Here is a 109,923-nt window from a genome sequence, read left to right on the forward strand (position 1 = left end):
TGATGATAGTCTTTAAGTAGAAGCATGATGTGACAGATGAGTGTGCTGAAGCTCTGTGTTTCACACAGACTTAAAAATAAAATATAGAAAAAAATCTTCCTGCAAAACTTTGAAAACTATTCTATGGGGAAACAATTTTTCTACTCTGTAATTTACTTGCTTTTCTTTCTTCCTTCATTTTTCTAAGCCTAGTAACATGTATGAAAACAGGAATTTAGTTGTTCGGGAACTCATTTACTCCTGCTGTGCAGTCATCACAGGAAATCATAACCATCTCTTTTGATAGCAGATTAAGACTAGGTAGCAGCATAGACCAAATAAACATTGGAAGATTAAACAGGTCTGAGAGCCTTATTGGATTTAAGGCTGGATTTAATGGGAAAAGTATGCGGATTTGTATTTGAGATCAGCAAATTCTAGTCAATATATAAATTTTGCTCAAAATGAGGAAACTACTGTGAAGCCTAAGCTGTGTAAAGGCAGATTTGTCACAACCAGGACACAGGTACAAAGCTAACAGCAGACAGAAAAAGTATTTGTGGAGAATCCTGTACTCTTGATGTGAAAAGCCATTCCTGCAAGATCTCTGTCACTCTTAATTGAGCTCACAGAAACAGTCATTCTTGGAGAATATCAGCAGTGTTTAAACCAGACTGGAGTGAGAGATTCTTCTCCATTTTGAGAGAGAAGCCTGAATCCTGGTAGAAACCAGAATTTGTATTCAGGCATTCATATCCAGCATCCTTACCACTAAACTTTCCAAGGCAGCACACGCGATGCTTTGGGTTTAAGTCATTTCAAGCGTTTGCTTAATCTGTTTGAGGTATGAGCAACATATCAGGCCCCAAAGAATGACATGTGTTAGTTAATTATTTGAGTATCAACCGTACAGAAAGATTTCAATTTCAGAAAATTGCATTTTTGCCTTCCCACTTTTTATTATTTGGACAATTTGCATGAAGATAATGTGTTTTTGCCTGCGAGTTTCTGCCCCCACGGTTTTATTATTCACTTTGAACAAAACAGTTTTTCTTTACATTTGATGTCATTGTCATTTGCCATTGAAATCATTTTAATGCCACCAAAAGGATTACGATTTCAAGTGAGGAGTGAGCAATCGCACACCTGATCACCTGAGCAACCATGCCTGTGCGCCCAATAATGCCTAAGAGGTCCAAAAATCAATCAAACAACCAAAAAATGTACTACAGAGAGAATGACACATTATTTTTCTTCTCAAGTTAAACATTTTTAATGCCTTAAATGACAGGCAAAGCAGGTTCTGTGTTTTTTCAACTCCTAAGGCAGAGTTACCTGTTCTGCATCAGTGCCAGGCTCACACCAAACGATGCTCCTCTAACAATGGGGCATTTTGGGGTGCTGAAGCACCTTTCCCAAGAGAAATCTCCCATTTTGGCAGCCGCTTTGCTCCTGAGGATGGCGATCGCTGGGGTGGCCGAGGCCTTGCTGGCGGCAGGGCCGAGCCCCAGGCCCCTCTCCGACCTCTGGGCTCCTCCTTCCCCCTTAGGCTATCCCCAGCTCCCTGGGCTGGTTTATTTGGAGCCTCTTAGTGCACCTCTGCCTTCTCTTGAGCTTTCCTCATGCAAACGTGAAGTAAAAGCGGTACCACTGCCTTAGGATTACTTCACGCCCTAAAACAAAACCCCTCAGGGTTTTCACCCCTCAGAGAAACATCTCCGTGCCTTGCCTCCTCCCCCGGCTCTCCGCCTCCAAAACTAACCTAAAACCCCTCAAAAAACTCCCTTCTGTCCACTAAAAACCCCAAAGCGGGGCATTTCCCTTCCTCCCTCCGGCCGGCAGGAGCCGCTGCGGGCGGCGGGCGGCGGGGGAACGGCAGGGGGCGCCGGGGGCCCGGCGGCTGCGGCGCGGCCATGGGGGAGGCGGAGGGCGGCTCGGCCGCCGCTGTGGAGAAGCCGCCGCTGCCCTCGGCCGGCCCGGGGGCCGCCGCCGCCGTCGCGGCCGCCGCTGCCGCCGTCGCGGCCGCCGCCGCCGCGGCTGCCTCAGCCCCGGAGCCCGGCGTGCCCCCGGCAGCCGCGGCGGCGGAGGAGGCGGTGGTGGTGTGGAGCCCCGAAGTGGAGGTTTGCCTCTTCCACGCCATGCTGGGCCACAAGCCCGTAGGTGAGAGCTAGGCCGCGGTGAAGCCGCGGGCTCGAGTAGCGGCGGTGGCCGGGGAGGAGAGCAGGGCGCCGGGGATGGGCGGGGGGCGTGTGAGGGATTCCCCCTCCGGGGGTGGCACGGCCCCGGCCGCGCTGCGGTGCTGCCCCTAGCGGCCTCTCGGAGGCAGCCTCGCCTTCCCGGCCTTGGTGCCCTGGTTTTTGGGGTTATTTTTTTCACACAGCCTCACTAAAAGTTCTGGCCGCGTGGGGAAAGCGGTACCCAGTGAGGCGTTCTCAGCCCCTCCTCAGATAGCACCTCTAATGTAGGGTGAAAAAACGGCCGGGTACCTTTCCTACGTGATTTCCCTGTAATGACATTTTATATGGTTGGTTGGTTGATTTTTTGTGTATTTTTCTAAATTCTGTGGCACAAATAAGATTATTAGTAGCATTAACTGCACTGAACTCTCACCTCAGGTGTGAATCGCCATTTCCACATGATTTGTATCCGAGATAAGTTCAGTCAGAACATCGGACGGCAGATTTCTTCCAAAGTGATTTGGGACCATCTGAGCACCATGTATGACATGCAGGCTCTTGTGAGTATAAAAGAGGGACGCAGGCACACTCGTACCTGCTGTCATTCAGGAGTTTTGATAGGCCCTAATCACTGGACCTGAGCAAACCTTCATGTTACTGAGAATTACATGTTAGAGTGAAATGATGAAGTTTTTCTTGTATAAGAGTGTGTTAGGTGGAAAGCAGTAAAGCGTAAAGTGTTTTTTTTTTTTGTTTTTTTTTTTTCCCTATACTGTGTTCTGACTTTAGGGAGATTTTTTTTTTTTATTGCCAACATGCTGATCCAGCAAACATTTACACAGGTACTTAAGGACCAAACAGGGAGGTATACGTGTTTTTATTAAGAATTTTCCAGGATCAGTTTATAGAAATGATCTCTCATGATTATGGTCTGGTGTCCTCATCTCAATTATCTTGACCTTAGTAATCAGTTTGACATCAGGAGCATCCTGATTCTCTAGTGTCTGAGTATCTTGTTAAGAATTATTTAGCTACTAATTGCACTTAAAATAGTTTGGGATTGCATTTCTACATCCAAATTATTTATTTTACCAAAATCATTCATAAAAATCTTTCTTTTCTTTCTAAGCATGAATCTGAGATTCTTCCATTCCCTAATATAGAGAAGAATTTTGTTCTTCCTGATGAATTGATTCAAGAAGTGAGAGAAGGTAAGATGTGATAGCAGTCTCTTGCTTTCTGTTCTTCTAATCTCATCTTAGAACAAGTAGTTTAACGGAACTAACAAAAAAAGAACATAACATGCCAATACATGGCTATTCTTTCATTCTGGTGTATTAGGTCTATTCATGAAAAAGAGGTATTGAACAGATACAGCAGTATCTCTTGAATTTGTGAACTGATGACAGAACAAAACTATCAGAGAAAGGATCACGGTGCCTGTGTGGTTCATATTTCCCACCTATAAGCCTCTTTGATTCTCCACTGTAGGAGATAGGCCTTTGGTTAGATTCCATACATTATTTCTCCTATTCTTAAATATAATATAAATGGGATGTTAATATGGCACAAACAGGTTCTGCTTATACCATTTAGATTCAACTTCTCTTTCTGGGTGTAGGCAAAAGATATTTTAAACTACAGTGAAATGCTTCTCAATTATTAGGTGTAATAAACTTTATACTAAAAATGCAGTAGAGAATCATATCTAAGAATTGCAATACATTTTTCCTAATTAGCATTTTACTTTGTTCCTATTAATAATTTCAGTGGAACTTTTTTGTTGTGTGACATGCGCCTTGCTCTTAGTATTGTTGGACTGTTAGCTACATTTCTCTGTCACAGGACTGAAGAACATTTCCAAATTAATGCTGAATGTTGAACTGAATATTTGTATACACTGTGCACATATGCTGAGGCTACTCATATAGAAAGCTGAGAACCTACATATGGTTCTCAAAATGATCTAACCATTGCTTACTGATCATTCCTGTAGGAAAAGTAATGATTGAAGAAGAAGTGAAAGAGGAAATCAAAGAAGAAATGGAAACACATGCAGGTCCAGAAGAAGGTAGATTTGTATTTCTCTACTGTATAGTATGAGAAAAAACAACTACAAAAAAAACTCTGAAAGAAAGTTAAGCCCAGTTTTAGCGAACATAAAGTAATCTGTGATAGGATCTCATGAGAGAAATTACTGCCTATAAATCAAAAAAAAAAAAAAAAAGGTTACAAGACGGTATGCTTAATTAGGAAGGAAGGAAAAGTGGTTGTTTTTTCTTATTTTTTTTCCATTTTATTTGCATTGTCTTGCTTCTTTTAAATGAAGCTTATTAAGATCTTACGTAGAATGAAGTCAAACATGAACAGTAGTGATCCTGCTATTACCATGACAGGCCAAGCCAACCGTTAACTATGTATTTTCATAATCTTTACATCACGGAAAAAGTGGTGTGTTAAGATTGAGTGTAATAAAAGATCTAAACACACATTTTAAAGGTATATTAAATTTCTTATTCTGGATGTTCAGGTGTGTTTGGTATCTATAATACCAAATGTAATTACCATTTCTGATTATAAATTTCATAGAATGGTCCTATGTTGTGTAAGTGTTCCTATTTAGTATTTTAAGTACTGTTTTATTTCACTTTTAGCCTGTCAGTATACATGCCTATCTTTAAAGTAAATAATAAAAGCACGCTGTGCCTTTTGAAAAAGTGAGAATAATACTTAAAGTGTCTTTAAAGATGCTAAGAATTGATTGGCTTGAAAAGTTTTACGTAATATAAAGAAATTTGATATCAGTTCTTGTTTACCTATAAGTCTGATCTTGAATCATTACTTTGATTCTATTTCAGTTTTTGCACCCTCTGGAAGTTTAGGAAAAACAACTGAAAAGCCAAGCAGCAAAGAGAAAGAGAAAAGTTCATCAGATTCTGGGTCCAAAGAAGGATCTGATAAAAGGAAGCGCAACAGAGTCACTGAAAAGGTCTTAAATGCAAACAGTAATCCTTCCAGTCCAAGTGCTGCAAAACGACGCAGAACATAAAGCTGTGAAAAGCAGAAAAAATTAAGGATGGAACATTTAAAAACAAGTAGCAGGATAGTCATTACGTCAACTTTTTCAGAAAGGAGAAGATACCTGAGCCAGGTACTCGAAGAATCTGCACATTGGCTTTATGCGTACAAGACTTTGCCAGTCTTTCCTGATTTGTTTGCTGGTTGGCACTGAGTAGCCGAGCGATGGCTACCTTCTCAGGGCGTTCAGGAAGGAAGCTGGCAGCGTTTAGTGGTTTATGCGTTTGTAACAGTTGCTGTGTTTGCATTTCCAACCAGAAGCACACACTGTCTCGGCGTAGTTCATGAAACAAGTGTCGGTCATAACACAGAGCCTCAATTCATGAGAAGTATGGGTTATTTCTGTAATTTTTGAATTGCTTGTTTTTTGCCTTTTTTATTGTTGTGAATATCACAGACCCTCTATGGGTTACGTTGTTTGGCCGTTTTAATTTATGCAAACATAGCGTTTGTATCAAATGTCTGAATTTGTTGGTTCTGTAAAACTAAAATACTTTTAAATACAGATAACTACTGTGTTGAAGTATTCTTTCACACCATTTGCTGGAGAAATGTCAACTTTTACCTTTAGTGATGTAAATATTTTCGGTTTTTACAATTTTATATACTGTAAGTAGAGTGAAAACGATAATGCCCCTAGAGAGAATAATTAATGTGTCCTAAATAAAGCATCCAGCAGCATCACATGGTTTTGAAAGGGAGCAGCTGAGCTGTGCCTAAACCTGAGGGTGTTGCTTCATCCATTTGTACTACAATAGTATAAAACTGGGGGGGGTTGTACTTTGTTATTTATTTTTAAAGCGGTTTTATAAAATGTTAAGTGGAATTGGTACTGCAAAGCATTAACCCTGTTCTACAATTTAATTTTTTTACTGATGTTGTAACACTTTTTATATGCTAGAACACTAGGATTGCAGTCACTATTTTTGAGCGGTGCAAAGATGGACCGCGGCCACCAAAAAGCCACGTGACCGGGCTGAAACACTACCGAATTTGTTCCACCGCGTTACTTATTAGTTAATAAAAGGAATTCTCGCTTAATCTGTCCGCATTGCTTGCGCGGCGAGGAGCCCAGCACCCACCTCACCTAACGTGTCCTCGGCCCCCCCCCCCCCCCCAGTGCTGCTGGCTGTGAGGGGCAGGGCCGGGGCGGGCTTTAGCACCGCGATTCCTCCTCCTCTTCCTCCTCCTCTTTTTCTTCTTCCTCCTCCTCCTCTTCCTCGCCCCCCACGTGCTGGGCTTTGTGCCGGCCCCGCCGCCCCTTTCGCTTTCCCTTTCCCCGCCCCGCTCCCCCATGGCGGCCTGGCTCGGCCTCAGGCAGGAGGAGGCCGAGGCAGGGGCTGAGGCGCGCTCATGGCAGTACGACTCCACCTGGGAGGAGGACGACGACGAGGAGAAGGAGGAGGAGGAGGAGGAAGAAGAGGAAAAAGAGAAGGAGGAGGCTGGCGATGAAGACCGGCTGGAGGATGCGGAGGAGCCGGCGAGGGGCTCCGGGCAGGCCCAGGTGAGTCCCGGTGGGTTTGGGGGGGGGTCGGCGGGTGCCACAGGGGGGGCTCCGAGGCCTCAGCCCCTCATAGCCCTTCCCTGCACCTGCCGAGCCCTCCCGCCGGGGATTTTGGGCCCTTTTTCTCCTTAATACTCAAATTTTCAGTCAGCAACCGGAGCAGCTTAAACGGCTTGCAGGGAGCCGAAGGTGGTTTGGGTTGTGGTCGCCGTTCTGGCGCTGAGCAATTATTTTTAATTGCAGCTTCGTGCTGCGGAAGCAAATCTTCAGCCCCCCCAAAAAAATCCAGCCCGTTTGGAAACGAGCTCTGCAGGGAAAGGTTGTGAAGGCAGAGGTGTGCTGGGGCTCTGCAGCTGCTTCAGGTTTCAGCAGGCTGCGATGTGCTGGGTTCTCATTTATTCTTTATGTCGTAAACACAATTTCTGTGTTCTGGGGGGTGCCAGCCGGTTGACTGCACTTCACACGGGCACTTTGACTTTCATACATCAGTGTTTTTCAGCAGCTCTTTGGTTTTAATCGTTTTGTGTTAGTATCCTACTCTTTCTACAGTGTCCTTGCCTACGCTCTTTCATGCCATCGAGAACCATCACATCTGTTCGCTTACAAAAAATGAACTGTAAGGTTTTATTTCTTGTAGCCATTTTTTTTTTCCTAGGGAGCGTGTTATAGAGCAGCTCTGAAAGTGGAAAAGATTCACTGGTGGTCTAAAAACTGCAGGTACGCGTGCAGTTGTGATGAAAAGTGCGAGCGCTTCTCCCACTGCCTTAAAATGGTGTTAATTTGATGTAAAAAGAACTTGTTAATTTTATCTAAAATTCCTAAACTTAGCATCAGTGTTCTGAGTGTCATCAACTTCTGCAACACGGCTTTGCAATTGCAAAACTTGTTCTCCGTTTTTCAGCCTTCAGCTGAAACCCATTACTGTTCATTAATTTAACTCCTCCCCTTTCAAGGAAAGCGAAACTTATCTTCTACTTTAGTTTTGTTTCAGTAAATTGTCCTCAGAATAGAAATAGGCAGATAAAGCTGTCTAATTAATATATTCTTAAAGGAGTTTAATACTGAACTTTAATCTTATTTTATAAACATTAAGTGAATAAAATAATCTCACTTATATAAAAAAGAACATTTATATACACATATATATAAATATATCTGGTAAACGTAGTTTTCCAAACACCGGCGACTTCATACCATAACGTGCCCTCTATACTTTGCAAACAAAACCAAAATGTTAATGCAGATGTATGTGTACATTTTCATGGGATTTACTGCAGGGAACATAGTGAAGCCTTAGCTATGTATGCAGATCTGTGAAAGGTCACAGATATTCCATTAGGAATAGCTGTGGTACTACACAGAAAATCCTTGCTAGTTTCTTTAAGTGACTTGCGTTGTTTGATGGCACACTGTCATTTTTCTTTTGTTCATAGTTAAAGCTCTGGTTTTGTGTACAAGCTCTAAAACCTCATAAAACGCCTCTCAAACTTCTAGATTATCCTTTTTGAATGTGTTTTGTTCTTCAGATTTTTTTTCCTAGAGCAACTTCTGGACTATGACAACAGTAAAAAGCAAGGAGCATTTTTTTCACTCCAGTGAGTGGACTTTTCAAACTTTACGTTACGAAGAACGATGTTTTCCCTGAGACTTACGGAGTATTGCTCTGCATCTTTAAAGAGTTCTTCCTTCGGTGGTGAATGCGTAATCACCTTTATCTTTCAGTGCCTGATTTATTTATTTTTTATTTTTTTTAAGGGGAGTGAGGCTGAGTACAAAAATATCTGCTATCAGTTGTGCATTGACAACCTGCCTAAGGCATGAATCAGTTTCCAACATAAGTTCCTACTTCTGCTTGTATTACACTAATTCTAATTCTTCTCCCCTCAGTCTAGCTGGTTTGCTATATTCAAGAAGCTACTAAAGTGTTTTCTCAATAAGGAGGTTAGAGTTTTTTATTATTCTTTTTCACTACACGCTTTCAAAGCCTTCTTCAAATTTTACTTCTGTGTTTGCATGTCACTTGTGCCTCTTGCAAATGCTCCAGATTTGCAATCTGAAATTCCTGCAAGTGTATCATTTCACCTCTTTTGCATTCCGGTGCTTTTAGCTTCTTCTAAAATTAAGTGTAGAAAATCTTGGGGTTTGTGCTCATTTGAAAAGTTTGCTTATTAGTCTGCTGTAGTGCACAGGGTTCATGCTCCATTGCTCAGAGCCATGTAACAAGCCCTGTAGTTCTGCCTTCTCCTAACTCTCCACCAACAAAAAGCTTCAATTGCTCCTCAAGGATTCTGTCTTCTTTCTTGTTTCTTTGTCTTGTTGATGCTTTGCACATCCCCTTCAGTTGGAGTTGGTTTTCAGTTTCCAGCCAAATACCGTCCATGTATTGTCCATGTTTCCAGCCAGTTCTGTCCACTTACCCTCTCTAGCTTTGTTCTCTGCTTTCCTCTCACTCTCCACAAAGCAGTGCAAGTTCTGATTGATGCGTGGCATTGCTGGAGAGGGAAACCCACCTAAAATTGCTTGACAGTGTTGTGAGAGAAATAAGGAGGTTGGATTTATGCATACAAGTTTGTCTCCCTAATTTGGAAAGAAAGGGCAGGTTATGTTTCTGTGTGGCTTGAATTGAAGTTTATAGAGACCCAGGAGCAACACCTCCGTGGACAGATGAGGAAGTAAAGAGAGGAAAAACTCAGACATCTTGTTCTTTGCTGTGCTCCAGCCTGCTTTCTTCCTGGATCTTCTTTCTAAGCCAAGTTAGATAGAAGTAACACAATTTTGTAAGGTGCTGTTTCTGTATCTCTGCTTATTCTTCAGCAAACTACTCCTTTCTCAAAATTGGAGGCAGTTGATTGTCTTTCCCAGCTAACTGTGTTAAAGGACATTATTTTAAACTCTTAAGCATAAAGAATGTCTGTAAATTGATTCCCCTGTAATTGGTAGTAAAGTTCTCATTAATTTCACATGTATCAGGATTTCATCTGTGGGTTTCAAAACCTACAATTAAAAGCATTGAATTTCGAAGTGCTAAATCCTAGTTTGTGCTTACATCTTGAACAAAAGATTAATACTGACGTTCTGGCTGAGCATATTTCCCAGTCTTGGGTTTGAAGCTGCATATTTATTTATTTTTTCCAGCATTAACTGTGTAGCAAAGCTTTTTATACTTAACATGCATTTCTAACCATTGTATTGGCAGAACAGATCACAGGGATGGGCACTAGTGCATGGATTGCTAATCTTGTGTGGGCTGTGTGCCTTTGGGAAATGTACTGCAGTGTAGACAGGCGTTATTTTAAGACATCACAGGTTAATACATCTTAAAAAATAAAAAATAAAAAAGTTTTTTAAACTCTTGTCACCAAAATATGGGGGAATCATAGTGTGTAAATATATATGTAAAATGTAACTTTAGAAATTCTGTATTGATGACCTCTCTCTATAGATAAAGCTTTGATCTCTCTACTGCTGTGCATGCTTCGTAAATTTTAACAATCAACAGGTCTGTTGAAGGGATGACTTCGTTGAAAGAAGGTGTTACAAAATCTAATCCCGTTCCCACATTAATTAACAGAACCAGTGATCAGCGTTTGCTGTTCAATAGGAAGTGATTTTCTTTTTCACTTTTCTCTAGGCGAAGGAGGCTGAGAAGTATCCAATGAAGTTTAAAAATAATTCAGGAGATCATTTGCTGCTTCTTTCTTCTAAGTTTCTTAAAACACTGATTTTGCAAGATGGTGCACAGCTTATCCCTGTTTCACAACAACTGCTCCCAGTGTTGGCTGGTGCTGAACGCTAGTTCTGGTGTGCTTTGCATTGGCAGGATACTTCTGTTCACAAGCAGCCTCGTTCATTTTGATAGCTCTGCCTTGACATTTCAGAATGCTTTTCAGTGGTTTTTCATGGTTTGAGACCAGATGGTTCAGCACATAGCAAGACTAAATCTGTATTGCTTATGAATTGTAACAAAATCTGAAGTAATCCACTTAAATATACCTAAACACACACATAATTCAGTTAAAATGTGTTTTAAGTGATGTCATGCTTGCAACTTTCACAAAGTTCAGAGGAAGAAAGGAAGCTGTTCTTTGTGATTTCAGTGTAGATGCTACAACTGAACTGAATCCACCATATCTGTGTAGTAAGGAGAACCTGATACCGAATTGTCAGGTGAATGTGGCTCTGCAGTTTTTTTCTATAGGAATTTCAATTATGAATCATGTGAATTCAGCTGTAACTAGGTAAATCTGTCACTTGGCAACTAATAGGAATCATGCGAATTACTGCTCTGGGTATCTTCATCTGGTATATATTTATTTATTTGGTTTCAATATGTTTCCTACTAAATGCTTTCTCTTTGTAGGAGGAAAGAAGTTCAAATTTGTTACCGTTGTCTCAGATGGGTTTTCAGGTAGGCTTGGCATAAAGTTTTGTCACTTGGAGAGATGAGCAGTAATGAAGATGATTGTCACGGGAATAAAATAGGCAATGTGACCATGTGGCTCTGTTATTGTTCACTGTCTAAATCATGATGCCACATCAGCAAGGCTGTTCTAGATGAGGAAGCAAAGATGAAGAAAGTTTCACTTTAATAGTGTCTAGAGGCAAAAGGAGTCTTGAATGATCTTTCTGTGTCTTGAATTCAACAATTTAAAGTATGATCTCTGTCATGACTAAGGTATATAGTGACTCAGAGACAAACAGATAAAGGTTTTTAAAAGATGAACTAAAACCCAAGTTAACAAACAAAATGAGATTTTATCATTCAGAGACTTTCCAGCTAATTCTGACCATTTCTGTAGGAAAACCTGTCTGGGATAAAAGATAAGCATAAAACACAAAGACCCTGATTAATAAGACTGGAAATACAAACAAATATTTTGGTTCAAGGAGATGGTGTTAACTTCTTGTAATCCTAAATAGCCTTCAGGAATACAGGGGAACAACTATGGTAGAAACTGGCAGTTCTTGGGTTGCTGGGACAGTAGGGTGGAGGGTGCAAGGGAGGAGCATGCGTGAGAGATGCTGAGTTCAGTTTTTTCTTTCCATTTTTATTTTTTTTTTTCAGAAGACGACTTTATTCTGGATGTCTGATCTGTCACTTTTCTCTAGTTCTCAGGCAGGCGCAACTGGAATGCAGCAAGAGACTTGCAGAGATACAGGCATCGTTACCCGGTATGGACTTAATGATAATGCACCTCTCTTGTGGCTCTTCCCCACTGCACGCTAAGTTTAGGAACATGTTCTAGGTTTGAGGACACCCTCTTATCTTTACATCGACAGGCTCAGACCTTTAAAGGTTTAGTTTGTGAGGGGGAAGGGATAACATGCATGTGGGTGCATCAGAAACAAGCTGTTATTTCCCAAAACATTTAAAGGATTTAGCCTGTGCTGGGAACAAGAGGGAAGGAAAGTAAGAAGCATTGAAGTGAATACTGCGCTTGAAAACAATGCTGCTTGTTGATTTCTTATTCTCATCTCCAGGGTTTGACAGAACCAGAAAATGAGGAGGAAGAACAGATGTGGAACTTGAGCTTTTACAAAAATGAAATTGTTTTTTTGCCTCAGGGTGAGTACTTTGCTTGATGACTGCTCAGTGCTGCTCTACTGCAGCTGTTTAACTTGGTGAAAGATTAGTGTGGTCCATGTGGGACAACGATTTAAAAACAAAAAACACGTGCACACACACACCCCAAAAAAATAATCCCCTAAAAATGTTTTTGTTCCTGCTGTATGTTCCTTAATTTTTGTTTGCTAGTAGAATACTAGTTGTTTTTTTTCCTGACTTCTCAGGATAGTTGTCTATTAGAGAAGCTAATGTCTGTATACTAATGCCTGCTGATGGATAATGGGCCACCTTGGATGACTGGGTAGCTTTTAATTTTCATTTGGTGTTATTTCTTCTTGCCTCACTTTCTATTTTTTTTCTCTTCAGGTTTGCATATTGAAACTCTGCTTGAATTGTGGTGGGACAACTATGAAGTTCTGGAAGAAAACCATTCATACATACAGTGGTAAAGTGCCTGCATGAATATAATGCCTCTTTTAAGTCAGTTGTATGTGCATTGCTGAATTTGGCTTCCCAATAGACCAAGAGTTAGTCTTGAGCTTTTGACTGAAACTTGTCAGGTTGTGGGTATTATTTTTATTTCATTTTTTTCCCAGATTCTTTTGGAAGCAGTGCTCTGGAAATCCTGAAGACAGATTTCCAGTGCAGCTGTGACAATAGATCTCAGTTGTGAATGGTCTTTTGACGTACTGCAGAACAAAATATTAAGGCAGTGAGAGATGCAAATAAGTATGTTGTTACAACCTGTGTGTACAATTATTTTATGGAATGGATTTGTCATGAATTGAAGTACTTTCATGTCCATAAGTATATGAGCTCTTCGAGAGGCACCTGTGATAGCACAATTATTGGAAAGATTTAACAAAGTGGGTTCCCTGGGCTGAGTGTCATCTTTGATCACCTGGGCTGAAAACTTTTTTCCTCTTAGGCTATTCCCTTTACGTGAACATGGGATGAACTGGCGTGCCAAACCACTAACACTTCAAGAAATTGAGGTATTTAAAGCTTTTAAAAAAATTTTCCCTGAATGCCTTATATTTGAAGTCTAGCTTTTTTTCTTTTCCTTTGCTTCCTTGGGGACCTAATGTGAACAGGGCTTGCTCAAGTGCTGTTAAGCAGTTGTCTGTCTTATGTATGTCTGCAAGTTGCTAGCAGCAAATGAAGTGATGAGTGATAAAATTAATCTGTGTTTAAAATTCAAAATGCCACTTAACGATGCAGGTAATTAGAGAGTTGCAGCTTGTACTCATTGGTTTCCCTTGTTTTCAGGCTTTTAAGAAGTCCACGGAAGTCATGGAAAGGTTTATACGTGCTTACCAGCTCATGTTGAGATTTTATGGAATAATTCTGACTAACCAGGAGACTGGAGAACTTGAGAGAGCAGAGAATTGGGCTGAAAGATTTCAAAACTTGAACCGGTAAGTCTCTGTTTATACTACTGGTAATTTACTACAGCCATACACTTTTATGAGAAGAAAAAAAGTCAAAGTCAATAAAATCTTCAACCTTTGGCAAATAGAGGCTTTTGTTGATAAGAAGGCTAGCTAGTTAATGTATACTTAACTTGTCTCAGCCTATGACTATATGTTGTCACACTCTGTCACTTGATAAAGATGTAAAGAATTTTATAATAAGTAAACCAGGTGAGACTGATTTTTCTTCTGTATTCAGTGCAACTGTTAACAGCAGGCATTTTTCTTGTTGGCTTCCTAAAGGATGAAATACAGGTTTGGAGATGCTGATATTTGCTCTGCAAGTACTTGTGTACTATAAAATCTATATTTTAAGCAGAAACTACTGGAAGAATTTTAAAGGTAGCAAAGATGCCTTTGTGTTAAGCATTTAAGCTACAAAATAGGAGTGTAACTATGTGCTTCCCTGATTGTTTATAAAGCTGCCTTAAGCTGTGTGAAAAGCTTTGAATTCTTGGTTGAAAAGTGCCCTGCAAATCATTGGTAACATTCTGTCCACTTGGTAACATTATATTATTGCAGGGCTTATCATAGAGGTAGTGTTAACCTTTAGTATTCCAGTATCTTTAGTGGTGTTAAAGTCTAAAAGGACTGGGTATACTCAGAAGAAAAATCAATTTTAAGCGTGTCAGGTATTAAAAAAAAAAAAAAAAAAAAAAAGCTGTTGTGTCTGGCTTAAGTCCTGAAGTCGTGAATCTCTGGCAGCATCTTTACATGGCTGTGTTCTTAAACTTTTGTACAGTCTTACCCTGTAGATCACCGTCAGGGGCAGGATATTGGGCTGCATGGGCTTGTCTGTCTGACCCAATATGGGGGATTTATTTACTGGTGGATGATGCAGAATGTCAAATCGTTTCCAAGCAGTTGAGGCATTTATTCCAAGCAGTCCCAGAAGGGCTAAGAAGGTACTGTTGAAGGTAGACAGCTGCAACAGATGCATTAAAATTAAGCCAGCCTGTACTCCCATCTGTGCTGTGAAGTAGCCCTCTTACAGATCCCTGTCAACAGCACACAAAGCATTCTGCAGGTACCCCAGAGGTTCGTTATGACTTGAGGCTTGTAAGGCTGTCACTTAACTTTGCTCATCTGTTTGTCTCAGGTTTAGCCACAACAATTTGCGGATCACTCGCATTCTGAAGTGCCTGGGGGAGATGGGATATGAACACTATCAAGTGCACTTGGTAAAGTTTTTCCTAACTGAAACTCTTGTTAAGGAGACGTTACCAAATGTCAAGAGAAGTGCCTTGGATTACTTTCTATTCACTGTCAGAAGCAAGCAGAAGAGAAGGGAACTAGTCCACTACGCTTGGCAGCACTACAAACCTCAAGACAGCTTTGTATGGGGGCCACATGACAAACTCTCGAAGTACAGACCCCGCTCTGCCAAGTCACAGCTGCACCAAACAGTTGGAAGTAAAGAGGAAGAACCTGATAGAAAATGTGATGATTCTGTGGAAAAGAGTCAGAACCCATCTCTAGAGGAAGACCAGGAAGTGTTGCTTAAAGCGAATGAAGAGGACATGAGAGAGAGGTTAAGTGAGAGTGTTTCAGAGGGAGGAGATGGTGAAGATGAGAAGGAAGCTTTGTTTACCCAGCAGGAAGAGAATGATTTCAGCAGTAAGGCTGAAGCACAGGGTACGGCAGAGAATGATTGTGCAAAGGAGAGCAAGAAGAGAAAACTGGATGCAAATGTGGCAGACGATATAAAGAGTGAACCATTGAAAAGCCCTCCTGATATTGAGAAAATTTCCCGTAATCTTGGTGAGTGTGCACTCGATGCAGAAATCTCCCCCTCAAGCTCCCTCCTGCAAACAGAAGAGGGCCAGGAAACACTGAAAGAAGACAATGTAAATGCCAAAGACTTAACAGTGCCAGAGACTGCTGATGCCACGGTAAAACGGAGGAAAGTGGATAAAAGAACGCAAAGAAACAAAACATTCAACTTGGCCATAAACCTGAACATGGGGCTGCCAGCCCGCAGTGCCCAGTTGCATCCACCTGTTTCAAACGCAGAGGCTGAGGAGGAAAAAGCTGCTGAGAAAAAAATGACTGAGGAGGAGGTTAGTAAGAAGGATAGGGGTGACGCTAATGGTGGGGTTCTGAGCTGCCCAGCTGCTTCCATGCTTCCTAAGACTAGCTGGACATCTCCGCCAAGTGATGGCTTGGAGTTAGGTGCAGAGCAAGTCACAGCAAAGAGTGACCAGCACCACTGTGATAGCGTGCTCCTGGGAAGGAAAAGTGAGGCAGATGGGATAGAACAGCATAAAAAGGCAGCAAATGCATGTGAAGAAGAAGCAAAAGCCACGAGCAAGAAACAAGTTCCAGGGAGTCTTGAACAGAATATGACATCTGCTTGTCCTGAACAAGACAGTGCTGAGCTTGCAATACAGGAAACTGATAGCTCTGAGCTGCATGCAGCAGAACCTGATGAAGAACAGGTAGCGGAGTGAGACCGGCACAGCAAACACTTGAGCAAGCAGAGATGATGTTGCCCTAACTGCTGGGAGCCAGCTTTACTGATTTGTACACCACAGACACATGGAAAAATAAACTTTATTTGGACTGATCCAGGCTAGACCCTGTGTCACTTTCACCCTTCCACACTTTTTTTTTTTTTTTAAGTCATCTGTAGTGATTTCATTGAGAACGAGCTCTCGGTTACCCTAAACAGGAAAACTTTAAATGATTTGTCATCCTAAACAGGCTGTGTCCTGTTCCTGTTTTATATCTGATGTTCAGAACTATCATGGAGCAACAGGGATTTTTGCACTTTGCTTTGGTTCTGGTATGTCCCTTTTTAAAGAAGAGGGAAATTAATCAGTTTCCTTGTTTGAACTAGGAAAGTATTTATTAAATACACAAACTTTACTGTAAGATAGCATGCCTGATTTGCCAGACCTTTCTATTACCGTGGAACTTCTTTATCATTTTGCATCATGTGGGAGTGTAGTTGCCTTTCCTCCTGTAAGAAAATAGGTTTGAGTTTAGACTGGGATAAAACGTAAGGCCATAATGTGTCTCTGACCAGTATTAACCTTTGTGTCCAGATACTGTCCTCCAGGGTGCAGAAACATTGGGTAACTCTTCCCTTGATCCTCAGCAGAAGTTGGCTTCTTAGTGCTTGTTAGATTTGTTAAGAACACAAATTGTCTACTGGTTTCTAAGAGATACCTTCAGGCTTTGTGTAAAGCTGGCTGGAGCTGCTCTTCCCCATCTTCTTCCACCACCTTCAGGAGCTTGATAGTCTTCCACAGCTATATATGCCCGCTGCTAGTTCAAAGGTCTTTCTTCCTCGATTGCTGAAACGGAATAAATATTTTGTCATTGCATCTCTTCAGATTTTGGTGTTGCTTTGAGATGACCTCTGGGGCTATCCTTCCTGCAGGCCTGCTGCGTGCAGTTAGCTGTCTCAAATCTCACCCGCTTCCTAGCTGTGGCAGGATCATTCTACCATTAATGATCAGCGTGTCAGACAGCGAGGGCACGTTCGAGTGTAGCATGTCTGCTAACCACTTGGGGCTTTGTTGTGGGCCGGTTAATTGAAGCTTTAATTGGTGGGGGTACGCTTGTCTGGTTTATTCATTTACAGCCCTTAAGAATTTACTTTCAGCCCTTGCCAGCTCCTTGCCTGCCTTAATGTTACTGACCTCTCTGCGAGCTGTTCTGCCTGACCTGTGCAGGATTCAACCGAGTTTGAAGGAGCACTGAGCAATTTAGCACTTTTGCTCCTGGAGATTTACAACAGAGGACGTGTTTCATGAAGCAGAGGAAACATTTTCAACAGCCAGAAGGTCTGGACTCGCGGTTTGCTCAGATTGTTTGTTTTAGTTTTGGGCTTTTCAGGTGCTGTTTGTTTTGTGTAGGGGATGGCTAAAGGCTTGCTTGCCTCATCAGAGAGCAGATGCAGTAGCCTGTGCAACGTCAGTGTCTCCTCTCTCTGCTACAGCTCTTCAGAAGTTCATCTTTCAAGGAATTTGATCTATGATTGGCCTTCCCAGACTGTAGGCCCTTGTGCAGCATGCCACATCCATGCGTGTGGGGATAAAAAAAATAAAAAGTCTGCAGGCTTTTTATTTAATGCTCATGGTCACACACATGCTGGAAAAAGGCTTTAATGTTTTTTAAATGACTTTCTTATGAAAAGATGGTGTTAAATTGCCAATAAGAATACACTTACCTACAGGTATAAATACTTGAAGATGTTGAGTGAGAATTCTTTAATAAAAGATAAGTAAAAAAAAATTGTTAATTATGGCTTTTGTACAGATTTATAGTAACTTTGTTATTTAATGAAGTTTTCAGTGTGAACGTATGCTCAGTCGGGGCATAGCTCATAAATCTGGTGTGGTGATGTGCAGTTTTTGTGTTTAATGGGGTTTCACTGTGAGCTCTAGGCTGGAGTGCTCAAAACGAGCTGTTCCCTGCTGTGGCCAGTTGAGTTTTGGCTGTAGGTGTTTGCAGCGAGTTCCCGGGCTGTGTTCTCCAGCATTCAGAGCTGTATGGCAGTGTTACATTAATGTCACCTATTAAAGCATGACTTCAATGCATACCAGTTTCCTTATGTTTTTTCACCTTTGAGGGCAGGACATGGCCATGGACCTGCTCTGCCTGCCCACCCTGTAATTGTGTGCTGCTGCTGGGGCACCTCGAGCATTTCCAAGCACAGCTGGTAATGCCGAGGTCTGGTGGGCTGTGTTAATGTTAATCTGCTCCTTATTCCACCTGGAGGTGGTGAGCAGCCCTCCTCCACTACCATAAAACCTGGCTAGTGAGTGTTTGTGGGGAAAAGACACTTTTTCCCTTGCAGACTCAGCTCACAGCAGCTCTCCAAGCTACGAGCAAGGCCCAACAACCAAAGGTGCGGGAGCACACATCGATTTATGCTCATCACTTCCTGCTGGGTTGTCGCTTCAGTAACCCCTTTCGAAGCTGAAACCATCATCCTTCCCTCGTCTTGCTCAACAAAAGCATGTTGCCACTGAGTGGAGCTGGGGAAGGTGATTTGCTTTGCCTTCCCTCTTGCTCTGCATGAAGCAGTTCCCGCAACCACTGCTCTCCCTCAGTGGGGTTTGTGGTGTCTAATAAAGCATTTTGATTTACTTTGAAGCCACCTGAACACATACAGATGCACGTTCCCTTTCTGTCCCCAGCTGCCTGTTCCAGAAATTCTTGCAGAGCATAGGTAAATGTTTGAGCTCTCTGTCCCCCATCAGAGCTGGTGGAATATTGGCTGCTGGGGAGCTGGACAGGCACTCAGTGTTTGCTCATACAAGCCTCCTGGCACAAGGATGTCAAACTGAAGTCCGGTACTTCATTTTTAAAGCTTTGCTTTTCCTTTTCTGCTCTCTTGCTAGCCAAATGAGCTGTGTTATTTCAGTCCTGACGCGTATTTCCACTGTCTCCGTTTGCAAACTGCTTTGGATGAAGTTGTCTTTAACAGATGAAGTATGGAACTATTTGTAGGAGGTGTTTCTTTGTTCTGTTTCAAATCCGCTAGCTGGTAACTGTCACGCTTCCTTCCTTGCAAATATTTCAAAGGCAATTCTTTCTTAGTTTCTTGCAGCTCCCAAGAATTTCTCCTTTTTTCTTCCTGCTCATGTCTCTGTGATCATCTGTCCTCTGGTCAGGATTCATCACTTCCTCAAGAAATCACCTTGGCTTTCTTTGGATCTCCATGGAGAGAAAAAGAACTGAAAAACAACCAAACAAAAAAAAAAATCACACACACCAAAAAACCCCACAGATGTGAATACACTTCCAGTGCTAACAAAGCATCCTGCAAAGCAGTGAGTGCATTTAGCTGTAATTCATCTTGCACTTGTTACAGGTATATTAATTCCTCTGGTGAAATTGAGTAGCCTCAGGCGCTGGCTGACTCTCCATCTGTTACTTTTTAATCTGCCCAGCACTGAGGCGGTGATGGGCTTTGAGAAATGCCCCAGCTGAGACTTAAAGAACGTATTTATGTCTCTAGCTGGAGCAGCTGAATTTTTCTCCTGTGCGTGTCTGTAAGTCCAGCCCTTCCTTAGGCTCCCTCCCTGCTTGCTGGGGGTGCCCAGCAGGGCATGAATGAGAGCCTCTCTTCTGAGGGACTGCTGCTCCCCCTCCTGCTCCCACCTCCTTGCAAAACCTCCTCTTGCCTCGGAGCTCAGCCCCTCTTGCCCGAGCTCCTGAGCTCTGCCCCTCCAGCTGGAGCCGCAGGTTTATCTGGAGGCGAGGACTTTCATTTGTAAGCTGAGACCCAGGAGGAGAGAAACCGTTTGGCTGCCCAGGAGTAACAGCGTGGGCACGATGACTGCATTCCCCACTCTTGGGCTCCTCGTCCTTTGTCAGCTATTAGCCACCACCTCAGCTCAGGTAAGAATTTTCTTTTACGTTTTATGCTCAAGAAACGAGTCCGAGGGAAAGATAAATTGCAATGCGCGTATGTTATAACTGCAGGATGAAATGTGGCAGTAGGCAGATTATTAATCTATTGTTTTTTTTAAAATGTGCAAGTTGCTTGGCACTGTGTATGAAAACAGCTATTTTCATACCCACACAGGTAGGCTTTTAGTTTTTATCCTCGTGTACAGAATCTGCTGCTTAAGTTTAAAAAGTACTGTCCTCCTATTCAGGCGTGCTGTTACATGAGATAAAGCTTGGTGAAAGGGAGACCTGTTGGTGTAAGAGAAACAATTTTCTTTTACGATGAATAATGCGTTGTCAGCGAGACTAGGATGTCCTAATCTGGTCCTTCATGAGCCAGAGAATTTCTTATTCCTTCCCTGAATCAATTTTAAAACTTTATGAAATAGCATATTTAATTCTTATTCGCTTCATCCATGAAGCTGTATTAAGCTTCCCTGAATGATGTTAATGTTACTGCCTGGGGAAGTAGCTCCTCGGTGAGGTTTTTCGTTGTGCTAGTGAGGAATTTTTGCAGTCTGGCTTGGGAATTCAGAGCTGCTTCCACAATGGAACCTTTGTTCGCTAAAGCAACAGCAAGTTGCTCTCTGGAGCCCTCTCCATACAGAAGTCATTTGTTGGACCTTTATTTCCTTTCCCCCACATCAGACCTCCAAAATCCCAGATTTTCGAGTGACATCCTGCTCAGAGAGGAGGTTTTCCCTTTCTCGTTCCGTCTTGAGCAGTGTCTGGCTGGCTCCATTGCCCTATCAGCCCATCAGACTGGGTCTCAATGCATTTTTAATGCCACACACTTTGTACCTATTTTTCATGGACTTTGCCTTTCCTCCCCTGCCCAAAATAAAGTATTCCCATAGGCAGCGAGGACTGAAGCCTGAACAACCAAACTAATTTGCTTCCCAGCAAGCAGGTCTTATTCCCAACACGGTAAATGTGCTGGGAACCCTGAGGATGTGCTCAGTCAAAAGGGTTTTCCAGAGAGCCTTGTTTGGGTCCTGAGCTCCTCCAAGTCCACCCGGGATGCTGGGGGGACCCTGCGGGATGGGGTGGCTGTGGGACTCAGACATTGCTTTCTGATTTAGTCTGTATGTTTCTGCTGATGCAAAAACACTCTTCTCTTTCTCTTCACCCCCCCAATCCTTCCAGAGAGTAGGACCACAAGGCCCTCCTGGACCCCGAGGACCCCCTGGACCATCTGGCAAGGACGGCATAGATGTGAGTGCCATGCGGCAGAGGGCAGGCTCAGCTGAGGGCGGGTGAGTGAGGGGTGGAGCAGAGCAGAGCAAGCTGAACAGAGAAGGGCTTCTTGTTCATCCGATCCCCAGCCTCTGGGCCGTCCAGCACAGGTAGATGGACCTGGAGAACCAGCCCACCTGCGAGAGACCTTGTTCTGCAAAGGTCAGAACAGCGAACAGGGGTGCTGAGCGTCCTCACTGCCTTTGCAGGATCAATCCCCAGTTTTGAGAGAGTTAAGGACAATCCTAGTGTATGGACAGGGTGTCACAGCCCTGCCTGCAGAGCTGCGCATTTCTCTTTCTCTGTGGGGGAAGGAGGGAGAACAAAATATGGAAGGTTGTGTGCACAGGCACAACGTGCACCAATGTCACTGCACGTTCTGTAGTTCTGAGAGAGGTTTATATGATATTTCAGAGCAAATATATTTCTGGAGAGCCTGGAGAAACTCTTAATATGGACACTGCTCTTACTCGTATTGGTTTTACTTCAACAGCCTAAGTGGCTAATTTATGTTGACGTAGAAGAGGCCAGAATCTGACTCTCATGCTTCCGGACATGAATGGCCTTTAGTGGCCCAAACAGCACATGCAACCTTTATTTCAGTGGGCAATTCCTTAGATGTACACGTCCTGCATAGGTAGAAGACTGTCCCACAGGAGATACTGGAGGGAAAAAAAAAAAACTTGGCCTATTACTTTTAATTGATATGTCCATAGAAATTCTGCGCATCTGTTGGAGAAGAACTGTGTTGTGTTCTGTAGACGGCAATGGATAAGGGCATCAGACGAATCTTCAACATAAGAAATACAAAAGACCAGATTTCCATTTTATTATTCAATTTGAGCAGTGCTTGTCTCCAAAAGCTGCTTACGGACTACATCAGGGTTTGTTTTTTTTAAGTTCATCCGAAGTAAATTTCTTGCACTCAGGCCTTTAGGCAGCCTTGAAAAATTCTATTCATTCCATGCAGGTCATTTTCTTTTGGATAAGAAGGTAAAAAAGATATATTAGCTCCCTGGTAAACGATGAACAAGGAGGTTTTTTGTCCGCAGTGGTGAGCTTTCATGGTGGCTGTGTGAGCAAGGCTGGGCTGCAGGGAAAACCGCTGATTTGCAGCTATTCCCTCTGAAGTGTCCTTTCAACTGAAGGAGATATTTTTTCTGAAAATATCACTCTGGTTTTGTAGTCATTCAGATCTGGTACCTCAACAGCTTCTCTCCACTGTTTTTCATGATAAAAAACCTAAGGGGGATACCCTGGAGGAGGGCAAAAGCGTCACATTCCCATTAAATGCAGGGAGCCTATGGAGTTACTGCAGCAGGGCATCAGTGTGGCCAGCAGACTTCAGGGCAGGGTGGCTGGTTTGGTATACCAAGAGATAAAGAGGAATCGTGGGAGGGATGAAGCCCTTCAGACTTCAGGTTGTGACCAACTTTTAGGTAACAGCAACTGGAAAGAAACAAATCCCCGTGATTGTGTTGTTCAGCAGCTCTTTTCTACAGAATATTTACATCTTATTCTGGAACTGCATCGGTATCACTTCTGACTGCTTTTGGAAACAGGAACCCAGGGAAATGTTGGTAATGTGAATCTACACTTTTTTATCCACTGCTAAAGCTTCGGAAAGCTCCCTGTGGGAAAGGATCAAATAACACCTAATTATCGTGAAGAACCTACTCCTAATAAATCAAACTGCTGAGTAAAGTATTTAAGATTTGAAGTTTGGACTCCATGGGAGCTGTCTGCCATTTGAACAGACCCGAACTACATCCCTCCCACAGCTGTAGGTCAGTTCAGGTGCCCTGTTAGTGTGAGCTGTTCAGGGATAGTTCACAGTTAGACCTGTAAGGAATTACACAGGAGAAGAGATTCAAAGCTGTGGCTAGTGTTGAGCGCATTCAGGCAGCTTTCTTCATTGAGGGATACTGGTTTTCTGGCAGTACCTTCCAAAAAATTACACCATATAAAATCCAGCACTGAATGGAGAGGAACATGTGGAGCCCAAGCAGTAATGTCAATTCTACCATTCACTGCAAAGAATGAAACTGTTAGTGGTGAGCCTTTTTTTTTTTTTTTCCAATCAAATTTTCTGGATCCTATCTATGCAAATTTTCTAAATTCTGTAACCAACTCCAGCTGGATTGTCTTCACAGATGGCTTTGAATGAATGCTGTGTGGGAAGAGTCACTGAATGGTCTCTGAGAGTGATAAATGCTGCCGAGGTGCTCAGCAGTCCCTTACCATGGGCCTTGAGACATTAAGTGGTGCATAACACACAGCTGAATTATTCAGGAGCTCTCTGAACAAACCTTGGATGAACCCCATAAGAACAATTTCTAGAAGCTGCTGCTCTCGTTCCTGCCTTTCAGTAGGAGCTGCAACATGAAATCTTTTATAATTATAGCCTTTAACATGCCTCACAAGCAAAATCTCTCCCTCCCAAGAATAGAAACAGCTTGTTGTGATCAAAAGAATTAGCGACGAGTTCCTGTGAATTATTTCTGAGAATGTAATTCTCCAAATTGCTAATAAGCAATTGTCACTTTTGAAAACTCAAGCTTTATTTTTTTTCCAGTTTTCATCTCCTGGCTTGACTTTAACACAAACTTGCTAAGAAAGAGTAAACTTCCTTCCCAAGCACCCAGGGGAACGCTTCCTTTTGCTGATGGTCTTTGCCTCTAATTCCCAGTGATGTGGCATTAGGGGTATAAACACATTAGGCTTTTGATTCATTTGACTGAAGTTCTGGGGCTCCTGCCGAGTACTGCAGGGGTCCACAATGGCAGGATCAAGGTTTAAGATGATCCCAAACAGCATTTGCTAATGCTGTGACCTCGCTGTAAGGATTGCCATCACATCAGCGAGGAAAAATGCAAAGGGCTAGAAATGTAACGTGGTGAAGGAGGGGGCGAACCACCTTTGCTGCCATTTCTAGCTGCCATCACAAGCCATTCATTGCAAAAGAAGTGCTCCTTTCATTTCCTTGGCAAGGCACCTTCCCAACCCGCGATCTTGATAGTTATTTATGGAAACCCTGTGGGTAATGGACAGCAAAAGAGTTTCTTCATCAAGGCAGAGGACAACACTCCCTCTGTGCAGTGGCCCTCTGGTCTGAGCATTGATCAGTTACCTACGCCGTGTGTAAATCCTTGCCTGAGCAAATCAAGGCAGCCAGTCTTGTGGGGAGCCCACAGACTTCACAGTTGCCAACACAGTAAATGCAGAAACCTGCTATAAATTCCACGACTTTGCTTTCTGCCTTTTAACTTCTAATTATCAGCCCCCCAGTGGGGATGGTGTTATTTCTAGCCTGGCTCGGTTAGAAACTGGGGATGTGGGTCTCACTAATCTGCTACTGTAGATGTGGAAAAGGCAATCCAGGTTCATCCTGCTCTAGGAAGTGACAGGATCCAGAACATTGCCTTTATCCCCCTGAGTGTGGTAAAGCTTGGACTGGGCATGAAGGGAAGAAATTTTGTACAGTTGGGAGTACCACGGATGCAGGAAGTCATCAGAAAGGAGAGGATCATTGCTAACACTGACGTCTTTTCTCTTTTATTTAGGGCGAGCCGGGCCCTCCTGGTTTGCCAGGCCCACCGGTAAGTATTATCTGGTTGATATCATCTCATCCATCCTTTTAAAGAGTAGTACTGCACAAGAGCTAAGACTTAGTGGTTTGCTTTCCTCTTTAGCTACAGCAGAATTTCCATAACGGATAGGAGAAGAGGTACTCAGCACTGGTCCTGGGGACATTTTTGGCATCGTTTTGAATCTGCTTTAGCTCCTCGATCTGTTGAGTGATACTGAAAGGTGTGCCATGCGCCACAGCTCTTTGCCTTGGGCCTTGTATCCCATCTCTTTCTACCTCTCTACTAGGAACAGCTTACGGGCAACAGTCTGTGTAAATAATCAATAGGGTTGCAGAGACCTAAGCCAAAGCACTGAAATGCATTTAGGATTTGGATATGGATTCATAACAAGTTTCACTTCTCTGGAGAAATTTTTCTATGTTATTTGGTGTAAAATTAATCAATATATGCCACCTTTCCATTACTATGATATAAGAATTGCCTGTTTTCTGATTCAGGGGCCAAAGGGTGCACCAGGAAAGCCTGGAGCAGCTGGTGAAGCTGGATTGCCTGGCCTTCCTGGAGTAGATGTGAGTATTTTGTCATCTTCTCTTAGTGTAAATATTTCATATAGGCACAGATGTTGTCCTAAAGTGTCTCATCAACTTTCTCTGTGTCTACTGGGGAAGCAAAGTGGGTACTAGGTCTACATGTCTTATGTATCAGGAGAAATGTTAAGAGTTGAAAGCATCTCTTGATTTAAATAAGCAGTGTGAGAACAATTATGTGATATATAACTGCTAGGACAGCACTGTTACAATGAAATATTGCAGTTCTTCAGAGGTACACTGTGCAGGTCTGTAGAAACATGGGTTTTTGATGGTGTTTCTGGAGCAAAACCATTGAGCCTCGTTTTAGAAATCCAGTCTTGCTTATCGGTTTGAGGCTCGCTGGTCACTGCCCTGGGTTTTTCCCTAAGGATCTGGACAGGTGACTGCACACAGTGAAATTTTCACAGCTTACTAACTTACTGCCATGGTAACTGAGTATGGGTGAGATTTTTGTAAACTTTCTTTAGTACGCAGGCTGGGAGGAAGCATTTAGGCAGCTTCCACAGCTAAGCTGAAGGACAACAGCTCAGTAAACTCCAGTAACAAGAGCACTTGGTAGTGTTGATACACACTTAAAATGCGTAGGGAAAGGTACAGATAATTTGCTTCTAGTCCCCTCCCTTGTGCTTAATTACAGAGAGAAATAAAGTGGTTAGGCTTAGCTGAGAGCTTGGCATATGGATGATTTGTGATTGTGACAGGGATTTGCTACAGCTCTTATTACTGTGCTTCTCCACCTTGACATTTTCTTTCATTTCCACAGGGTTTAACGGGAACTGATGGCCCACCTGGCCCAAATGGGCCTCCGGGAGACCGTGTGAGTACCACAGTAGATCTCAAGTCCCTTTAAATTAAACATTGTCATTGCCTGTGTTGATGACTTCTAATTCCTTTGTGAATTGGTGACTTTTGGGTGTTGATGACAGTGGCTTGTTTATCTGTAAACCCTCGCAGAATGCTTGGACCCTTGAAATGAAGCCCCAGGTGGCTTTTCTCTAGGCAGGGCATGATAGCCATCTTTCTTTCATGTGGTTTTGAATGTGCTTGGATAGCCTCGGTGGAAATACTGATGCAGAACAGCTCTTGTGGTATTTTGAGCATCTAAAAATTTCCTTGAAGTAGTCGATAGACTTAATTAAAAGTTTACCAAAGTGAAGCTAGTCTGGCCTTTATTTTCAGTCTGAGTATGCAGCTCTGTTATGATTATAGTTACTGCTGCTGTGTATTAATATTTAAACTTCTACCTTTCATTAATTCTGGGGCTGTCAATATGGTTGACATTTTTAGTTGGCACAGACTTCCCTAGCCAGCATAGCAAGAAGAGGTTTTGCATGCTTCCTGCACATTACAGCTCTGCTGAGGGAACACCACAGAGAAAAACTGCCTGCCTGAGTTGCTAAAGATGTCCTTCAGATCATCTACAATGGGACATTACAAGGAGGACACTTAGGCCTCTGTTATGACACTGAGAACAAAACCTAAGTGAGCCATTCAGCACAGGTGTTAGCCAGCATGGCTATCTGGCTATCTGCCTGTCTCTCAGCTCAGGGAGATAAGGGTTGCATCCAGTGCTGGTCCACCATCCTCTTGAACTTGGGGCTGTAGTGATGGGCTGACAAAATCTCTCTCTTTTTTTTTTTTTTTTTTTTTTTTTTTTGCCCAGGGGAGTCACCCAAAGTTCAAAACTGTGAAATTGCCTCATTTAGTTGAAGAAATGAGTGGTAGAGCCACGTTTCTTTGATACACTGCTTCCTTTCCCATGTGCAAGGCTTGGCCACTGGGGAAGTCAAACCCAAACGTCTTGTTCACAGCTCTGAGCCTCCACCCATCAGCACTGCACTGAAAACCATCTCCTGCACTTCTCCTTAGGCCCACCTTTCTTCTCAGAGATCCAGGGCTGCCAGACCCCGATGCCTCAGACTGCCTGTGGCAAGAGTTCAGTGTCTTCTGGGAACTGATCTTTGATTTTTGAAACAGAATGATTTGAGATCACACGCAGAAAACTGAGGAGTTTTGTGCTCGTTTCATGTTCGGTGGTAATAATTGCCCGTGCCCACTTTAGCACACAAACTCCTAGTTTGCAGGGTAATGGAGCAGATAATTTCTGAGCACAAGAACTTCCTCTTCAACTCTTTAGTGAAAGCACACAAACGCTGCTTTAGCACACAGAGTTAATGTAGCTGTGTGCTCTGATTTGACATGCTTTCCCTTGTCCTGTAACTCAATCTGTCAGCGTGGGGCAAATTTGGGACTTGTCATTTACGGGAGCTTTTCAAGGTCAACGGTCCATCTGGAAAATTGTTTTAATTGGTCTAATAAAAGCCTGGAAAAAGAAAAGAAGCTCTAAAAGCTCTAGCACTCTAAAAGGGCAGCATCATTATCCTGAGTGACTTTCTTCTGCCGAAGTTTAAGAACATATTTAGGTCTTGCAGGAATTGCTGAAATAAGCAGGCGTCTACTGACTGTTGTGGGATTGAATTCACACTTAACGCTATGACTTCTTCTGATAAGTATTTCTGAATTGGAGACAGAAAGAGACAGAAGGTATTTGGCATATGGAAGTGGGCTCCTAGAAGACAGGTTTTAGTAATATATTATTGCTAAGCATTTTCCTTCCTCTGCATGCCACGCTTCAGTCCGTCAGTGATTCATGTCTGTCCAGGGACAAAGTATTGTGCAGCTGGCATAACAAAATGGCTTTAATCTTAAATATTCCTGTCGTTCACAGCATGCATTAGCTTTTCTCATGGTGCTGTTTACAGACTGAGCAGATCAGGCCTATTTGTTTTTTTTGGTGTTTTGTTTTGTTTTCAATTAAAAAATGCTTAATTTTCAGCCAGGAATGAGCTGGGTTTTAACCTCGCTGCTAGATCCTGATGGCTTTCATTGGAAAGTTTTCAAAAGCCATTTTGAAGTTTGATGCTTTACACTAAGAACAATGAGGCAAACATCAACAAATCAGTGGTTTTCAAAGCAACTGACAGTGCTGGTGCTCTAAAATCACATAATTGCTCATATTTATTTATGAACTCATAATGCCATATTAATCAAGTACTTCCTGTGCTCAATAGTTGTATATTCATAAAACATATTAAAGTGGAAAATTATGGTAAGACTGTTTTCTAATCAAAAGAGAAAGAACATTGTTATCAGGAGAATGAGTTGAGTCAGACTGTTATTAAAATAGAGGTGTAAATTAGAGTTTCTCATTGAAATTTAATGGAGTCACAGCAGCTTGCTTGGGGACGCAGTGATCTGCTATTGTAGCAAAACTTTTCACTGCTGAATGTTCCACCGTACAACCTAAAGTATATCAAAATTAAGGAGAGCAAAGTGCCAACACTTGGTGCTTTGGGTACACTGCCAACCTTTTGGCACGTGGGCCAAAGCAAAAGGGAGAAATGCAACTCTTTTGGGGTGGGGAGTGCAGGATTAGGGTGTAAACCAGTAGGTGCTGGGAATTCTGTGTTTTTACAGGAAGAGATCTCAGCTTGTCCCGTAGGCATCGGCGGTTATAAAGACTTCAGCCTAAAGATAAAAGTGACTGAAAGAAAAACCAGAGTAACTCGCAGCAAGAAAAATGAATGAGCTGACATTCTGAACAGAGTTGATTTTTATTGGATTATCGTTCTTTCCCCACGAGACTATTCTTAATGAGGCAGTTGGGTCCTCGGTATCTTTCTCGTTAGATTTAACAAGGGAAAACGTTTCTAATCTCATTTGGTGTGCACAACACTAGGAAAGGGCTGGAGTCATCACTGGAATCGGCAACTTTCCAGCTCTGCCCATCTGCCTTGCTCTTGTGGCCCTAGGGACAGATAGAATTTATTTCCAGCTCAGGAAATCATTCTCAGGATGTTTTGGTAGAGCATTTTGAGAACTTTTGGGAAACAAGTTTGGTCTTTCCAGCTGGTAAGAGGCTGAGAAAGGCTTTGTGGTACAACAAAGGGATTAAGGAGTTCTGGCTGGCTTATTGTCTTTAGTTAAGCAGGAATTTAGCAATTTCAGGACTTACTTAATTCTAGTCTGAGACTTATGAACACCAAACTGTAGTCAAGCTAAAGAGAGAAAATACAAATGGGAAAAGGAGATCTGAGATTTGCCAAGGAAACTAGTGAAGAGGCAGAAGTTGCCAAGACTGAAGGGAAATGTATGAATTAATAAAATTCGCTAGAACAAATCCAAATCTTGCAAAAACCAGATAATTCAGTCACTGTATCTACATCATGAAAGTACTGTGAATGGGAATATTTCCAATTAATTAAATTCATTTTATGAATGTTTAGATATTCATGGAGGCTCATTTGAGGCCTGCTGCAACTTGCAGAGGTGTCTATTTAGTCTTCTAGGAGCAGCTCGTGTTGTAAGCCCTATCCTATCTTGTCCCACAAACAGCGAAGCAAGTTGTTGGGGCCAGTTTGGAGCATCCACCCCTACTATCTTACAATGTTCTTCCATCAAGTAATTAATTGGGAATGACAGAATCATTATCCATAAGTTTCTGTCCTTATATTATTTAATGCAGCTGAGCATCTCCAGTTGTGTACTGTTTGTGTAAGACACTGCTGGAGCTTCCAAGCAGAGCAGACACTGATGTCTAATCAAATGGAAGCTTCAGTTTTATTTCTGATTGACCTGCTAATTTGCAGTCTGTTGTTTTGTTCCTGTAGGGTGCATTAGGACCTTCCGGGCCGCCTGGACAAGCTGTAAGTAACTCCTGGAACTGCATTTGTAGAGGTGGTGTGTGGGACCATGCCTGAACCTGCACCGAGAGAAGATGGGAAGCCTATCCCAAACAAAGAGATCAAAGCCTGAATGAGTGAAAATACTGTTTAAGTATTTAAATATGTATGCTTGAGCTGCTCTGGTAACACAGTGTCTGCTCTTAGTCTCTGAGATGCTATAAAGCAACCTAGCTTGAGATAAAGACTCACATATCAAACCTCCCTTCTATTAGCTGATGTCTTTTGTGCTGTGTAAGAAAAAGGAATAGACTGTTTTGTATATTAAGCTATTTGGCTTCAGAGACATTACTAGCCATTCCGTGCTCATTTTGAAATGCATGTTGCTTTGTTAAACATCTCATTAGCTATTGGCAAGTCACAGTTAGTCTTTGATGTCTGTATTGATGGAATAATAGAAAACCATGTTAGGTTCGTAATGACCAGAACGGATGTCTCTGTAAAGAAAGCCCCTCTTAAATCTTTTCCATCAAATTGAACGATGGCTGAATATCCACATTCAACATCAAGCCTAGGGATTTCTGAATACAACTGCTCTGATAAATCTTTTTTTAGTGTTGCATCTAAAAAGATCTTCAATTAATGCTAAACAAGCTGACAGTCTTCTCCAACAATTATTAACACCCCTGTTTCTTCATGAAGCTCAGCTCAGTCGCAGAGCTTGCTGTGCTGATTTAAATACTCACATTCCTCTGCTGCCATGAGCAGATGTCACCACATCTTGATTCTTGCTAGTCTAAATGTGCTCTCCAGGCAGAGGAACAGGGCATTAGGGAGAGCCTCACAAGTCCTTCACCAGCGTGGTGCCGTGGCACGTCCAGGCATCTATTGTGTTAGAAGCCTGGCCACGGCTGACTCGGCAGCCCGCTTCCTTGTCACCACGCGTGGATCTTGCATTGCACGACTTCTGGGGGTGTCAGCTGAGATGAGGTCTCAGGAAACAAAAAAATGCATGAAAACAGGAAAAGCAGATAAATGTCTGTGTCCCACTATCATGCCACCATATGTGGCTTTCTTTATAGATGTCTCATAGGTAACGAGGATGTAAAGGGAATACAAATTAGGAGAGGTAACAAAAGGATACATTAAGACTTTAGCTATGCTCTGATTGCAAATTATATTAATTGGGGGGCAAGAGAGTGCTATGAAATCTGAAGGAAAAAAAATAAGAAGCATTTTCTGAGATGCTGCTCTTCTTCCTGTATGTTCAGTTTCTAAGTGATCTTTTACTGTTTCAAATTTCCTTTCCAGGGTAAAGGACTACCAGGACCTCCAGTAAGTAATGAGTCTATTTTAAAAAAAAAAAGATATTTAAATTACTATACTAGCTTTATTGGATACTCTGATTTTTTTATTTTTATTTTTAATCTGAATGTTACAAACCCATCCCAGGTCTTGGGTCCCTTTCTTCTGCTGGGCAGCAGGATATGAAGTCATGCACGTTGGCAGCCTTGTGGGCTTGTTATATGTACTTTAACCCCAAGGCAGCTGGCCACTGATGTTAATTCAAGGCAGAGCAGCCTTGTTATTGCTGGAAGTGGCCTTTTCTGGAGCAGCTTTTGTTCTGCTGGGGTGTCTCAGAGCTGCCCTGAGTCAGTGGGGATAGATGCTGGCAACGTATGACAATGACAATAGCATGTCCCATGGAAAGGTGGAGCAAAAAGAAAGATGTGCATTGGCAAACCAGTTGTCTGGGTGCGGGCTTCTCTGGGGGATTAGAAAAATGGATACAGCCAAACTGTTTGCTGGGCTTTGGCAGCTGTGAGGTCGCCAATGGTGTAAGGCTTTTTTCTCTGTTCAACAGGGGCCTCCAGGACCCAGTGGGCTTCCAGGTGGAAATGGATTTCGGGGTCCTCCTGTGAGTTTCTCTCATCATTTCATCCCCATTCACTGAACATACCGCAAATAAAGAGGAATAAGGTTCATTTCAGGTTACTTCCACTGATCTGGAAGCATGAAGCACAAGGCATTGCGAGCTCTGCATATGCCCACGGGCGATGCTATTCCTTGTACGAGCTTGTGCGGTGTCACTCCAGTCAACCAGTGCCGTGCCAAAGACACGCAGCTGCTTGCAGCCCTGTCTTCTTTTATCAATGATGAATAACAGCAAAAGAGCAGCCAATGTCATGAGAACAGAGGTCAGTCACCACTGCTGTGTGCTTTCAGCATCCTCAGTAAGAAGCTGTTGAGCAGAGTGGGTCTGGTCTGAGGGAGCCCATTCTGCAGAAGCTTACCATCATTTTTGTATGCTCACAGCTCCACTGGAGAGGTACAGAGACAGTAGAAGCTGGGATGTAGGTACACAATATGCTCTTCCATCCTCTTCCCTATACTTCCATTTGCTATTCTCTTCATAGCTGCAGAAGCCTCCTGCAGACAAAAGGGTGCAATTTAGTCCAATTAGAAATATTCTATGATATCTTGCCTCACATTCACAAATATGCAGTGGTATTTGGTAGCTATCCTTCCTCTTCTTTCACATTTTTATCTAAATAAATTCTTTCTCTTTTTCTTTTTTAGGGTCCTTATGGTCTTCCAGGATTCCCAGGGCCTCCCGGACCACCCGGACCTCCTGTAAGTTGAGACTTATAAATAAATATGAGAAACTTCCCAGGGGAATCAAAAATTTTCACCTTGCTGCCAGCACGTGTGTTTTCTTTGCTGAAATTGCCACAAGCACTCCCTCTCTGGGCTAAGTTTCAGCAGTCTCTAAACACTGAGCCTCAAGGAGAGTACTGATACTTCACTGGCTGCACTTCGGTGTGTGGATTATCTCCTTTTTATTATTTGTTCTGTAAGGGGTGGAGGAATCCAGTGATGTCCAGGCTTTATGGCATAGGGAGATCACAGGATAGCATTTTCGTTCTCTCAAGTAAAATTTATATGGTTGCTTGGATCATTATGGGATTTATCTTTACCTCCTTTCAAAATATCAGGTCCTGGGACCACATCTAATGTAGTGACCTATTCCACACTCTCAAAAGGTTGTACATCTGCCAGTTTAGTAGTATCTAAGACTAGATAGCTTGTAAATTGCTATCCTAGAGTGGTATTGTGTAGTCCCACTGTGCTGATGATGCTGGGCTCTGGACAGACATTCAGCCATCTGGGCAGCACTTGCAACCTAGTTTCCCATGTCCTTCAGAGGGTAAACAGGGAAATATTTATTGCTGGCATGTCCCTTAGAGGTAACTTGTGTGCCTGAGACATCCCTGACTGGGAGCCCCTGCTACAGGCACAGACTCCACCAGGAGCCCGTATCATAGGTGTGTTCTTGCAGTGCCTTACTAAGGGGTCTGGAAAACAGCAAATTTCTGTTTTGGATTTCCAGGAGTTTCTTTGGAGGGCCAAATAGGATCAGGAGGGTTTGCCCCCAGACCCAAAGGAGGGCCAGGCACAGCTGCTTTCCTCAAATTGTTGGCATGAGGCTCAAGGATCTTTCCCAAGCTCATCTGTGCATTTCCAGGGGATAGTTCATGTCTGACCATTTTGAGGACCAGTGCAGCTCGTAACAGTTCTGGGACTGCATTTTACACCACGTGGTTAGGTACCTGCCTTGTGCTGATTCAGCTGATCTAGGTTTGCAAACTGCATTTTCTAGAGATAACATTTCTTCCTTGTGGTTGTCTAGATATATTTAAAAGACCACGTTTTATGAATTTCAGGGCCTTCCAGGCATCTTTCCTGATGGCGGTGGGGACATCCAGGTAGGTTTTTCTTTATGTAGCATGAGAATATTTTTTGTTATAATCCCTGATGTGGCTTTTCATTGACATACTTGGGGTGAAGGTCAGAGCACTTAATGTGCACCATTCAGCCCTGCAGACAAGGGTCTAAACTGCCATATCGCAGGAAGTGTCGCGTGAGTAGGTGTTTGCAAGACTGAAATGTCCTTTCAAGAAGGTAGACATGCTAGTGCTGAATTTTTGCTTGATCTTTGCTTTCCGGTTTGCTTCCTAAAGCGCAGGTTTTGCGTACATTCTGCATCTACAAAACAACTTTAGCAGTTGGCAAGTGACAACAGCTTTTCACGCATCTGTTTCCAATCCTGCTTTGCAAGAGAAAAGGTCATGCGTGTGGCACTGTTTATTTCCACGGATGGTGGCACTGGGTTCCTGTGGGCATATGCTTTGTTTAGACTTCCTTCCTTATGAGAATGTCTTGATTCCTTTCTTCCAAGGGAGAGAAGGGAGCGTTAAGTCCATGAACGATGGAAGTGACATTTCCAGATTTCGCAGCTGTTGTTGTGACAGCATCTTTGGTTTTCTAATTGGCGTGCCCCAAAAAAACTCAGAGTTGGTTTAGGCTACCTTATGGCAAGTCACATGAAAGTTAATAGAAAAGGATACCACTTCTGCAATTTTAATTTATGTTACCCTGTGGAATATACTAGAAAATTAAATTCTTGCTACAGACGTGTAGCCTGAAGTTTTATTAAAAGAAAAAAATAAACAAATGAAAGAAAAGCTGCAGAAGAAAATCTTGTTCCCTATTTATTCCGTTTTTAGAGTATGGCATTTGGAACCCCCATTAAATTTCCTTGCATGCTCTGATTTGTTTCTAGTTAAATTAGAGTTCCCACCAGGGGCTCAACCAGCCCTAGACATCATAGTATATTGGAATTTGTGTTAATTTTCTATAGGTCCCTTCTGATAAGCTTGCCCTTGTTTTGGTTAGGTGAGTGACCTCATGGAAATCAATAGGGGTCAATGTGTGCACAGAATTAAATATGTTCCTGATGATTTGCAAGGTACCCATCCAGCTTTACTGGGGAATTCTTGGCCTGTGGACAACTGTCAGCCTTCAGAATTTCTCACAGTCCATGCAAGCGTGCTCAAAGTGAAGCTGACCAAGCATAAATCATGATTTTGTGGGTTACGAGGGGCCTGAGGACCTGTTTAGGATGCCCTTACCATAGGGAAATGCCAGTGAATGTTATGCTATGAATGAATTAGTGGATTTAGAGCCAAAACCCACCAATGTTTGTTTCCAGACATGGCCTTCTCCTTCTCCTTAATAACAAAACCAGCTTCCATGGATGCACTGTGTGTATTTGACAAACCAGATTGCTTCTGCTTCTTGCAGTGCCCAGCTCTGTGCCCACCGGGTCCTCCAGGTCCTCCAGGAATGCCAGGGTTCAAGGTAAGAAAAATGCCATCTGCAGATACAAGGGTCTACCTCCCAAAATAAATGGGATAAAATTATATTATATTACCAAATATCCCCTGGGATAAAATTATTTTACATGCTGTACATGTCTCCTGTAGACTCCACACGTCTCCAAACCAGCCACGCATTTGCTTGGTTTTATGGTGTCAAAGAAGAAAACCCCTAAAGTAGCCAAGTGTGAAACTTGATCCTGTCCTCTTTTCATGCTGTTCCCTCACTCATAACAATAGCTGCTCTGCCACCAAAATAAATCCTGTGAAGTGCCAAGGCCCAACAAGTTTGTGAGTGCTCTCCCTTCAGCGAGAGGCTTTATATCCTCAAAGTACCTGCATGTGCTTACAGGATGAGTTGTTTTGTGGCTCTATCCACTGCAGGTCCACAAGCCTTTGTTAGATGTGGGTTATGACTACCGATTTGGACTATTGACATTCATTCCTAAAAATTAAATTTACTGTAGCAAGATATAACTTATATGATTAAGTAAAACTTAGTTGTCATTTTATACCTAGTGTAGCACCAGTCAGCTTTCTGTTGTTATATTCTGGTACATAAATTCTAGCCGTCAGGAAACCTCACTCAGCACTTAAACCTCTCCTTCTCTTACCCCGTGCCATGATTCCTATGAATTCTGTACAGCAGATACACTCCAGCTGAAGTAGTAGTTACTAGGGTTTTTTATCGGGTTTTAGCAGAAGTTGGAACACCTGGGACTTAATCTCAATTCCCCGTGAACTGAGCTTTTGAATGTCTGTTTGGCCTCTTCGTTGAGTCATTGATTTCATTAGAAGCACACAACGTTTAGAGTATAACTATTCAAAATTCATAGCTTATGAAATGGAAAAAAACCTGTGAAACTCTCCAATTATGATGCAAATGATGCACAGGACCTCCTGCACAGTGAGGAATAACATCTACTGTGGCTGAAATTAGTCTGGGTCTCTCCCAACAACAATAGGAAGGGAGCCAAGAAGCAAATTGAATCTGGGCTTATATAAAAGATTTCAGTGGGACGTGGATTTCATTGCAAGCCTGATGATGCCAACATTAAAGATGACTTTAACAAAAAGAGAGGCTAAAGATGCAGAACACGATTTTCAGAAATGTTGCAGCCCCATTTTCAAAAGTGATAGAAACTGGGTTCTGGAGGCTGACCTGTAATAGAGAATTGCATCCAGAGACCTGACCCTATTCTCAATGCATTGCACTCTTGAAAACCAAATCTGGGTATTTTCTGAAACAAGATAAATTCTGACACACTTATATTTAAAGGGATGAACAGGAATGGTGCGTGGCTAGAATTGACCTTGATTCACATATATACAGCACGTATATAGATTATTTTCCTAGTCCTTTTTGTTATGTGGGTTTAGGTCTTGCAGTTATCTAACAAAATCTAAATTTTGAGACAAGACTGTACTGGCATGTGGATAATCTGAGCTCTTATTTCTAGGGACACACTGGTCACAAAGGAGAACCTGGTGAAATAGGAAAAGAAGGAGAGAAGGTAAACTTCAATCTAAGGGGTGGGGGAACTTTTCTCTTTAAAAGCACCATACTAAATGGTTTCTTCAGAAGACACGGAGATGTAAGGCAATTGGCTGAACTGGGAAGGGAAGCTGTGACTAAAATGTACTTGCTTCCATTGCTCTGCATGTATGTCTGTGTGCTAACACTTCAAGAACATTCCCATTAATAATAATGTTAAGATCAGTTCAACAAGATAACTCCTATTGTTTCATATGCAGTGAAAAAAACCCTACATTAATCACTCAGGTAAATTCCTGACTGATCCAGTGTTCTTGCACGTAGAAGAAATTGCATATCATGTAGAAGAAAAAAACTGAAGCAGAAATCTGGGTGGGAGGGAGCTCAAGAAGGAATAAAATGAGAAGGAACCTGGCTTCAGGTTGGCAGCCTGATGCTGTTTCTCTTCTTGTCTAATTAATTTTTCTCTCACAGGGCAACCCTGGCCCTCCAGGTCCTCCAGGCATTCCTGGCAGTGTTGGCCTGCAGGTAACACCTATTTTAAGACTGGTTCCCATGACCTTTTTGCTATGAAATTGAATGCTGCCATCGATAATTTTGCATTGCACAAACACCTCTTGCCTCTCCATTAAAACAGATGTGAAATTTATTGCTGATGAAAGCATAAAATTATAGTAGATTCACTGAGTTTTAATTCATGTCTTGCTTTTGCCACGTCACCTCAGACAAAACATCTGAACAACAGCCACTGTCTTGGTACTCTGGTAGAGCCCTGGACACTTTTGGTTGGGTCTGAGGCTGAGCTCTGGGATGGCTTGACAGCCTGGCAAGTGGGCTGGAGAGAGCAGGCATGCTGAAAGCATGTCCACGTGGAGTATCTCCAGTGTCACTTGCTCCAAGATCATCAGTGAAGGGGGAAAGGTCTCGTCTGTGCATCAGAAAGCTGAGCTTTCTGCTACACCTCCATGTGTCGTAAGGTTTTGTGTGATGATGAGTAGCTGTATCATTCTGTTCCACCATTTTGTGTTATAACAGTGATTATGTTTTAACTGATTTGTTTTCTTAATTAGGGCCCAAGAGGACTAAGAGGCCTCCCGGGCCCAATGGGTCCAGCTGGTGACAGGGTAAGGAAAACTTTCTTCTTATTTCTCTCCCTCCACCACCAATTTGTCCTGTCCAGATGACAGGTGTCCATTTGTCCTGAATGAAGAGCATTGGGGAACTTGTAGAGATGCAAAGTTCAGTCTCTTTCCTGCACACCCACTAAACAGAACAACCATCCAAAGGCAGGATGAGTCTACACACCTGAGGAATTGACAGGGTCAAGCCCACTGTTGATTTAAACATTCAGATAAGGACAATGTTCTGTCCTTGCAGGACTGACAGTGATAAAGAATCCTGCAAAAAATTGAGAAATATATCATGAATGTTTCACTTTTTGTTTTGTCTCTTTACAACCAAAAGCCAAAGAACTGATGTACAAAGATTTTCAGGATATGGAAAGCCTCATCAGTGAGAACAGGGTCAATCTCTGTCTCATTATGGTTCTGGACGTTTGCCAGGTTCCCTTGACCATTGGCCTAGAGACTGAATGGTTTTGAGTTTGATGAAGTCGTGCATTTATTTAGGAACAAGTGTGTTAGCAAGATATCAAGCCTGTGAATGATATCAGTGTATTGCAGACATAATGGTGGGGAGATCCAGAGTAAAAACCTGCTTGTTCAGAGGGGGATCTTTTTGCAGGACTGTATTACAAACTATCAAGAAATATGGGCCATCTTTCCAGGGTTTTGTGTGTTGTCTTAGACTGTGGTATAAGGTAGGGATACTGTTACTTTACCCTCTGCCAACACCAGCCTTACAGTGATGTATTATTCTTTGCAGGGTGACATTGGATTCAGAGGGCCACCTGGAATCCCAGGACCTCCAGGGAAATCTGTATGTATCTGCTTTACAGCCCCACCTTCCACAACCAAAGCCTAAAGTTAATCCTGTCTGCACTAAACCCTTTGCTGCCAATGAACAGGAAGGATATATACCAGTTCCATCAGATTATTGCTGTCACATTTTTCCCCCCAGTTAAAGCAGTGGTATTTCACCTGACTCAGATTTCATGATGTCTTTCCACTTCTCCCCATGCTGATTCTGCTAGAATAAGTTTACCATATTTCCATTGCTCTGTTCTTCCTGAACATCAACAGCTGAAGGAGAGTAGTGAGGAAGAATCAGTAAGAATTACCCTGAGTTTACCCCCTTTGAGCCTGGTCCATGCCCAAGTGCCCACAGCTCACAAGAACTTTTGCCACAGCCAGAATTAGTCAGTTGTGTATTAAAGATGCAGTCCTCATCCTTCTGCAAAGCTCTGGGAGGAAGCACAAGAGAACACAACCGGGTTAGACCCCGGTACCCTCCTTTGAGTGCCCAAATACTGGCTGCAGCTCCAGAATTATGGCCTAAGAACATTTCCCACTGGCCTGCCACCTAGTTTTTCTTCAGCACGGATAATGTGACATCCACTTCACACCAGTCACCTTCACCTATTTATAGCAGCCAACGCTGCAATCTGTATTGACCCAAAGGCAGTACCACCCCCTGAGGACCGTTCCCTAGTCTTGGCAATTATGGAGGAAATTCATCTGAACTGAAAGAAAATGAGGAGCTTACTGTCCATTGAACATTTAATTACAACAGGCAGAATCTAGACAGCAAACGTGAAAGTTTTTCTTCTGTCCTGTTTTTGGTAAAAGAAAATGCTTCAGTAAATGAAGGGGAAGATGGTCTCTGCCCTGAGGGATTGCTTGCAAGGCCGTTGCTGCAATTCATCCGAGTGTCAGGAATTACAGAGTGAAACTGAGAAAGTGTAGCCGAGCTCCTAGGGGAATGTGTTCAATCACTCTTCTGCTTATGCCAGCAAACAGCACAAAAAACTTCATCATGTACACTCTTGAAACATTTGTCTTTGTCGCTGCGATGAAGATGCTTGATGGCTTTTCCCCTTTTGTCCTAGGGAGACCAAGGAAACAAAGGACCTCAAGGATTCAGAGGACCCAAAGGTGACACTGTAAGTGCAGTAAAACATCCGTCTGCTGCAGTGTTGGATGTGGCATTTAAAGCAGTATGTCTGGCACTTCCTTATGACTTGTCCCCCTTATTTTGTTGGGTTTTTTTTAGCACTTTGCAGTGTCTGTTCTTAAAGCACGATAAAATTTGAAAACTTATTATTGGCTAAGAAGCTGGTGCAGGGAGATGATGTTGGCAGGGGCTAACTGGAGTCGTAGCTAAGAGATTGTTTTGTGCTCAGTGTTTTGTGTTTTCTGATGTTTTATCTAATTCTGTCTGTGAACAGGGACTAGTTTTTCTTATGTATCCTTCTAAAGTACTGGGGGCACTTTGAATATGAAAAATTAAATAGTGGTAATAATATTCCTACATATATTATAGTTGTAAAATTAATTGTTATTTTTCTTCAAAAAAGAAGATGCTTTAATTTATTCTTTTAGTTGGCTGATATTTAATCATAGATATTTCCTCTCAAACACAGCCTGGGTAGAAGAGATGAAAGTATTCCTCACAGAAATGAGATATTTAAGTCTTACTAAAGATGTCTAAGCAGTAAGATGCCTAAGTGCTTCTTACAGCCCTGAGCACAGAGATCAGATCTTACATCCCCATCACTAGAAACAATCAAGAATTTTCCCAGGTGCCGCAGCCCCACCAGGGCTCAGTTTTCTGGTGCGTGCTGAAGGAATCACTGTACTTATATGAACAGGACAGGGGACTGTGCAAAGTGAATGAAATGTCCCTGAGGAGTTTGAATATTATTTTCGTCTACTGATTGTTCGTAAGGGTTGTGTCCTGGATAACACAAGCTTTATTGTTGATTTTTAGGGTAGACCTGGACCAAAAGGAAACCCAGGGGCACGTGGACTCATAGGAGAACCTGTAAGTCAGTTAAGCAGGATGTAAATCTCCCTCTCTTGCTTGCAGATGACAAGATAAAACATGATAGGAAAAATCTTGCATCATAAAGTCTTTGTTATCAAGGTTCTGCTCCATGGGTCTGTGTAACCTTCAGAATAATCCTGACTGGAATGAGCTCTAGTTGCACTGCTCTTAATGAAAAATTTCCCCATTTCCCAGTACAATTGGAGGTGGGCCCAGTGCCAAAAGCTTCTTTTTCGTGAACGTGTTTTGCAAACCAGTATCTGCCTTGTAACCTTAACCTGCGTCGTGTATGGTTGCAGGGCATACCTGGCAAGGATGGACGGGATGGAGCTCCTGGACTCGATGGTGAGAAGGTTTGTAAAATCCTACTTACACACTGTGCAGGAAAGGTTTCTGTTAATGTCCCATGTGAGTTGCAAAGCTTCTGATGCTTGTCAAGAAAAAGCACTGCTGGAAAGCTTTTGCTTCTAGAGAGTTTTCCAAAAGTGTAACTAGTGAAGAAGAGTGAAGTTGCTTATACTAATTAATCCCAAGGAAATTCCCTAAAGAAAGAAGATGCACATATGGGCCACGAACATATGATCTAAACTCAGTTTTGCCCCTATACTTCATGGTTCCCATTGGCTGACTTTGGGCCTTCAGAGATGCCTTTCAGAGCTGTCTGCAGAGGCATCTGTTTATTTTAATTGCCTGTAGACAAAGTGCTGTCAGGTACTAGTTGCCTGGTTTTTGAACAGCGATCCCACAGGAATGTGCACCATGTGCTGCAGAGGAATGAAAGTTCTGGGATTATTGAGGCTGGGAGCTGCGAGGGGACTTGGGAAACACCTGGGAGCTCTGAGCACCCAACAGCCTTTGTGTCCAGTGGGTGTCCACCTCCTGTAGACACAACAGGTCCTGCACATACAGGGAGGGAGAAGATTACAAATGTCTCTATAGGAATCTGTCCCCTGCCTGTGTCAGACCACTTTCCAGTAGCAGAGGGTCCCTCCTAACCTCTCGATATCCACAGGGTGATGCAGCTCGCATGGGTGCTCCTGGAGAGAAGGGGCCAAACGGACTTCCTGTGAGTATGGCACCTCAATGGTCATCTTTTCAAAGGGCCCCTTTTAAACCAAGAGGAAATGTGCATTCCCCACCATACGGATGGGGAGCAGTGTACAAGACAGGATGGAAAAATCTGAAGTAGCATCAAATAGTAATGTAGTAATACCCTGGCTTCTGGCCACTCTGGGCCAATTTAAAATCTAAGTCTGAATGGGATTTTCTCTTTCCTGTCCCAGTGATGTGCATCCCTTATGCAGGGAGATAAAATCTGGGGCACAAGTGACCATGATTCAAGAGTATGCTGAGCTCTGCCCCGACTTTCTAGTGCTTATTGGCAAAATATTTAATGTCTCTTATCTTTCAACTATTTAAACATAGGTAAAGTATTCCTTTCTTCCTGTCTTACAGAATATTTTGAACACCCCTCGAGGGAAGTTTCCACTGTGGAGAATATTATTGCTGTTGTTTTATTTGTATATTCCTCCTCTCTGCTCTGATTGCCAAGGAGCAGTGTATGTAGAGCAGCTAGGACAGTGAACAAGACAAAAATTGAAGGCATCCTTTTCATGGTGAAAGCTGCAGAAATGTAAATCTTCCATTGCTTCAAGCAAACATTGCTTCTTGTGTGTCAAGTCAGACCAGAATAACAAATTTAATAACTTTACTTCTTCTGACACTGCTTTTTTATTTTTTTCTTTCATTTTTTTCTTTCAGGGGCTGCCTGGAAGAGCAGGTATTAAAGGCTCAAAGGGTGAACCAGTAAGTGAATGTCTCTAATGATGGGTTCTGGTGGGGAAGCCATTAGCCTGTCACAGAAAGGGGGGTCAGTGCCCACAGGAATACCAGGAACCTTGCATAAAGGTGACACAGCAATGACTTAAATGGGCCACCCTAAACGTGGCTCCAAAAGAGCATCCCTGTCTCACTGGACCACATCAGCCTGAGATGGGGTATGGTTGCACTGTCCTGGAGCTCACAGCCCTCCTTGGTCACTGGTCCCAGGACAGGACATACTGGTCACCTATTCTTTAAATGCCCATTGTTTAATTTTCTCTTCTTGTCCTGAAACTGTAAAATCTTAAAGCTTTTCTTGTTTCCTGACTCACATTTTAACTTCTCCGTTTTCCAGCTTGTTGCTGTAGGTAGGACAGAAATGAATCTCTGAAGCTATTCCCTAATGGAGTGTTTGCTTTCTCCTCCGCAGGGCAGTCCTGGAGAGATGGGAGAGGCAGGTCCCTCTGGAGAGCCAGGCATCCCTGTACGTATCCCCATCGCTTACATTTATCATGAACTCGGCAGAGTGTTCTAAAGCAAACTGTGAAGCTGGAGCTGACACACTGCTGCTCTGCAGAAAGAAAGCTTTTAGTAACAAGAAAGATGCTGTGCTGCTTATAACCCATGCAGGTCCATGGTGATAAGCGCTCCCAGGCAGCTTTATGCTTGCAAGGAGCTACCCAGCATGCGTGGTCACCTCCATGCACAGATACTACACTGAGGTCAAAGCCGACCGAGGCAGGTGGTGTGACCTACTGGATTGAAATAATTGGGATCCAAGATTTCACGTTGAGGCTCTTCAATGGGATGGGGAAGGTGGATTTGCTGCTCCCAAATGACACATCTGACTTTGGTGTTGGTTGACAGGGTGATGTCGGTATTCCTGGTGAGAGAGGTCTGCCGGGTCCCAGAGGAGCAACTGTAAGTACAACGCTGCTTGCAAACCAAACAAATACTAAAGGAGCCACATTCTCTAATTGTATTGTCCCTGGGGACTTTCAGCAGCAGAGGAATTACGATCCTGTAAAAGGGTCAGATTCTGCTCTTGCTGACAGCCCTGTGCAAATGCAAAGCAATTCCTTCAATTTCCTTTGGCAAAGAAAGCTGAAGCTGCCCAAGAAGTTAGTGAGGAGAGACTGAGCAGTGAGCAGATCCCTGATTAAACAGTGATAATGAAGTTCAGCCTGAGCTGAATGCCAGTTGCTAATGAAGCAAAACTGTTAAGCTATTTCAACGTACGTAGCCACCAACATATGAAATCTGTCCCATTCCTGTATCACTTTCCTTGGAGCAGTAGAGGTGTACTGCAAAACCAAAACCCATGCAAGCACTGGAAAGCCTGCAAATTGCCACCCTGAATGACAGGAGCTTAAAACATGTTAAAAAGTTGGTAGACCTGCTGGGATTCTCTTGCCAGAAAGGCACGTAGCTGCAAAGCTTTTCACAACTACTTGAAAACACCCTGAAGCTCTCAAACATACGGTGCAAAGCCAAAACAGTTTTCAGGTGGGAATCTGCTCACACATTTCATCACCCACCCCCAATACTGCAGCAGCTTTATCTTGCTGAGAGCCTGTAGGTGTGAGCCACTAGGAAACCAACCCATGTACAGCTCTAGCAGTTTTGGTGTTTACTCTCTGAACTGACAGCTTTGCGAAACTTCTGGGCTAGAAACCAGTGTGGTCCTCAATGGAGCATTTTGTTCCCACATTCATTGCGTTCCTTGCATCAACCCAGAGCTAAAGAAATAAAAAGCCATGGGAGTTGCAATGTAAACCTGAAAATAACTGCATGGCTGCCTGTTGTGTCCCATCTGAACAGCAAGGATCATAAAAAAGTGATATAAGGATGATAAAAACTTGATTTTGTTCATAATACTGAAGATTCGAGGGTACCATTTATTTTCTCATTCCCCAGCTAGTGCTGCCATTGTGGTTGGACCTGACCTTCTAGTGGTTTTGTTGGGCTTTTTTAAATTTTATTTTCATTCATTAATCTCATTTTGAAATCCAGAAGCCTACAGCAGGTCTAACGTGATTTCTGGTATGTGCCGCTTGAAAGAAATTGAACAGTATCATGATTTATGGTTTGTGAGCAGTTGCTCTTCAGATGGCCAGGGAAAGGGAAAAATCAGCCTTAGAAATAAACTCAATTAATAATGTTTGCTTTTATGTTGGCAATTTTTCATCAAAATTACCAGCCCCACACAAGGTATTGGATTGTTATAGCTAAAGAACAAATGCAATTGAGCTGATCACGTTGGTGCAGGCTTCTGACATGGATGCAATAGCATTTGAGCCATGCTTCTTTCTAATTTCTGATTTGTGTTGGTAGAGTTCTAATTTATACGAAATGTCGTTAAGCCTAGGCTGTTCTAAGAGAGGTGCAGGATTTGTCCAGTGTTGTGTTAAGACTGTCTGGCTCAGAACAATTTGAATCTGTCGCAGCAAATCAAGGGTTTCTTCCTATTCAGAGGCTGTCGGGTTTTATCCGGTACCACAACTTTAAAGCAGGAGTACAAGAGAGTCGTTTCTGACGTAATTTAATGTAACTGTCTTAGAGCTCTGTCTATAATTCTTAAAGTTTGTCTTTAAACTACAAGCAGAAAACAGAAGCAGCCACAGACATACCTGAGCAGTCGTCTGGCTCATTGAAGATGATGCTGTGCTGTTCCAGCAGATGGGCTCCTTCTGGACAAACCCTGTTTTTTGTACACAGCTACAACCACAGTTGTTCTCAAGACCCAGCCAGGGATAAGGGCAACTGGTTTAGGTTGTACATCGAGTCACACATCACAAGAGGATTTCCTCTTCCTCTTGGTGAATGACCAGAAAAAAAAATTATGTGAAACAGTGGGTGTTCAGACACCAGTGTGAATTTGTAGGACCAACAATCAGGGAAAAAATACCGATGCCATTTCGCACAGGGCACACCTTTGCTGCAATCCAGTAGAAGGTTGGGTTCTTGGGTACAGTGGACGTGCTGTGCTGACTGATCCTCCATCTGCAGCAGCCAGTTTGGAACTGATTTGTGTCCCTTCACACTGCAGAGATGGCTGTGAAATGGTCCAAGCAAGTGGATGCGATTGTCATTTTTCATGTCTAAGTGCATGCAGCCCGTTTTACAGCAGTTCCTTACAGAACTGGATCAACCAAAAGCACAACACTGGGATAGCAGAACCCCTTTAATGTGTACTGTCTGTGCTCTGTCGTGCCTACATCTTTTGCTGACACTGATCTGTACTATTCAGGAGTATGGTATGTTCCTAATCATTAGCATATATATAGACAAGCATTTTTATTTAGTAACAAAATCATATTTTTACTAACAGCATTATTTTTATTTAGTAAAATATAAATTTCAGTTCACACCAACACCACTGTAATGGCTGTATCAGCAACGCCACTGGGAAGTGTTCTGCAGTACATCACAGCATACTTTCTGTCTCTTAGAAGTGAGCCAATTTAACTGCACAATTGACACATGTGGCCCTGAATGAGCTCCTTACCAAAGCTTATCCTTCTCTTTGCAGGGCCCGCTTGGTCTCCAAGGCCCGATAGGAGCCCCTGGTGTCCGAGGCTTCCAGGTTGGTATGCTGACCAGGGCAATTTCCCGTGCATCCCGTTCTGGTGGGCTGCTGCTTTCTGCAAACATCTGGCAAGGCAATTGCTTGGTGGCAACAGCTGATGGGAAGAAATGTCTAACCTTGCCAGGACCAGGTTACCACCTTCATAACATGTGCAGTAGAAAGAACACGGCCAGATAAGCTGCCTGCTGGAATCAGTGATATTTAGTATTTTTATATAAGAAGGGCTTGAGCTTGATCTCTGTGAAGACACCTTCCTTTCTTCTCCACCTGGGCACCCCCAGCCTGTATTTCTTCAGTGAACTCCTTTCCCCCTCTGCTGCTCTGGGGGCTCTATTTCCTCGTGTCCTCTCCAAAGGAGTGTTCACAACCACTCTCCATTCCCCTGTGAACTGGCTGAGAAATGATGCGTGGTGCTTGCATCTGGGAGCATCTTGATCAGGGGTTACAGGTGTGAAGTTACCAGCAGAAGGCTGGAGCACCTTGTCAGTGTGGTTGACCAGTTGCGGCGCATGATGGGACAGAAGTCAAAGTTGTACCAACCATGCAAGCAGTCCCTAGGTCCTGGGGAATCAAGGAGAGGGGAGAACTGAGACAAACAACCCTTTCAGACCTTTTATTGGTACTACTGAACTCAGGGATGTCAAGACGTGCAGGGTTTCCTGTCACTTTAAGCTCTAACTCTCTTTTTTGTTGTTTTCCTAACAGGGTCCTAAAGGTGCCAGTGGGGAACCTGGCCTTCCTGGTCCAACTGGAATTCGGGGAGAGTTTGGTGACAGGGTAAGGAGAAGATAATATCTGTACCTAATTCCTGTGTGGGTGATGTGAAATCAGAGCATAACAGGGCCCCAGACACGATGTAGCTGGCGTCATTACATCAAGCACAAGTAGACTTGGTAAAAGGCTGGTCCATTGGGGGCATCCCAGCCCACCCTTTAACTGCTGAATGCCCAAGGCAGACCAAGATGGCAGGGAACAGAATTCATGTGTCCCCTCTTGTCTCACCTCATATTCCTGTCCTTGTTTCCAATTAAGCTCAGGAACTCCCACTATTTTTAGACAGGATGGATTGCTTAAAAGAGACTCTAGGATCCTGTCCTAGCCAGAAAAGACAATTGTTTTTTCTGCTCTGTGTGCTTATTTCACCAAAGAGTATCTCACCGTGGTCACAGGAGAGCTGATTCACGCGTTTTTGTTTTTCAGATGCTTGATTAGGGTTTCTGGATTTTTTTAAATTACAATTTGCCCAGAGATTTCTTTATAAACAGCAACACACCTGGGCCCCACACCTCAGAATAAATCCAACTTTTTATTTAAATGAATTCATTCTCATTTAAAAGAAGCCAGCAGAGCAGAGTGAATGGCATTTGTTCAGGGCTTGCAGGAGAACAGTAGCTGTGTGTTCCTCAGCAGCCTTGACTCCAGCTTTAAGGTGAAGTTTCTGTGTAAACGATCGCTGCGGCACCACGGGGATTTCACAAAGACCCTTCTGTGCAGGCTCCGGGCAGGTTTAAAAAAGCCCCTTAGTCGGAGGGACTGTGAGCCTAGAAGTGTAAAACAGGAGGGTCATTGTGGAGCCATGGGGTCCTGCCCAAATTCATAGCTTTGCTGTGGTGAAAAATGTGTGTTCAGAGGGTCAGAGGCCCCTGCACAGAGCTGCCTGTTATCCGGAGAGCTGCTCCGAGCACAGTGAGAGAAAATTTTATGCCTAAAAAAAAAAGGGAGCCAGGAGCAAATAAAAATCTAGGCTTTATTTCTGGCTCTGAAGTTAAATGTAATTACTCTAAGATGTAATTCTTCATTGTTTCTTAAGCCCCCAGTTCTTTAACAGTTTTCCCCAGGAAAACATGCTGCAGCAAGTTAGGATAACCCCAGAAAACATAATATGAATTTTCTCAATATAAAATGAATGTTCTCTTTCATTTCATACCATGAGTAAATTTAGTTTCCTTCTCACATCATCCAGTGTGGAAGGCAGAGATCAGTCACCCACCAGCACCATTCGGGACCTCACTTTTTAATTTGCAGATTTGTAAAGTTGCTATTTCAGTTGTGATAGCAAGATGACAATGATGAAAAACAGAAGGGCAGAAGAAAAACAGAATTCCTGCCCCAGGATGGATAAGAAAGATTAGTTTTGTGAAACGGGTGTAAAAGACTATGATGTAAAGCACGGAATTAATTTTAGCTTCATTTAGGAAACAGAGGAGGATGGTATGAAAAAGGTTGGTGTGGATAACCCACGCTAGGCAGGGGGGAGCAGTGCATTGCCAAAACACTTCAGGAAGGGCCTGGTAGGATGAGGACTCGGGGAGGAGAGGAGCACCAGGCCTCAGTGGGATCCTGCCTGGGCTGGGGTGGGATGAGGCTGAGGACCTGCCCTACAGCACACACTGATGACTGCAGAGTGCGCTACAAGGCTAACAGGGATGCTCATGATCCCTTTATTTCTGAGAATATGAATGAGATTTGATCCCTCCTACTTTCCAGTTAGGAGTCTTCTACCCAGCCCCTTGCTGTGTGAGTCAATGTGTGAAGGGTGAGGAGAAAAGCACTTTGAGCTCATTTGTCATCTTTTACTTATTCTCAGGGCCCTACCGGTGTTACTGGTCCCAAAGGTAACCAGGTAAGTGTAGCTGATCTTTGTGATGAATTTCATGCTGCAGTCAACAGAGACATTTAAACCATAGCTGAGGTGCAGCCTTTGAGAGCACGGCCTGCTTTTCCTTCCCTCAAACAAAAGTATTCAGGAGCAGACACCAATAAAAAACTTTTTGTTCTATTTTTTTGGTGCTGGCAAGAGAAATGTAGCCTGTTCTGATGGAGACATGAGAAAATACAGCGATAAAAATGCTGGACTCTTGTTTATTTTGTAACCACAAGGCACGCTGTATATAAGCTCCTCGCATCAGTGTTCCTCCTGAGTTAAGTTTGGAAGCTCAGCTTTTCACCAGGGCTGTTCTTGTGACTAATGGAGAGGATTTGTCCTAGCCTCGGAGCTTGGCAGGCTAATAGACTAATTTAATCTTTTACTTTGTGCTGCTTAGCTTCCAGAGCTGGATCCATCTCAGTGATGAGCTTTTGAGACAGTTTTCATCAAATGTATAGCTTACGTCAACGCCTGACATTGTTTTTGCAGAAAACAAGTGCTTTGCCAACAAGCGTTGCGTGTTTTGTTTACCAGCTTCAGTGCCTGTGAGGTCTGTTGTGTTGCTAAGGCAAAGACCAAGCTGACCTCTGTTTGTCTTGAAATAACTTCCTCTCTAAAGCCATATAGTCACCATAACGATGTTCATCATCTGCTCTAATTGCCGTGTAATAAGCAGAGTGCAGTGGTTGGCGTTGCCTCCACTGACGCCTGACTTGCACGCGCTGCTGTCACCACATTAATTCTTTTATCTCCCTTTCAGGGCATTGCTGGAGCAGACGGCCTTCCAGGTGACAAAGGAGAACTGGTAGGTGTCCTCGCATTGAATTCTCAAGTAATAGAGGGGTCTGGAGAACCACGGATCAAGAACCAATAAGATCAGTTAGAATTAACCATCCAAGAGCTCCAACCACCATCATCAGACCACTGACTGCAAAAAGAAGGCAACCCAACCCTGTGGGTCCCTTCCAACTCGGGATATTCTATGATTTTATGATTTTTCCAGCCATAATATTCTGGGCACGTGTCAGCTCCCCTGGTCCCTTCAGGAGGAACTGGCTGGGTAACCAGACGGTGTGGCCTTTGCCGAGCTGTGGCACGTCAGCACTTTTTGTCGTTTTGATCCTCAGAGCAGCAGGGCGCCGTGGGCACTGCTCTGTCCCTGGGAGGTTTTGTCCATCTCGAAAAGTGGCCAGGCTGCCTTCAGCGCTGCCACCCGGCGCAGCCTGTTAGTGTTGGGGTGCCGGGTCCAGTCGTGTAAGGGCTAGATCAGGCCTCCTGGCCCCTTTGCTAGGGACCAACACATGTGTATCATCATCACTGCTTCCTGCATCTTGCAGAGCGGGAGATTTGACTTTGGATGCGTGTTTTCTGCAGGATTGTTCTTTCATATCTCCCTTTCCTTTCTAACAGGGTCCCTATGGTCCCCCCGGCCAAAAAGGAGAGGTATGTATCAGGCCTTGACTACTTGTGCCCAGTAACATTTGTTTATAAATGTGGTTACTGTACCTTTCCATGATGTATCTCCACAAACTATCTTCTAAACACACGTGGTCAGCCTGATCAGTTAGAGAGACTTGAAGAAAGGCTTCAATCCCCATGAGAAATCCCCATTTGAGAAATGAGAATCCCCATGAGAAAATAATGGACCATGTCTCATGTTGTGTTGTTTAATTTTCTTCTTCTTCTTTATTACAGCCAGGAAAAAGGGGAGAACTTGGTCCCAAAGGTGTCCAGGGACCCAACGGGACAGCTGGAGTTCCAGGGATTCCAGGACACCCAGGGCCCATGGGCCATCAGGGGGAGCAAGGCGTTCCTGGCATCACAGGAAAACCTGGGCCTCCTGTAAGTATTGTTTTGTGTTATTTGCATCCATTGGAAGGGGCTGTAAGTCACAGTGGTCATTGCAAAAGTGAATTAGAAGTTTAAATACATAATTCCTAACCAGTACTTCAAATGTTAGGCTTCTGTCTCAGTCCAGAGCATGTTTAATTACTCAGGAAAGGCCAAATAAGCCTCAAATTAAGTATCTGGCCTTAAACGTTAAAATTAATTTCTGCCATTAATGTTGTGACAAAGCTCCTAAATTGAAGCCATCATCTTTTGAAGAGGAGGAACAAAAACTCATCTTCATGCAGGATCCTACACTTCTTATTGAGCTGCTGGAAATGAGTTTCATGTCCTGAAGCTTCTGGCAGTGATAATTATCAACAATGTGCTTTTTATAAGGCAACATTCTTCTGTTAATTGCAGGGCAAAGAGGCCAGTGAACAACATATAAGAGAACTCTGTGGGGAGATGATAAATGGTGAGTATTACTGGGAGAAAACTCACTTCAATTACCATATTTAGCTGAAGATGAGGAGATCCCAAACATAAGACAGCTGCTGAGATCTGTTATTTTTTCTACTTTAATTAGGAAAAATGTGCTGATGTTTAATGGAGAGAAATTATTCAGAGGGTCAACATTTGTCTGGGTTGTCTCATTATTCTGAGTTAGTATTTTTTAAATGATTCATCAGGGCAACACGCAAAGCATGCTGAAAGAATCTTTGACAGAGCTGGCAGCACATGTGGGCAGGAGTGTCCCCCAGCCTGCATCGTTCTACACTTCAGCTCCCACCTCCTCCTTCCAGCTCGCCTCTCCCTGGCTCCACTGTGCTGCCCTGGAGCAGGCACCAGGCAGGTGCAAGCTCCCAAGAAGAGGCCTTCTTTCTTTGAACTTAATGTATTTCTTTTAGAGGTTACATTCAGCATTGCTTGTTTCAGAAAATTTGTTTTTTGTTTCCCAGAATATTCATTATCTTTTGAAGTGGTTTAGGAACCAGGAAAATACTAATGGCTTAAAACACCGAGAGATTTCTGACCAAAATCTCCCTCAGTGGATATTAAAATGTTACGGATGAGCTGACAGGACAGATTCTGCAGTGTTTAGTTGCTTCCTGCCAGAAGCTCCAAGTGTGGAGGAGTGGCAGGGGGCAAGATCTGCACAAGCGTGCAGCTCTGCTTTGTTGCCAGATACCCAGTTCTCAACTGCTCCCTCAGTTAAGCACATTTGAGGGTAAATGATAATTAGCTGAGCAAAGGGTGAAAATGTTGGACATGCAGTTTTTAATCTAGGTGTTTGTTGTTTTTTTTTTCCTTTTTCAGATCAAATTGCCCAGTTAGCTGCTAACCTGAGGAAGCCCTTGTCTCCAGGAATGACGGGTCGGCCTGGCCCGGCTGGGCCCCCCGGTCCTCCTGGGGCTACGGGAAGCGTTGGGCATCCTGGTGCTCGTGGGCCTCCTGGCTACAGGGGGCCAACAGGAGAGCTCGGGGATCCTGGTCCCAGAGGTAAGCGAGGCTGAACCAAGCCCTTTCTCTTTCACACCCATTGAAACAAAATGACAAACTTGTACTGATTGCAGCAGTGGAGAGGAATGGATCAGGTCTTAGGCAGCCTGAGTTCTGCTTGCATCATTTAGAATGCAATGCAAGCAGAGATCTTAGCAATATCATGAGGATTTTGAGTTCCTCTTAATCTTTTCCCTCCCTGTCCTCAGATCTGGCTGCTGTATACAACTCTTTGCTGAAATTGTCTGTTTGTGATTAAAGGTGACACTGGTGAAAAGGGAGATAAAGGACCTGTTGGACAAGGTATCGATGGACCCGACGGCGATCAAGGTCTTCAAGGTAAGGCTGTGCAAATAATTTAATGAACCGTAACTAAAGTAAAGGCAAAAGAACAGGTCTGCATGTTTTTGGCACTATGTTGTAGTCCCTTTGTCCATGTAATGGTTACAGTAGGGTTGTTTTCCTCTGGGTACAGCAGGTGCACACAATTTGAACAGTGGAATTTAACTAGTACATCCCCTCTCTGCACCATTCCCATCTAGTCCTAAATGTTTTGGAGAATGTTTAAGAAAAAAGGCAGCTGGGACAACCAGACTCCTCATTTGTTCTTGGGTCCTTCCACTAATGGCTGTGAAAGGTCAGGAGCTTTTATAGATTTGAAGGTCAGGACCTTTCAGAACTACTCTCAAGTGGTTACCAGTGTCAGCAGGTTATTATTGTCAGTGGTACTTCATACAAAATAATCACTTAGCTGATATACTACTTATCATCTGGTTTAAAGGTGTGTAACACCAGCGAGGTTCTGGCTTCAGATTAGAACCATTCCTGCTGCCTGTTTCCTGCACGCTGGGTCTAGAGGGACATTTGTCTTTGCAATGCTCTGATACAGACTTCCTGCAGTGAAAACTGCATGCAGGACTAGCAGCTATAGTCCTGCAAAACTGAATTCATGTCTCTGGCTTAAACAAGTTCTGCAGAGAAATCAGGGACGTTACTTCATTTTGCCAGAAATAAAAATAACTTCTTAGTCTACAGCTGTAGAGTACAGTGGTGTTACTGCTCTGTATTTGGCTATAATCCCATAAATCCTTTACCAGAGGACTCAAAGATTCATTTCTGCAAATTAATGAATACCTGTTAGAAAGTTTGAAAGTATATTTTTTATTTTGCTTGCCTATTAAAGCAGGTTTTCTAATTGTGATTACATCTTCGCAATGAATAAGTTACAAGCACCAAAACCAGGCTCTGCATCCGTATACTTTCATAAAAACAGAATATATATATTCATTTCTCTCGGATTTTTCCATAGAATAATTGCATTAATACATAAATATCATCTTTTCCAAAGCGAGTAAAAAGATGCTATTTTTTATATATCAGATATTGAGAGCATTTGTCCTATTCATGAAATGTAAGATGTAGTATAAGAATAATAGATGCAATTAAGGAAAACAGTCAGGCACCATTTCTTTATCGCAATTAAGATGAGAATGCAGGTTTATAGATCATCTGTTCATATAGCTGTCCTTCGAGGAAACAGAATCTTATTTTACAGTATTGACAAAAGTTTCAGTAGCTTCTTGTTATAGAAATAACTTGTCAAAAAAAAAGAATAGCTCAAGTTTGCCCAAAGCAAAAATTGTTTTTGCCAATAAATAAAATGTATTTCACCCTAAGACAATTTTTGAAATTAGACACAGGTATACAGGAAGTTACTTATCTGTAGTACCAAGGAGGTTCTGTATCATCACTCACTACTCTCCTTCCCTTATTCAGAGTCTTAATTATGATTAGACTTAGAGAAGTGCAATGAACTGAAGCAGCAAAATACCACTGCCTCCTGCTAGGGACTGGGAAGTAGGGGTAGACACGAGTGCTCCTATTGGCACAGTCAGCAAGCTGTGAGCTCACACAGAGGGAGCATCCCTTGAGCTAACTTTTCAGAGACCCTGCAAAATAATTCTGATTACAAATTAACCATTGTCATTCATGAAGTCACACACTAAGGTAAACACACTGGTCAGCAAAAGTCAAAATGGACACATGCAGTGACAAAAGTGCAATGCTAAACATCTGCCTTCAGCTGTACTCAGGTAATTCCAGTAAACCAAAAGATACCCTGAAAAAATCCAACACGTGTACTCCGGATTCAGGCCAAATTTATTCAACACCTTGCACTCAACAGGCTGTAACAAGTCTGATAAACAGACACTCAAAGTATATTAAGAACTCTAAAAGTAATATATATTTATACTACTTTTACATATGTATATATAAGTTTATATAGTTATATATGTATATATATATTTTTAAGATGAAAGGCAGGAAATATTTCATTTAATGTTTTTCCCCTTCTTGTTTAGGACTTCCTGGTGTACCTGGAATTAGTAAAAATGGTCGTGACGGTGCTCAGGGTGAACCCGGTCTTCCAGGGGATCCTGGTATTCCTGGTGCTATTGGGGCTCAGGGAACTCCAGGAATATGTGACACATCGGCTTGCATGGGAGCTGTTGGAGCATCAACTTCCAAAAAATCATAAAACGGTACAAGAAGTGGAGAAGTGACTGAATATTTAAATAAAGAGTGCATTGTAAGAAAACAGAATCTTCCTAGTGATAAATGGACAGACGTTCCTTCTATTATATTAAGTGGAGACTTTGACACAGTCATTCAGTTCTATGAAAAAGAAAGCATCAGATGACAACTGTAATTAAAGATGCTTTATGAGTATTTTTTCCTCCCCCGATTATTTTCCAGATTTTTTATTGCTAAACAACTTCACCTTCCCTTTCTCCCTTTGCTGAAGAGACCTGCGAGAGGAAGCATTCCTTTCCACCATCATCTCCCTAGCTGTCCTAAAGATCACGGCTTTTCTGTATAAAAGTTTGAGCCTTGGCAATTGAATTATTGGTGCTGCTCCTACTGACTTCAGTTACGCAGGTTTGTGCACTATGTCTGCACCATTAAGGTATTCAGGCACCTGACTGCTACTTACCTCAGTGGCAGTTAGGCATTTAAATAGCCAGTATTTGAATATCTTAATATTCTGGGCAAAGAACATAGCTTATGGATATGCTGTCTGTTTTCAGACTGCATCTCACATAGCAAATACTAGTAAATACTAAGCCCTTGCAGTCAAATTCTGCAAAAGGTGCAATGTATATATTTTAACTTACAGGGGAGAGCTTTTGTACGTTTCCATATGATAATAAAGGAAGTTAAGTAACAGCATTTTCACGACCTCTACGTAAGCTATTTGCACAGTAATTGTGAATAAAACCCCAAATAAGAAAGGATGCTCTTCTAAAGTTCAGCCAAAAAAAAAACAACTGTATGAACTGTTGTAAAAATAAAAGGAGATTTTTTTTTAACCTTTTCTTTGTGCTGTTATAAGTGTCGTTATACACATCAAATGCTCAGATGAACTCTACATTCCAAAACTGGTTTTACTAGGACTGTTTGGAAATAAATTGCTGCAAAATTGTCAATATCCGTGATTTAAAATAGTTTTTATTTTGAGATCTTTTTGTACTTTAAAACCTGCTGGCATCATCTATTATCACCAAAATTAATAAAGCCACTTTCAGCTCACACAATAGTCTATCTCTGCCCTAAATGCTGAAGCTTATGAACAATAGAGACATATTAATCTTTAAATACTAAAATAGTTTGTGCATTTAATAATCTGTTGGTTACAATGTGCCATTTTTGGACTTACCAGTACAAGAAACTGCTGGGCAGTTGTGTGAGAGTCATTAAAGTAATGCACCACTATAAAAACAATAGTAATAGCTTTACATTACTCTTTGGAGTGATGAATGTTAAATTATGCATGGCAAACATAAACCCCATAATAGCAGCACAGTTGTAACTATGCACTTACTCGATTAACAAACATAACTTTTAAACTTTTAATCAAAAAAAAAAAAAGAGCATTTAATATGGTACCTTTAATTCCTTTTTACATTTAAAGAATACATTTGCCTCTAGTCATTAAAATAACAGAATAGGCTGATGTTCTACAAGTCCTAACTGTACTGTATCACCTTAAAAAAAATAAAGGAAGAAGAGCACAACCACAAACAGAAAAAGAGCAAAAAGAGAAAAATAAGGCATCACGACAATTTCTTATTGCCTCTAGTCCCAAAGCCCCTTTAACAGAACACTGATTTATATTGCTGGCAGTCAATTTTCATTTCCATTTTGAATGAAGACTGTTTTCTGTTAAGCTCTATTTATGCATTTTTACAAGTTATATTTTGAAAGTCACTCCTGGAGCATATCAAATTCATCACAATCAGATGAATCCCAGCATGTAAACAGGAAAAAAAAAAGGGGGGGGGGGGTCACTTATTTATCCACGCTTTCCATACAGTTCAAGGCAGTCAGTTCAAGCTACTTGGTCTTCATAGCCATGCATGTTTTCCTGCAGTGGACACGTTACAAACGAGTCTGAACTTGCTATTTTTAGTCTCCTGCCTGTTTTACCACAGAACACAGTCTCAAATTCCTAAAAATCAAAATAATAAAAAATAATTATGCTTAACATAAAGTATTTACTTGAGACGTATGCTTTTGTTTCACTAGTGTCTTGAAAAGACCCAGATACACCTTCTTTGCTGAGCAGCTATGCCAGTATCTTGACAAGGTTTTCCTATACACACTCCAGCTACTCTCTTAAGATACTTGGCAGAGGCAGAATTACTCATGGGCTGCAAGTACTGCAGTAGGAACATGAAATCTAACAGTGCATATAACCCTTTCCTACTCTCATCCATTCTGAGATACCATGGGTATTCAGCTCCCGAACCCCACCACGTAGCTACCTGGTCATGCAAGCTAGCTAGATGATACCTCTGTGAACAAAAGGGGAATAGAGAAAAAGGGAGGGGCGAAAAAAAGAAAGGACTCAAGACCCTAATTCTACAACGTCCAGACAGCACAATTCCTAGCTAAAAAATAATCAAATTTGAAAACCCTGAGGACAGTCTAGACACCATACTACTGAACTGAAACTGTTCTGAGGGCAGCTGGTCAAAAACAAACCAAAAAGGAGTGCTCAATGATCCTTCACAAATAGCATCCAGCAGAAGCATCCCATATACTATGAGCTATATTACAATAACTTTAAAATGCTTCACAGTTCTATCAATAACAAAACTGAAATTAGATTCAAACCTGTTTCAGCGAATCGCCGTGCTTTTCCTGAATGTACTTGAGAAATGCCGTTGTCCATTGTAATGTTGTTGCTTTATCAGTATCAGCAGTACAGAATGGAACCAGCAGATTCAGTTCATCACAGCAAATCCGGATCCTGCGCCTAAAGACGAATACAAAAGGTTATCATCCAGATGGGAGAGAAGGAAGGAAAAAAAATTAAAAATAAAGAAGGAAGACTACTCGCATCTGCTCAAGCCACGAACTTTGGGGACTGCATTTCGTTCTATTTTAATCTAGCTATCTTTTGTTCACTACAAACTTTACATTTGTAAATTAGTCACGTTATGTGCATGTTAGTTTCCTTATCTTTCTAGAGCTGGTTAAATGTTTTAAAATACCCTTTTTGTTTATAGAGCAAAAAAAACAACAAAGCAGCCCACAATTAAACATAATTTTTTTTCCTCTGACACCAAACCCTCACCACTTGCATTTTGAGTAAAACAAATGTGTCAGATTTACCTCTACCTCTGGATAAAGATGGGAGTGTTACAGTATCAGTATTTTAGGCTTCAAAAACTTTGTATTGCAGCTCCTCATAGAAATTACCTTCTGTCTCTCTCCATGCGGTTATGTCTTTCTCTTCGCTGAGCAACTCCTTCCTGTGTACCACTCTGCACCTGCACGCTTGGATTGGACTGTGCTGACTGCCAGGAGCCCTGTGCAGGCACAGTGCTCTGGCTATCACACATATTTTGAATGTCACTAAGAGGCTTGCGATCTACGTTTGCTTCCAACGGGCTTACTCGGCTGCAACTTCTTTTGCTTATCGCTTGCTTGCATAATGTGTCTTCTTTGCAAAACAAAGAGGAAAAGACCCCATTGAAAACCCTCCTATTGATCATGGAAAATATTGATCATTGAAGATTTATTTTTTTGTTTTATGTGGAATAATCTCTGAAGCTTTATGGCTAACCTACACTGCCTCTTATAGTAACACGTGTCCTACGCCCCAAGGCACTGCCTGCTGTTCCAAAATCCACCTTGCTTCTGTTTTCTCAGACAACCCCTGAGATCATGCCTGCCTTTGGATTAGCACCTGAGGAAGTCATTTAACTGTTCTTCAGTTGGGTAACTGGATCTGCTATATCAACTTTGGGGCCAAAAATGTAGAAAGAATCTTACTTACTCTAGGCCAAGCCTTTCAGAGATACTTTAGAGCCTCAAGTTTTCTCATTTCAAGCTAGGAGTGCTAAACAATTTTGGAAGTATAGCTAAAATTACAGGTATTGAACTCTTCTGGGTGGGGAGAAATCTAGTTCCATATTGCCTATAGTACATCTCAGACAAAGACCACACCACATGTGAATAACTACAATCATACTAAATGTGGAAAATACACAAATTCGGGGAAAAAAAAATACAGATTTGGAGGACAGAGAGACCTAAGTATAAAGAAGACAAATGTTTTACCTTCAACTTTAATCCAAACTTCCTCAGGCAAAGCTTTATTCATAGCACCTACTGTCTGCTTTGCGGATTCAATTTCCTGATGGTAACAGAAAGAAAACGTTCTGGGTATCCCAAGGTCCTGATGTTTGGCAGCTTCCAAGATAGTGCAAGACGTTCCAGAGGTCTGTGAAAACCAAAAATGAAATACTTAGAGGATTACATAAAAAGGAGACAATTTTGATATATTCATGTGAATTTCTTAAGTTTTAGCTTCCTGATTCAATGGTGTATGAGAAATCTCAATTACTTCTGCATGGGATTTTAACAGAATGATTTATTTTTTTTTAATACAACTCTGAGATTTCCTGAGTGCCATACTGTCATTCTTGCTTCAGAGCTTACTGTGAGTTTGGGGAAAAAAAAAAAAGTATTTTTCTATTTTTTTATTAGAAAAAAATGTACTTTTTAAACATCTCCTCTTGAATAAGTGAAGCCAATATACTAAAATAAAATTTTTCTCTTAAGAAATCTAATGGCCTACTGATTAATATCTGATGCACACTTACAAATGACACTACCACACAATGGCTTGAATTACTTTAGATAGCATTACAGATTAACACATTAATAAATGAATTAAATTATAGATCATACTACTCGTGCCTATTGAAACCAAGGCACACTTTAACACAAGACTTTAGAAGTCTATGACATTCAAAAGATTAACACTATTAGCATTGGAAATCAGGAGAGTACAACCAGTGCAGAATATATTATCTACCTACCTGTACTTGTGAAGGATTAGCACTCCCAGAAGCAGAACACGTGTTCATCGTAAGCAATGGATATGTGAACTGTAAAGAAGGTGTGGTAGGTACGGTCTTATTGTTCACCAATGTAGCACACTTGTTTTGATGCTGATGAAGAGGAACACCTATCAGTTCTGTTGACTGTTGAATCAATGTTACTAAACTTAAAAAAAAAAAAAAACATGCAAGACTGATTACTTGAAAAAACAAGGTGCATAGAAAAATTTATAGCTACACACAGTCTAGTAACTATCACCAAGAAACCACTTCCATTTACTGTAAAAAGAAATCATTACTGCTGTTGTATCTCCTACCTCACCGACAAAAAAAATAAAATCAGCTGACAAGGCATTTTATTCTGTGCAAGGTATCTTATTCTGATTTATGGCTCAATAAAACACTTTATCAGCACGCTAATACAGTTACAGGGCAGTATTATTGCTGGAAATTTTTCTTCACAGTCAGGCCTCCAAGTTATATCATTAATTATAACAACCAACTTCTCCTCATGTTTTATTAGGATCAAAAGCTACCTTGCTTTCAACAAGGTGCAAGTTAAAGTAGGTAATGTTCTTCTCTCGCCTCTATTTATGTTACGTGTTGCTATCAAGAATAAAGTTGTAAATTAACTAATTTTGTAACCACATTCTGTGCCATTTATGCAATATAGGGAAGGAAGTAGCCAGAGGTCAGTGGAGTTGCAGCCACGTGCGACTGGCACAGTTTACAAAAGCCCAACTCATCAGCTCATGTATTAAAGAAGTACTGAAGTACTTTTAGTTAGAAAAATAGTTTTGAACTCTATGAAAATACGTATCTTAACAACATAAGCTAAAATTAATTACAACACACTTGTTAAGAGTTACTCCAGATTCTTGGGGTTCTTGGCATCTGGGGTTTTCTGTCTGGATGCTGTTGAATCTGTCTTCCAATCGAACTCTGACTGCAGATTTAGATCTAGACTCTGATGGCAGTGCCGAATTTTCGACAGGAATGTTTTCTTTATTCGTCCCAACAGAACTGTCACCATGTTTAACCTTTACTAAACTGTGTCCTGCGACTTCTACAGAGCTACTACCCTTGGGCGTTTTATCTGCTTGGTTCGCAGGGGGGTTGGACTCACTGAGTAACATCATTCTGAGCTCCTGGAAGTCAACGTGGCCCACACATGGGTTTGAACTTAGCAAATTGCCGTCGGGAGGTAATGCTGACTGGCAGATAACCGGGAAAACCGCCTGGCTCCCAGAGCTGTTTGAGGAACACCCATCCTGACTGGGGTTCGCCGAGGCCTGGGGCAGAGGGGGCTCTGCGGAGCTGCCAGCTAAGAAAGCAGAACTGACCCTGGCTTCTACTTCACCTTCAGCAGCTTGTCCCTCCTCCGCGTGTGAGTAAAGTATGTGCTGGAGCTGGGTGTACTCTATTTCCGTCATCTCCACCAGGCTGAGTTCTGTGGTGGTGAAGCTAAGGTTTTGCTCACTGAAGGCAACGTCGCTTGGGCCTCCAGGTCCGCCAGCAGCCGGAGCGGGCTGGGGAGCGCTAGCTGTGCTGGGAGGACTGGAGGTCCGAGGCTCCTCTGGGGCCAATCCTGATCCTGACATGCCTACAGCGCGCCTAACCAGTTACCAACACCTTTTTCAAACACTAAACCGTAAAACCCGTAAAAATTATCAATTACAGCCATAAAAAAAAAAAGCAATAATAGCAATACATAAACGTAATACAGATTCTGTAACTCCAGTACCACGAAGACTCAAGGCTCCAGCTCCGAGCACCCCCAGCTCCAGACACCGCTGCTCACGGGAGGGATTTCACCTGCCAGCACCCGGGGGGGCTCCGGGCTGCCTGCTCGCCCGCAGCCCCCTCACAGCAGCCCCCGCTCCGGGACCCCCGGGGGATGCCGAGAGACGGGCTCCGGCTGAGGAGAGCCGGGGAGAGCCCCAAGGTGGAGAGACGGAGAGGGGTCGAGGAACCCCCGGGCTCGGTCCAGGAGGGTCCCCGCCGCCCCTTCAGCCCACCCTAGCGCTGAGGGGACCGAAGGCTCCCCCCGGGCAGCTCCAACCCTGCCCGGCCGCCCGAGGAGCCGCCGCCAACCGCCCCTCAACCGCCGTCCTCCCGGCGCCTGCGGCCTGAGGGCGGCTTCGCCAACCGCCATGAGGCGGCGGCTCGGCCCCTCGCCGTCCTGCCGGGCACCATCGGGCTCCGAGCTCCGCAGGGACGGGTGCTGAGCCCTCCTTGCTGGTCCCGGCTTCGAGGGCTGTGCGTTTTGTTTCAGTTTAGGCTGTGGAGAAAGCGGCGGGCTGGGCGCGGAGAGCGCGGTCCGTGAGGGAACGGCGAGGGGAAGGAAGGGGAGCGCTGAGGGGAGGAAGGGCTGCAAAGGTTTTAAGCCTATTGTTTGGTGTTTTTTTTTGCTTTTTTTTCCGCGTCAAGCCTCCCCATTCGATGCGAATGGTGCAGGAATGCATCGCCTAACACGAGTCGGAGAACCTCAAAGCCTTCGCTGAGGGAACCGCAGCCGCAGAGCCTGCAGCAGAGCTCAGCTGCTGAGCACAACGAGGCTCGCTCATTTCGGCGGCTGTGTGGCCTCAGCCGCTCCCGGTGCCTAAAAATAAAGCCAAAATAAAAATAAAATTAAAAAAAAAAAAAGCCGTATGGGAGCTCAGCGGCCCCGGCCGGGGCTACGCACACGGTCCCGGGGCTGCCTCAGCTGCCCACCCGCGCACCAGCCATCAGGAGGGGAAATCGTGGGAGGAAAAAAAGCCACGATGTTTTGAAATTAACACGTGTGTTTTGTTTCTTTGTCGCAGGGTGCTCTCTCCTCCCTTTCTGCCTTCCCCCCCCCCCCCCCCCCCCCCGAGGAGCACGTCTCCGCAGCACTGGAGGCAGGAGCCTGCTACACGCAGGTACGGTGGAGGTAAACGCCTTGGGAATGCACCTGTGTGTAAAAACTTTTCTGACATAAACCGACTCAAAAAAAGCCCCTTTCCAGTCTTCTGGAGTTGTCAAGTGGTATTACCGCATCATGCCATGAAAATGAGCGAGGTGCATTTATGGTTCCTTAACGGTGAACAGATTCTCCAAACTAATCTGTGATAAAAGAGTGTTTCCTCTAAGGAAAAAGAAAACTTTCACCTATCTATTTCACAACAATGAAAGGTCTGGGAATCTAGTATTTCCACAGCTCAAAGCCAAAATAAATTACTTAGTTATTCATTTCTCCAGATCTTTTTGGTGTAAAATCTGAAAGTAACTCAAACAACAAAATCTTCAGAATAAATTAGGGCATGTGTTAGAACTGAGAGAAAAAGTCACAAGAACAGACTTTCACGTGTTTTTCAGAACACCTACAAGTATCAGTTGGGTGTGGTGGCATCCTGTAAAATATCTTTTGTTAAACAGATGGAAATGAAACCTGTCTGCCATCAGCCTCTTGTGGTGGCATGTTAAGTAGCAAAGCTAGTTAGAAAATAATACACATGTACAGATTTAAGAAATGGACAACGTTTCACTGTAGATGTTTATTCTACTTATAGTAACAAAAACCTGTGAAGTCCCATATTTTAATGTACAGTGATATATTTTGTCATATAAAATACAATTTACAGAAATTTCTATCAAGTAAACCTAAACAAACACACTTGCTTTTTGCATACTTTTATGTATATCTTTAAATTAGAAACATCTCATTAAGAAAAATCTTACACCATAGTAGATGTTTGCATTTAATACCGCCTCTTTGCATTTTAACATTTTGTCTACAGGTTCAGAATACAGACCAATATTACTAATAATTAAAATTACTAATAATTAATAATTAATAATTAATAAAATTACTAAATAAATAATAATTAATATTGCTAATAATTAATAATTAATAATTAATAAAATTACTAATAATTAATATTACTAATAATTAATAATTAATATTACCAATCTTCTTTTCAAACTTATGCAGTTTTATACCTTTTTCAGTGGACAGTCTTATATACACTACCAGCATAAGCAGGGTCTGACAATAGTGACACTTTTTTCTTTTTTTTTTTTTTTTTCCAGGAGCAAAACACTTTTAGAGTGGAAAGTACAGGAAAATGGAGACATTTCTTAAATTTCCAGCAAAGTTCTGCCAAAAGAAAACCCAAGAAATGTCCCACATAATTAATTTCAATCGAAGAAATAAATTCCATGGCCCATTTAATAAACTTATTTAATAAACTTCTTTTTCTTTCCTTTGGTATACCAATTCATTTGTAGTCTTAGCTCTTTGCCAATAGATGTCTGATTTTTTAATTTTTTTTGCTGGTTATAAAGGGGCTACTTTTATATACTCTTTAATTGCAGGTTTGTAAAAATGTGAAATTAAAAACCCCTCATCCACATGAAAAACTAGGTGTGGTTTGTTTCTTTGTTGTACACTTAACAGATGGATTTCAAAACACAAAATACCTGTATATAAAAAGGAAGATAGTGCACTTTAAGCTTTTAACATTCCATTTTCAAATCCTCCGTCCAATAATCAGTAACACTGTTCTTCTGCAGCCTTCTCCTAAATACGCATGACCCTTCCATTGTAAAATAAACAAGACAGCAATATTTGACTCCTTTTTTAAAGCGTGTGCTGTAGGAACAACTTTGACACCAAAATATCACATACATGAGATGTAAAGGTATGGCTCCTAAGGTCTTGATTAAATTCTTTTATAAAATTACAATTCAAGTTACTGGAAAACATAACTTTATAATTTTGTTCTTGCCTTTTACCTATTTGAATATTGTCATTCACAGTTGTTCAAAAATTGCTAATTTGTCAGTACATTTTGTAAGGCTAGATTTACAACAGCATTTTTGTAAAGGTGAGAATATACAGTATATACAGAAGACATTGACTCAGTCCTTGCAGTGGTGTATATTATCTATGGGAAATATAACAGCAGTTATAGTTCTATGACTGATTAGTGGAAGATGAAGCTTCTGCTTCTGTTGCTTTCTGACCTTCCTTAGGTGTTTCTGGCTTCATCTCTTTACCGATCTCCCTACTTTTACTCCGATCTTTCCGATCTTTTCCTCTTTCACGATCTCGATCTCTGTCTCGATCTCGCTCTTTTTCCCTGCTTCGATCCCGGTCTCGGTCTCTGTCACGATCTCTGTCTCTGCTTCTTGATCGTTCTCTGTCACGTCTCCTGTAGGATTCTCTCTCTCTGGTTCTTGCTCTCTCTCGGTCTCTGTTTCTTTCCCAGTCTTTACCTCGCTCTAAGTCTTTCTCTCTGTCTTTGTTTTGGTTTCTGTCTCTGTTTTTATCCCATTCTTTGTCTCTGTGTCTCTCCCAGTCCCTGTCTCTGTTCCAGTTTCTGCCATGGTCTCTTTCCCAAGGTCTGCCATGTTCTCGATCCCTTCGTCTTTCCTCAAAGGGTCTGCTTTGTCGATTATCTGCTTGCTGAGGCTCTGGCTGATCTAAAACCTTGTCTTTATTTCCTCCTTCGTATCTCTCTCTCTGTCTCCCTTCAAATGTCTGGCCTCTAAATTCAAGATTTTTGCCTTCTCGGAAGTCAGATCCTGACCACTGTCCTTCTGACTCGGGCCCTTGTCCAGGAATACCAGAAAGAGGTGCAGACGGCCCAGCTTCCTCCCACATCTCCTTTCTGTGGCCTGGTGGATGACTGGGAAGGTCCAGGAGTGGTCTTGGGGTTGGCTTCATATTTTGTGGCGACTGACCTTGGAAATGAAATCTGGAAGGGGGAGGTTCGTTTTGTTCTGGAAACATTGGAGGTGTTGCTCCTCTTGGTCCTCCAAACTGAAGCGGAGCTGGACCTCTCTGGTTGGCAAACCTGGGTGGTGGACTCCCTCCTGTCCGTTCTTCAAAGAAGGATGCTTCATTGAGCATCAGTGGTGCTGGAGGTCCTCCTTTCTGCCCAGACAAAGAAAACGGACCTCCAGCTCGGTTCTCCTCAAAGTGCTGTGGGAGAGGTCCACCCTCACCCTGAACTGGTGGAGATTCAGTTTGTTCTACAAATTGATGAGGCTGAGGGTTTCTTTGTTCTTCGTATTGCACCGCAGAAAGACCCCTGTCTGGGGGTCTTTCACTGGAAACCCAGTTATCACCACCGTAACTAAGCTGAGTAGCAGGAATTAAAGTTTTATCTTCCTTACCAAGTGAAGTCTGCAAAGTGTTTGGAAAACTCGCTTGAGGGTCACAGCTCTGGTTTAAAAGTTGTGCTTGCTGATTGGAAGATGAAGGTAAATCTACTTTTTGTGCAGCCTGTTGGTCCTGATGGAACAATTCAGTCTTCATTAGGGAAGATTTTGGTGGAGGTGACATTAAAGCATCAGACACCGAGAAGTGAGCCATTGAAACACCAACAGCTGCTCGTTGTTGTCTGAGGGCTTCTTCTTGCTCCTCAATTTGTCGTTTCTGCTCTTCTATTTGTTTGTTTAATTCTTCTAACATTTTTTGCTGTTCCACCAAGGATGAAGAAGCAGATAAATCTGGCACATACGAGGCAGGTGTTTCCACAGAAGTGTTTTTAGTGTTTTTAGCAAGAGGTTCAAAAGTCTTCTTTTTACCAAAAAGTGTCTGGAGGATGTACTCAAGAGGTGTGGTAGTTTTTGAGGATGAAGAATGCGTAGCAGTAGCACTTGTAGAAGCGGTAGCTGAAACTGGTGGCGGTACAGTACTTGTGGTTCCACTCTTAATCGAGGACAGTATTTTTAATACTGAAGGTGTAACTGATGAGGTTTCTGGAACGGGAAGTGGGGGTGGAGGTGGAGGAGATCCAGGTAGTGTTGTACTTACAGCTGAATCTCCCGAATACAGTGTGTATTTCGGAGTTTTCTTTTCTTGTGAAGAAGCTACTGGCCCCTTAGAGTACAGCGATGTTTCTGTTTCCTCTTGCACCTGAATTCGGCTGCGCTTTTTCTCTATTTTGTCTGTATCCATGGTAGTAGCAAGACGCTTCCCTTTCTGACAGATAACCAATCCAAGAATTAAATTTGGACGTGAAGACTCGAGACCTGAAAGGAAACACAAAGATTGCATATGTAAAAAAACTACTATTTTTTATCTGTGTTTTCAATAGAAACTTATCATTTTATATAATGGCAGCTATGAGTCATAACAGTAACAGTTCTTCTAAATTTCATGCAGTGACATTATCCCATAAGCCTATGTGTCTATATTTAATTACTATTTACATAAATTTGTATACAGTAACTAAAAATGTTTTAATCCTTTCCCTGATATTTTGTAAGATTGCAGTAACAGGTATGATTACTGAAAGATGTCCTTGTAAATGTCTCTAATGTTCAAAAATTAAAGTTTTCCTATTTTTGTATTATGACTTTCTTCTTATTATTGTCCACTTCCCCCCCAAATCAAATATTTCCTTTCTAAATACTTTGCAAATACATTATATGCACAGAGATACTGATAAGTGAGAAAACCTGGACAAGCAATCTAACTTTCTGTAGGGCTACGTTGGAATTGAAGAACCAGAAATAAAGAGAAAAAAACTAATGCTATTAAAACAAACAAACAAACAAACAACAACAACAAAATACAAACACTTCACTTTCTGTTACAAAGAAAGCACGAGGCATTGTTAAACTTCATAACTACATTTCTGTTCTAATCTGTGCTAAAATACCGGACTGACATTTACACCATTCCATCAAGGTGACTTTTAACACTGTTGTAGAATTGAGTTTGATGCCACAGACCCTTCCCTAAGTAAGAAATGTGAGCAGAATTACTCCATTGTGAAAGCTTCAGGCTTGAATCCCTGGAGAAGCATTTCCAGAAATGACCAGAAAGTTTCCCATAAAGAGGAAAAATGCAAACAGCTGAAGGTCCGTTTCACATCATCGTATTCCTTCCTTGTACATTCACATTTCCCACAGGCACTCGTGGAAGACAAATACAACCAGAATAAAGAGCAGGGAATAAATCCTTTAACATACAGTCAGTGGCAAATGTAGAAAAAACATATAAAGAGAGGATTTTAACTTCTGGATTTAGTGACTTGAGATCCTCATTTGGGAGCCATATTAATATTTGCATCCAGCAAGGAACCAGGAATATAGAAACGAAACTAACAGCAAAGAGATTTACTGTGGTTATATGATGAGGACTCTAAAACCTACACTGTCCCTTATATTCATGACCCTTAAGTAAGAGTTTAAAAGAAGTGTAATATATGAATTTATGTATATCTTTAGTCTCTTACTAAACAAAACCAACTGCTCACTAAGGAACAACTTATAAATAACTAATTATTGCCACTGAAAACTTCTTGATACCAGCAAAAACCCAAACTTCCCATAGTTGCAGATAAATTCTATTTGCCATTACCAGTCATAAGTATGAACCTTTGCTGAAACAACTGAATTCAAAGTTTTAAGGGGGCTCCTAAATTTACTATCTTATGAGAAAATTACATCAGCTGTTTTTATTTGTATAGCTGGAATTATATTCACGTACGCCAAGAAAGTATTAAATGAGGTAAGCCTATTTCTTAAGTTCAATGTGAGGTTTCCTCAGCAAGAGGATTATAACCAGGTAAGTCAAGACGATGACTTCTTCAACACAGCTTCATTAAGCATAAATATTTCATTAAGCAGTAACCTGCCTAAATTCTGAAATTCTGTGTTCTTCTGACTGTGACTGGTAATAGTACAGCACGCCTGTTTTAGCCACATAATGGAGAGACCAGCAAAATTTGGTTACTCACTAGAAGGTCTTTGCAAAAAGACAGAAAAAATTGAGGCCAATGCAAAATCTACTTGAAGTTTCCTATCAGAAGCAGCTCTCATTTTAAGTATTTTGAAAAAAAATAACACTGAAATTTGATTGAATGCATTCTAGTTCCACAGCTGATTTCAGATTACTTCAAAGTTCAGCGTTTGAGTTTTACATAGTTCTGTGGTTGAGAGGATGTTGGCCATGCTGGTTTAAATAAACTTCTATATTATTTCCTACTTGTACATTTAAAACTCAGTGCCAAGTTTTTTCCTCCAGATATAGTATTTCAGTATTTTGTGTTGCCAATTTTCACTTTCTTCCATGGTTAGAAATATATATATATATACACACGAATTATAAATGCATCAAGAAAATGACCTAGCTATAGTAACCAAAACTAAGACTTGCTTATAATTTAGTTTGCTTATAATTCTATACAGATTGCCCTTGTGAGAGGGCAGGGACGGCAAGATGTACAACGAAAGGAGGCAGGACAGGAACTAAACAAGTAATTATCTTTGGTGAATCTAAGATTATTTGGAAAGGATCACAAATCCTTGATTCACCCAGTTAAGAACTCCTTTCACCCCACTGCCTAAAAGCAATCCTAGCAATTCTGATCACTATAGTTTACTACCCCAGATGAAGTTACATTAATGCATAACATCAGGGCATAGCTCAAAAGACAGCTTACTTGGGAAGACTGTGTACACTCTGAAGAGACTCAATAGTTAGGTATGATTCACTCTGAGTGACTGCTTTACATTTTTTCTTTATCAGCATGTGAGTAACGACTCCACATTTGGTCAGCATCGACCCGTGCAGAGTATCTCTCAAATCTGTGTTCACCCTAAAAGTCCTCGTAAGCATTCACTGTTCTTCTGTCATTAACGTATTGGTTATCTGCTCTTCTGCAGAGACCTGTGATTTATCCAACTAGTCACAACATGCATCTCAAACACTGAACAATTGAAACGAGCAGGTTTCAAAAATCTATTGGACTGTGTATCTAAAATTAACAGCAAAAGGATAAAAAATCAGTTCTGAATCCCTGTAAGAGACAGAGATCATCGCTAATAAAAACAGAGTAAAACTTAAACACACGTTCAAGATAAATTCCAAAGCTAAATTAACAACGGCTATAACTGAATCTGTTTAGTTTGGTCAGAGAAGAAATCCATTAAAATTTTACATTTTGATACTGTAATTTTCAACAGATGCCTAACCCAGTTTCTAAATTCATTCAATCCAAAGCGATCACGCAGTAAGTGCTTCTTTTGGATGGAAATATACAGCCAGACCAGCACTTCAAAGCTCAGTCCCATTCCATTTCCATATCCGTAATTAGGTTTCAATATCCATAAATAGGTTAAGTGCCTAATTTTAGGTAATAACTACATGAAAATGTTGGCTGCAGTCTCCAACTATTGCTCAATAACTATCTTTCACAAGCAAGCATTTTAAGTGCTGCAAGCTATGTTAGTAGCTTTTGATGCTAAATTATTTATAAAATATTGTTAAATGCATTCTGCATTTGAAGACCACGATGGTGTTATCAAGTTACATCCTGTAATTAAATCTATTTAAACAAGATATATTAAATATTACTATGGAATTAATATATTTTTTTTCGTTAAATACGTTTTTTATTTTCATGAAATCAGTTTTGCAGTATTTATCTACGTAATGGCCACATATTGTCCCTACCATCCGCAGCTGCTAGGAAGTTAACTGTACCACTAAGGATACATCCCTAATTTCTGTACACTGATGGCAAAACTTAGGGAACAGACCTATGCCACACTTTTAACCGCAGAGACCAATACAAGCAAAGCTGCAATCATCATCAACACGCTGTTTAAATACTTGTCCCAGTTAATTGTGAAAGCATGATTGAAAACTATCAAGTTGGTGTATCTCGATTCGGTGATAGAGATCACTCCCACCACTGTAACACTGCTGCACATTACGGTACTTTTGCTGAATGGGAGTGGCTGACATCAAAAATATGTTGTTCTACTACTGCTGCTTTCCATACTGCTATGAGTACTCTAAATAGCTTGAAGAGATTTCATGCCTTCATACTTAAAAACACTTCCAAGCTTAAACTAACGGAAGAGATACTGCGGCATGCCCTCTGCTGATACACTTTTTAAATTAAAATTCTTCTATTTTAAATATGTATGGTACCCGATACATTTCCAACATTGCCAATAAATCCCTCCATAAGTGCGTCTTCCTAGTGCTAATAATGGCTGATTTTAATTTTTTTTCAAAGTGTTTTCAGATCTACAGATGAAAGTGCTAAATAGTGTTGTGTGTATGTGAAACGAGACAAACAAATTCACATACAGTAAACTACCAGAAAAAAAAAAAAAAAAAAACAATGCTGAACATCCCACCAACAGATAATATCTGGTAATAAATATCTGAGGTGGTTGAAGTGAATAAATGTGAATATCCTTCCATGTTCCTCTATATTTATATCACCCATGACAAAGTTTTGTAGATCTTCTAGGCACTACAGCAGGTCAGAGGTCCTCAGTTGTGTTCCAAATCCAGTCCATCAGAAAAACAGGATTCATAACAGATTCATAATCCGTATGCACCTGATGGAGCTGGCTGATACAGCTGGAATATCCTCCAGCTAGGACTTCTGGAGTGATGGGATTATTGTCCTCTCCCTCCTCCCGCCCCCAGTCATATTTATCAAAGTATCTTATACTGTCATGTTTTTTGAGTACTTGCTAAACTCTGTTTGAAGGTACACAGATTTAAGGAGACAATGACCACTTTCCAAAAAATATTTTTATTGGGTATAAAAAACAGTAAATTCCATCAGATGTCAGTAACAAGTATGTATTACAAGTCTTTTACTCTGCGGTATTAATACATGCCTGCAAGTGTTTATACCTATGTTTCTTCTGGGCAATTACCTCCAGTTTTGAAAGAACTTTTCCTATTTACATTTTGTAAAAACCAGCCTGACATGCCTCATTTCTATGCTAACAAGTCTGTCTACTTTTGCCAGGCCTCCACTTTAAAAGCTTCATTTGAAATGAAATCTACAACAGAAATATAAAAGATAATGTACAAGGACAGCCTATGTTTGCTCAAGAATGCAAGGAGGAGAAGATCATTTAAATGCTTCCCTAGAGCAGCTTAAAAGCACAGCAGAAGACTGCAGACGTAGCCAAGTCAATGGCAAACTCATTCGTATATGTTACTGTCCAGAAAGGAATGTATTTCAGTTATTCGGGCTGGAAAATCTAGCCCACAGTTTAGGACTCTGTCTGCCTCCCTGTGCCAAGTGTTAACACTTACATGTTCTTGTTTTTTGGTTATGAAACAGGAATAATAGTTTTTGCCTACTTTTCAAGAACTGGGTAAATTAAAGACTACCAGGTGCTTACATTCAGCTTATAGAGACTACATGATGACTTAAGGTAGCAACAAGCTTGCCTTTTTAGCTGTAGCCTGAAAACAATGACGTAGACTGTGCACTGTTCAGGGATGGATAAGACAGGCTCAGAGTGTATGAGAAAAATCTTGTCCAAGAACACAAAGCAAGCGCCCTTTGCAATTTCATGCAGGAAAGGAGAGTATTTTCCTAGCGTTACATTACTTGTTGGTGGTGTTTTTTTGTTATTGTTTTTTAAGTCGTATGCCATTAACATGTGAAAACCTGGCCAGGCAGAACACACCTCTGTTTATGAATATAAGCCCTGAGAATGCTTTATTGAGTTTAGTCCTAAACTTGTATTTGGGTAGCAGAGGACAGTCAGCTTGTCAGAAAGGTCAGCTCCTTACATGTTTTAATGTGTAATTATTTTGCGCTGTTTAGTATTTTACAAACCATCCTTACAACAACGACGTATTGCCTTCATTGTAACCTGTAGCTCTTAAGCTCCTCAACCTGTTACTCTATATGAAAAAAGGTACTTATTTGGAAACTAAGCATATGCACCGCCTCCATCCTCAGATGAAGATGACTTCAAATTTTGTAATATAAAGGTGTTTCACATCTGAATTCATTCTCATTTCTTCTGTTTCCATGTTCAATGCACAAAGATGGAGCAAATTCAAGCCATACATTACTGCTGATAACTCTAACTAAAAATAGAAGAGCGTAATATATACCAACCTATACCACCTACTGTCTGCCACCTACGCAAAAGGAATTTGCCTGCTCCCAGGCAAACCAATGTTCTGAAGTCAGTGATTTGTCTGGAACCTGATCCAGGTAGCACAGAATATTTCAGACCCCGTGTACATGCATATTGCATGCACAGCGTAATACATACCATGAGATAACAACAATGTAGTGAAACCATAAACGTTACCTTTGTCTTCAGAGATTTCTTGACTGCTCCGTGGGATAAGAGTCTCCTACGTGATTTAGGGGACAGCACATGGCTTGTAGGGACCTAAAACTTGGTGGATTTATGGGTTGTTGAAAGTAGGGTCGGTTGAATGTTCTGATAATGTTTGCTTGTTTGTCTCAATATAGTGGCTGTTCTATGTACTCCATTTTATGGGTAAACAAATCCTCCTAACAGCAGAGATTTATCTTGTTGGAAAGGCTATGTGAGTTTCAGACCATGTCACCTTGAGATGACTGACTTTGCAATTTTTTCCTATATGCATACTTTTTAAATGTTTTTATAAAATTATATATTTTTTAATTATGCTTACATTAAACATTCAAAACCAATTGGTCTCTGATTTACTTGTTTTGTAATTTTACCTAGCAGTTAACCTCCCCTAAATTTTGTGCTTACCTGGTCCCTCAAAGGGCAAGAGTTTGGAAGGAATTGGGTCCTTAGAACTCAGTGGGATCAGGTAGAGATTCTTGACATGTCTGTTGTTATTAGTTACAACACCAAAACAACCACGACTGCTAAAATAGGAGTAGAGAGAGATATAGGCAACTTCTTCTTCTTCTGTGGCAGGATGGAAACGAATCAAACGAATCAAAAACAATTCCTGAAATACAAAATCAAAGTGGAAAAATTCAACCTGTAACACATCAGCAAATAAAATCGTTTTCCACTTTCATCCAATATAGGATGAAAGTCTGGAGCAGCTTTAAACCAAGATTTAAGAAAATACTGTCATTCAATCGGTAATATTAAACCAGAATTAATTTTGTCATTTTCAGAAATACCAACTATTTACGTATCTCACATCAAGCTACACCTCTTTAGGTTCAGAATATTCAAATAATTATGAAAGAAATGGAAAATTCTTAGATTATATTTGCATACTGTGCTTCGTTTTTACTAAATCCATACGGGTTTTAGTAGTAAAATTTATTACATACACTTACTAATAATTTCCTAGTCTTTTAAAATTGAATTTCTATCTTCAGTAACTGAATAAATAGATTGCTTATATTCAATCATTAAAAAACAATAGGTTGTATGAATGTTTAACTACTACACAGGGGAAAGACGATTGGCAGCTCAACAGGCAAACCTGTTTCTTCAATAAATCAAAAATTTCAATGGAATAAGTGGTAGCAGTAGTTTTCTAGGTATGATTGACATCAATATAAATTAGTAAAAAGGAAATTCTATCAAAAGCTGCTGTATATTTCTTCCTGGTTTTCCAAAGGATTTTAAGTAAATACCTTAGAAAGTGAAGATTTGAGTTTGCCAACATAATCCCAGACTGCCTTCGGTGAGATCTTCCCACCAATATGAATCGTGTCTGGTAAATCCTAAACAAGAAGCATTACATGGTCGTATAAGAAAAGGAAAGAGAGGATACAGTTTTGAACCAGCACAGATTGCCCCATCCCAGTAGCTTAGGCGATAATACAGTACTATATTTTACTAAACTTGCACATATACATTCCTAATTTCAGACGGGCTATTTCCAAAATGCAAGGAGTTCATTATGGCATATTACTGGAAGGCTGGCAGTACACACAAAACAGAAAAAGCACTGCCTGACGAAGATAGCAGTGGAAGGTCAAATACTTTTGTATGCCTATCAGCCGATTCTATTTGTTAGCTTTGCTTTTACAGGGAACCTGTTATATGTAGTGTAGCTTTTATCTACGCTTTCGATTTATCTGAAATTTTTGCACCCATATGAATTCTAGTTAGCTTCCTGTCATGATGACAGTGAAACCTATTTTAGCAAAAACAACAAGAGAGCCACCAACCCTCCTAAGAAAAGACCTAAACTACACGCCTGAAACCCTCAATCACAACAAATACACTTCTTCAGAGAAGTTAAATAACTGCTCAGTTGTTTCACCACAAGCTGTCATACTACCTCATTAGTTGAATGTACACCCTCCCAAAATATAAAAGCAGTTGCATCAAAGTTAATCAAAGGATGATATTTTTAATAAATGGCCAAACTTTTCTAATAGATCACATCAGTGATCCATCCATCTGTTTGTGAGCAGAACAAGGCATCTCTTTCAACACACATGCTGATGATGCTTCTCGTCAAAAACTGATCTTGAAATCAAGCTATTATTCTACGTTAGATACTAACATATATATAAACATATTAACAGACGTGAGAATTCTTCACAAATACGCGAGGAATTTCTTTTAAAAGGCTTTCTCTCCTCCCCCCTGCCTCAGGCTACTGTTCCTATTACTAAAGGAGATTACTAAAGGGATGCAATTTTTTTTTGTTACACTTCCAATATAACAACATACACAGTGACCCCAGCCTTTCTAACAACAGGAACTGCAATACATTCTAAACGCATAAACATGTCAGTGCTAACCTCACTAAGATAATCAAAGCACCCGGAGACAGGATATGCTTTAGTGATAAATTTGGCCACACTCTGCATATTAATAAATCCTTTCCAAATGGTGTTGAGGCGAGAGAGGAAGAGAGAAGTATCGCTGCCTTGAGGTGAGCGTGGCTCGGCAACACTGCAAAACAAATCCAAAAGAGAAACGTTATAGAGCACAGTAAGAATGCTTCCTTCTTCTTCTTTTCTTCCCTCCTCTTATTGATCAATTACTTTATTTTAAAAAAGCAAGTAACACAAGCCTTAGTAAATGCTTTGTTAATGTTTTCCACTTTCATCCAATACAGGATGAAAGTCTGGAGCAGCTTTAAACCAACCCTCACAAACACTTAATATATTTGAATGCACATGCAGATTTAAAGTCAAATATCTTATAAGTTTTATTTATCTGTTAAAACACATTGAAGAATTTTTACTGACAATATATAACGATGCTCAGAAAATTTTACCAACTAGAGAAGTTAAACAAGGAGATGACGAATTAAAAATTTAAAGTTCAGGTAATCGGATTTAAAGTTGAACATGCCTTTTGATTATTGGCAGGGGAGGGTAAGAAGCAAAGAGGGACAAACAAACTGAACATAGCGAGACCAGAGATTCAGTGGCTTAGCTTACTATTAAATATACACACCTGATATTGGGTGACTGATGAACAGCTAAGTATCTTGGATCTGGTGAGGATGATGGCTTTGTTAATATTGATTTGGGGACAGTCATAACTGGTTTTGACATTTCCTGCTTTGTCTCCCCTGTTGAAACTTTATCAGATGCAGTACCAGAACGCAGGGCTGTCGTCGTAGTACCAGAGGAGCCACTCATTGGTGTTCTAGGCTCTCGGCCAGAAACTGTTACAGTTGTGACAACTGCACCAGTGCAAGAGGCAGGAAAAGTCGAAGGTTCTTCAGATGAAGAATCTGTGTTGTTATGGCCTTGGGTTGTAGGAATGTAAGTTCTTTCTAAGCTTGACTGGGAAACTGCTTCTGCTGCAGGTGCAACTTCGGTTTCCTCTGTGTTTTCAGAGGCTGCCTCTTTAGCAGGCTCCGCTGCTGCTGATGGTGCAGAACTTTCATATTTTCGCTGAACTTCTGGTTTAGATTTTGACACTGCTTTTTTAGCAGAAGCCATTAATTTTATCTTCTTCGGTGGTAATTCATCTTCAGATGCTGAAATCTGACCTACAAAATTAATTTTAACGTGTTTTTGATTACTGTTTAACAATGAAAAGGTCTGAAGAGAAAAACAAGTAAGCAAGCAATGCTCTTAATAATTCTTTTACTTCACACAAAGTCAACACTGTACATACCTGTAAAGATTTTGCTGCTCAGGTCAAAAAGATGGACTCGATGTTCCTTTGTTGTATCCTTCAACATACTGCTAAAAACGTCTAGAGAAGGAGCACTATTTACATTTTGTACAGTTCGGGTTGACTTCTGCTGCTCCTGGAAATGAACAAACACAGAAAACATTCTGGTTGATTGCTAAATTCAATCATAAAAAAATACTTTTGAAACCGTTAATTCCAGTTCTTTAAAAAGATATTAAGGGCTGTGCAGAACTACTGCTCTGAGCAGCACTGGAATTTTGAAATATTCTTCCCCTTTTATTATTTGTTTAAGAATATCATGTCAAACAGAGTTCTCAAATAGTATTTGTCCTCATTTCATTTCATGTAATTCTGAAGTAGATACTATCACATTAACTGCTTCCTGAGAATACAGAATTGTAATACTGATCACATTTTGGGGGAGGAAAACAATTGGCTAAGATTTTGCTGTAAACTGAGGCAAGGGTCTGAAAAACACGCATCATCTGATATTTTAGAAGCACATGCGATATATGCCCGATATTAGGTTGTTGCATTCCTTCAAACCAAAAGGAAAATGCTCATAGCACACCTACTAGGTGATATTCTTACAGTTCATTGAAACAACCTGCATTTCTGATACAAAATTTGAGGCCCTAGTTAGCATTTATCTCCCTTGGCACCTCCATGCTAAAGCAATAGCTAATACTTATATCAGAATCAGACACCGGGGGAGAATCTTCCATATTTACATCTGGCACTTGTTCCCGTTTTACAGCTGCTTTCTTGATCTCGTGTGATTTGTTTCTTGACTCTAACATCTGAGAGAAACAAAAACACTTTAGTAACAAGTCTGCATACTGATTTTATAATTTTATTTTGTATTTTCTTATCGGTTGGCTAGTGGAAGAGAAAAAGCTTACGTTATTCATATTTCATTAGGAAGAAAACAATAAATTATGGGTGGTAAGGGCTGGTGAAGTTACTGTTAGTTCGTATCTAAGGACACACTGGAGAATTGCATTGCTTACCGCTTTGGCTGGTTTCTCCTTCCATACAGACAGTTCTTTAGATAAAAGTTCTTCGGGTTTCATTCTCACTAGTTTTGACACTGAGATTTCTCCACGAAGAACACGATGAAAAAGTCCCTAAAAAAAAAAAAAAAAAAAAAAAACACTTTGTTGCCATGCTGAATAACTTAAGCAACTAACATGATTTGCAGTGCTGGACTGTCAAAACCCTTTCAGGTTTCTTAATTCCCTATTAAAAATGCCAGTTAATCTTAAGAAAACTTAGCACGGTGCAGCAACCAGAAACTAATGATGAAATCATCATGAAGTATGAATTTTCCACATTACCATAAAATATACTATCAATTCTACTGAACAGGAATTTCGAGAGATGAACTGCCACTCCTGTTTCATATCTATAGTAGAATTTTTTTTTAAAAAAAATTACGTTGTCTAGTCACTATTCCCATCTGCACCAGCTTCTTTTTCCTTTAAAAGATAAATTATCATGTACACAAGTGGTCTCCCATACAAACCACAGAACGTCACAGAAGAAAAACATTTATTTTTTTTCTAAGAATGCCATTCAATAAACAAATATTTCACTACAAAGGCCAATCTTAATAAAAACACGCGATCCAACTGGACTTCCATTCCAACTGGATTTTTTAATATTTGAATGGCTTTAAAACAATTTTTTAGAGCATAATTCATAAGTCTCTCTCTTGAAACTACATATTGATGTATTATTTAAAAAACAGAATATATTTCAGTACGTTTACTGTTTAAGTAAATTCCAAACCTGATTTTTTGGGTCCTTGAGATTGAACATGATGCTACGGTATTTACTCTTGTATCGGTTGTCCGTAACTTGAAACAAATTAAACATCTCCTTTTCAATATTGAGTGCTACTTTCCCTACTTCACTCTCTGTCATGACCAGATCATCACTATCATTCACTCTGTTAAAAACAAGAAAGGGTATGCGCATTTACGTTAGGCACGAACTCTTCAGGCAGCATTCATAAAAAATACATTTTCAGAGGAAGGAGTTAACCACGCTTTTATTCACTCAGTGAGGACTTCCTTAAAACACATTTCAAAGCCAAAGTCCATCTCAGGACCTCAAAATGGCAACTATGGCAACCTTTTGCTACTGTCTACAGAAGACCACGGAAGACAGCCTTAACGAACTGAAGCCAGGTCAGTCCTTACAAATACTCCTACTCATGACACTGCAATTAGCTTGTTGTTGTTGTTTTTTGTCATGAGCTACTGAGGGAGCTAAAACACTTCAGTTTTAATCTTAGACCCTCCACTGTGAACAGCATTTCTATTTCAGAGACACTACCAGAGCACAGTGGCCTAAGTCTTGACAGCTGACAAGAGCTTTAATATTTGTGGGACAATGTTTCAGCTTTTTTTTTTTTTAAAAAAAAAAAAAAAAAAGTAGTACAGTTGCTAACTTTGGGAGAAGAAGGAACCTCTGCCTCAGCAAGCCCTTCCAACCTTTCACTGTGATATTCCCTACACTATGCTTCGTACAACCCCTACATCTCCAAACACCACCATTGCCAGATATCAGCTTCAGGTCACCTGCATTAGAAACATCTCTATGCTGTGATTTAATTCTTCAACTGTAATTGTCTCTCACTACAAATGGGATAGTGACTTTTTTTTAAAGGCTTTTTCACATGCCCAATTATTTGGCATCAGATTTTTTATATCTAATAAAGCTCTAATGCTAAAAATACTTGTAGTAATTTCTAGCACAAATTAAATCCCTTAGTATCACTTAGCAAGAAAGAAACAAAACTCTGCAGGCTAACCCTTTACTTCTAGTTGTAGCTTCCTATATAAAATAAGTGCTTTGAATTCCCACCCACCTCTTCCATAAAATTTCTTTTAGGGACTGACGAATATGTTGTCGAATCTGCGAGTTGGGCTGCGACTGGATAGGGCTAGCTTGTGTTTTTGCTTGACTACTTCCAGATGCAGTAGAAACGGAAGACGGCAAAGGCCTTTTGAGTCCTCCAGCCAAACTGGATGCAGCTAGTTTTTTGGAAGCTGGCGAGTCATGAGAAGAAGCTGGTTGTTTTGAAGGAACGCCGCCTGTTGAAGGGCATGGTTTCTTGGGAATTTCACCTTTGAAACTCCCAGCAGGTTTAAGCGTCTGCTTCATTAGCGATGATGTGCTAGACACGGAAGGGGACTTCTTTGGAGGAGAATTTTTAGTGAGGGAAGATGCATGTTTCTCCACCATAGATGCTGAAGCAATAGCTTTCTTTGATGCCCCTATAAACTCTGTCGCTTTATCTTTGTTTCTCTTCGCTTCCTTTTGAGCTGTTAAAACAAAGAAGAAAATGCAGTATTAAATGCTTAACATTATAACTTCCTGTTTCTGAAGACCAGCTGTCAACCTATAAGGAAGTCTGTGAAATACCTCTGGAGAACTACCAAGTATATAATTTAAGCCATTCATTTTTAAAGCCTTTTTAAAAGCCTTTTTAAAAAATGTGTAAAAGTTGACTTTTTTAAGAAGAAGTTTGCCTTGGATCCTGCAGAGAGCACTTCTCAGAGACTGTCTGAAGAGTTTAAAAGAGTTGCATTTTGGTTGTAAAGGTTGAAAATCTCAGTCACAAGCTATGCAAGAAAATTAAAAAAAAAAAAAAAAAAGACACCACCTTCAAAGATTCCTGAGTTGGACTTCATGATTAAGCTTCAAAACAAACAAACAAACAAACAAACATTTTCACAAAGCCTTTAAAAAAAAAAAAAAAGCAACACAACCCATATCTCACATTTAAGCAGAAATCCTCGCTCCAAACTTTCTACTTTAAGGAGCAAGCAAAGAGAGTCAAGTTAAACAACAAATCAATTGCTTAAAATTTTAAATATACGTTCAAGCCATTTGGTTGCTAGTATGAGTATCACACTGTCGCTATAAACTGTCAGATCTTCTCATTTACTTTCCAGTTAAACTCTAGATTTGATACTATAATATTTAATAATTAAATATTAAAACCATTGCTCAAACTGCGGCTATTTAATTCCCACCAACTATTCCATTCACAATATCCAAAACTGCCATTTAATGTTTTTTCTAACATCAATATATTGACAATACACATAACGCACAAGAAAATTTACAAATTACAAGCGAAGACTCCATATACTGAAGTTATAATTGCACAGGACTTTAAAAACAAGCATTTCTGTAGGTTGCATTTCACCTGTCCACATTTTGGCACTGACGGGAACAATTCAGCAAAACGTAATAAGCCAAAACACACTCTCCATCCAGCAAACGTGATGTGCTCCACTTCAGTTTGCCAGAAGTCTCGTTTACAGGACATCAGAGTTACCGTGGGCAGAGTTACCGTGACACATTCGTTGTGACAGCAAAGGTTCCGAGGGAAACCAAGAAACAACTCCTGAGATGAAGTTGTTCTGATTAGAAAAGCTAAAGTTACTTCCCCAAAAGTCTTTTTTCTCCTCATAAATCTGCATTTGACTACTGACCAGTTTGTGATTTCTTTATTTTTTAATTATTATCTCATGTTTTTAATCAGAATTAGTCCCACAGCCCCATCTGCAGAGAGCTATGTGCTTCCCGGGAAGGATGCAGAAATTTAACTTTGGTTCATTTCACCACGAACCAAATGGACCCTTTTGGTCTTCCATACCTGCTACAGTGAGAGCAGACATTATCAGGAAGGGTCTCACAACCGATTTTCCTCAGACTTGAGGGGGACAAAGGTAGGGAGCACCCTTCTGAAGCCCAGTTCGCCCACCTCAAGAAATCCTATAACAGCATACTGTTTGAATAGAAATACACCTCAGAAAGGGGAAGATTTGGATTACCTAAGAAACAATGTCACTACTCATTTCTGAGTGAAACAGCCTTCCCACCTTTGCCGGTCGTTAAATTCTGTTAGACGCTGAGCATTTGTAGTAGGCACCTCCAGCAGAACGCAAGCTTGGAACGAGCTGCACTACACTGCCTCTTACTGCCAGCATGTTTCACCACCAATACACAAGCTGCTGGTTAAGATGAACCATAAAACCGATGCTGTACCTGCATTTTCATAAGGCCAGGCAGAGAAGCAGGTGCTAAACGTTGCCTGGAATACAAAGTGAAGAGGAGGATGCAGAAGCACTAGCTATGTGGATCCACTGTGAGTGGATGCCTTGCTAAAGGTTTCTGAGTGAAAATTATCTGAAGTGTAAGATGAAACACACTACATTAAATCATTCCAAAGAGCGTGAAGATCTTACTAGAGATTAAACTTCTTGTTCACCCACTGTTCCCGTACTTTTCCCTAGGGACTGGTCTCAAGTACTGACAAACTGAACACAAACCCAGGGGGATGTTGAGCTGGACTCATACGGACTTCTCTTCTCTTTCTATTATCTCCCAAAGCCTACCCCACTAACCTTACACTATCCGTCAGGAGGCATTGAGCTATCCCAGGAAGGAGAACAGGGATCAGAAACTATCAGTGACATTTTCAGTTTGGTCTAATGAGGCACCTGGAACTTCATACACTGAGGTAAAAAGCTGAACTACTTTGAATGAACAGTCTTGAAAAGCTAGAAGATGAATATCCAAAATATGTGTACAATAAGGTTGTGAGAATTTCTCTACTTCTGGTTCCTGGTTTATCTTCTGCCCAGACTTGTCTCTTCAGGCCGGTGGGACAGCGCACCTCTGTCTCACTACGGAGCGGCAGGACAGCACAGCTCAGGGTTCAAAATGACCACAGTACAATTCGGTCCTCGGTGCTATGATTTTAGTTCTTTTGGGTTGCAGCACAAGTACAAAACATGAAATACTAAGCTTACATTCCATACTTACAGTTTTATCATCTGTTCAAATTCGTTAACAAGCACGCTGATGGAACTAAGAACAGCAGTTAAGATATTGTGTATATAAAAAATATATCCGTGCCCCAAACCTTCCTGTGTTCTCCAACGGCTATATCATGGTAAAACTATATACATGTAAAATAAATAAATAAGTGGCACTAGCACAAAGGTAGATTGAAGTTCCCAGGGTTGATAGGCAGCAGCATCAGTATGGGTTCAAGAAGAAAGATGCACAAGCATCCTTTATTCTGCCAGTTCACGTCATGGCTATTTTGAAATGTTTCTACAGTAGAGCACATAACTCAATGCTTCTTTAGACAACAGAAAATGAGCAGATATTTCAGCCTCATGGAAGTCTAACAGTCTCACAAACTAAAATACTACTTTATAATTACAACTGTCTACCTAACTACTTGCTGGCAGGGATTCTGCATGTAGTAAAAGATACCTACACTACATAGGCTATTCGGTGTTTCAGAACACCTGTGAAGTACTTTCTCAAATCTGCAGGACACCTCACTACATTTGAAGGATAGTGAAGTGGTGTGTGTGTTTTGACAAAGTATTGAAGGTACTTACATCCTACACATGTTAACAACCTCATCTTAAAAAAAAAAAAGAAAACACCCTCATATCCCATTTTGACTATGACAAAATGGATCGGCCCTGACAGATTTTTTTGGTTTACTGACAGGATTAGTGTTCTGCCAGACAATCCAGCTGCACCAACTCACGCTGTCCTTGCACAGCTCTTGTATCCAATGCACAGGAGGGCAGGAGCACACAGCCCAGCGCGGGGAAGGAGCAGGACTGCCTCTTCTGGCAGCAGCTCACCAGTCCCATTGCCTCAGCTGCAAGGCGAGCATGCCCCCCAGCTAGCACCATCTTCTGATGGGCGCTGTGGCTGGTGCGTGTTTGGAAAAGTTACCAGAAGTGAGTACTCTTTTCAGAGAGCAGTATACCAACACAGGAGGGTCCCCGCCGCCCCTTCAGCCCACCCTAGCGCTGAGGGGACCGAAGGCTCCCCCCGGGCAGCTCCAACCCCGCAAGGCCTACCGAGGAGCCGCCGCCAACAGCCGCCCAACCGCCCCCCTGCCGGCGCCTGCGCCCTGAGGGCGGCTTCGCCAACCGCCATGAGGCGGCGGCTCGGCCCCTCGCCGTCCTGCCGGGCACCATCGGGCTCCGAGCTCCGCAGGGACGGGTGCTGAGCCCTCCTTGCTGGTCCCGGCTTCGAGGGCTGTGCGTTTTGTTTCAGTTTAGGCTGTGGAGAAAGCGGCGGGGTGGGCGCGGAGAGCGCGGTCCGTGAGGGAACGGCGAGGGGAAGGAAGGGGAGCGCTGAGGGGAGGAAGGGCTGCAAAGGTTTTAAGCCTATTGTTTGGTGTTTTTTTTTGCTTTTTTTTCCGCGTCAAGCCTCCCCATTCGATGCGAATGGTGCAGGAATGCATCGCCTAACACGAGTCGGAGAACCTCAAAGCCTTCGCTGAGGGAACCGCAGCCGCAGAGCAGGCAGCAGAGCTCAGCTGCTGAGCACAACGAGGCTCGCTCATTTCGGCGGCTGTGTGGCCTCAGCCGCTCCCGGTGCCTAAAAATAAAGCCAAAATAAAAATAAAATTAAAAAAAAAAAAAAAAAAAGCCGTATGGGAGCTCAGCGGCCCCGGCCGGGGCTACGCACACGGTCCCGGGGCTGCCTCAGCTGCCCACCCGCGCACCAGCCATCAGGAGGGGAAATCGTGGGAGGAAAAAAAGCCACGATGTTTTGAAATTAACACGTGTGTTTTGTTTCTTTGTCGCAGGGTGCTCTCTCCTCCCTTTCTGCCTTCCCCTCCCCTCCTCCCCCCGAGGAGCACGTCTCCGCAGCACTGGAGGCAGGAGCCTGCTACACGCAGGTACGGTGGAGGTAAACGCCTTGGGAATGCACCTGTGTGTAAAAACTTTTCTGACATAAACCGACTCAAAAAGAGCCCCTTTCCAGTCTTCTGGAGTTGTCAAGTGGTATTACCGCATCATGCCATGAAAATGAGCGAGGTGCATTTATGGTTCCTTAACGGTGAACAGATTCTCCAAACTAATCTGTGATAAAAGAGTGTTTCCTCTAAGGAAAAAGAAAACTTTCACCTATCTATTTCACAACAATGAAAGGTCTGGGAATCTAGTATTTCCACAGCTCAAAGCCAAAATAGATTACTTAGTTATTCATTTCTCCAGATCTTTTTGGTGTAAAATCTGAAAGTAACTCAAACAACAAAATCTTCAGAATAAATTAGGGCATGTGTTAGAACTGAGAGAAAAAGTCACAAGAACAGACTTTCACGTGTTTTTCAGAACACCTACAAGTAAGTATCAGTTGGGTGTGGTGGCATCCTGTAAAATATCTTTTGTTAAACAGATGGAAATGAAACCTGTGTGCCATCAGCCTCTTGTGGTGGCATGTTAAGTAGCAAAGCTAGTTAGAAAATAATACACATGTACAGATTTAAGAAATGGACAACGTTTCACTGTAGATGTTTATTCTACTTATAGTAACAAAAACCTGTGAAGTCCCATATTTTAATGTACAGTGATATATTTTGTCATATAAAATACAATTTACAGAAATTTCTATCAAGTAAACCTAAACAAACACACTTGCTTTTTGCATACTTTTATGTATATCTTTAAATTAAAAACATCTCATTAAGAAAAATCTTACACCATAGTAGATGTTTGCATTTAATACCGCCTCTTTGCATTTTAACATTTTGTCTACAGGTTCAGAATACAGACCAATATTACTAATAATTAAAATTACTAATAATTAATAATTAATAAAATTACTAATAATTAAAATCACTAATAATTAATAATTAATAAAATTACTAAATAATTAATAATTAATATTACTAATAATTAATAATTAATAAAATTACTAAATAATTAATAATTAATATTACTAATAATTAATAATTAATATTACCAATCTTCTTTTCAAACTTAATGCAGTTTTATACCTTTTTCAGTGGACAGTCTTATATACACTACCAGCATAAGCAGGGTCTGACAACAGTGACACTTTTTTTTTTCTTTTTTTTTTTCAGGAGCAAAACACTTTTAGAGTGGAAAGTACAGGAAAATGGAGACATTTCTTAAATTTCCAGCAAAGTTCTGCCAAAAGAAAACCCAAGAAATGTCCCACATAATTAATTTCAATCGAAGAAATAAATTCCATGGCCCATTTAATAAACTTCTTTTATTTAACAAACTTCCTTTTCTTTCCTTTGGTATACCAATTCATTTGTAGTCTTAGCTCTTTGCCAATAGATGTCTGATTTTTTAATTTTTTTTGCTGGTTATAAAGGGGCTACTTTTATATACTCTTTAATTGCAGGTTTGTAAAAATGTGAAATTAAAAACCCCTCATCCACATGAAAAACTAGGTGTGGTTTGTTTCTTTGTTGTACACTTAACAGATGGATTTCAAAACACAAAATACCTGTATATAAAAAGGAAGATAGTGCACTTTAAGCTTTTAACATTCCATTTTCAAATCCTCCGTCCAATAATCAGTAACACTGTTCTTCTGCAGCCTTCTCCTAAATACGCATGACCCTTCCATTGTAAAATAAACAAGACAGCAATATTTGACTCCTTTTTTAAAGCGTGTGCTGTAGGAACAACTTTGACACGAAAATATCACATACATGAGATGTAAAGGTATGGCTCCTAAGGTCTTGATTAAATTCTTTTATAAAATTACAGTTCAAGTTACTGGAAAACATAACTTTATAATTTTGTTCTTGCCTTTTACCTATTTGAATATTGTCATTCACAGTTGTTCAAAAATTGCTAATTTGTCAGTACATTTTGTAAGGCTAGATTTACAACAGCATTTTTGTAAAGGTGAGAATATACAGTATATACTGAAGACATTGACTCAGTCCTTGCAGTGGTGTATATTATCTATGGGAAATATAACAGCAGTTATAGTTCTATGACTGATTAGTGGAAGATGAAGCTTCTGCTTCTGTTGCTTTCTGACCTTCCTTAGGTGTTTCTGGCTTCATCTCTTTACCGATCTCCCTACTTTTACTCCGATCTTTCCGATCTTTTCCTCTTTCACGATCTCGATCTCTGTCTCGATCTCGCTCTTTTTCCCTGCTTCGATCCCGGTCTCGGTCTCTGTCACGATCTCTGTCTCTGCTTCTTGATCGTTCTCTGTCACGTCTCCTGTAGGATTCTCTCTCTCTGGTTCTTGCTCTCTCTCGGTCTCTGTTTCTTTCCCAGTCTTTACCTCGCTCTAAGTCTTTCTCTCTGTCTTTGTTTTGGTTTCTGTCTCTGTTTTTATCCCATTCTTTGTCTCTGTGTCTCTCCCAGTCCCTGTCTCTGTTCCAGTTTCTGCCATGGTCTCTTTCCCAAGGTCTGCCATGTTCTCGATCCCTTCGTCTTTCCTCAAAGGGTCTGCTTTGTCGATTATCTGCTTGCTGAGGCTCTGGCTGATCTAAAACCTTGTCTTTATTTCCTCCTTCGTATCTCTCTCTCTGTCTCCCTTCAAATGTCTGGCCTCTAAATTCAAGATTTTTGCCTTCTCGGAAGTCAGATCCTGACCACTGTCCTTCTGACTCGGGCCCTTGTCCAGGAATACCAGAAAGAGGTGCAGACGGCCCAGCTTCCTCCCACATCTCCTTTCTGTGGCCTGGTGGATGACTGGGAAGGTCCAGGAGTGGTCTTGGGGTTGGCTTCATATTTTGTGGCGACTGACCTTGGAAATGAAATCTGGAAGGGGGAGGTTCGTTTTGTTCTGGAAACATTGGAGGTGTTGCTCCTCTTGGTCCTCCAAACTGAAGCGGAGCTGGACCTCTCTGGTTGGCAAACCTGGGTGGTGGACTCCCTCCTGTCCGTTCTTCAAAGAAGGATGCTTCATTGAGCATCAGTGGTGCTGGAGGTCCTCCTTTCTGCCCAGACAAAGAAAACGGACCTCCAGCTCGGTTCTCCTCAAAGTGCTGTGGGAGAGGTCCACCCTCACCCTGAACTGGTGGAGATTCAGTTTGTTCTACAAATTGATGAGGCTGAGGGTTTCTTTGTTCTTCGTATTGCACCGCAGAAAGACCCCTGTCTGGGGGTCTTTCACTGGAAACCCAGTTATCACCACCGTAACTAAGCTGAGTAGCAGGAATTAAAGTTTTATCTTCCTTACCAAGTGAAGTCTGCAAAGTGTTTGGAAAACTCGCTTGAGGGTCACAGCTCTGGTTTAAAAGTTGTGCTTGCTGATTGGAAGATGAAGGTAAATCTACTTTTTGTGCAGCCTGTTGGTCCTGATGGAACAATTCAGTCTTCATTAGGGAAGATTTTGGTGGAGGTGACATTAAAGCATCAGACACCGAGAAGTGAGCCATTGAAACACCAACAGCTGCTCGTTGTTGTCTGAGGGCTTCTTCTTGCTCCTCAATTTGTCGTTTCTGCTCTTCTATTTGTTTGTTTAATTCTTCTAACATTTTTTGCTGTTCCACCAAGGATGAAGAAGCAGATAAATCTGGCACATACGAGGCAGGTGTTTCCACAGAAGTGTTTTTAGTGTTTTTAGCAAGAGGTTCAAAAGTCTTCTTTTTACCAAAAAGTGTCTGGAGGATGTACTCAAGAGGTGTGGTAGTTTTTGAGGATGAAGAATGCGTAGCAGTAGCACTTGTAGAAGCGGTAGCTGAAACTGGTGGCGGTACAGTACTTGTGGTTCCACTCTTAATCGAGGACAGTATTTTTAATACTGAAGGTGTAACTGATGAGGTTTCTGGAACGGGAAGTGGGGGTGGAGGTGGAGGAGATCCAGGTAGTGTTGTACTTACAGCTGAATCTCCCGAATACAGTGTGTATTTCGGAGTTTTCTTTTCTTGTGAAGAAGCTACTGGCCCCTTAGAGTACAGCGATGTTTCTGTTTCCTCTTGCACCTGAATTCGGCTGCGCTTTTTCTCTATTTTGTCTGTATCCATGGTAGTAGCAAGACGCTTCCCTTTCTGACAGATAACCAATCCAAGAATTAAATTTGGACGTGAAGACTCGAGACCTGAAAGGAAACACAAAGATTGCATATGTAAAAAAACTACTATTTTTTATCTGTGTTTTCAATAGAAACTTATCATTTTATATAATGGCAGCTATGAGTCATAACAGTAACAGTTCTTCTAAATTTCATGCAGTGACATTATCCCATAAGCCTATGTGTCTATATTTAATTACTATTTATATAAATTTGTGTACAGTAACTAAAAATGTTTTAATCCTTTCCCTGATATTTTGTAAGATTGCAGTAACAGGTATGATTACTGAAAGATGTCCTTGTAAATGTCTCTAATGTTCAAAAATTAAAGTTTTCCTATTTTTGTATTATTACTTTCTTCTTATTATTGTCCACTTCCCCCCCAAATCAAATATTTCCTTTCTAAATACTTTGCAAATACATTATATGCACAGAGATACTGATAAGTGAGAAAACCTGGACAAGCAATCTAACTTTCTGTAGGGCTACGTTGGAATTGAAGAACCAGAAATAAAGAGAAAAAAACTAATGCTATTAAAACAAACAAACAAACAAACAACAACAACAAAATACAAACACTTCACTTTCTGTTACAAAGAAAGCACGAGGCATTGTTAAACTTCATAACTACATTTCTGTTCTAATCTGTGCTAAAATACCGGACTGACATTTACACCATTCCATCAAGGTGACTTTTAACACTGTTGTAGAATTGAGTTTGATGCCACAGACCCTTCCCTAAGTAAGAAATGTGAGCAGAATTACTCCATTGTGAAAGCTTCAGGCTTGAATCCCTGGAGAAGCATTTCCAGAAATGACCAGAAAGTTTCCCATAAAGAGGAAAAATGCAAACAGCTGAAGGTCCGTTTCACATGATTGTATTCCTTCCTTGTACATTCACATTTCCCACAGGCACTCGTGGAAGACAAATACAACCAGAATAAAGAGCAGGGAATAAATCCTTTAACATACAGTCAGTGGCAAATGTAGAAAAAACATATAAAGAGAGGATTTTAACTTCTGGATTTAGTGACTTGAGATCCTCATTTGGGAGCCATATTAATATTTGCATCCAGCAAGGAACCAGGAATATAGAAACGAAACTAACAGCAAAGAGATTTACTGTGGTTATATGATGAGGACTCTAAAACCTACACTGTCCCTTATATTCATGACCCTTAAGTAAGAGTTTAAAAGAAGTGTAATATATGAATTTATGTATATCTTTAGTCTCTTACTAAACAAAACCAACTGCTCACTAAGGAACAACTTATAAATAACTAATTATTGCCACTGAAAACTTCTTGATACCAGCAAAAACCCAAACTTCCCATAGTTGCAGATAAATTCTATTTGCCATTACCAGTCATAAGTATGAACCTTTGCTGAAACAACTGAATTCAAAGTTTTAAGGGGGCTCCTAAATTTACTATCTTATGAGAAAATTACATCAGCTGGTTTTATTTGTATAGCTGGAATTATATTCACGTACGCCAAGAAAGAATTAAATGAGGTAAGCCTATTTCTTAAGTTCAGTGTGAGGTTTCCTCAGCAAGAGGATTATAACCAGGTAAGTCAAGACGATGACTTCTTCAACACAGCTTCATTAAGCATAAATATTTCATTAAGCAGTAACCTGCCTAAATTCTGAAATTCTGTGTTCTTCTGACTGTGACTGGTAATAGTACAGCACGCCTGTTTTAGCCCCATAATGGAGAGACCAGCAAAATTTGGTTACTCACTAGAAGGTCTTTGCAAAAAGACAGAAAAAATTGAGGCCAATGCAAAATCTACTTGAAGTTTCCTATCAGAAGCAGCTCTCATTTTAAGTATTTTGAAAAAACATAACACTGAAATTTGATTGAATGCATTCTAGTTCCACAGCTGATTTCAGATTACTTCAAAGTTCAGCGTTTGAGTTTTACATAGTTCTGTGGTTGAGAGGATGTTGGCCATGCTGGTTTAAATAAACTTCTATATTATTTCCTACTTGTACATTTAAAACTCAGTGCCAAGTTTTTTCCTCCAGATATAGTATTTCAGTATTTTGTGTTGCCAATTTTCACTTTCTTCCATGGTTAGAAATATATATATATATACACACGAATTATAAATGCATCAAGAAAATGACCTAGCTATAGTAACCAAAACTAAGACTTGCTTATAATTTAGTTTGCTTATAATTCTATACAGATTGCCCTTGTGAGAGGGCAGGGACGGCAAGATGTACAACGAAAGGAGGCAGGACAGGAACTAAACAAGTAATTATCTTTGGTGAATCTAAGATTATTTGGAAAGGATCACAAATCCTTGATTCACCCGGTTAAAAACTCCTTTCACCCCACTGCCTAAAAGCAATCCTAGCAATTCTGATCACTATAGTTTACTACCCCAGATGAAGTTACATTAATGCATAACATCAGGGCATAGCTCAAAAGACAGCTTACTTGGGAAGACTGTGTACACTCTGAAGAGACTCAATAGTTAGGTATGATTCACTCTGAGTGACTGCTTTACATTTTTTCTTTATCAGCATGTGAGTAACGACTCCACATTTGGTCAGCATCGACCCGTGCAGAGTATCTCTCAAATCTGTGTTCACCCTAAAAGTCCTCGTAAGCATTCACTGTTCTTCTGTCATTAACGTATTGGTTGTCTGCTCTTCTGCAGAGACCTGTGATTTATCCAACTAGTCACAACATGCATCTCAAACACTGAACAATTGAAACGAGCAGGTTTCAAAAATCTATTGGACTGTGTATCTAAAATTAACAGCAAAAGGATAAAAAATCAGTTCTGAATCCCTGTAAGAGACAGAGATCATTGCTAATAAACACAGAGTAAAACTTAAACACACGTTCAAGATAAATTCCAAAGCTAAATTAACAACGGCTATAACTGAATCTGTTTAGTTTGGTCAGAGAAGAAATCCATTAAAATTTTACATTTTGATACTGTAATTTTCAACAGATGCCTAACCCAGTTTCTAAATTCATTCAATCCAAAGCGATCACGCAGTAAGTGCTTCTTTTGGATGGAAATATACAGCCAGACCAGCACTTCAAAGCTCAGTCCCATTCCATTTCCATATCCGTAATTAGGTTTCAATATCCATAAATAGGTTAAGTGCCTAATTTTAGGTAATAACTACATGAAAATGTTGGCTGCAGTCTCCAACTATTGCTCAATAACTATCTTTCACAAGCAAGCATTTTAAGTGCTGCAAGCTATGTTAGTAGCTTTTGATGCTAAATTATTTATAAAATATTGTTAAATGCATTCTGCATTTGAAGACCACGATGGTGTTATCAAGTTACATCCTGTAATTAAATCTATTTAAACAAGATATATTAAATATTACTATGGGATTAATATATTTTTTTTTGTTAAATACGTTTTTTATTTTCATGAAATCAGTTTTGCAGTATTTATCTACGTAATGGCCACATATTGTCCCTACCATCCGCAGCTGCTAGGAAGTTAACTGTACCACTAAGGATACATCCCTAATTTCTGTACACTGACGGCAAAACTTAGGGAACAGACCTATGCCACACTTTTAACCGCAGAGACCAATACAAGCAAAGCTGCAATCATTATCAACACGCCGCTTAAATACTTGTCCCAGTTAATTGTGAAAGCATGATTGAAAACTATCAAGTTGGTGTATCTCGATTCGGTGATAGAGATCACTCCCACCACTGTAACACTGCTGCACATTACGGTACTTTTGCTGAATGGGAGTGGCTGACATCAAAAATATGTTGTTCTACTACTGCTGCTTTCCATACTGCTATGAGTACTCTAAATAGCTTGAAGAGATTTCATGCCTTCATACTTAAAAACACTTCCAAGCTTAAACTAACGGAAGAGATACTGCGGCATGCCCTCTGCTGATACACTTTTTAAATTAAAATTCTTCTATTTTAAATATGTATGGTACCCGATACATTTCCAACATTGCCAATAAATCCCTCCATAAGTGCGTCTTCCTAGTGCTAATAATGGCTGATTTTAATTTTTTTTCAAAGTGTTTTCAGATCTACAGATGAAAGTGCTAAATAGTGTTGTGTGTATGTGAAACGAGACAAACAAATTCACATACAGTAAACTACCAGAAAAAAAAAAAAAAACAAAAACAAAAACAATGCTGAACATCCCACCAACAGATAATATCTGGTAATAAATATCTGAGGTGGTTGAAGTGAATAAATGTGAATATCCTTCCATGTTCCTCTATATTTATATCACCCATGACAAAGTTTTGTAGATCTTCTAGGCACTACAGCAGGTCAGAGGTCCTCAGTTGTGTTCCAAATCCAGTCCATCAGAAAACAGGATTCATAACAGATTCATAATCCGTATGCACCTGATGGAGCTGGCTGATACAGCTGGAATATCCTCCAGCTAGGACTTCTGGAGTGATGGGATTATTGTCCTCTCCCTCCTCCCGCCCCCAGTCATATTTATCAAAGTATCTTATACTGTCATGTTTTTTGAGTACTTGCTAAACTCTGTTTGAAGGTACACAGATTTAAGGAGACAATGACCACTTTCCAAAAAATATTTTTATTGGGTATAAAAAACAGTAAATTCCATCAGATGTCAGTAACAAGTATGTATTACAAGTCTTTTACTCTGCGGTATTAATACATGCCTGCAAGTGTTTATACCTATGTTTCTTCTGGGCAATTACCTCCAGTTTTGAAAGAACTTTTCCTATTTACATTTTGTAAAAACCAGCCTGACATGCCTCATTTCTATGCTAACAAGTCTGTCTACTTTTGCCAGGCCTCCACTTTAAAAGCTTCCTTTGAAATGAAATCTACAACAGAAATATAAAAGATAATGTACAAGGACAGCCTATGTTTGCTCAAGAATGCAAGGAGGGGAAGATCATTTAAATGCTTCCCTAGAGCAGCTTAAAAGCACAGCGGAAGACTGCAGACGTAGCCAAGTCAATGGCAAACTCATTCGTATATGTTACTGTCCAGAAAGGAATGTATTTCAGTTATTCGGGCTGGAAAATCTAGCCCACAGTTTAGGACTCTGTCTGCCTCCCTGTGCCAAGTGTTAACACTTACATGTTCTTGTTTTTTGGTTATGAAACAGGAATAATAGTTTTTGCCTACTTTTCAAGAACTGGGTAAATTAAAGACGACCAGGTGCTTACATTCAGCTTATAGAGACTACATGATGACTTAAGGTAGCAACAAGCTTGCCTTTTTAGCTGTAGCCTGAAAACAATGACGTAGACTGTGCACTGTTCAGGGATGGATAAGACAGGCTCAGAGTGTATGAGAAAAATCTTGTCCAAGAACACAAAGCAAGCGCCCTTTGCAATTTCATGCAGGAAAGAAGAGTATTTTCCTAGCGTTACATTACTTGTTGGTGGTGTTTTTTTGTTATTGTTTTTTAAGTCGTATGCCATTAACATGTGAAAACCTGGCCAGGCAGAACACACCTCTGTTTATGAATATAAGCCCTGAGAATGCTTTATTGAGTTTAGTCCTAAACTTGTATTTGGGTAGCAGAGGACAGTCAGCTTGTCAGAAAGGTCAGCTCCTTACATGTTTTAATGTGTAATTATTTTGCGCTGTTTAGTATTTTACAAACCATCCTTACAACAACGACGTATTGCCTTCATTGTAACCTGTAGCTCTTAAGCTCCTCAACCTGTTACTCTATATGAAAAAAGGTACTTATTTGGAAACTAAGCATATGCACCGCCTCCATCCTCAGATGAAGATGACTTCAAATTTTGTAATATAAAGGTGTTTCACATCTGAATTCATTCTCATTTCTTCTGTTTCCATGTTCAATGCACAAAGATGGAGCAAATTCAAGCCATACATTACTGCTGATAACTCTAACTAAAAATAGAAGAGCGTAATATATACCAACCTATACCACCTACTGTCTGCCACCTACGCAAAAGGAATTTGCCTGCTCCCAGGCAAACCAATGTTCTGAAGTCAGTGATTTGTCTGGAACCTGATCCAGGTAGCACAGAATATTTCAGACCCCGTGTACATGCATATTGCATGCACAGCGTAATACATACCATGAGATAACAACAATGTAGTGAAACCATAAACGTTACCTTTGTCTTCAGAGATTTCTTGACTGCTCCGTGGGATAAGAGTCTCCTACGTGATTTAGGGGACAGCACATGGCTTGTAGGGACCTAAAACTTGGTGGATTTATGGGTTGTTGAAAGTAGGGTCGGTTGAATGTTCTGATAATGTTTGCTTGTTTGTCTCAATATAGTGGCTGTTCTATGTACTCCATTTTATGGGTAAACAAATCCTCCTAACAGCAGAGATTTATCTTGTTGGAAAGGCTATGTGAGTTTCAGACCATGTCACCTTGAGATGACTGACTTTGCAATTTTTTCCTATATGCATACTTTTTAAATGTTTTTATAAAATTATATATTTTTTAATTATGCTTACATTAAACATTCAAAACCAATTGGTCTCTGATTTACTCGTTTTGTAATTTTACCTAGCAGTTAACCTCCCCTAAATTTTGTGCTTACCTGGTCCCTCAAAGGGCAAGAGTTTGGAAGGAATTGGGTCCTTAGAACTCAGTGGGATCAGGTAGAGATTCTTGACATGTCTGTTGTTATTAGTTACAACACCAAAACAACCACGACTGCTAAAATAGGAGTAGAGAGAGATATAGGCAACTTCTTCTTCTTCTGTGGCAGGATGGAAACGAATCAAACGAATCAAAAACAATTCCTGAAATACAAAATCAAAGTGGAAAAATTCAACCTGTAACACATCAGCAAATAAAATCGTTTTCCACTTTCATCCAATATAGGATGAAAGTCTGGAGCAGCTTTAAACCAAGATTTAAGAAAATACTGTCATTCAATCGGTAATATTAAACCAGAATTAATTTTGTCATTTTCAGAAATACCAACTATTTACGTATCTCACATCAAGCTACACCTCTTTAGGTTCAGAATATTCAAATAATTATGAAAGAAATGGAAAATTCTTAGATTATATTTGCATACTGTGCTTCGTTTTTACTAAATCCATAAGGGTTTTAGTAGTAAAATTTATCACATACACTTACTAATAATTTCCTAGTCTTTTAAAATTGAATTTCTATCTTCAGTAACTGAATAAATAGATTGTTTATATTCAATCATTAAAAAACAATAGGTTGTATGAATGTTTAACTACTACACAGGGGAAAGACGATTGGCAGCTCAACAGGCAAACCTGTTTCTTCAATAAATCAAAAATTTCAATGGAATAAGTGGTAGCAGTAGTTTTCTAGGTATGATTGACATCAATATAAATTAGTAAAAAGGAAATTCTATCAAAAGCTGCTGTATATTTCTTCCTGGTTTTCCAAAGGATTTTAAGTAAATACCTTAGAAAGTGAAGATTTGAGTTTGCCAACATAATCCCAGACTGCCTTCGGTGAGATCTTCCCACCAATATGAATCGTGTCTGGTAAATCCTAAACAAGAAGCATTACATGGTCGTATAAGAAAAGGAAAGAGAGGATACAGTTTTGAACCAGCACAGATTGCCCCATCCCAGTAGCTTAGGCGATAATACAGTACTATATTTTACTAAACTTGCACATATACATTCCTAATTTCAGACGGGCTATTTCCAAAATGCAAGGAGTTCATTATGGCATATTACTGGAAGGCTGGCAGTACACACAAAACAGAAAAAGCACTGCCTGACGAAGATAGCAGTGGAAGGTCAAATACTTTTGTATGCCTATCAGCCGATTCTATTTGTTAGCTTTGCTTTTACAGGGAACCTGTTATATGTAGTGTAGCTTTTATCTACGCTTTCGATTTATCTGAAATTTTTGCACCCATATGAATTCTAGTTAGCTTCCTGTCATGATGACAGTGAAACCTGTTTTAGCAAAAACAACAAGAGAGCCACCAACCCTCCTAAGAAAAGACCTAAACTACACGCCTGAAACCCTCAATCACAACAAATACACTTCTTCAGAGAAGTTAAATAACTGCTCAGTTGTTTCATCACAAGCTGTCATACTACCTCATTAGTTGAATGTACACCCTCCCAAAATATAAAAGCAGTTGCATCAAAGTTAATCAAAGGATGATATTTTTAATAAATGGCCAAACTTTTCTAATAGATCACATCAGTGATCCATCCATCTGTTTGTGAGCAGAACAAGGCATCTCTTTCAACACACATGCTGATGATGCTTCTCGTCAAAAACTGATCTTGAAATCAAGCTATTATTCTACGTTAGATACTAACATATATATAAACATATTAACAGACGTGAGAATTCTTCACAAATACGCGAGGAATTTCTTTTAAAAGGCTTTCTCTCCTCCCCCCTGCCTCAGGCTACTGTTCCTATTACTAAAGGAGATTACTAAAGGGATGCAATTTTTTTTTGTTACACTTCCAATATAACAACATACACAGTGACCCCAGCCTTTCTAACAACAGGAACTGCAATACATTCTAAACGCATAAACATGTCAGTGCTAACCTCACTAAGATAATCAAAGCACCCGGAGACAGGATATGCTTTAGTGATAAATTTGGCCACACTCTGCATATTAATAAATCCTTTCCAAATGGTGTTGAGGCGAGAGAGGAAGAGAGAAGTATCGCTGCCTTGAGGTGAGCGTGGCTCAGCAACACTGCAAAACAAATCCAAAAGAGAAACGTTATAGAGCACAGTAAGAATGCTTCCTTCTTCTTCTTTTCTTCCCTCCTCTTATTGATCAATTACTTTATTTTAAAAAAGCAAGTAACACAAGCCTTAGTAAATGCTTTGTTAATGTTTTCCACTTTCATCCAATACAGGATGAAAGTCTGGAGCAGCTTTAAACCAACCCTCACAAACACTTAATATATTTGAATGCACATGCAGATTTAAAGTCAAATATCTTATAAGTTTTATTTATCTGTTAAAACACATTGAAGAATTTTTACTGTCAATATATAACGATGCTCAGAAAATTTTACCAACTAGAGAAGTTAAACAAGGAGATGACGAATTGAAAATTTAAAGTTCAGGTAATCGGATTTAAAGTTGAACATGCCTTTTGATTATTGGCAGGGGAGGGTAAGAAGCAAAGGGGGACAAACAAACTGAACATAGCGAGACCAGAGATTCAGTGGCTTAGCTTACTATTAAATATACACACCTGATATTGGGTGACTGATGAACAGCTAAGTATCTTGGATCTGGTGAGGATGATGGCTTTGTTAATATTGATTTGGGGACAGTCATAACTGGTTTTGACATTTCCTGCTTTGTCTCCCCTGTTGAAACTTTATCAGATGCAGTACCAGAACGCAGGGCTGTCGTCGTAGTACCAGAGGAGCCACTCATTGGTGTTCTAGGCTCTCGGCCAGAAACTGTTACAGTTGTGACAACTGCACCAGTGCAAGAGGCAGGAAAAGTCGAAGGTTCTTCAGATGAAGAATCTGTGTTGTTATGGCCTTGGGTTGTAGGAATGTAAGTTCTTTCTAAGCTTGACTGGGAAACTGCTTCTGCTGCAGGTGCAACTTCGGTTTCCTCTGTGTTTTCAGAGGCTGCCTCTTTAGCAGGCTCCGCTGCTGCTGATGGTGCAGAACTTTCATATTTTCGCTGAACTTCTGGTTTAGATTTTGACACTGCTTTTTTAGCAGAAGCCATTAATTTTATCTTCTTCGGTGGTAATTCATCTTCAGATGCTGAAATCTGACCTACAAAATTAATTTTAAAGTGTTTTTGATTACTGTTTAACAATGAAAAGGTCTGAAGAGAAAAACAAGTAAGCAAGCAATGCTCTTAATAATTCTTTTACTTCACACAAAGTCAACACTGTACATACCTGTAAAGATTTTGCTGTTCAGGTCAAAAAGATGGACTCGATGTTCCTTTGTTGTATCCTTCAACATACTGCTAGAAACGTCTAGAGAAGGAGCACTATTTACATTTTGTACAGTTCGGGTTGACTTCTGCTGCTCCTGGAAATGAACAAACACAGAAAACATTCTGGTTGATTGCTAAATTCAATCATAAAAAAATACTTTTGAAACCGTTAATTCCAGTTCTTTAAAAAGATATTAAGGGCTGTGCAGAACTACTGCTCTGAGCAGCACTGGAATTTTGAAATATTCTTCCCCTTTTATTATTTGTTTAAGAATATCATGTCAAACAGAGTTCTCAAATAGTATTTGTCCTCATTTCATTTCATGTAATTCTGAAGTAGATACTATCACATTAACTGCTTCCTGAGAATACAGAATTGTAATACTGATCACATTTTGGGGGGGGAAAACAATTGGCTAAGATTTTGCTGTAAACTGAGGCAAGGGTCTGAAAAACACGCATCATCTGATATTTTAGAAGCACATGCGATATATGCCCGATATTAGGTTGTTGCATTCCTTCAAACCAAAAGGAAAATGCTCATAGCACACCTACTAGGTGATATTCTTACAGTTCATTGAAACAACCTGCATTTCTGATACAAAATTTGAGGCCCTAGTTAGCATTTATCTCCCTTGGCACCTCCATGCTAAAGCAATAGCTAATACTTATATCAGAATCAGACACCGGGGGAGAATCTTCCATATTTACATCTGGCACTTGTTCCCGTTTTACAGCTGCTTTCTTGATCTCGTGTGATTTGTTTCTTGACTCTAACATCTGAGAGAAACAAAAACACTTTAGTAACAAGTCTGCATACTGATTTTATAATTTTATTTTGTATTTTCTTATCGGTTGGCTAGTGGAAGAGAAAAAGCTTACGTTATTCATATTTCATTAGGAAGAAAACAATAAATTATGGGTGGTAAGGGCTGGTGAAGTTACTGTTAGTTCGTATCTAAGGACACACTGGAGAATTGCATTGCTTACCGCTTTGGCTGGTTTCTCCTTCCATACAGACAGTTCTTTAGATAAAAGTTCTTCAGGTTTCATTCTCACTAGTTTTGACACTGAGATTTCTCCACGAAGAACACGATGAAAAAGTCCCTAAAAAAAAACAAAAAAAAAAACCACTTTGTTGCCATGCTGAATAACTTAAGCAACTAACATGATTTGCAGTGCTGGACTGTCAAAACCCTTTCAGGTTTCTTAATTCCCTATTAAAAATGCCAGTTAATCTTAAGAAAACTTAGCACGGTGCAGCAACCAGAAACTAATGATGAAATCATCATGAAGTATGAATTTTCCACATTACCATAAAATATACTATCAATTCTACTGAACAGGAATTTCGAGAGATGAACTGCCACTCCTGTTTCATATCTATAGTAGAATTTTTTTAAAAAAATATTACGTTGTCTAGTCACTATTCCCATCTGCACCAGCTTCTTTTTCCTTTAAAAGATAAATTATCATGTACACAAGTGGTCTCCCATACAAACCACAGAACGTCACAGAAGAAAAACATTTATTTTTTTTCTAAGAATGCCATTCAATAAACAAATATTTCACTACAAAGGCCAATCTTAATAAAAACACGCGATCCAACTGGACTTCCATTCCAACTGGATTGTGTAATATTTGAATGGCTTTAAAACAATTTTTTAGAGCATAATTCATAAGTCTCTCTCTTGAAACTACATATTGATGTATTATTTAAAAAACAGAATATATTTCAGTACGTTTACTGTTTAAGTAAATTCCAAACCTGATTTTTTGGGTCCTTGAGATTGAACATGATGCTACGGTATTTACTCTTGTATCGGTTGTCCGTAACTTGAAACAAATTAAACATCTCCTTTTCAATATTGAGTGCTACTTTCCCTACTTCACTCTCTGTCATGACCAGATCATCACTATCATTCACTCTGTTAAAAACAAGAAAGGGTATGCGCATTTACGTTAGGCACGAACTCTTCAGGCAGCATTCATAAAAAATACATTTTCAGAGGAAGGAGTTAACCACGCTTTTATTCACTCAGTGAGGACTTCCTTAAAACACATTTCAAAGCCAAAGTCCATCTCAGGACCTCAAAATGTCAACTATGGCAACCTTTTGCTACTGTCTACAGAAGACCACGGAAGACAGCCTTAACGAACTGAAGCCAGGTCAGTCCTTACAAATACTCCTACTCATGACACTGCAATTAGCTTGTTGTTGTTGTTTTTTGTCATGAGCTACTGAGGGAGCTAAAACACTTCAGTTTTAATCTTAGACCCTCCACTGTGAACAGCATTTCTATTTCAGAGACACTACCAGAGCACAGTGGCCTAAGTCTTGACAGCTGACAAGAGCTTTAATATTTGTGGGACAATGTTTCAGCTTTTTTTTTTTTTTTAAAAAAAAAAAAGTAGTACAGTTGCTAACTTTGGGAGAAGAAGGAACCTCTGCCTCAGCAAGCCATTCCAACCTTTCACTGTGATATTCCCTACACTATGCTTCGTACAACCCCTACATCTCCAAACACCACCATTGCCAGATATCAGCTTCAGGTCACCTCCATTAGAAACATCTCTATGCTGTGATTTAATTCTTCAACTGTAATTGTCTCTCACTACAAATGGGATAGTGACTTTTTTTTAAAGGCTTTTTCACATGCCCAATTATTTGGCATCAGATTTTTTATATCTAATAAAGCTCTAATGCTAAAAATACTTGTAGTAATTTCTAGCACAAATTAAATCCCTTAGTATCACTTAGCAAGAAAGAAACAAAACTCTGCAGGCTAACCCTTTACTTCTAGTTGTAGCTTCCTATATAAAATAAGTGCTTTGAATTCCCACCCACCTCTTCCATAAAATTTCTTTTAGGGACTGACGAATATGTTGTCGAATCTGCGAGTTGGGCTGCGACTGGATAGGGCTAGCTTGTGTTTTTGCTTGACTACTTCCAGATGCAGTAGAAACGGAAGACGGCAAAGGCCTTTTGAGTCCTCCAGCCAAACTGGATGCAGCTAGTTTTTTGGAAGCTGGCGAGTCATGAGAAGAAGCTGGTTGTTTTGAAGGAACGCCGCCTGTTGAAGGGCATGGTTTCTTGGGAATTTCACCTTTGAAACTCCCAGCAGGTTTAAGCGTCTGCTTCATTAGCGATGATGTGCTAGACACGGAAGGGGACTTCTTTGGAGGAGAATTTTTAGTGAGGGAAGATGCATGTTTCTCCACCATAGATGCTGAAGCAATAGCTTTCTTTGATGCCCCTATAAACTCTGTCGCTTTATCTTTGTTTCTCTTCGCTTCCTTTTGAGCTGTTAAAACAAAGAAGAAAATGCAGTATTAAATGCTTAACATTATAACTTCCTGTTTCTGAAGACCAGCTGTCAACCTATAAGGAAGTCTGTGAAATACCTCTGGAGAACTACCAAGTATATAATTTAAGCCATTCATTTTTAAAGCCTTTTTAAAAGCCTTTTTAAAAAATGTGTAAAAGTTGACTTTTTTAAGAAGAAGTTTGCCTTGGATCCTGCAGAGAGCACTTCTCAGAGACTGTCTGAAGAGTTTAAAAGAGTTGCATTTTGGTTGTAAAGGTTGAAAATCTCAGTCACAAGCTATGCAAGAAAATTAAAAAAAAAAAAAAAAAAGACACCACCTTCAAAGATTCCTGAGTTGGACTTCATGATTAAGCTTCAAAACAAACAAACAAACAAACAAACAAACATTTTCACAAAGCCTTTAAAAAAAAAAAAAAAGCAACACAACCCATATCTCACATTTAAGCAGAAATCCTCGCTCCAAACTTTCTACTTTAAGGAGCAAGCAAAGAGAGTCAAGTTAAACAACAAATCAATTACTTAAAATTTTAAATATACGTTCAAGCCATTTGGTTACTACTATGAGTATCACACTGTTGCTATAAACTGTCAGATCTTCTCATTTACTTTCCAGTTAAACTCTAGATTTGATACTATAATATTTAATAATTAAATATTAAAACCATTGCTCAAACTGCGGCTAATTAATTTAAAGGTTCCAAGGGAAACCAAGAAACAGCTCCTGAGATGAAGTTGTTCTGATTAGAAAAGCTAAAGTTACTTCCCGAAAAGTCTTTTTTCTCCTCATAAATCTGCATTTGACTACTGACCAGTTTGTGATTTCTTTATTTTTTAATTATTATCTGATGTATTAAGCTAGCAAGGTTTTGTAATCAGAATTAGCCCCAATTTGATTACTGTCTAACAATGAAAACGTCTGAAGAGAAAAACAAGTAAGCAAGCAATGCTCTTAATAATTCTTTTACTTCACACAAAGTCAACACTGTACATACCTGTAAAGATTTTGCTGCTCAGGTCAAAAAAATGGACTCGATGTTCCTTTGTTGTATCCTTCAACATACTGCTAAAAACGTCTAGAGAAGGAGCACTATTTACATTTTGTACAGTTTGGGTTGACTTCTGCTGCTCCTGGAAATGAACAAACACAGAAAACATTCTGGTTGATTGCTAAATTCAATCATAAAAAAATACTTTTGAAACCGTTAATTCCAGTTCTTTAAAAAGATATTAAGGGCTGTGCAGAACTACTGCTCTGAGCAGCACTTACAAAAAGATGGAATTTTGAAATATTCTTCCCCTTTTATCACTTGTTTAAGAATATCATGTCAAACAGAGTTCTCAAATAGTATTTGTCCTCATTTCATTTCATGTAATTCTGAAGTAGATACTATCACATTAACTGCTTCCTGAGAATACAGAATTGTAATACTGATCACATTTTGGGGGAGGAAAACAATTGGCTAAGATTTTGCTGTAAACTGAGGCAAGGGTCTGAAAAACACGCATCATCTGATATTTTAGAAGCACATGCGATATATGCCCGATATTAGGTTGTTGCATTCCTTCAAACCAAAAGGAAAATGCTCATAGCACACCTACTAGGTGATATTCTTACAGTTCATTGAAACAACCTGCATTTCTGATACAAAATTTGAGGCCCTAGTTAGCATTTATCTCCCTTGGCACCTCCATGCTAAAGCAATAGCTAATACTTATATCAGAATCAGACACCGGGGGAGAATCTTCCATATTTACATCTGGCACTTGTTCCCGTTTTACAGCTGCTTTCTTGATCTCGTGTGATTTGTTTCTTGACTCTAACATCTGAGAGAAACAAAAACACTTTAGTAACAAGTCTGCATACTGATTTTATAATTTTATTTTGTATTTTCTTATCGGTTGGCTAGTGGAAGAGAAAAAGCTTACGTTATTCATATTTCATTAGGAAGAAAACAATAAATTATGGGTGGTAAGGGCTGGTGAAGTTACTGTTAGTTCGTATCTAAGGACACACTGGAGAATTGCATTGCTTACCGCTTTGGCTGGTTTCTCCTTCCATACAGACAGTTCTTTAGATAAAAGTTCTTCGGGTTTCATTCTCACTAGTTTTGACACTGAGATTTCTCCACGAAGAACACGATGAAAAAGTCCCTAAAAAAAAAAACAAAAAAAAAAAACACTTTGTTGCCATGCTGAATAACTTAAGCAACTAACATGATTTGCAGTGCTGGACTGTCAAAACCCTTTCAGGTTTCTTAATTCCCTATTAAAAATGCCAGTTAATCTTAAGAAAACTTAGCACGGTGCAGCAACCAGAAACTAATGATGAAATCATCATGAAGTATGAATTTTCCACATTACCATAAAATATACTATCAATTCTACTGAACAGGAATTTCGAGAGATGAACTGCCACTCCTGTTTCATATCTATAGTAGAATTTTTTTTAAAAAATATTATGTTGTGTAGTCACTATTCCCATCTGCACCAGCTTCTTTTTCCTTTAAAAGATAAATTATCATGTACACAAGTGGTCTCCCATACAAACCACAGAACGTCACAGAAGAAAAACATTTATTTTTTTCTAAGAATGCCTTTCAATAAACAAATATTTCACTACAAAGGCCAATCTTAATAAAAACACGCGATCCAACTGGACTTCCATTCCAACTGGATTGTGTAATATTTGAATGGCTTTAAAACAATTTTTTAGAGCATAATTCATAAGTCTCTCTCTTGAAACTACATATTGATGTATTATTTAAAAAACAGAATATATTTCAGTACGTTTACTGTTTAAGTAAATTCCAAACCTGATTTTTTGGGTCCTTGAGATTGAACATGATGCTACGGTATTTACTCTTGTATCGGTTGTCCGTAACTTGAAACAAATTAAACATCTCCTTTTCAATATTGAGTGCTACTTTCCCTACTTCACTCTCTGTCATGACCAGATCATCACTATCATTGACTCTGTTAAAAACAAGAAAGGGTATGCGCATTTACGTTAGGCACGAACTCTTCAGGCAGCATTCATAAAAAATACATTTTCAGAGGAAGGAGTTAACCACGCTTTTATTCACTCAGTGAGGACTTCCTTAAAACACATTTCAAAGCCAAAGTCCATCTCAGGACCTCAAAATGTCAACTATGGCAACCTTTTGCTACTGTCTACAGAAGACCACGGAAGACAGCCTTAACGAACTGAAGCCAGGTCAGTCCTTACAAATACTCCTACTCATGACACTGCAATTAGTTTGTTGTTGTTGTTTTTTGTCATGAGCTACTGAGGGAGCTAAAACACTTTCATTTTTAAAGCCTTTTTAAAAGCCTTTTTAAAAAATGTGTAAAAGTTGACTTTTTTAAGAAGAAGTTTGCCTTGGATCCTGCAGAGAGCACTTCTCAGAGACTGTCTGAAGAGTTTAAAAGAGTTGCATTTTGGTTGTAAAGGTTGAAAATCTCAGTCACAAGCTATGCAAGAAAATTAAAAAAAAAAAAAAAAAAGACACCACCTTCAAAGATTCCTGAGTTGGACTTCATGATTAAGCTTCAAAACAAACAAACAAACAAACAAACATTTTAACAAATCTTTAAAAAAAAAAAAAAAGCAACACAACCCATATCTCACATTTAAGCAGAAATCCTCGCTCCAAACTTTCTACTTTAAGGAGCAAGCAAAGAGAGTCAAGTTAAACAACAAATCAATTGCTTAAAATTTTAAATATACGTTCAAGCCATTTGGTTACTACTATGAGTATCACACTGTCACTATAAACTGTCAGATCTTCTCATTTACTTTCCAGTTAAACTCTAGATTTGATACTATAATATTTAATAATTAAATATTAAAACCATTGCTCAAACTGCGGCTATTTAATTCCCACCAACTATTCCATTCACAATATCCAAAACTGCCATTTAATGTTTTTTCTAACATCAATATATTGACAATACACATAACGCACAAGAAAATTTACAAATTACAAGCGAAGACTCCATATACTGAAGTTATAATTGCACAGGACTTTAAAAACAAGCATTTCTGTAGGTTGCATTTCACCTGTCCACATTTTGGCACTGACGGGAACAATTCAGCAAAACGTAATAAGCCAAAACACACTCTCCATCCAGCAAACGTGATGTGCTCCACTTCAGTTTGCCAGAAGTCTCGTTTACAGGACATCAGAGTTACCGTGGGCAGAGTTACCGTGACACATTCGTTGTGACAGCAAAGGTTCCGAGGGAAACCAAGAAACAACTCCTGAGATGAAGTTGTTCTGATTAGAAAAGCTAAAGTTACTTCCCCAAAAGTCTTTTTTCTCCTCATAAATCTGCATTTGACTACTGACCAGTTTGTGATTTCTTTATTTTTTAATTATTATCTCATGTTTTTAATCAGAATTAGTCCCACAGCCCCATCTGCAGAGAGCTATGTGCTTCCCGGGAAGGATGCAGAAATTTAACTTTGGTTCATTTCACCACGAACCAAATGGACCCTTTTGGTCTTCCATACCTGCTACAGTGAGAGCAGACATTATCAGGAAGGGTCTCACAACCGATTTTCCTCAGACTTGAGGGGGACAAAGGTAGGGAGCACCCTTCTGAAGCCCAGTTCAAGAAATCCTATAACAGCATACTGTTTGAACAGAAATACACCTCAGAAAGGGGAAGATTTGGATTACCTAAGAAACAATGTCACTACTCATTTCTGAGTGAAACAGCCTTCCCACCTTTGCCGGTCGTTAAATTCTGTTAGACGCTGAGCATTTGTAGTAGGCACCTCCAGCAGAACGCAAGCTTGGAACGAGCTGCACTACACTGCCTCTTACTGCCAGCGTGTTTCACCACCAATACACAAGCTGCTGGTTAAGATGAACCATAAAACCGATGCTGTACCTGCATTTTCATAAGGCCAGGCAGAGAAGCAGGTGCTAAACGTTGCCTGGAATACAAAGTGAAGAGGAGGATGCAGAAGCACTAGCTATGTGGATCCACTGTGAGTGGATGCCTTGCTAAAGGTTTCTGAGTGAAAATTATCTGAAGTGTAAGATGAAACACACTACATTAAATCATTCCAAAGAGCGTGAAGATCTTACTAGAGATTAAACTTCTTGTTCACCCACTGCTCCCGTACTTTTCCCTAGGGACTGGTCTCAAGTACTGACAAACTGAACACAAACCCAGGGGGATGTTGAGCTGGACTCATACGGACTTCTCTTCTCTTTCTATTATCTCCCAAAGCCTACCCCACTAACCTTACACTATCCGTCAGGAGGCATTGAGCTATCCCAGGAAGGAGAACAGGGATCAGAAACTATCAGTGACATTTTCAGTTTGGTCTAATGAGGCACCTGGAACTTCATACACTGAGGTAAAAAGCTGAACTACTTTGAATGAACAGTCTTGAAAAGCTAGAAGATGAATATCCAAAATATGTGTACAATAAGGTTGTGAGAATTTCTCTACTTCTGGTTCCTGGTTTATCTTCTGCCCAGACTTGTCTCTTCAGGCCGGTGGGACAGCGCACCTCTGTCTCACTACGGAGCGGCAGGACAGCACAGCTCAGGGTTCAAAATGACCACAGTACAATTCGGTCCTCGGTGCTATGATTTTAGTTCTTTTGGGTTGCAGCACAAGTACAAAACATGAAATACTAAGCTTACATTCCATACTTACAGTTTTATCATCTGTTCAAATTCGTTAACAAGCACGCTGATGGAACTAAGAACAGCAGTTAAGATATTGTGTATATAAAAAATATATCCGTGCCCCAAACCTTCCTGTGTTCTCCAACGGCTATATCATGGTAAAACTATATACATGTAAAATAAATAAATAAATGGCACTAGCACAAAGGTAGATTGAAGTTCCCAGGGTTGATAGGCAGCAGCATCAGTATGGGTTCAAGAAGAAAGATGCACAAGCATCCTTTATTCTGCCAGTTCACGTCATGGCTATTTTGAAATGTTTCTACAGTAGAGCACATAACTCAATGCTTCTTTAGCCAACAGAAAATGAGCAGATATTTCAGCCTCATGGAAGTCTAACAGTCTCACAAACTGAAATACTACTTTATAATTACAACTGTCTACCTAACTACTTGCTGGCAGGGATTCTGCATGTAGTAAAAGATACCTACACTACATAGGCTGTTCGGTGTTTCAGAACACCTGTGAAGTACTTTCTCAAATCTGCAGGACACCTCACTACATTTGAAGGATAGTGAAGTGGTGCGTGTGTTTTGACAAAGTATCGAAGGTACTTACATCCTACACATGTTAACAACCTCATCTTAAAAAAAAAAAAGAAAACACCCTCATATCCCATTTTGACTATGACAAAATGGATCGGCCCTGACAGATTTTTTTGGTTTACTGACAGGATTAGTGTTCTGCCAGACAATCCAGCTGCACCAACTCACGCTGCCCTTGCACAGCTCTTGTATCCAATGCACAGGAGGGCAGGAGCACACAGCCCAGCGCGGGGAAGGAGCAGGACTGCCTCTTCTGGCAGCAGCTCACCAGTCCCATTGCCTCAGCTGCAAGGCGAGCATGCCCCCCAGCTAGCACCATCTTCTGATGGGCGCTGTGGCTGGTGCGTGTTTGGAAAAGTTACCAGAAGTGAGTACTCTTTTCAGAGAGCAGTATACCAACACAGGAGGGTCCCCGCCGCCCCTTCAGCCCACCCTAGCGCTGAGGGGACCGAAGGCTCCCCCCGGGCAGCTCCAACCCCGCAAGGCCTACCGAGGAGCCGCCGCCAACAGCCGCCCAACCGCCCCCCTGCCGGCGCCTGCGCCCTGAGGGCGGCTTCGCCAACCGCCATGAGGCGGCGGCTCGGCCCCTCGCCGTCCTGCCGGGCACCATCGGGCTCCGAGCTCCGCAGGGACGGTTGCTGAGCCCTCCTTGCTGGTCCCGGCTTCGAGGGCTGTGCGTTTTGTTTCAGTTTAGGCTGTGGAGAAAGCGGCGGGGTGGGCGCGGAGAGCGCGGTCCGTGAGGGAACGGCGAGGGGAAGGAAGGGGAGCGCTGAGGGGAGGAAGGGCTGCAAAGGTTTTAAGCCTATTGTTTGGTGTTTTTTTTTGCTTTTTTTTCCGCGTCAAGCCTCCCCATTCGATGCGAATGGTGCAGGAATGCATCGCCTAACACGAGTCGGAGAACCTCAAAGCCTTCGCTGAGGGAACCGCAGCCGCAGAGCAGGCAGCAGAGCTCAGCTGCTGAGCACAACGAGGCTCGCTCATTTCGGCGGCTGTGTGGCCTCAGCCGCTCCCGGTGCCTAAAAATAAAGCCAAAATAAAAATAAAATTAAAAAAAAAAAAAAAGCCGTATGGGAGCTCAGCGGCCCCGGCCGGGGCTACGCACACGGTCCCGGGGCTGCCTCAGCTGCCCACCCGCGCACCAGCCATCAGGAGGGGAAATCGTGGGAGGAAAAAAAGCCACGATGTTTTGAAATTAACACGTGTGTTTTGTTTCTTTGTCGCAGGGTGCTCTCTCCTCCCTTTCTGCCTTCCCCTCCCCTCCTCCCCCCGAGGAGCACGTCTCCGCAGCACTGGAGGCAGGAGCCTGCTACACGCAGGTACGGTGGAGGTAAACGCCTTGGGAATGCACCTGTGTATAAAAACTTTTCTGACATAAACCGACTCAAAAAAAGCCCCTTTCCAGTCTTCTGGAGTTGTCAAGTGGTATTACCGCATCATGCCATGAAAATGAGCGAGGTGCATTTATGGTTCCTTAACGGTGAACAGATTCTCCAAACTAATCTGTGATAAAAGAGTGTTTCCTCTAAGGAAAAAGAAAACTTTCACCTATCTATTTCACAACAAGGAAAGGTCTGGGAATCTAGTATTTCCACAGCTCAAAGCCAAAATAGATTACTTAGTTATTCATTTCTCCAGATCTTTTTGGTGTAAAATCTGAAAGTAACTCAAACAACAAAATCTTCAGAATAAATTAGGGCATGTGTTAGAACTGAGAGAAAAAGTCACAAGAACAGACTTTCACGTGTTTTTCAGAACACCTACAAGTAAGTATCAGTTGGGCGTGGTGGCATCCTGTAAAATATCTTTTGTTAAACAGATGGAAATGAAACCTGTCTGCCATCAGCCTCTTGTGGTGGCATGTTAAGTAGCAAAGCTAGTTAGAAAATAATACACATGTACAGATTTAAGAAATGGACAACGTTTCACTGTAGATGTTTATTCTACTTATAGTAACAAAAACCTGTGAAGTCCCATATTTTAATGTACAGTGATATATTTTGTCA

The 109,923-nt window shown here is 40.8% G+C and overlaps 7 protein-coding genes across 10 annotated transcripts; 3 read left to right on the top strand and 4 right to left on the bottom strand.

Annotated features, from left to right (window-relative positions):
• Positions 1-1,853: 1,853 nt before the first annotated feature.
• Positions 1,854-5,744, top strand: MRGBP (MRG domain binding protein). Its single transcript, XM_068700017.1, has 5 exons — positions 1,854-2,139; positions 2,595-2,716; positions 3,286-3,367; positions 4,153-4,227; positions 5,015-5,744. Exons 1-5 carry the CDS (start codon positions 1,893-1,895, stop codon positions 5,203-5,205), a joined length of 717 nt encoding a protein of 238 aa, XP_068556118.1. The 5' UTR covers positions 1,854-1,892; the 3' UTR covers positions 5,206-5,744.
• A 667-nt stretch (positions 5,745-6,411) lies between these two features.
• OGFR (opioid growth factor receptor) lies at positions 6,412-18,323 on the top strand. Of its 3 annotated transcripts, XM_068700010.1 has the most exons (9): positions 6,412-6,738; positions 8,626-8,679; positions 11,099-11,146; positions 11,848-11,910; positions 12,220-12,304; positions 12,671-12,749; positions 13,233-13,299; positions 13,574-13,722; positions 14,876-18,323. In XM_068700010.1, exons 1-9 carry the CDS (start codon positions 6,529-6,531, stop codon positions 16,224-16,226), a joined length of 2,106 nt encoding a protein of 701 aa, XP_068556111.1. In that variant the 5' UTR covers positions 6,412-6,528; the 3' UTR covers positions 16,227-18,323. The 3 variants fall into 3 exon arrangements, with proteins under 3 accessions (XP_068556111.1, XP_068556113.1, XP_068556112.1); XM_068700011.1 differs by lacking the exon at positions 8,626-8,679 and having other exon boundaries at positions 6,414-6,738; XM_068700012.1 differs by lacking the exons at positions 8,626-8,679; positions 11,099-11,146 and having other exon boundaries at positions 6,413-6,738.
• A 1,546-nt stretch (positions 18,324-19,869) lies between these two features.
• COL9A3 (collagen type IX alpha 3 chain) lies at positions 19,870-55,818 on the top strand. Its single transcript, XM_068700014.1, has 32 exons — positions 19,870-20,133; positions 21,331-21,399; positions 24,984-25,019; positions 25,508-25,579; positions 26,364-26,417; positions 30,271-30,306; positions 31,594-31,617; positions 32,147-32,200; positions 32,863-32,916; positions 34,008-34,049; positions 35,428-35,484; positions 36,962-37,015; positions 37,471-37,524; positions 38,067-38,120; positions 38,881-38,934; positions 40,004-40,057; positions 40,885-40,938; positions 41,241-41,294; positions 41,954-42,007; positions 42,703-42,747; positions 43,193-43,246; positions 43,630-43,683; positions 46,295-46,348; positions 47,057-47,128; positions 48,939-48,974; positions 49,759-49,803; positions 50,409-50,441; positions 50,694-50,840; positions 51,249-51,303; positions 52,146-52,328; positions 52,590-52,667; positions 54,692-55,818. The coding sequence occupies exons 1-32, from the start codon at positions 20,068-20,070 to the stop codon at positions 54,865-54,867; spliced, it is 2,028 nt and encodes a 675-aa protein (XP_068556115.1). The 5' UTR covers positions 19,870-20,067; the 3' UTR covers positions 54,868-55,818.
• On the bottom strand, positions 55,112-61,966 carry TCFL5 (transcription factor like 5). 2 transcript variants are annotated; one of them, XM_068700016.1, is made up of 6 exons: positions 60,599-61,966; positions 59,723-59,909; positions 58,959-59,121; positions 58,095-58,335; positions 57,507-57,648; positions 55,112-56,838 (listed from the first exon to the last, which is right to left on the bottom strand). In XM_068700016.1, the coding sequence occupies exons 1-6, from the start codon at positions 61,342-61,344 to the stop codon at positions 56,719-56,721; spliced, it is 1,599 nt and encodes a 532-aa protein (XP_068556117.1). In that variant the 5' UTR covers positions 61,345-61,966; the 3' UTR covers positions 55,112-56,718. The 2 variants fall into 2 exon arrangements, with proteins under 2 accessions (XP_068556117.1, XP_068556116.1); XM_068700015.1 differs by having other exon boundaries at positions 58,095-58,338; positions 60,599-61,965.
• A 2,534-nt stretch (positions 61,967-64,500) lies between these two features.
• LOC137865673 (death-inducer obliterator 1-like) lies at positions 64,501-108,535 on the bottom strand. Its single transcript, XM_068700934.1, has 12 exons — positions 108,411-108,535; positions 101,187-101,643; positions 100,107-100,266; positions 99,329-99,445; positions 99,013-99,118; positions 98,298-98,435; positions 97,626-98,169; positions 96,962-97,115; positions 95,840-95,929; positions 94,989-95,193; positions 86,459-88,474; positions 64,501-66,748 (listed from the first exon to the last, which is right to left on the bottom strand). Exons 1-12 carry the CDS (start codon positions 108,487-108,489, stop codon positions 64,683-64,685), a joined length of 6,132 nt encoding a protein of 2,043 aa, XP_068557035.1. The 5' UTR covers positions 108,490-108,535; the 3' UTR covers positions 64,501-64,682.
• On the bottom strand, positions 72,359-83,624 carry LOC137865462 (death-inducer obliterator 1-like). The gene is made up of 10 exons (XM_068700559.1): positions 83,500-83,624; positions 79,461-79,917; positions 78,377-78,536; positions 77,596-77,712; positions 77,280-77,385; positions 76,565-76,702; positions 75,893-76,436; positions 75,229-75,382; positions 74,107-74,196; positions 72,359-73,460 (listed from the first exon to the last, which is right to left on the bottom strand). The coding sequence occupies exons 1-10, from the start codon at positions 83,576-83,578 to the stop codon at positions 73,239-73,241; spliced, it is 2,067 nt and encodes a 688-aa protein (XP_068556660.1). The 5' UTR covers positions 83,579-83,624; the 3' UTR covers positions 72,359-73,238.
• On the bottom strand, positions 103,327-104,963 carry LOC137865520 (death-inducer obliterator 1-like). The gene is made up of 3 exons (XM_068700641.1): positions 104,481-104,963; positions 103,702-103,818; positions 103,327-103,491 (listed from the first exon to the last, which is right to left on the bottom strand). Exons 1-3 carry the CDS (start codon positions 104,667-104,669, stop codon positions 103,327-103,329), a joined length of 471 nt encoding a protein of 156 aa, XP_068556742.1. The 5' UTR covers positions 104,670-104,963.
• Positions 108,536-109,923: the final 1,388 nt, after the last annotated feature.

Source organism: Anas acuta, chromosome 16, assembly GCF_963932015.1.
Source record: "Anas acuta chromosome 16, bAnaAcu1.1, whole genome shotgun sequence".
Taxonomy (NCBI): Eukaryota; Metazoa; Chordata; class Aves; order Anseriformes; family Anatidae; genus Anas; species Anas acuta.

Excerpts from the sequence above, each read along its gene's own strand:
- MRGBP (XM_068700017.1), top strand. The coding sequence starts at position 1,893 with ATGGGGGAGGCGGAGGGCGGCTCGGCCGCCGCTGTGGAGAAGCCGCCG. Across the intron at positions 2,717-3,285 it reads TGTATGACATGCAGGCTCTT|CATGAATCTGAGATTCTTCC; the intron begins GTGAGTATAAAA and ends TTTCTTTCTAAG. Across the intron at positions 4,228-5,014 it reads ACATGCAGGTCCAGAAGAAG|TTTTTGCACCCTCTGGAAGT; the intron begins GTAGATTTGTAT and ends ATTCTATTTCAG.
- OGFR (XM_068700010.1), top strand. The coding sequence starts at position 6,529 with ATGGCGGCCTGGCTCGGCCTCAGGCAGGAGGAGGCCGAGGCAGGGGCT. Across the intron at positions 11,147-11,847 it reads TGTCTCAGATGGGTTTTCAG|TTCTCAGGCAGGCGCAACTG; the intron begins GTAGGCTTGGCA and ends ACTTTTCTCTAG. Across the intron at positions 12,750-13,232 it reads AACCATTCATACATACAGTG|GCTATTCCCTTTACGTGAAC; the intron begins GTAAAGTGCCTG and ends TTTTCCTCTTAG.
- COL9A3 (XM_068700014.1), top strand. The coding sequence starts at position 20,068 with ATGACTGCATTCCCCACTCTTGGGCTCCTCGTCCTTTGTCAGCTATTA. Across the intron at positions 25,580-26,363 it reads CTGGCCTTCCTGGAGTAGAT|GGTTTAACGGGAACTGATGG; the intron begins GTGAGTATTTTG and ends TCATTTCCACAG. Across the intron at positions 32,917-34,007 it reads CCGGACCACCCGGACCTCCT|GGCCTTCCAGGCATCTTTCC; the intron begins GTAAGTTGAGAC and ends TATGAATTTCAG.
- TCFL5 (XM_068700015.1), bottom strand. The coding sequence starts at position 61,344 with ATGTCAGGATCAGGATTGGCCCCAGAGGAGCCTCGGACCTCCAGTCCT. Across the intron at positions 59,910-60,598 it reads TCTGGAGTAACTCTTAACAA|TTTAGTAACATTGATTCAAC; the intron begins GTGTGTTGTAAT and ends TTTTTTTTTAAG. Across the intron at positions 57,649-58,094 it reads CGCATGGAGAGAGACAGAAG|GCGCAGGATCCGGATTTGCT; the intron begins GTAATTTCTATG and ends ATTCGTCTTTAG.
- LOC137865462 (XM_068700559.1), bottom strand. The coding sequence starts at position 83,578 with ATGGCGGTTGGCGAAGCCGCCCTCAGGGCGCAGGCGCCGGCAGGGGGG. Across the intron at positions 79,918-83,499 it reads CTGTTGGCGGCGGCTCCTCG|CTCAAAAGGAAGCGAAGAGA; the intron begins GTAGGCCTTGCG and ends TTGTTTTAACAG. Across the intron at positions 73,461-74,106 it reads TCAAATCTTCACTTTCTAAG|GAATTGTTTTTGATTCGTTT; the intron begins GTATTTACTTAA and ends TTTGTATTTCAG.
- LOC137865520 (XM_068700641.1), bottom strand. The coding sequence starts at position 104,669 with ATGCGCATACCCTTTCTTGTTTTTAACAGAGTCAATGATAGTGATGAT. Across the intron at positions 103,819-104,480 it reads TCAAGGACCCAAAAAATCAG|GGACTTTTTCATCGTGTTCT; the intron begins GTTTGGAATTTA and ends TTTTTTTTTTAG. Across the intron at positions 103,492-103,701 it reads AGGAGAAACCAGCCAAAGCG|ATGTTAGAGTCAAGAAACAA; the intron begins GTAAGCAATGCA and ends TGTTTCTCTCAG.
- LOC137865673 (XM_068700934.1), bottom strand. The coding sequence starts at position 108,489 with ATGGCGGTTGGCGAAGCCGCCCTCAGGGCGCAGGCGCCGGCAGGGGGG. Across the intron at positions 99,119-99,328 it reads AGGAGAAACCAGCCAAAGCG|ATGTTAGAGTCAAGAAACAA; the intron begins GTAAGCAATGCA and ends TGTTTCTCTCAG. Across the intron at positions 98,436-99,012 it reads TCCCCCGGTGTCTGATTCTG|AGGAGCAGCAGAAGTCAACC; the intron begins ATATAAGTATTA and ends TTGTTCATTTCC.